Below are 144,179 nucleotides of genomic sequence, written 5' to 3' on the forward strand. Positions count from 1 at the left end.
TTTAAACTGTTCTTTGCTCTTCTGAGGGATCAGTTTTTTATACATAAAGTGTATTTTTTCGTGACGCTCTTTTTCATCCAAAGCAAACATCTTTCCTTTCAGACATGTTTTACTATTGAATATGCAACAATAAACAATCAATTACACCCTTTAAATCCACAAATGAAAGTGGAACCGTGGTAGATTATAGGTTAGACTGCGGGACTCTCGACCAAAAGGGTGCGGGTTCGAACCATACCATCGGCCCATCCTGGGTCACCTACTGTGGTATGGCTTTAGGCAATGCACTTTACTTCAATTGCCTGGCACTAACTAACCTATTTGTGTTGCTGTACGTAAAGCACTGAACGAAACCGAACGTAAATAAAGGAAACATATTCCGAAAGTGAATAACGTATCTAGTAGAAAATTGATAGGTTCTGAGTATTTTCTTTTCACATTTGTGTTAGAAAAAGCAAACAATGTTTCATACTCCTCGTGCAACAGTTAAAATACTTGAGTGTTATGTTACCAAGACATCGCAGAGGTCAGTCAATGATAATCTTCGACTTAGAGCAATGATCATATTATGTATATTTCCATTCACATTGCCGTTCTTTATACTTCTCGTACATACGACTATTATCATGCGATAGTTCGATCCTGAATTTTGTGACTGTACATGCACACATTTTCTTGGACACATCTTTGTGAAATTGTAATACTTCATTCTATAGGACAGCGTGCGTCCAAGTCATCAGTAAATTTGAGCGCGTAAGATAATTGAATATTCGTAACCCTCTCATTGCATAAATGCAAGTCGTACATCTATATTGTTAACTTATATTCCATTTGCTGTTTAGTGCAAGACGTGAATTACCAATCGACTACGTAGTATTTTGGGACTAGAGCTTCAACATTGGATTTTTTTCCGAACATATGAATGATTTTTGTGCTGTCAAGAGTTTAACCCGAAGACATGGGTAGGTAATCTGATACGATTAACAGTAGTATGTTGTAGAGAGGAGTCTTGGATACATTTTGACATACGATTCATAGTAGTATGTTGTAGAGAGGAGTCTTAGATACATTTTGACATACGATTAATAGTAGTATGTTGTAGAGAGGAGTCTTGGATACATTTTGACATACGAAGAGTGACCTAAGCAGCATGAATACATTGAATATAAAATGTACTGGTTACTCGACATTGAAGTATTAGACGGACAAATGATGACCTTCACAATGCTGAATCAGGAGTTTCAAAAGTGTAGAAGCCAATGCATCACCATGAAAACTAGTCACGACATTTTTATCTGCAGTAGTTACATTACGTTCATTATCAAGAAGGTACCAAACATACGAACATCCTTCTAGGACATATGCTATCTATTTTTTCTTTTTTCCCTCTGCGTTTGAATAAATAACGAGCTCTTGTAACATGATTTATACATAAAAGACAAAATATGATTTGTTTTGAAACTTTTGCTACATTGTATGATATTATACATATGTATTTTATTGGCTCTTCATAGATGTCTTAAAAATATTTAAACAAAAAGCATATAGACATTGTATTCATTGCCTGTTTCGGAGGGCACGCTTAGCTTGAATCTCTAGTTCGATTATATCGCGAGAAGATGGAAATGATAATGCAAAAATAACTGACCTTTTATTTTGTTCTTTCTTACATTTACATCATAAAATATATTTATACAGATTACTTAAATGATTGTCTACGGAATACACATTTTAATGTATTGAAGAATGCATACGAAAACACAATCATGTAATGAGGAATGAATAAGGATACACACTGTCCTGTTATGAGAAGTGCTCAAGGATACACACTGTCATGTAATGAGAAGTGCATAAGGATACACACTGTCATATATTGACGAATGCATAAGGATACACACTCATGTAATGAGGAATGAATAAGGATACACACTGTCCTGTTATGAGAAGTGCTCAAGGATACACACTGTCATATATTGACGAATGCATAAGGATACACACTCATGTAATGAGGAATGAATAAGGATACACACTGTCCTGTTATGAGAAGTGCTCAAGGATACACACTGTCATGTAATGAGAAGTGCATAAGGATACACACTGTCATATATTGACGAATGCATAAGGATACACACTCATGTAATGAGGAATGCATAAGGATACACACTGTCATGTATCGACGGAAGAGTAAGATACACACACATTCATAATATGAGTAGTGCATAAGGATAAACACTGTCACGTAATGAGGAATTCATAAGGATACACACTGTCGTGCAGTGAGGGGTGCATAAGGATACACAGTCATGTAGTGAGGGGTACATAACGATACACACTGTCATTGATTTGATTAGTGCATAAGGCTACACATTGTAATACAATGAGGAATGCGTAAGGATACAGTTACATAACGTGAAGTGCATTAGGATACACATTGCCGTGTAATGAGGAATGCATAAGGATACACACTGTTGCGCAAAAGGATACACACTGTCGTGCATAAGGATACAATGTCTTGCATAAGGATACAAACTGTCATGCATAAGGATATACACCGTCATGCATAAGGATACACTGTCATTCACAAGGAAACACACTGTCTTGCAAAACGATACACTGTCATTCATAAGAAACACACTGTCATGCATAAGGATACACTGTCGTGCATAAGGATACACACTATCACGCATAAGGATACACTGTCATTCATAAGGAAGCACACTGTCATGCATAAGGATGCACACAGTCATGCATAAGTATACACACTGTCATGCATAAAGATACACACTGTGGTGCATAAGGATACACAGTGACATGCATAAGGATACACACTGTCGTGCATAAGGATACATACTGTTATGCATAAGGATACACACTGTCTTGCGAAAGGACACACTGCCATGCATTAGGATACACACTGTCATGCATAAGGATACACACTGTCGTGCATAAGGATACACAGTGACATGCATAAGGATACACACTGTCGTGCATAAGGATACACACTGTCGTACAAAAGGACACACACTGTCTTGCAAAAGGAAATACTGTCATGCATTAGGATACACACTGTCATGCATAAGGATACACACTGTCTTGCATAATGATACACACTGTCATGCATAAGGATACACACTTTGTTTTACAAAAGGACACACTGTCATGCATAATAATATACACTGTGGTGCAAAAGGACACAAACTGTCTTGCAAAAGTATACACACTGTCTTGCAAAAGGACACACTGTCATGCATAAGGATACACACTGTCATGCATAAGGATACACACTGTCATGCATAAGGATACACACTGTCATGCAAAAGGATACACGCTGTCTTGCATAAGGATACACACTGTCTTGCATAATGATACACAATGTCATGTAATGAGGAATACATAAGTACATACTTTACAGCAGATCAATTTTAACTAACTTTTCAACAAAATTGATGAACGTGACAATTTTAATGTAGATCTTCTGTTATAACTATTTTAAAATAATTTCAACAGATCACAACGCCTTCGTGGTATTTTTATGATCATATAGTACCAGTGATTAAATTGTTGGCATTATTGATTGAAATTGCATTGTTGGCCTGTTAGCCCTGTGATTTCGTTTGCTCCAGCCTGTGGTGGCAGGGTCCAGTTTCGTAAATTGGCCCCTGGCAAATTTCTTAACTTAAGGCTATGGTGTGACTTTTTCAGCTATTATTGTTTAGTATTTATAGATATGGACATATTTGTGAACTAGGTGTTTTGGGCTTGTGTTGTTCTTGAAATTGATGTCAGGCATGTACACCTTCCATTGTTGCTCTGCAGTATGTTGATAGTGAAATACCAATAGTTGGCTAGGAAGAAGAGCAAGCCTCCCGTAGCAGTAGACACGTGGGTTCAAAGCAACTAGAGTATCTCAAAAACGGCTTGGATGACAACTATTCTGAATTGCATTAAACTTTTTAGTAGACACTGTTTTTCAAAATTTTCATCCAGGGAAAGGGCTTGCGTTTGTACTGTGAGTACCACATGCTGTCAAAAACGGCATTTGGTTGTGAAAAATGCATGTATAAAATAGGGGTTGGGGTGCAATAAATCTCTTCTGCTGTGAACTGCCATTGACTTCTCTGGTCAAGTGAATAATATTCTTATGCTTTGTTTTAATATAGGTATCTCAAAATATGGACCTTTTTGACCTCACTTGTGTATTTGATTTTTTACGATTTTTTTTATACTAGGTCGCTGATTGCGGCATTAAATTTGTACATAAAAACTGGACCCTGCCCCCTATGTGTCATGTAATGGGAGTTGAAACAATACTATCTTTTTCTGTACGGAGCTTTTCTACCAGTCACGTAGCTAATTGGTCAGTGAGTTCTATATTCTAATAAAACTGTTCGTTTCTAAGGCTCGGCAAATCGTCTGGGATACACTTATAATAACATTCAAGCAGTATCAGAACAAACCATTTAACCATCAAATTTACAGGCCATATTAACGTATGTTACACACAGTGAGCCCGTGTCAGCGGTCGATTATACGGGACCGATGTCAAACTTACCAAGCTGTATGAATGTATGTATGTATGTATGTATGTATGTACCAGCTGTATGTATGTATCTATGTCTGTACGTACGTACGTACGTACGTGTGTGTATGTATGTATGTATTGTATGTATGTATGTCTGTGTGTGTATGTATGTATGTATGTATGTATGTATGTATGTATGTATGTATGTATGTATGTATGTAATAAAATCATTAGGTTTATTAAGCTTGATTGGTAAGGTTTGCATTGGCTAATATAATCTACATACTTTCCTGTTCCTTGTTGTCCTAATTCCGTTTCTTATAAACAAATACAAAACACTGTGTATGTCTCAACCAAGATATCATAATTCAGACATGATACAAAGTAATCTTACATGTGAACACTTTTATTGCTAGCATAACTGTACCTATATTAAAATATTATAAATCTAACTGCTCCATACTATTCATGACACACTTATTTCGTTCATTCTAATTTGGCTTGAATAACTGGAAAACGCCTAAAAAATTATATATTAATGTAATCATTGCAACAATTATGGTAAATTGTAATCTTATCTAGTAAAGGGGGAGGGGTTCACCTAGAACTGTATTTAGATTAACGACAAAGTTTGCATGTCATAGTAACATCTACTAAATCGTCATAGTGACATATAATAAATCGTCATATGACATATACTAAATGATCGATATGATGTTTAACTGTAAATTTCGATATTTATATTCATTGATATCTAATGACCGTTGGTTATTACAGACAAATCTCAAGATGAATTAGTTTGTATGTATTTTATTTGCTTGATGTTAATGGTCATCAATGACGATTGTAACATTTTAGTTTTAAATGAAAAACGAGAACAAGGAAGCTCTGACTGATTAAGACATATTTTTTCTTCTTTTCAATAATTAAGTGAAACCGGGTATAAAAGACATACGCACAGACATTAAACTTGCTTTTTCCACAATAAGAAAAAGGCAAGTTACTCCAATAACACAGGGATAATGTATTAAATTCAGATAAAACTGTAAGGTGCTTTTGTAGATTGTTATGTGTTAATGCATTTCATTGCTTTATATATATATATATATATATATATATATATATATATATATATATATATATATATATATATATATATATATATATATATATATATATGTGTGTGTGTATATATATATATATATATATATATATATATATATATATATATATATATATATATATATATAAGCGATTTGAATTCACTCTTTTCAACGTATTTTCAGATGGGTATAGAACAAATACATCAATTAAAATAAATCCTTTCCGCCTTGTGAAATGTGTTCCCTGGAAATCAAATTTTCTCTTATGTTTTGTTAAGACTGCCACCTTCGTTCTTTTAATTTTCTCACAAAATGTATGTATGTATGTATGTATGTATGTATGTATGTATGTATGTATGTGACGTAATGTGATTTGGATTTTTAACGTAGCTTTAACAATTTTTCAGTCACATCGCTACGATGTCTGCAATGTGGCAGTTTATAGTGATGTCTAGCACTGAGGCATCATGCCGCAGACATGTAGCATGATGTCCCACCCAGTCACATTATCCTGACACCGGGCCGACCAGGCCTAACACTAACCTCTTAATGCTGAGCGCCAAGCGAGGCAGCTGTTCGTACCGTTTTTGTAAGTCTTTGGTATGACTCGGCCGGGGATCGAACCCACGACCTCCCGCATCCGAGGCGGACGCTCTAACATGTATGTATGTATGTATGTATGTATGTGTGCATGTGTGAGTGTATATGCATGCATGCATGTATGTGTGTGAGTGTATATGTATGTATGTATGTATGTATGTATGTATGTATCTAAAATAGACTGAAATAACTAATGTTAAATGTAGGTAGCTTAAATGGTATTAGGTTGGATTATTAAAAAACTCACCTGTCTATATAACTAGGGACATATGGTATCATATAACATTTATTAGCAATAAAGCAACATCTCCTTTATGACGTATTGAACATAAATAAAACTCAACAGATGGCATTTTGACATGACCTCTGTGGCTCATATTATGGAATGAATTATCCAATCTTGAGATCGACATTTTTGTTCATGGCAACTATGTATGAGCCTTTGTTTAGATCACGAAGCTTCTGTTTTTGTGTCTTTATGGAGTACAGTCTTATCATAAGTTCAATGTTAGCTAATAACACGTGGTCGACTGGTTCTATAAATAGGTATTTGATTTTCCTATCACATATGTCGTAATAGAACATAAATAAAACCTTCGTGTGCAGATGCAGCTCACTCAGTATTTATTAGTCACAGGTCGACAACAACCCACCCCAATCAGAACAAAATCAAAAACAAAAATAAAAATTCGCGTAAATAAGCATTAGTACAATAGTGAACATGATTCATATAAATTAAATTATACAGTTTTCATGATAATTATAAGGTAATATAGGTGATAGGTGTTCTGTCCAAGGGGATTTGCCAACATATGACAGGGACTGCAATATATATATATATATATATATATATATATATATATATATATATATATATATATATATATATATATATATATATATATATATATATTGAATTACACCATTACTAACTACAACATCAATTTATTACCTCAGTTGTAATAGACAGGGATAAAGAAACTGTAATCCTATAAGACGGCTACATCTAGGACTTTGTTTGAGCTTTCGTAAATTCATCTTTTGATGAGAAGAAACATTCGTATTATACTTTAAAAACCTACCAGCATGAAGCATCGAGGAGTGTAATCTAGTAAGTATACCATTATTCCATCAGTCACATAAGCCCTTGAACTTCAAATGTATATTTTCAACTTTGTTGTTTTAATAGTTTCTGCCAGGTGTTTTTAAGACTTGAGTTAGCAGCTCATTAAGAAAAATACATATATTTTCCATTTTCACCAAAATAAAATTGATATGTTTGTCTGTCCGTACGTACGTATGTATGTGTATATGTATATACGTAGGTACGTATGTATGTATGTATGTATGTATGTATGTATGTTTGTAAATGAAAGCAGTGTGAAGTTTAAAATTGCCCTCATGTGATTAGGTTCTTGTAAATACAAGTGCAGATCAGCTTGACGCCAAATAGACACACACACATTGTTTTCTTCCTTTGAGTTCAGGCATGGCTATTGTGATGTATATCTATACTGTGCGCTTAACACTTGTCCATGATTGTAGATTGCGTCCTTGATTTTAAATTGTAAACAGTAGTAATTAAAGTAGCCTTTGAAGTTCGGAAAATATCTGAGAAACAGATGTGCTTACAATCTGACTGCAAGTTTCATTAGGATGACTCATATATGTGTCAAATGATAATGTGGGCAAATAAAGACTTCATAAACAAGTAATTCTTTCTTGCTTTAGGTCAGTCTCTGTTAATGCCTTTCAGTCAGAATTGTCAGCTGTGTTCTGATATATATCGAGAGGAATTATTTATTTCAATTATTCATTAGAATTATAAAATTCTCATTGACATTGGATTAGCACATTATTTGGAATTATTGTGAAGTCATTTAAAGACATTCTGTTTTGCATCATTGTGGCACAACATTATATTCAAAACTATTGAATTCATTCGGAACATACTATGCCTTTGGATTTGTGATAGGGCACGCAGGATTATTTGGGATTTAGTTCACAATACTGTTAGTGTCTGTTACATATATCTTAGAGAAATTGTTCACTGGTTATACCTAAAAGTTTGGCGTCACCATCTTCTTGTTACAGATATTAAGAGCTAGAGTCGAAAAACACCTTGACATTACTAACTTGTTGGGTTTCTGTGTGAACATGGATCGCTGATCAAGTCAGTGTGTACCTTGGACGGTTTGTCGCACACTTGAGAGGAGATACTGCTTGGGTTTGTCTGATCAACAGAGGATGTGCTGAAATTCCGAGAATTTTGAGATTTCCGCTACTCTTGTTTCCGTACTGCCTCAGCAATTTACTTTCGCTCAAAGTCTATAGCTAAGTTGTGGACGAGACTCTGTCAGGTGGAGCGATCTTCGTGTGCTATCTTCAAAGACTCAAAGTCAATGCTGACTTGAGGGAATCTTTGAACAATTTCTTCTGACCGTACTGAAGTTCGCTTTCCTTTCATCAGTTCACTGTAGAAGATCTTCTCAGGTATTCTCTTATTCTGACATCCTGGCGACGTGGTCTGCCCATCTCATCTATTATTTCATCACGGTTGTGGAGTATTCGAATGTTTGCTCATGTGAAATCCCCAATGTCTGGAACCCTTTCCTGCCATCTTATCTACATTAGCTTCCTGAGGCAGCCCATAGGAAAATGATTCATTTTCTCTGCATGACGTCTTTAAAACTCTCCAAAATTCTTATGCAGGATCGGCAACACAATGGCTTGGTAGACCTTACGTTTGTCGGTTGATCCCTCTCCCACATATCTGCACTTAGTCTGCCAAAGGCCACACTTGCTTTTGCAATTCTGGCGTTGATTTCATCATCGATGTGCACTGCACGTGGCGGTTCTGCCGAGTAAAGAAAACATGTCCACTACCAGAACGGTTTTGCCATTTACTGTGATAGTATGCTCTTCATAAGGCTTTCCCTATGCAGGTTGGTGCAACACCTCTATTTCGTGACATTGATGCCTAGACCGAAATGATCACAAGCTGTAGAGTAATGGTCCAAATGCCTTGCACGCGAAGCTCGTATCTGGCATTCAGTGAACATTCGCGAGCAAAAAAGAAGATCATGACCAGCCTTTTCCTGTAACTTTATCTTCGCCTTTGATCTCCTCATATTGAAGAGTTTACCATCAGCATCGGTAAAGCTGGCAAAAAACATCACAATGAAGAAGACTGGGGCCAACAAACAGCCTTGCTTGACTCTATTGGTGACTGAGAATGGTTCCGATTACTGTCAGTCATCCACGACCTGAGCGAACATGTTATCATGACGTGAAGGAGCATCTGGTGGTCGCGGGGCAGGGATAAAGTGAATGGATTTAAGTGAATGAAAGTTGCGAAGAGTCGCCCTCACATTTTCATCCGAGCCTGTCTTAATCCAGTGGCACGACAGTGTCGAGATGTCTGGAGGAAACTCCGGATGCTATGGATAACCATCAATTCCTAATGAACATGCGCTGATGCTCTGAGCTGTCGACACAGCTCTTGCCATTGCAACCACATCCCGGCATTGAGCATATCTGATTGGCAGCCTGATCCACCAGAGAGGACTTTCCGTTGGGAACCAGGTGTAGCTGTCCACTTTGAGTCAACAGGCACAGGTAATATCTATCGTCTGATGGTGCTTACGGTAGCGGATTCGCCTGCCCTGACCACTCAGCTACATAGTATTATACAACACTATATTATTAAGTAAATGTCATTACTTTCATATAAAATCAAGCACAAATGAACCTGATGAAAAAAGGAAACAAACATATACTACATTAAGTAATCACAAAAGCATATTGACCAGCAAGCCGTAACCAAAGTCAAATGCATGTAATGAATTCGTAATTATCAGCACCATATTTCAAACACATAAACAGACGAAAGAGTTTGGAAGGAATTTACGGAATTGAATCGATTGTTCCATATTCGTATATTCATTAAGAGTTAGATTAATTTCCGTTAAAACCGTACACATATATGAAGAAAGACATTGTCGTTTATTATAATTTTATTTATATCTACTTCATTGTACGAACCAAAGGAAAGTGGAGTCAAATTATTTGGGACAAATTTATGTTCTAGTCGTATAATTTTTTCTATATTGTGTTAATGCATTAAATGTTACAGTATAGTGAGATGATAAAATGAGTTCTTATCTACCATCAGCCCACCCTTAACCGTTCCAAATTTTTCCTGACAAATTGCTAAGCAGAAAATTTATATATATATAATACATCGTGGTGAGTTGCTTATTGTATTTTCAGCATACGACTATTATGCAATCGAAACCAATTCCCTCAACTAAATAATACGTCTGTGACAGTGAACCAGTCTATACTGTTAATGAGGAGCATTCAACGAAAATGGCCTTATCCGAATCTGCCGAGGTGCGAAGCATGAGATGACCTTGGCAAAGCCAGTGCGTGTCCGTTGTGGTGTCTTAAAATATATGGCTCATTCACCCTTTTATTTATTTGTTAAGTATATAGCTAAACATGTTGCGATATAGTTCGTTTGATAAGTCATTGGTTCATTCATTCATTCAAGTATGCATAAAGTCATACATACACGTACGCATATATTTTATAAGCGAGTGTGTCTGTGTGTACATCATGTAAAGGAAAAATGGAACGCAACGCATACGGTCTTAATCATCAAAGCATGCATGCATGTCTATGTAGAATTGGCTCACATATGTAGGTATAACTATATACCAACGGACAGAATGTGGAAATAATACTGTAATGCTGTCATATAGTTTCTAGACTGGTCTATGAAAATGTACGAATGCAATTCTTTCTTTCTCTACTATAAGTGGTACGAGTATGCCGATAACACAATGAATCAAAGGGGCGCAACCGCAATACTGCAAGACTTGCTTTTGCCGTTAGAGTTTTCCCCCTTAAAGGACGACACGTTCAAGACTAGTATTGTCCAGCATCATCAACTCCCGTACAGATGATGTAAATGAATGCGGAAGGCATTTTTAAAACAGGTGAGACTACTGTCGTTTACTTTTCTCAGAGAGCGCCTCCATATGCTTGTGACGCTGCTTAACTCTTTTAGTCATCGACCCATTTTCGTAATCGACCCAGACATAATCTGATAAAGAAAACGCTGTTTTTAGAGAATGAGACTGTTTTGACGTCTTTATGTCAGATAGACTTGCGTTTCATACAAGGAATTTTCGTCTTTTAAGATTCCATCTTCTTGGTTTCTGATTAAATTTTCAACACATGCAACTGATCGTTGGCTTAGGCGTTGTCAAGAGAGTTTTGTACTTAGTCGCTCAGTTTCTTGTTTTTGTCTTTATCTTAACGTCTCAAGCTTGAAACGTCAGATTTCAGAATACCTGTATCTTTGTGGGCACGTGCAAGAGCCCTACGCCTGATCATCTGCAAACCTTTTCCTTTTCTACTTTTAGTAATAAATGTTATTCTTACTATCAGTCGATCATTCTGCTCTTCATTCCTTGGAACAATATACCGGTTAACTTATGCTTTCGTTGATTTCTTCTCTTTCTTTTTTCTCAGTCGTGAACGTCTGTTCCTTAATTTATTTGCCATCTGTCTCTCCTGCCTTTTTACTTAATTGGGACGTTGGCATGCAATATTGCTATTGCCCAGTTCACTTTTTGTTGAGGAACTCTGGACCTTTAGCTTTTTGGCGTTCCGTGTATGCCTTTGTAATTTCTTTCTTGGTTTGGCCATTATATAAAAAAGAAAAAAAAACAACAATAATGAGTCAGTGCAAACCTAGAGTCCCCCAATCCCTGGTTGTATCGGTAGGGGACTAATAACGTAAGTATCTATAATACGTTATCAAATTTGTGGTTTTTTTTCTCATAAAACTTATATATAGTAGTGATAAACTGAAGATCATTATTGTATTCGTATTTACCAATGATAATCATTTTGGTTCTGGATCAAATCTTAATAATGCGTTATGCTCTGTAATGCACGTACCAGTACTTTAAACACTGTGATTACACCGCTTATAAAAATAGTGGTCGCTACATGTTTATGTATAATGTCTACTGTTTCTTTTTCACTGATCCATGTAAAAGAAAGACGTAAAGGTCAATCAAAATTTGAATTTTTTAATTTGAATTTGATTTTAAATAGCGTACCAATTGTGGCCTTTATTAGATAGAATGCAACACAGCTTTACGTTTGTCCTCGGTATCCTTGATATTTTTTTTGCAAAATGAGAATTCAAAGATGGCGCCGTGACAAATTTCAGCATGAAAAGTTGTCCGTCTATTGTCACGTGCTCCGTAGTTTCTTATATCTTCGTCACGTATATATGGGTAAAGTATATAATATTAGGCATTATTTAAGTTAAAACTTTCCCACATATTACTTGATAGATTATTCAAGATTTTATTTTCAGATATATATTAAAACATTATTACATTTCTGAGTTGTTTATTCAATCCTTTGATTTAATTTCGTACAAGTATTATCTATTTTATAACCAACGAACATCACAATATATTGCAGGTATGACAATGATATGCCTCAACAATAAACATTTATTTTGTTGGGTTTTGTTAATAAAACATCGGGTGAATTTTGAGTGACTTTCATTCTCCTCAAAACCCTCGTTTTACACAAATCCCCCCAAAACGCCGTATATAAAAAGTGGTTACATATGTATCACTTGTGTATCTGTAAATAGGTTGACACCGTCACTTTACAGTTAAGCAACGGGTAGTGGGTGGTCAAAGATAAAGTAAAGACCGAAATGATAGGATGGTCAGAGAAGTAATGATAGGAATGGCAGAAATAATAAAAGAGTGTCAGTGTACGTTTTCGTCACTTCATATTCAGACCAATCCGGCTACCGTAGCGGCGATGATATTGTGAACCTTAACCGGCATAGCCCTGAGAATAACTAGGTTATCATAGCCTTAGCGACCTGAATTATGAGGTCACATGAATGAATGTTATGGATATGATTATTCAAACTTTGCTTTCACTTATCTCAAACAGTATAAACGATTGATTTAACGACTTTTTAATTCAATCTTTACTTTTATTTGTCATCTTTATTTGACGGAATTACCTTGTACATATACTGGAGACAGTAATGTATGCATTGATGTGTACCATTCCGGTTGCGATATTTTCAGATGCAAGCTTTATCTATTACTTATGTTGCTTTATGGGGAAAGATAAACTATCTCGATAAAGCAAAAAGGTATAAATCAAGGAAAGAAATGTATATGATGAGATAATATGCCAGGACATTCATTTGTGTCTCATAAATAAGTTTAAGTGATGGGTAGCTCGTGATCGCATTCCTGTGTTGGAAGTTACCATTATAAACCATTGAGTCTAGTTAAAAATACTGGGTTGATTAGAGTCCACCTTTTGCTGGGTGGTTCTAAATCAGCCTCTGAGATTGAGGTTGAGAGAAATTATTTGAAACCCTCGTCATGATATGGGAGAGCTGTTGGGCAAAAATAAGCAGTTGATGGGCGGATTATTTTAACGCTTCATTTTACATTTACTAGATCAGTTTCGGTTATTTACATTGAACATGTATTTTAATGCACAGTTAGACACTAAATTCGATAAAATATATGTTACTATGTCCAACTCTACCATTAAAAGTAGCCAATCAATATACACTAACCTGGATAAAATATATGTCACTATGTCCAACTCTACCATTCAAAGTAGCCAATCCATAGCATATGATTTGACAATACGATATCTGTACTGAAGATATGAAGACTGCTTTTAGTCAGTCTTTTCCCTGGCTTTCGATTGTATCATGTTAAACTCTGATGCATAACCGGGCCAATATAAACTTTACCGGAATCAGTGGCGCATGCATAAATATCATTAGGGTGGGGTGGGTGGCATAGGTTATGATACGTTTCGGTCGTTTCGCGATAATTTTTTCTTTTCTTGGGGTGGGGGGAGGTGCACACTATATACATGACTAAACTATATGTCCCAAAGCACTCAGAATTGTCCCATCTATTCTAGCGTCATTATACCTGTTTAATCAGACTCGATAAGTTCATTTGCCGGACGGTATGCAGTTACAAACTAGAAGGTCTGGGTCTTGCACCTGCAAGTTTTACTATTGATAATGTTAACTTACCCCGACTACAAATCTAGGGTACTCCGACGAAGTATTGGAGGGATATTATAACAGAAACAATAAGTTATGTATGACAATGCTTTAATGCCAAATTCTTTAATTTTAAGTTATAGAAAATGACATCATATTATTAGCAAAAATGCATCATATTGTTTAGAGTACATATAAATTGGATAAAATTTGTTTTCCTACTCCTAGAAGTTTATTAAAATCAGATTTACCTACTTTTGAAAGTTGTTATTTGTTGTAATAACGATTTCTCCCTTTAGTAGTCTGTCTAGTTATAAAGCTATGGATGCGCTAAGCGTTCGCTGTAATTTTGGACAAATCGAATCTCACTGAATGATGGTTATATTATTATATCCTTTTGGGAAATATAGCCATCGTTAATTGAAGTGCGCAGAATATGCTGGAGTCCATGTAACAGGTCAAAGAGTACGCAGCCTGAATTGTATTAAGTCAAATCGTACTCAGGCCAAAAACGCACCCAAAGTCCAAAGTGCCATAGTTTAAACGTACCCAGGTCAAAATAAGATAAGATAAGGTCTATTCAACTCTCGGCAGGATCACATGGGTTGTATTGTTGCTTACAAGATAACTATCAGTAGTCATACAGGTTATGTATTATTAAATAGTACATGTGTGGCTGATAGTAACTTGTAAGCGCTACAGGCCCCCGTGGGCTTGATTTTAAACAATTCAACACACGTTTTAACTGGACTCACAAGTATATTTGGTTTTTTCGTTTTTTTTCTTTTGACAACCAGCAGGGTTAGAAATAAAAAGCGGAGATCTACTTGTTGGTCTAACGCTCTATCTAGACCTATAATGTAAGAGACCTCTCTCCTGATATATGTGTAAAACACATATATCAGCCTCAGGGGAGGCATCTTACATTTTAGGACTAATATTTTAACGAGGTTTTTACTGACATTAATTCTCAAGACATACAAACACAGCATAATACATATATACAATTGGGCAAAGCTAAGCACATAACTTGAAACATGGGCAATCAAAGAATTTTAAAAGGCAATGGTGTGAATTTAGTATCTGGATTAAACCATAGTTTAGGATAATTTCGGTCCCCCCTCAAAATAATTATTGGTAAAAATTTAAGTTTAAATTAAATGTAGGAGAATCAAATTTGGAATAAAAATAGCATGCTGCTGTGCAGCTTACAACTTACTTAAAAAGAAATGTGTTAAAGATAACACCACCAACCCAAAGAAAATCAACACACTGAAGTTTGGACATGTAAAAATAGCAAATTAAATATTCGTGGTTCCACAAATATGCTGTCCAGTGCCAAAAAGCTGCAGTACAAAATTTTAACCTGCAAGAGATCCAGTCACAAGACATTAGCATGGTTCTGTTCAGCTACTTATAACATATTACTGAATTCTATTACATTATTGTGAAGACCCCAAATGTCAGAAGTCTTTTTGTGTACAAGATGACAATCTGTGCAGTGCCAACTCAAACTCGACTGCAATAACTACTACAAAAGTTTTGTTTATAAACATTTTAGTGCAGTATGGATTACTTGAAAGGATGTACAGTGACCAGGCATAAAACTTTGATAGCACACTCATAAAGGACCATTGTAATCCTCGATAAATGGTCCAAGTTTAAGAAAAAATTATTCAATTTAATAGTTTAGGAATATGGACATAGACATAAATAGACATGTACAACATTTAAATATGAAAATGAGCCACAGATGTAAAACAATTTTATGGGAATGAGACACACATTACTTATTGTCTGGTTAAGGATATTATACATACAGGAATTTTTAAATTTATAATATCAGCATTAATTATTATGTTTCTTCAAATCATTTAAAGCAAATTCATAATGTTTTGACAATTTTCGCTTTCTGATATGGACAGCTATGCATAAATGCCAGAGATTATTTTTATTTTGAAAAATGTGTTGAAGATTTATTCTTAAATGTCACTGCCTGTTTTGAGTCAAGTCTGATCAAAATAATGTACAGAAGGTTGGATTTTACTTTCTAAGTATTAACATGTAGTTCATAAACATCTTCAAAATTAAAGCACTTATTATTAACTACTTCAATTAATATAGAATGACAAAACTTTTATGATTCTTTGTCTATATTATGTTTAAAGGTAACCACAAATTATATTTATATAAAGTTTGTTTGCATATAATTCTTTAACCGTATGCATATTTTATGAAATTATGGCTCTTACAGCAGAGGCATCTACATTGCAAGAGCACTACAGCATTACCACATTAGGTACTGGCTGATTCTTTGATATTTGGGTAATATTTATGCAAAACACATATAATTCCCCGGATAAATTTGTATATTGAAAGTAAGAGTTCAAAACCATAATTATAACTTGTAAGTTTTGTAAAGCTGATTTTCAAAATGACTATGTTACAAAGCATCCCAGTTACAAAATGACCAAGTTACAAAACAACCAGGTCATGAAACGTGCAACATCCAAGGAAGGTCTTGTATATATTTACACCTTGATTAAAAAATGTACGAATGTAGTGACATATTTATTTGGAAGGAGGATTTTACTTAAATAATGCTGATGTAGTATACATTTATAAAGGGACAAATTTTGGTTAGGTTTGTCCGATGTAAAGAAGATGCAAACAGTTATAAAAAATATATAATGAGAATGATAATCAAACATGTGGAACTGATGGAAAAATGTTAATCATTGTTAATATATGAAAAGTTAAGCGATATAATGGATAAGTAGATAACACTTTTTGCTACTAGATTTGTAATGCTTGTTGAAGCACGTAGCCTTCTAAATCAGAACTGAATATTTACATTTTTTTATTCATTGCATTGAAAACACACACACACGTCTGTTTGCCTGATAGTTGTGTCATTGGTGATTCAAGCTGTTCATTTTCCTAGATTATCAGGTCAAAGCCACATTTGTGCAAATAATCATGGTTATCTATACGCCAGTGACAATATACTTTTCATTCGGTTGACTCAATTGCATGGTAGGTGTTTACAAATTTTATGTTACAATTATTTTTTTAACATTTTGACCTGGTTATATCTTTTTCTTCAAATTACAAGGCAGAATGACTTGGATTGATAATCTTGTGGCCCATGCATCTTTTCTTTGTTTTGATAAATCATTTTCTTCTTTCAAATTGCCACAAATAGATATAATAGATAATAATATTAATAATATAGATATAATCAACAGATAGATTAGAGATATTATTCCAGCCTTTTCTTTATTCATCAGCATATAGGATTTGCCAACTTCATGTTCTGTTGTAGGCACAGACAGTGAGTTGTCTCTTTCAAAATCATTATGATGGCCCATGAACCTACCTAGCTGACTTTCTGGGGTAATCTAGCTTGCTCTCAAAGTCGATTTGTTATGCATGTTGCTGATTTCAGAGTGACTTTGTGATAATTATTAAGAACATAATTCCTGAGATTTCTTTTGCTAGTGTGTTCAAAAATATAATAGACTCTTGTTTTAGTACCTAGCTACCTAACTACATACCTACCTGCTCAATCCCCTTTATTTTGTTTCCAACCAAAAGTGTTTCTGCTGACCTGATTGACACTATTTTGACCCAATGAACCTATGTCTTTTAAATGTAACCCCCCTAAAGATGGCAACATATTTCAGTACTTTTTGGTTATTTATTCAGTACATAAACCAGAAGAGTGGTCTGCTGATCGCCCATCCATTAGAACCAGTTTGGTATTGCAACTCCTTCTAAACTACCTAGAGGATTGCCATATTTTTAAAAAAAACTGAAAACTCATTTATCCCATTGTCTAATTTTCCCAAATGATATCATTCAGACATCCCATATGGTTGCTATTGTCATGAAATTTTAAAATTTTTGTTATTGCTACTCCTCCCGAATGGATCAGAATGGGACATTTACGATGAGTTTTTATGATGTCTTGTTGGTTGGAGACATAAATGGTGCTAAACTGACTTCCAATATGACTGCCACAATTTCTGTCTTTAAATCTGATAATATATATGTGGAATGTTTGTTTAGGGCTGTTCCGTTTAAACATACATGGTACCCAGGGAAGGCAGTTTTAAAATAAAATATATGCCTGGGTACTCTGATCTCATGGAGTTCATGTTAAAATGATAAGAAATGTCTAAATTGCATCTATGAGTGAGTACCCTACTTTAAAAGTGCCATCCCTGCAGCCAGGGTCCCATGTATGTTTTAACTGAAAAGCCCTTAGTCATTATCCCTACAAGTGAATATATGTAACAACAAATGTGTTTGGGTTGATTCTTTATACTTTCATACTCCTTTGGCAAAAGTTAGCCAACAGAAACAAATGTGTCATGTTCGTCAGTTTGTGCCCATTTCTTCCATGTTGTCTTGGAAAAATATCTTCTAAATATTCAGATTTGATGCTAATGTTTCTCATAAAGTGCTGCAGACAACGAGTTACTTAAAACCTATAACACGTATTCCACACAATCATTATAACATGTATTTCACACAATCATTATCTAATAATATAAACATACTAAAATAAAATATAATACGAACACAAATGGTAGACATTTTCTGAGATGACTATATAAATTTCCTCTTTAAGATATATGATAAAACTGTTCATTTTTCACAGATGCATGGTTTACCGTGAATGTCCGTATCGATGGCTTCAGCCATTTGTATTTCTCCAGTCCTTAATCTGCAAGCATGTGCAGCCTCCAGTGTGAATTTAGAGAGCGATAGAGATGATACAAAAAATTGCCCACTTCGTAATCTTAGCACTGGAAGGTTCAGTAATAATTACAGTAAAGATCTGTTCACATTTTGAGGATTGAGGGGCCATGGATATATGTTCACCACCAAATTGCATCAGTTTTTTCTCTCTCACAGTTTTATGATATGGAGATGGAATTGATTTAGATCGAGACAGGCAGAAACCCTGAATGGTACTGAGGATTGTCTACTTGCCAATGATAAACTCCAGACTATAAGACTTAAGAAAGTGTTGAATGAGCATTAACCTAGGTCTGAAGGACACATATCACCACATCAAGTATCACTCTCTGGTATTCTTCACTACATGGGTTCAGATTTTACAGAATGGATTTAAACTGTTTGGCCATATGCCAACTTTGAAACAGAGGTTGCATCATATGATTTATTTTTGCCGAGTCAGCTAGATTTGGACAGATAAGCACTTGCAAGTCCAACATCTGACAGAAATGACCTGTCAACTTTGTTGTTTGAGGATCAGCAAGGTCCATCTTGATATAGAACTAGAAAGTGTTGCAACACAGCTAGGCAAAATTAAATGATTCCATGTGTTTGAGATGTTGGAGATGTGTTGGGCATAAGGATGGAAATACAATAAGGCTCGGAAAGAAGACAATTTCATTTTAAGTTGACTAACCCTCTTATTTTTTAATCTGTTATGTAAAAGTTCAACGAGTCATGGTTTGGACATTCTAGTTTATTATTTATTTCATTTCAAGCCTGTGTATAAAAGATAACAATTTTTGTAATTGTGTGAAGAACAAGAGTAACTTCTCATCTTTTATTGCTCTGCTAACACCAAAATGGCACACATCCCAAACCAAAATCAAAAGCTTAGTTTTAAGGTTGCAGCAAGCTTGCTGCAAGCTGTTATGTAAGCTTGCGGCAAGCTTAGATTTGAAACTGCAGCAAAGTTGCCTAATTGCAAGCTTCACTAATACTAGCTTGCGCAAGCTAGTAATAGGTAAGCTTGCTATTGGCAAGCTTGTGCGAGCTTGTCATGTAAGCTTGCTGCAAGCTAGTAATATGGAAGCTTGCGCAATCTTACTAATTACAAGCTTGCAGACAAAGCTGACCTAGCTAGCTGCATCAGAATAACTACTTTGGCATTGATTAAATTATTCTATACACGGTCACATACCTCCATTTTTCTAGCCCCTGATGTGCGAAAAGTATGTGATATTAAATATTAAAATGAAAATGTTAACATATGTTGAACATTAATTGGCATGATATCTTACTGTCACTATGAAAGAAAAGAATGAAGTCCTCAAATCATTTAATATTTAATAAGATAAAAATATAAGAGCATATGAATCTGTGTGAGGAAATTCTTGTTACTTTTGTTCTGTATGGCTTTAAAAATGTTCTACTAATTTAGTTCCATAAAAATTCCGTTTTGAGGAGGCTGGTGTTAAATGGTTAGGTTCCCTCTCTCATCTGTCAAAATGATAAACTATTAGGTGAAAACAAGAATGTTTGCCATTTGAATTACTCTGAACAACCTCTTCTGAATAAAATCCTCAGAATAAAATTCTGCATCCTTCTCTGCTTCTGGTGTGAATCAGGTATCATCCACTGAAATGGATTACAGCAACAAGTACTATGTAACCAGGAAAAAACCCCGAGTATTTACCTCTTTGGCAAAAGCATTTCAGTTTTAGTTCCAAAATCACTTATCAAGTCCAAAAAATATCAGTAAATGTTATTCAAGTTCATCCTTTAATGAGCTCCTAAATTTTAGTTTTTCCATCCATTTTGAAAGGCACAAATGTCAAATGAATGGCACTTCAGAGCTTTAAACAACAACAAAACTCCGAAGTATCTGATTAGGTACCTCAACACATTTTGAAATAAAATAACTGCCATCTTCTTTGAGGATGAAAGAATTAAATGAAACAACCTCTGAACATACGAGAGGAAAGAAAGACCCTAAGAATAACGGAAATGAGGGTCACAAGCGTGCGTTTATGGTATCACGGTACCAATTGTTTTTCCATATACCTCAATGCTAATGTTTTGTGAAATAAATATACTTTCTGTCCTACTTGGGCATGCATGTCACACACTGTCATATAGAACAATGCTAGATTGTCAATTTGACAATGACATAACCAGGTACTCCATTGCATTTAAGAGAGATAACTCTACTGGAACTAGACAGGGGTAAGAGTTATCTAGTCACAACAAGCACATTTTCAGCCATGTGTACCATATTTTAAAAAAATCATAAAAAATACAAAATATGATCTAGATAGAAATTAACACAAGTTCACATGTTGCCAAGAGGCTCAACTTTTTTAAAAGCCAAACAGAAAGTACAACTCTTACATAATGCACCAATCACAGCTAGTGTTGTTCTTTAATTCTGAATACAATGTTCCATACACCTTAAGCTCCGCCCACCTGGACTTGTGCAATTGGTACCGTTATACCTATAGCAAACCTTAATTTTTCCAATAATCTGTGAAAAAATAGTTTGGGACTGTATAAGTAACAAATATACTTAGTCTCACTTGTGAAAAACAATTTGATGAGGTACTAACCTATGTTTTATATGCATGTGTATAGAAATGTCATTGAGCTGTTTGAACTATTGTTTTCATACTTTTGCTTCACCATCAAAATCATCTTTTGAAATAAAATGAATTCTTTCAACTATGAGTTGTATCTTATTCATATCAGCACTTATTGAACTTCACATAGGTGATATGGGATAAATCACATTATGTCATATTATGTAATAACTAGGTCAAAGGTCAATGTACCAAATAGTATGTACCTGTCCTACTTCAAAATGTACAATTCACCTAAAAGAAAGGAATTTATATTTGTTTGGTAGGTGCAGAACTTAACATCAGAGACAGGTGGACATGACCCAATCTTATTATAAAGTATAAGCTTTGACCACTTTACACTATCTGCAGATACAAGAGGTCACTAACCACCAGTCCTCACACAAAGGTCCACCTACCCATCCTCTTTGCAACACAAATAGTAAGCTTTCCTCCTTTGTAATGTGAATAAAATTGTTTCAATAAACCAGTCAGTCACCAAATATAGTAAATCACAGCTTCTAAGTGGTTATGTTGGATTGGGGGGTGAAATTAGGGGAATAAAATACAGAAAAATGCCAAATATAAACACTAAGTATAGCACATCAAATGGAGTTAAAAACAGGAGGAAAGTGTTTATCTAAAAGGGAGAGGTAGCTTATGATAAAGGAATTAAAGGAGGCAAAATCAGCAATGCAAAAAATGAGAAGTGAAAGTTTGATGACCTTACCTTGGACAAATATATGGGGCAGGGCCCAACAGGTCCAAGGACAGCCCAAAGGCAACTGTGCTATAACATCCTTTACAGGTATCCAAATTTCAAGTGAAGTTGTGTTCATTTCCATCTAATATAAAAGGGTGAATAATTTAGATAATATAGATACATATAAAGTATATTTCTTCTGCATAAGAATTTAATAATAATTGGCATAAGATAGAGAGAAACTTATCTCAGATCCAAGCAGAACATACCTTATCAGTTTTTAAACTTGTAAACTTTACTGTGAGAAATTATTAAATTTCTTCTACTTACATTTGCATCAAGATTGAGGGCTAATATAATACTTCACAAATCTTCACTTTATTTTCATAACCAGTCACTGAAAATGTGAGATTTTATTTCCTTGAAATGTTATGACTGGTGTAAGGGAGATAACTGAATGATATACATAAGGTGTGGTAACCTCTAATACATTATCCATGTAATATGGATGAGTTCATCAACAACCTGTATTAACTTTGTTGCAATTAAATTATCTCAAAATACATTACTGATAAAGTGAGATCCTAACATTCAGACTCCTATATTTAGTGGAGACCTCAAGAGTCATGTAATTTTAATGTCTAAGATGACGCAGCTCTTTCATATCACATAGTTCATATTTTCTACAATGCCGGCATGTAGAGTGCAGCCTTCCATAACCATGCAGATATCATCTCATGCCAATTTGCATTCTTGCGATGGGATGCAAAGTTTCAAGAACAGTGTGGATTTGAATGGAATGAATACGCACTGTGTGACTAAAATGGTTATCATTCTGTAATGTTGGACCAAACATGGAAATTCCACAAGAGCAGCTTGACAGAAAGAAATAGGATTAATTGAAAGTCAATAGTAGATTATAATTGGGCTTATACAAGTGCCTATGGGAAATGCTGACTTAAGGAAACTGTTCTTGTTTGTTGGTATTCACTGCTACTTCAACAAAAGGGAATGCAAGAGAACTGAACTAACTACATGAACAATTTCAAAGCAGGAAAGTGTAAAAAACAAAAGGACAATTAGAGCAGGACAATTCAAATAAAAGTGGGAAGGAATACCATATTCTTAATAAATTACCTAAAAATTACTCATGCCAGAACACCCCACATAGTACAAGTGATCTATCTACAAGTGTACTTAGAGTGTTCTCTATCCTGGTTTATGGCATGCCTTACAAGAACAAGCAGCAGAGAGGGTGAACAGACCACTTAGGGGAATGGTCACCCTTGTGTTTTGCCAAAAAAAATAGTGACCACTCATAGAGGTCAATTACCACGTCTACGATTATTGTTTGTCCCAAACAGAACCGTAGACGCTCCTCTCTGCTGCTATTTCTTGTTTATTTTTTTGACGACCAACGTTGGTAGGTACCCTCTCTGCTGCTCCTCTTCTGCTGATATTAATTAAATTATTATGTTATAATAAAATGGTACATCCAGAATCTCATACTGCAAGAACAGCACAAGAACGATTAGAAACAATTAAAAAATTTCTTCCTGTCAGAGACTCATTTAGAAAAAATCTGCAAGCGCAGCAAGAATCAAAAGTTGAGTACGAAGAAGACACTAAAAAACTATTTAAACCCGTCACTGCAGCTACTAAGAAAGCTGCATCGGCTGTTGAAAAAACTATATGGGGAGATATTGCGGAGGAAGATGAGAAGAGGAAAAAGGGTATTTTTCCGGTATTAGAACAAACTGCAGCGCAGGCTGAAAAAATAGCAGCGAGAACTAAAAAAACAAAGAAGATTTTACGAGACCTTCCAACTGACATAGCTGCAGCTCAACCTCCACCTGCTGATGAGGAAATACTTGAAGGTATTGAAGAACTTCGTACTGAAGTCGCCGATGTGAGAAAAAAACTTGCATCTAAATCCAAACCAGCAGGAGAAAACGTAGAATTAATTGCAAAATTTAAAGAAGGAGTTGTTGAGGAAATTAGAAAAACTGAAAGAGAGAGATTACCTGAAGCAATATTAAATAGTATATCTAATAAATCTAGTATTTTAAAACCCCGTTATGAAAAAATAAATGATGATAATTTCATTAAATGGATATATCGCGTATATTACAACAAAAAACAAGCTAGAGGTCCAGAATTTGAAAGACTTAAAGAAGAAGTAAAAAGACTTTATAGAGAGGGATGGGAACAACTAGAACAAGGAGAGTCCTCCCAGTATCAGCTTCCTCCACCTCTGCAACAAATAGAACAACAACAACAATCTTCTTCGCCACAGCAAAGGTTGATGTCGGAAATTAAAAAGACTAAAGAGCTAATTAAATTACTCCCCTCGAAGAAAATTTCTGCACCGAAAATGACATTTACACCGACAGGTTCACCACATGGATTTCGAGAAGGTGACTCGCCCCCGGCCACCACTGAAGTACTTACTCCGGTAATGCAACCACCAGTATTTAAACCACCTCAAGATGAACCTAAAACAGGATCTGGTTTATGTCCTGACAATATCATCAATGACGTGTCACGGTTAGAAGTCCTCATAGGAGGAAAACGTGCTGGAAATAATTCACCAGAAATAACCAATGAAGCAGCTGATATTTGTCGGCGACTATTTCAAGGTGGTATCATGGATATTGGCGTTTACCGAGAACTTATTGATGAGCTCGTTGATGACTAGTTGTTAGATAAATGGTAAATAAAATAAGATGATTGTGCATGATAATCATCGTAAACCCACACAGGTTAGAGCGGTAAACTCACGATTACCAATCTATAGTGTTATTTACGGAAATGGACTTGGTGATGTCATTCGAGGATTATTCACGAGGATAGCTCCAAAAGTAGCACCTGTTGCAAAACAATTATCGATGAAGGCTATTGATATTGTTCGTGATAAAGCTCCTGGTGCAATTGTCAATGTTGCTGGTAAGGCGTTCTCGGCGATCAAAGAAAGATTATCACGATTATTGCGACGAAAACAACAACCACCGGTGAAACTGGCAAGTACTGAGGTGATGCCCGCAGATGTTAGTAAAATAATAAATCAGGCTGCAAATCAAAAACTAGCGGCGTTAGCAGATCAAGGACTCGGTGAATCTGGAAATAATATCTCAAGTTTGATATCAGGAAGTGGAACTTCCCGGGGTGGAATTTCCCGAAGGCGGTGATCAACGTGTTAGACGAAAAATAATTATAATAAAATGTTCAAGCGCGTATCCGACACAGCATTTGACATGGAAGCACCCGTCCTTAAGGATGAATCTGTACGTGATTATCAATTTTATTCCTATGACGCAAAACAACCAGATCAACGTGGAAGAATTGAACTACAAGTTCATGACACAAGTAGATACTTTTTACCCGCTGATGCCTTTCTTGAGGTAGAAGGTACAATTATAAAAACGGATGATACTAATTACTTAGATCCAGTAAAAATTGGTTTTGTCAACAACGGGATCATAGCATTATTTAGTGGCGCCACATACATGATTGATGGAAAATATATTGAATCAATTCAGAATGATGTCGACGTTGCTACAACAATAATTGGTCTGGCGAGATATTCTGATGATTATACAAGATCAGCAGGTCCTACAATGATGTTTGTGAAAGATAACTCCGATAACCCTGAAAATGATCCGTATAATACAGGACGACCAAGAAATTTTGCCAATAACGCTGATGCTGATGTGGAGTCAGTGGTTAAAAGTGTTAATGACAATTTCAACTTGGGATTTGCAGCACGTAGAAATATGTTGCTAGGAGGCAATAGAGGTTTTTCATGTACAATTCCACTATCGCATATTTTTGGATTTTGCAGGAATGTTAAAAAGGTTATTTTTGGAGCTAGACACACGGTTGTTCTTGTAAGAAAGAGCGATGATAATGATGCTCTGTGGAGACCCGTTGGTGACGCTGGTAAAGTAATATTATCAAAACTTTCATTGTGGATGCCGGTAATGACTCCAACGATCGCAGAAGAACAGCGATTAATTTCTTTCATGGATGCAGGTGGTAAATCCTTGTTGTCATGGTTAACAACAGGCACGGATAGCATGCAAACTAACGTTAATGGTCAGTTTACATGGCATATAGCATCACAACAAGGTGTTTCTGCACCACGACATATTTTTATTGCGTTTCAGAACCGTAATCGTTTAAACTCACAAGTTCACTCTCATATGATATTTGACCAACTAGGTCTCACAGATATTTCCTTACGGATAAACGGACAACAGGAACCAACAGAAAATGTACAACTAAATTATGCATTAAATCACATAGGACGTGCATATCATCGTTTGATGTCATTTATGGGACGTGATCAAAATGTTGATACTGGGTTGCAAATATCACAACTAGATTTTAAAAAATTGTACCCGATTTATTATTTTTCATTAGAACATCTTGATCTATCAAAACAATCTGTCGTTGATATACATCTCAAAGCAACATTAAATACCGGTGGTGTTGATTACAGAGCGATCGCGGTCATACTTAGCGACAAGGCCATGTTACTTGAAGGTGGTAGTGGTCGAATGAGGGTCGTTGATGCACCGGTGGAAAATCTTTAATCGTGCTATTTAGAAAAATATATTTTATATAAAAATGTCGTATGGTCATGTTAATGTTACTCTGACCCCGGGTCAGGTAAAAAAGCTTCAATCAAAAACCGCCAACAAATGCGGAACTAAAATATCACTAAAACGAGATCAGATTGGTGGTGGTCCAAACAAATTATCGTTGACAAATAATCAGATTAAACATTTCAATAAAGCCCTAGAATCAAAAACTGGAGTTCAATTCCATCTCTCCCCGAGCGCCATCAAAGCCATGGTTAAAACGGGTGGTATATTCCCATTTCTTGCGGCCATTCCGGCATTACTAGCTGCGGCTGCTCCAGCCTTAGCAAAAGCGGCCGCGTTAGGTGTTGCTGGAGGTGTTGCTGGAGCGGCGGGTAAAAAAATTTTTGAAAAAGCTACTGGTGGACGATATAACAAAAAAAAGGGACGCGGTCTAAGATTACCGGGATCTCGTTGGGGGAGAGGCCTAAGGCTTCCAGGGTCATTTCGTTAAACGTTCCATCATCAAATTTTGATTTACTTGATGCTGCTAAAAAATTAAAAATATCCGCCTTTAGAGGTGTTTTTATGCGAGATCAATTACCGAAACAACCAAACAAACTAGAAACAGGTATTATTAATCTCGATGAACGTTCTGGACCTGGTACTCATTGGGTATCATACGCGGTTGATCCACGTGGAATTGTTTATTTTGATTCGTACGGGTTAGCTCCACCTGTTGAATTTATCAAGTATGTCGCACCACTTCACGCAGGAACCTCTGGTTCCAGAGTTTGGTATTCAACGCTACCCACACAAACAATGACAGATCCGCCAATATGCGGCCGTGAAGTAATTAATGTACTCGACGCTATATCAAAATCATCCAGGCCGCCACATAAAGTCGTGCACGATTATACAAGCAACCGATATGTTGCGCGTAAGGCGTTTTAAACAGATCTTAGATTTTTATATAATGGTTGATATTTACGGAAGATCTTCTTCACGCGTTAAGAAAAAGCCCGGCGACGTTGATCTGTCGAAGTATGTGACTAAGGATGACCTCGCTGATATTATGAACCTGGCTGGAGTTGACCCAGATGAAGTTGTTATTTTTCAAGATCGATATGGTAAACTAAAAACCAGCAATATCAAATGGAATGATATAGTCCGGCGAGTACTCGGTGCAGTTGCAGATAATATTCCCGTGTTTACTGATGGTGGTAGAATCAGAGATTCAAGTATGTCACTTAAAACCATTAGAGATGAAATTGCAAAAAATGTTGCTAATCGCGTGAGAAACACCGGTGACACGATGACAGGTGAACTCAACATGAGCGGGAACAAAATAGTAGCTGTAACAGCTCCAAAATCTGACAACGACGTCGCAAACAAACTATACGTCGACGACGTGGATGGAAAACTATCCACGCTACGGGCCGAATATGATGTTCACGTAAACGCGTTTACAAATCTTCGCAGAAATTTTAGAAAAACCGATGATGCCATAAATAAATTCTTCGGTACTCCACACGCCATTGACATGAAACTCGTTGATATCAAAACTAACCTAGACACGATCAAACGAACACAGCAAGACATCGTAGCGGGAATTCCTGAGATTATCAATAAAACCAATTTGATTAAAATTCCAGCTGCAATAACTCCCGGGCATATTACAAACATCGTATGCACGGTATCATCGGGATTTGCAACATGGTCGCAGCAAAATAATACTATCAAATATACCGCAACAGTCACTGGCGTGTACAGGCTATCTGTGTTTAGTGCTGCAAAATTTAAAATATTTACAATGTTTCCATGGCGTCATTCCACCGACAGGTTTTCCGGGGTTGTATCTGTTGTATTAAATAGCGGAACCGAAGAAATATTTATCCTGGATGCAGATGATAAGACATTAACCGCAACATCTTACTGGTGGTGTTTGGAATTTGTAGCTGAAACACCTCAATTGGTTACTGCATAAAAATATATATGGACGGTGCACAATACAGATACAATCAAGCGCGTGAATGGCAGGCGACGCTAAAAGATCAAGTCGATCAATATACAGTAAAAGTAAAAAAATATCGACGACGATTGGTTATCGTTGATGTGATTGTTTATTCAGTATCCGCTGTTGTTGCTGGAACCGGTGTAATATTATCAGCGTTAACAACGATGGCACCAGTAGCTGTAACTATCTGTATTTCAGCAGCAACAACTATTGCAGGTGTGCTTAATATCATCACAAAAAAAATATGTACTTGTACGAACGAAAAATTATCCGATTACAAAATAAAATTACATACAGCGACGGTAGCATACTCGAAATTATCCTCGTTGTTATCAGCGAGTCTCAGTGATGGAATTATATCTGATTTCGAATTTTCAATGATGACCAAAATATACGATGAAGGTATTAAAGATACAAGTATCAATAATGACAGAATTACTCCAGCAGATCGTGACCAACACAACTCCGCCAAAGATAACGATGATCTCGGTAAGTTCAACTAATCCTGAATTTAGTGTTAATTTTCCTACTGCAATTCCAGTAAAAGAAATAGCACTAGCACAATTACGAGTATATTACAGCTGGCCAAATATCAGATCAAAATCATTTAATGGTACACCAGCAAATAATTCGCTTGTATTTACTAACAAGAACAAATCCGATGGAACACCTGACTGGGTTGTTGTTGGAATACCAACCGGCAGTTACCAGATTGAAGAGATCGGTGAGGAATTTGCGCGTAGAATAAAATCAATAACGGGAAAGGAATCAAAAATATCAATAAACGTTCATGAGCCGACGTTGTCCTCGACGGTTGAAATAAACTCGCCTGATTATGCCGTTGATATTTATCAATCTTCAATCAGATCCGTACTAGGTTGGCCTGAAATATCACCACCGATAACACCGATACCACCAGAACCAACTCGGGCTGATTTTATTACAGATGAAAGAAAATATATGACAGTTCCTGAATATAGAGGTAAATATCCATGGGCTGGGATGCCTTTTTCCATTTTTACAAGTGCTCCTGATGGTGAAAACATTCTTAGAATAATAAGTAATACACGTAATATTCATTCAGGTACTAGAGCATATCCACTCGTTGATGAAGAATTTATTAAATCTTATTCTGATCCTGTTATTTTTGAATTTAAACAATCAATCAACAAACTACGAAATTTCTTTACTGATAGCTACAGCGATGACGTAAAACAAAAAATCATTGAGACGATAAAACATCTAAATCAGGTCATATCAGATATTAGATACGTTAATAAAACTATCATTGTGAACATGGTTAAATACGGTGATGAAATTATTGATAATTATAAAGCTAAACCATGGTTTCTCAATCATTACAAAATAACTGAACAACAATTACCAACATTTGTAATACCGGGGATTGATGCTGGAGAACTAGTAAAATTATTAAACGATCTTATCGACGAAAACTTCCCTAAAATACTCGATGCGTGGAAAAAACTAGCACCACCTCCAACCGTTCTCAGATATGATAATGATCCACACGGCGGCGGAAGACACGTATCCCCGCGGATCGTTAATATAACACCGACGGTCGCGGTCAATCTGGTTTGTGACGTAATCGATGGCAGCTATCAAATAGATCTCGGAAGATCAAATCAGGCTCAACAAGGATACATCCTATACACGTTCACACCACAAGTTCCCCCTGGAAATTTAATCGTGCAAGAACCAACTAATCCCGTGTATTTGCGGTGTCACAATAATATGTTAACACGAATCAATTTTAAACTCACAGACCACCTTAATCGCTTGATTGACATACGTGAAGAAGAGCTTGTAATAAATCTGTATGTAAAGTCGTAAAGACTTCCGTCTTAAGGATTTTTGTCGTAAGGACTTCCGTCTTAAGGATTTCTGTCTAAGGACTTTTGTCGTAGATCTTCAGAATCAAATTCGATCAACTTAAAAAAATATTTTATTATTACTAGCACAAATTTGTGTTTGGTACAAATTAATCGGCCCAAGCAACTAAAAAAGCTAGTCGATGAAAGTAAAATTAAAATTTCTATCACAAAAAAAAATAATATTTATTAATTTTCCTGATTTTTACTGAAATTGTACAAATTACTTGATTTTGACTACCAACTACCCCCTCAGAAACATAAAAATGCACGAACTACTTGATTTTGACTACCAACTACCCCCTCAGAAACATAAAAATGCACGAACTACTTGATTTTGACTACCAACTACCCCGTCAAAATCAAGAAAGTTCTAACCTTGTCAAATTGTTCCTAACAAATTTTATTTATTATAAATTAATTTTATTTATTAATAATATTATTTTTACTGAGATTTTTATTTTTTTTTACTAAAATACAACGAAATTGCTCAATTTTCCTGATTTTGACTACCAACTACCCCGTCAGAAATCAAGTAATTTGTGCATTTTTCTTTGATTTTGACTACCAACTACCCCGTCAAAATCAAGTAGTTCGTGCATTTTTCTTGATTTTAGTAAAAAAAAAAAAAAATCCTCAGTAAAAATAAAATTTATAATAAATAAAATTTATTAGGAACAAATTTGACAAGGTTAGAACTTTCTTGATTTTGACTACCAATACACGTGGTCAGCGTTGACTTGGACCCCAGTTACCAAAACTTTCATTTTCATTATCATCAGTAACGAGGTTACCTTGGATCGTTTCACCAGTAACGAAGTTACCTTGGATCGTTTCACCAGTAACGGGGTTACCTTGGATCGTTTCACGATCTGACATTATTTTTCTTAATAGTCTTATGCGAGTACTAATCGTTTTCTTTGCCTCATACTCGTGGGATAATAACGACTTAATTCTTTCTACGGCGGTAGAAAGAGGAACGAACTCCTTCACATGATCATCTTCTACGGTAGCTAGCGACTGAAACATTGCCGATTGAATCCGTTTCATGAGCCTGTATTCAGATGATAGTGTGTGTGTCCCCATGGTTTTACGTTCTTGTAAAATCTCAAAGTCAGAAACTATTTTTTCAGGATTAAGTTCATCAGATATATTAATTCCATCTTTTTTTAATTTTTTAATAGCGACAATTACATCATTGATATTTTCATGGTTCATTATATAATATATAAATCTTTAAAATAAAAAAAATATCCCTAGAACACCTATCGAGTGTGTTAGCGAGTTCGTCGGGATGTTTCAGGGACAGCACAGCCAAGAACTCGTAGCTTGCCACCGCAATCTACCAAGTTCATTAGGCAAATATTCCCTCTACGAGAGCCCCTAACCCGCCAAACAACGGTCTAGAGGCCCAAGAGGGAGGACAGCACAACCCTCATTAAACTCGTAGCTTGCCACCGCAATCTACCAAGTTTAGAGGATATACATATAACATATAACTAACTAAGGACAGCACAGTCCTCGTTAAACTCGTAGCTTGCCACCGCAATCTACCAAGCTTAGAGGATATACATATAACATATATACAATGAATGAAGAGCCCCTATCGAGTGTATTAGCGAGCTCAGATTATGAATGAAACGGCACTAACTAAGGACAGCACAAGGACAGCACAGTCCTCATTAAACTCGTAGCTTGCCACCGCAATCTACCAAGTTTAGAGGATATACATATAACATATATACAATGAAATGGTTATATACAATGAAATGGTTATATACAATGAATGAAGAGCCCCTATCGAGTGTATTAGCGAGCTCAGATTATGAATGAAACGGCACTAACTAAGGACAGTACAAACATATACGCTCAGCAAAATCACACCCACAATAATTAATCCAGTGGGTGATACGAAAATATGTATCAACCACAAGTCAATATTGTGGTTTGTGAATTTGCTGAGCGGAGGGGTTCTTGCGGTTCCCCCCACTATTATAAAAATCGCAATTATGCGCACCACCGACAAATTGTCAGCCATGGGGGTTTGATCCTGGACCGCGAGCGCCACAGTCCAATACCATACTGATCGAGCTATCAAACATTGTTACGAACATATGTTTCGGAAGTTAATATATAGCTAAGGAACCAATATTTACACTAAACAGCGGTTTCTGAATAATAACAGTTTCTGTATTTATAACAGTTTCTGTATTTATAACAGTTTCTGTATTTATAACAGTTTCTGAATAATAGTTTCTGTATTTGTAGCTGGTTTCCTAAGCAGACCGAAAATCAATAATAACAGTAGCATTAATGCACCAGTCAAAGAACTTTCCAGAATTGTAAGTTCAGTGAACACACAACTGCAGGTCAATTACAATGAGTAACGGTTTCTGTTTCACACACAGCTTCCTACGGATCAATAATATTATCATGTGTTGTATGATGGGGAAATATTTAAAAAACATAAATAATACTTCTACGAGTAATTAGTTACGATGTAATTAGTTAAACTGACTAATTACGATCATAAAAAACCAACCATCTACGAAGAAAACTATATATTACAAAGTAATCCCCCCTTATGTAATCAAAAATTCAGTAGTGTATGGAGGACCTACTGTGACATAAATTAAAAAAATTAATTCAATGTGGTGATGATAGTTAATAATGTGGTGATGATAGTTAATAATGTGGTGATGATAGTTATTGATACTGAAATGTAATTTTCTGCTTATATTTTTTCGAGAGAGCAGATCTGGTTATATTATCTGCCACTCTTTGTACTGAACGCGAGTGAATATCAAAATATGTCGCAGCTGAACGCATCGAACGAAACATAATTTCTTTACCGGTTTCTATGTTTGTAGAAATTACCGCCCTCTTTCCGATTGTCTTACATCTTCCTGTATTACCGCGTGTATTATTCTCGCTGTGAGAGATAGCTTGTAAATTGGATAAATTATTGTTTTGAGTGTCCCCGTCAATATGATCAATAACAAGACCATCACTGATCACTCCGAAGAAACATTCATACGTAAATCTATGACACAAATAATGTTTCTTCCCAACTGTAAATCTAAGATAACCAACATTATTAATACAACCAACTTGTTTCCTCAACTTGCGGTGTCTGATGATACCATTAATATTTGATTCATAGTTTGTTATGACAGGATGTGGGACAAATATATTTTGCTCCATTATAATAATATTATATGTTTAAATCATTGTTTGTCTGAAATCTTGATATATAATCCTTCACGGATTTTATAGCGTTTTCACCGCTATTATTTTTTTTGTCATAATATCTTTTAAGCTCTCTGAACCGTTTCCCGCCACACTTTCCACATAATTCTGTCTTTCCTCGCACTCCAATACCACACCGTAGACATGGTATTGGTCCTAGACTTCCTCGTCGTATGTTTTGTGAGTGCATCCAACAAAATTCCTTTCTACAGGATTTGTTGCATCGATTTACTGAGCCGATCATCAACCATCTGCATTGGGACATTGTATATATATATATAATTTTCTTTATTTAAATATTTGTTTTAATTATATGAACGAGTTTGAGAGATTATCCCAAACTAGGCCTGTTAAGTATAAATTCAACCTTGACAGATTATCTTCTGACTTGCCAGTACGAGATCTGGTTGATCCGAAAAATAAAAGTTTGATCTCGAAAATTCACGACGCCAAGAAAGAATTTTACACGGATGGTGCATCTCATACATGGTCAACGTTCAAGATTATACGCAACACTGACTTTGTCACGGAAGCTACAATGAACGACAAGCGAGCGGCAACTATCATTAACTACATCGCTGAATACGAGGGCAATCAAAAATATTTCTTCAGAGTAAAATTTATTGTATTAACAGAAACAGATAGTTGGATTATCCGTGACAAATATGATCCTGTCCTTGGTAATAATAAAACTATCATATTAAGTAAAAATTCCAGACCGGGTCTATTGACTGGTATTGATAAACCGTATTATGAGCGAGCGTATCCTGTAACAGCAGTTATTTATGGAATTTATGAGATAAATAAAAAACCTAACGTTGATAAACTAGCGCCGATGAAATTTTCAAGGTTAAATTGTGTAGCTGAACGAGTAATAGAACACTTTACAAACGCGATGCGTGGAAATGGATTAACTGATTTAAGGCGTGAAAAAATAAACTCGTGGGCTGATTCAGTTAAGGATACCGGTGCTACAATAAAAGATGTTGCTGAGTTAGGAAAAATATTAAAATTTCCAATAGCCGTAGCGACAATAACGGGAGAAGTACTGTACCAGTCGAAATATAAATCGAAAGGAGCTCCAATAAATATTATCGATCATAACGCGCACGCATGGACTAACGCAGTAACAATATTTCCAAGTGATCGAACTGTTAGATTTTACTCCCCAGATAATTCTGGGGCAGATATGTGATTTTATCAACGAAATAAGTAAAACCGATCCTGTATCGGTATGGTTATTTAAAAGTAATGAAGAAGGTGAATTTGATCAGTTTGTCAAACCGAACGGTGAAATATATCGCACAGAATCCCTCCATGACGAGATGAAAAATCTTGCGACGTTTTTACAGTGCAAACACGCGGAAAATACTGACAAATTACTAACTAATTGTTTTACCGTTCCATCTGTTGCGGCTCATTTCGCCAGAGAACGAAATTCATGGAAACCAACACGATTTGATTTACTCGAGGACGTACGCGCAAGTTGCGTCGAATATGGACATGGCGGATTATGGAATACCAAATACAATTACAATGATGTTATTTCGGTTGATATGGTTGCATGTCATCCAGGAAGTTTTCTGGGATACGGAGATTGTTCTGTGTACTTTGAAAGATTTGGTCACCCTACAAACGAGATGACGCGAGTGGCAATTAATGGAACATTACCTGATTTTGATCTGACTGGATTCGCCTGTATTGAGTCGTTCGAGTTTAACGAAAATCTTCACAAGATTTGTTATGTTTGGTTTGGCAGACATTTTTGTGAAAAACGTTGGGCACCTATAGTTTTGTTGCGATATATGCTAGATTGTATGATACTGACATCGTTGGTGGTCAGTGAGGCAATTATATCATATCATGCACAGACCAAAGTTTGGTTGCCCATGTCAGATTCTGAAGTTATCAGCGAGTTTAAGGATGATATTCCTAATAAACTCAAAACCGCAAAAGATCTCGGTAGAAAAATTATAGGTAAATTTACTCAAGGTGGTGCATATGATTATAAAAGACATCACGCACGATTAATTTTAGATGATGCCGAGTACGATTTTATAATCGCTGATACAACGGCGAAAAATACATTTGTAAATCGAGAGAGTGTTTATTTATCCGACGGAACAAAATTAGGTACGATCGTTAGTTACATAAATGACGTATCCCCGCAATATACTCATCTAAGATCTTCCATGTTGGCTTATGTTTCTATAAATTTATTATCGATGATTAATAGATTTCCTGAGACCGCAGTCAGAGTCGCAACGGACTCGTTTTATATTTCAAGTAAATATTTAGAACCTGTTATGAAATTTACAAGTAATGATGAACGATGGGGTTCGTGGAGAATAAAAAAGGAACTATTACACAATTACACATAATCAGCAGATGTTCCAATGAGAGATGTTTATCGTGAGGGTAATAAAATATCAGAAATGTCGAAGGCACCATCGTTGAATGATCCAATAACTAGATATAAGACAGTATATCTCAATGGACCTGGTGGATGCGGCAAAACGACTTGAACGATTAATGTTTTTAGAAATTCAGATATAATCGTGCTGACACCCACACATAGACTTGCACGTGAGATGAAACAGCGGCAAGTACAATCGTGCACGTATCATAGTTTCTTTCGATGGCGCGGGGATACATGGACTCCTGAGCGAATGGGAGAAAAATATATACCTAAAATAATTATTTGGGACGAGATATGCACGGTGTCATTAGATACATTAAAAATGTTTCTTGATTGGTTGTTGACAAAAAATACCGCTATAATAATGTGTGGCGATCATGGTCAACCGCCGCCTTTTGTTGGACCATCTCCACATGATTGGTTAAAAAATTTCGTTGATTATTACGAAGAAATAGATGATGATCATAGAGCTCTTGATGCAAATTTGAAGGAGTTTAAAAAATTAATCAGATTACAATCAAACAAAATTCAGTGTGAAATAATACGTGGAGTGATCTCAGAGACATCAATGAGTGATTTTTTGAACTCATGGAGACCCAACGATTTGATCGTAGCAAGTAGAAAAATAATCAGAGACGCTTTACAGCAGCAGTTATTTCAACTACATAAAGAACAATATTCAGAACTACCCGTACCGTTGTGTTATAGACCATCAGATACACGAAAACACAATATTAATGTTGATATTCCAGGACCCTTGACAGAGTCAAGGAAACAGAATCTCGTATTAAATGATATTGTCGCCGTTGATATCAGTGTGGTTGAAGATGCATTACGCGCTGACAAATCTCCATGGGTGTTGGGATACGCTATGACGATCCACTCGTCACAGGGATTAACTATTTCTGATACACGAGTCTGGATTGTAGACGATCGCATCGAGTGGTCAAATTTAGTTTATTTAGCGGTATCGAGGGTCAGAAATATATCTCAATTACGTAGAATCATAATTCCTGAAATCGTTGATAAATTTAACATCATCGATGATGATATAATAAGAAAAAAATTAATCGGATACAAACAATCTGACAAAAAAAATAAACGTGACTTTGATCTTGATGTTGAATTTATTATTGAGTTAAAACATCAGCAGAACAATCATTGCGCATGTTGTAATTGTATAATGTTATGGCGGTATTCGAGTAATGATTCAAGACAATTTACCGTAGATAGAAAAGATAATAGTCGCGGTCATACACGAGAAAATACCATGTTAACCTGTCTTGAGTGTAATCGACGTAGAGGCGCTAGCGCCTTGGGTGCTAGTTAAGTGATCGAAATCACCGAAGTGATCGCGGCGGTAGTTGTGTATCCTCGGGAATTATTTGTAGTTGTTCACGTGTAAATCCACGTTGAGGAGCGGCCGAATCTAATCTGTAGATTGCAGGTCTGGAAACGCCTACATTTCTTCCAGTGGATCTTGTCACGGTAGATATTTTGTGTGTGGTAACACTCCAAATAGGATCAGTTGCTCTCGCGCTACCACCTTCAAGTTCACCAGGCTCATATAAATATCTGACTGTAACATCACCTAATATTTTTTGTTTTCCAGCATCTTTTCGTTGTGTTGGTATATTTTTTTTTGTGACCGCGCTAATGGGTTTCATGTTGGTTGTTCGTGTGATCTCATTATTTAATGCAGCTATCACGCTTGGTAATCTTGCCACCCATTCGCGAGATCTTTTATCCTGAATAAATTCCCTCGCGTATTGATATCCAAATAACCGTTCAGCAAGTGTTCGATTAAATCGCTCAACAATTGCTTGATCACGGTGAATTGCAGTATGACCTCGTTGTATTTTGGTATTATGTTGTTTCATCAGCGATGATACTGGACCAAGAAATTCCTTACCAGGATCAACCTGTAGTAGCTGCGGCCATCGTAGACCACCTTGTGGTCCGAGTCCTCGTTGATAAATTCGTTCAAACGCATCGGCTACTTCAGATGATGTTTTCGCTGATAGCGGCTCTGCTTCTTTATATCTACTTGCAACATCAACTACGGTTAGCGCGTACTTGTACGTTTTTCCACGCACAGTATCATGCGGTAAAAACAGAATATCAGCTTGATGAACTTCATTAGGAACACTGACATCGAAATACGAGTACTGAATTTGTTTAGGACGTGGTAGATAAATTTGCCATATTGCTTGTTTAGATAACCACGTTTTAGCAGTAGAATGTTTAACCGATGCTGCATCAGCGAGTTTACCAATTGCTGCTTTGCCTCTCCAGTATCCTCTCGGTGAATAATAAATTGATTCCATTATTAATTACCAGCCCCAATCGCTAATTTACCTTTCATCGAGGATCTTACTAACCAATTAGCTAATGATTCTCTAATATTTTTATTTTTTATAGAATTTAATGAATGAATTAATTTTACATCTGCAATATGCCTATCTTGTAGATTTTGACTTTTATAAGCTACATCATGAACATGACAAGCTCGATCAATAGCATTTATTGGTTCCTCGCCTGGTTTTGGTTGATCTTGATTATCGAGCCTGATATCGAGTCGAGTACCAGGACCGCAATAATTATATCCTGGTAGATGTTTTTCTCCGCTGTATTTAGCCCATGGAGCACCTGGAAACTTTGACATCAAATTAGCAATATCACCACCGCGCTTATTAGGTAAAAATGAAAATTTCTTTCTACCGCATATAGAACATTTTCCACCGTACGCTATTTTTTTATTTTTTGTTGTAACTGTAGCTAAATCAGTAGTTGGAGTTTTAACTCTACAGCGTAAACAATATAAATTCATGTTATAATATATATGGATATAATTGATTTCTCAGCAACTCGGCAACGAGAGCCAGTTAAGCATCATCCTGCGCTACCGAACTCCATCAGAATGATTATCATAGGACCATCTGGATCGGGTAAGACGCAATTATTACTTAATCTGATAATGAGATGGTTGAAATGGGATAAGTTGTATTTAGTAGCACCATCCGTTGATGATCAGCGATGTTGTGATGTACTTAAAGATTTCAATGAAAACGCGCGATTACTGGATGAAGATAATGATGTTATAGAGTTTATAACCGATATTGATGAAGCACCATCCGTAGATTCCATAGACGGATTTATTAATAATTTAGTTGTATACGACGATGTGATGCTAGATAAACAATCAAATCCAGCCAGAATATTTTCCCGAGGGAGACATAAAAATACAGACGTGATCTATGTTACTCAACGATATACACAAATACCAAAAGTGATCAGAGACAACTGCAACATTTTAGTTGTGTTTAATGGCGTAGACACACACACATTGCGAAATATTCATCAAACTTGGTGTGGTGGTGACATGGATATAATTAAATTCAGAAATTTCTTCTCACGAGCGCAAGCTACCCCACATGGATTTATAACAATAAATTTACATGATCCAAGAACAAGATATCGTGTGGGTATTGATAAAATATTTGGGTAACAGGGGTGATGATAAAATTAAATTGAATTAAATAGATATCATTAATATAATGAACAACTGTGCGTGGTTACGTCAAGGAACAACAGATAAATGCAACAAAAGGTGCCGTGGAGAATATTGCAAGAAACATAATTATCTTATAAAGAAAAATCCTCATGCTGGTCCACGAAGATGTGTTGGATGTAACAACGGCGTTAGAGGATTATATCAGATTTGCAAAAATTGCGGTGGAGATCGATATCGAAGTTTGATGATATATTATAAACACAGAAAGAACATAAATCCAAAAATAGAAAAACCACCATCAGAACTTGAATATTACTTGAAACATAGAACAAATTCCGAAGATTCAGATGAAGATGAAACAGATGAAGATTCCCATGATTCAGATGATGATTCCCAATATTGATAGCAGCAGAGAGGGGCGTCTACGGTTCTGTTTGGGACAAACAATAATCGTAGACGTGGTAATTGACCTCTATGAGTGGTCACTATTTTTTTTGGTAAAACACAAGGGTGACCATTCCCCTAAGTGGTCTGTTCACCCTATCTGCTGCTGAACAAGATAGCTGTTTTTGTACACATGATTTTTCATCTTTTGCAGGTACAATAGCCAATATTTGGCCAAAATCAACTATATTATGTTTACATAACTTATTTTGTTGCATGCATTCCAATCTAGGAGGTAACAGCACATACATAAAGGGATCAGGTAGCACAAGTCTATATCTATCATAGCTATAGTTATCAAAAGTCCCCATCCAAAGCCAACTTGTGCTATTTTCTGAAGATTTCATACATTTTATTCGTAAAGAACTTTCAATATTTGACCAAAACTGTTCAGCACACATTTGTTTTCCTACATCAAACTAGTATAGTTCATAAATACCGCCCACATGTATGCGTTTCTATGGATACATTGTGAGGCTATTCTTTCCTTTAGGTATCATGGTACCAATTGTTTTTCCATATACCTCAATGCTAATGTTTTGTGAAATAAATATACTTTCTGTCCTACTTGGGCATGCATGTCACACACTGTCATATAGAACAATGCTAGATTGTCAATTTGACAATGACATAACCAGGTACTCCATTGCATTTAAGAGAGATAACTCTACTGGAACTAGACAGGGGTAAGAGTTATCTAGTCACAACAAGCACATTTTCAGCCATGTGTACCATATTTTAAAAAAATCATAAAAAATACAAAATATGATCTAGATAGAAATTAACACAAGTTCACATGTTGCCAAGAGGCTCAACTTTTTTAAAAGCCAAACAGAAAGTACAACTCTTACATAATGCACCAATCACAGCTAGTGTTGTTCTTTAATTCTGAATACAATGTTCCATACACCTTAAGCTCCGCCCACCTGGACTTGTGCAATTGGTACCGTTATACCTATTATATTTGATAAACTCATAACCCTATTGTCGATAACTGACAGCACTGCATCGATTGCTGCAGTTTGGCAAAGCATCAATAAATTATAATAATCTTAAGGATTGTCATCTCAATTATTGGGTGAAGCAACATTACAAAGTCATTTTTTGACATATTTAAATCCTAAAAGTGAACCTGAACGCCACCGCCAATCTACAATCCCGAAAACTGGCAAAATACAACACTCTTGAGTTTACTCACCAACATGACAACTCCGTGACTTCCGGTTATCTCTCGGGTTATATGATCGGCTACTGCACACACACTGCTTCAGCGGTCACTGAAATTTACAGAATTAACGTGCTAAATTGTGGCGGTTCAACTTTGAAAATTGCGTCCAAGTTTTTAATGAGCGGCTACAATGGCTGTTTTCTGTTCTTGAGACTCAAATATGTTGTGTGTATATTACGAGTTCGTAAACCAGTCTGCTGACGCAAACAGGGGAAGTAACCGCCTTTAATGACTCGATACCGAATTAAGTCCCTGTCGCGGAAAACCACATTTCATCTTCCATGACTTCATTTGATTACTTTTTAAACAAGCAAAATTCACAAAACTTAATTCTTTATAGAATGTTGGCAGAATGGGATGCACCTCTCTCTCTGAAAGAAAAATGTATATTGTATATATTTTTAAATTTTTATTTAGTAAGCAAATAACTGACAATTATTTTTTTCTTCTGGCAGCAGATTGTCATTGAAACAAATATATGACAATTCTTTCAAAAACTTAATACCATACGTTAATATTACAAGAGTTACTGAGTCTATATTTGATGGTGCAGTAGGTAAAATAGCATTTACAAGTACTTAACATCAAATATCTTGCTATATTAAGTTAGTCTGTAAATAACTTTGCAATCAGCAATTACTGTCTATTTTACAGGATTTTATTAAATGGAATTCTTTATTCAGTCTTACATATATGTTCTTTGTTAAAGTTTATCCACTGTGTTGCTGCTTGATGAATGACTCCAGATGCACTCCTTCATTCTTTGCAATTGTAAATAAATTCACAAAAGATGAAAAATGTACATTTGTAGATGAAACCACATTGGTTCATGCATGTTTTATTCCCATTTATACTGGGAAATTGTCTGATAATTTTGTAGCCATACCTCTTGAAAACACTGTTGGACTGGGTTTATTTATTAATTTTTTAAAAGATAAGAGTTGTATCATACTAAGACCTAATACTGTGCAAAGTGATTAAATTAGTTCTATAGTAAACATTGTATGGGATGACTTTGATGATATACTGGTTATGTGTATTTGTAAGGACAAGTTTTTGTATAGTTTAAAACTGTTTTACCTGTAGATTGAAATATTTGTATTTTTAGGAACATAAACAGATTAAAGATAACCATTAGTTATTTTATTATTATAATCCATGTCACTCACTGACAAAATAGCCAAGTCAGTGTACAATCACTTAAAGAATTTCTTTTAATGCAAAAAGCTCAGTTTTTTATCTAACCTGGCTGATATTTTAAACAAGATATATCAAACTGGAAAAAAGATATTCATAGAAATAAATTACATTTTATATTAAACAAGGACAAGAAATCAGTTTAATTTGAAATATATATTAATCATGTTCCTATTTACGTTCAGACAGAAATGTTGGAATAATACATTTTATGTATGTAGCAGCTAAGTACAACTGTTAAGCATTTCTGCAAGAATTGAAAATGTATGTACATATATTTAACTAGAGTACATTATCAGATGCTATGAATTAAAAACAAAATAACATTTAAATTTGACTTGTTTCTTACTGCACGTGGTATATAGTCAAAATGTAAATTCAACATTTCAACAGGTACTACATGATGTCATGGAGGAGCTATAGCTAGCTGCCAACTTTCAACTTTCATGACTGATTAAATTATACTGCAAGCTTGCATGCAGGCTTATGTAGAATTGTAGATTTTGCAGTCTTGCAGACTTAATGAGAAAAATTCCTTTCGCAAGCTTGAATTTTAGATTTTCCAAGCTTGCCGTCTTGGAAAAATTCATTTTGCGAGCTTGTGTGAGCACCCTTACTAGCTTGTTCAACTTCAATTAGCATGTCACAAGCTTGCTGCATAAAGCTTGTGGTAAGCATGTATTTTGGTTTGGGATAATCTTAATCATGGACTACTAACACTTTGTTGAAACCCCTAATTTTCATAATAAAAAAAATGAAAAAGGTGGCATTTTATTAATCAGTAGGTTACAGGAAAATCAGTCTTCATCACCTAGTGTTTGCAGAGAATGATACATACATATCATCAGCCACCAGAATCACTAGTATTTCCAGTCAGAAATTTCTTACAGTTGGACCATTCCAGTGGCTCAGTGGTTAGAGCATCTGCCTTGGATGCAGGAGGTCACAGGTTTGAACCCTGGATGAGTCATACCAACAACTTAAAAAATGGTACTAACAGCTGCCTCACTAGGCGCTTAGCATTTCACCTGAGTGACAAACTTTGCTACCACTCTTGGTCATATTTCTGATCCAGCTTTGATAAATCATGGAATATGTGATTTAATCCAGTAGAGCCTGCCTTCAATAACCATTCCTTCTGCCAAAACTTAATGGTCTTTCAAGTCACTTGGTTTTGCATAACAAGTCAGGACAATATATGATTAATAAATCTATGCTTTGAAAATCTGGTCTCATAAGACAGATGGTCTCTTATATGCTCTGTCTTCAGAGAAAGGTTTTGCTTTATCATTAGGATCTTGGACAAAATTGATAAAGATTTGGATCCATGTGTACTAAATGTCTGAGTTAGTTATTGGTCTGAGGACAGCTTTGATCAGGCTTGGAATATATGCTTATTTCATCTTGTACAATTTTGATAATGAGTGAGATGTACAAGTCAATTTCGCATCTACTTGGGTAAGCATGGTACTGTTTTTGGAGCCTTTTTTATGATAAATTGTAATTACAATTTGAAATTTAGGTTCATATCATCAGAATGTTATAAGGGATAAATAATGGGAAAGATCCATTCATACTGACAAGGTGATCCTTAACATGGTTATAAATCTAGAATTGGCTGGTTTTATTACTGCTCTGGAAGCTATAACTGTGATCTGATTGCGATTAAAATTGAAATGTGGGCTTATATTATCAAGATCTTGGGTAGTTTAAAAAGTAAGCTGGATACACACATGTATATTAATTAATATGGCAATTTTGCTTGATACACACATACATTTTAATAAGGCAGTCTTGTTGGATACACACATATTAATAAGGCAATCTCTCTGGATACACATTTTAATAAGGCAAATCTTGCTGGATACACACTGGATATTAATAAGGCATTCTCGCTGGATACACACATTAATAAGGCAATCTCACAGGATACACACTAGATATTCGTAAGGCAATCTAGCTGGATACATACATTTTAATAAGGCAATCTTGTTGGATACACATATTAATAAGGCAATCTCTGGATACACATTTTAATAAGGCAATCTCGTAGGATACAGATATTAATAAGGCAATCTCGCTGGATACACACTGGATATTAATAAGGCATTCTCGCTGGATACACACATTAATAAGGCAATCTAGCTGGATACATACATATTAATAAGGCAATCTTGCTGGATACACACATATTAATAAGGCAATCTCACTGGATACACACATATTAATTAGGCAATCTCGTATCTGATTACTGTATCATTATTTGTTACCTTTCTTGAAGCTATATTCGTGATCTGACTTGAATCTGACTTCAGACCTGGCCAGTAGGCTTCAATCATAAAGAGAGAGTTACCTGTGTGCAGGCAGGAAATGAGACATGGATCTTCTCTCCAACAAAGAAGGTTTGAAATGCAGCATCTAAGAAACAGGCATCTGAAATTATGTGTTACGGTAACTTTTTTAGATAAAGCCATTCATTAGAGAATATGCATTTTATATAACTATCAATAATACAAAGCTCAAGAAAGCTCCGCTATGGAAAATGCTTTTTATTTATAACTTGTTAGGTTAATCTTCAGGTTTCCATAGTAACATTATGGTGATTTAATGAGTACCGTAATGTTCATAATTGTTCATAACCTTAAGATCTGAAGATTAAACTAAGAAGTTATGAAAGTGCTATGCTGTAATGTAGCACACACTATGACTCTGTTTTGCTTGTACATGTATTTTGAAGCTGGCAGTGATGATAATATTAGCTACCATACAACAATTATGAATAATAGACAAATTAGTATTGTTTGTGTGATTATACTTGAGGAGGTCAAGTCAACAATTTTGGAAGTGGATTGCATGAGGAAATGTGCAGAAAGTGTTTCTGCTGTCTTGTTTTCAGCTTACACTACAACCATGGTATCTGAGGCCAGTTGCAAAAGCTGTGTTTTTGCACCTGTCACTGTGCTCATATTCTGCTGACAGGATACATTGGCACGTTTTCAGTCAATCATTTTGTATACACGCCTTTGTAACTATGCTAATGAGTGTACATTTCTTGTTATAATGTTGTGCAGTTATTGTTATATATGATACACATTCTTGTTGTATGATGTAATTTACCATATGATATGCATTTCTTGTTATAATGTTGTGCAGTTATTGTTATATATGATACACATTCTTGTTGTATGATGTAATTTACCATATGATATGCATTTCTTGTTATATGTTTATTTTTTATTATATGATATGGAATTTAAATATTTGATGTGCAGTTGTTACATGTCATGCGTTTCTTATTATATTGTATGCTATTGTTAGTATATGATATGATATGTATGATTTATTATGGCCTGCACATCTCTAAGTATATACTGTTTATTAATAATTCAATGCTGTACATTCATTAATATTTGATGTGCTACCTTAATTATGTGATGTTTTATTATATAATGTGCTACCTTAATTATGTGATGTTTTATTGTATAATGTGCTACCTTAATTATGTGATGTTTTATTATATAATGTGCTACCTTAATTATGTGATGTTTTATTATTTAATGTGCTACCTTAATTATGTGATGTTTTATTGTATAATGTGCTACCTTAATTATGTGATGTTTTATTATATAATATTCATTTGTCATTATTTATGGTGCAAAACATACTTGGGATCAAATTAAAAATTCACTTACAAGTGAGAATTTAATGATTCACAGATATGAAGAAAAGTATTTTGCAATCCAGCCAAATTATTTTTGTCCCAGTATTTGAGTTACATATAGCAGGTAGCAGTATTCTCGTTGAGGTCACTTAATCTAAGTTAATCTCTCCAAGTCTCATGCTATTTTACGTGTTGCTCATTTCAGATGACAGCATCAGCTGTCATATTGGAGGATAACTGATAGAGTTTAGAAAATATTATATAGGGCTTATGACAATTCCAAGACACTCTTTTTATCTTAGTTCAAAATTACAAAGCATGCATCAGCAGAATGTGCCAACAAAGGAACTAAGCAATAAGTGTACTGACTTGTTCTTGATTTCACATGTCAAAATTTGTTAAGTTTTGGAAGACCTACACTTGTATTTTTACCAGCTTGCCTTTTGGTTTGGGGCAGGGGTGGGGGCTGGTCTAATGGTGTCAAATGTACAAAAATTACATTTACTATGGCATTTTTTAATATTTGTAAATAAACACAATATTTGTAGTCAGAACGGGAAGGCCCATTGTATATGTATAGCACCGTCAATTATAACTCCTGTGCCGCTGTTTGCTGGTATAGATGTGCACTGATGGTGGGCAAGTGGGAGAGTATAAAATGTCTATAAAAATGCATGGGAATTTGCAGTTGTGAGCATTCAGACTTGTTCTTAGTTTTTGTCTGTGGATGTGAGACACAGCAGTCATTTTCCAGATGGCTGAATCAGCCTCATCAACATTTTGTAAAGGTTTTGATTAAGGTGTTTTCATTTCATATATTTCCTTTAATACCTGATGGATTCATGCATGTGATGATTCATTATCGATTAAGCAAATATGTTTCATTCCATGACAAGCATGCTCTGTTCTTTGAAAATGTTATGATGGTCACAGACCAAGAGGATTTCATGCTGGAATTTGGTTTAGGTGTTACATTTGCTTTTATTTATTTAATCTGTTGATGGATTCTTGAGGTGAGTCATTGTAAATGAAGATAATTTATTATGCGATACAACCACTTACATGTTGGACATTGGTTGCATGTGCTTGACTTATTTCACCACATCAAATATTGATTTTATACAGCATAGAACTAAAAGTACACAGCATGTGACTAGAAATGCTTATCATATAGTAAATATTGTACAGCATATAAAAGTCAACTGCATGTATATTTTAAGCATACAATACACAGTATATAAAGGTCAATGCACAACATATAATATGGTTGCAACTGCATATATTCCAAATGGACCGCTTAAAACAGATCTGGTATTCAATAAACAGGAATTGTCTTTTTCAAGTCCATGTCATTACTTATGCAAGCACGTACATTAAACCTTAAAAAAAGATAATGTTCTATATGTAATTAATTTATGGAGAGTCACATTGTAATATATATATATTATTATTACAAATAATACTATCATACAGGTCAGAGAATTTTTTAATTCATACTTTACAGAGATTACAAGCCAGGTCCACATGTAAATGGTACACATCACCTTGCTTGCACACATGAACCTATATTCCCTCACAACTAAACACACATCACCAAAAATTAATGTTACTCAGTCGGTGTTATATGCACTCGTGTATAGCAGACACACTCACATCATGACCTAGTAATTAATTCTCATGTATCTACACAGTCATTCCAGATTCCTGTGAAAGAAATCAATAATATTAATTCTGCCTACTTATATCAAGCATTCTTGTATAAGAATCCAGGGATAGCACTTTCTGTTCTGTCTTGTGTAAATTTATAATTTTCTCTCTCTCTCCATATATATATATATATATATATATATATATATATATATATATATATATATATTCTATTTTAACTCACTTGCATGATACCACTTTCTATTCCATATTATTTTATCCCAATTTCAAACAAGCTTGGAATATGAGCACATTCCAAACTTATTTATGAGATGATCTGGCACCTGATTGGTAAATTCTGTTACCACAAAACAGTGGCTCACTTATTAAAACAAAGTTTGAAGATATGTTGATTTACAGCTGTTCAAAATTGAAGATTACTTATTATGAGTTTTTTGTACTTCTAGGTTTCAAGAATACAACCTCGGGTCTCTTTCGCTCTCTGACAAGAGAACAAAAACAGCATACATATTAACAAAATAAATAAACTGAACTTCTGACTTGGGACATACATGTCACTGGAAAGTTGAATTGAATTTGGATTATTAATACTTTTAATATAATGAAGGAAATCAATTCTCCTCCTCCTTGAAAAATAATTGTAAAAATTGTAGTTTTTCAATAATTATTTTTATGCCATCTATGTTGCTTTCTTTATGTGAAGCTGCTGAGATGCCCCAAATAGTTTCTTGCAAATAATTTGGTTGACAGGATAATAATAACAAAAAATAAATTATGAGGAAGTTAATATACAAATCAAATAAATTGTATCAGCTCTCTGATTTCAGATGGTCAGTTAATTTTGACAAAGTTGACATATTTGTTATTCAGTTTTTGTTTATTATATGTGACTGTTATACCACTGTAAGAATGTGTATCTGGGCAATTTATAATTGCCATCATTTTCCAAGTTATTGGACTTTACTAGGAAATAGAAAATCCATTGTATCTTCCATCTTGCATAGTGTGTTTTTTTTATTAAGATGAATAAATACTATTATTCCAAAATAATAAATTCTACCTACATACTTTCCAAGGTGAGGTGTTATAGAAGTTGCCATTCATCATCATTATCAGCATGACCATTATTCTAGTTTCATCGTGTTTTTGTTTTTTTTGTATTTAAAGTTCATACTTAGCAAATTTCTGATAGAAGCATTAAATATCTTGTTTTAATACATTGATGTTGCCATTTGTTTTTACTGCATCTATATCAAATTATCCACACCATTCCCACTCTCCTTTAAACAATAATTGCATTATGATTCAGGACTGATGAAAACAATAACATGAACAAAATAATATAATAATAATTATAATAATAATAATAATAACAACTATAATAATAATAATAATAATAGTTGTTGACTTTGTTTGTGAAATTGTTTCTTTAATATCAGCTTTTGGTGTTGTAAATGATCGTTAAGTTCTCCATGACACTCATTTAATGCTCCTCTCATACTGACAATAGGGCATTATTTACATGTTTAAGTTCAGAAATATCAGACTATATTATTGCGTATTTTCTTTCTCTTGGACAAACTAAATGATTTTGTTTTCTTTTTCTTTGGCAACCTTTACATGTGAAAGCAACACATTTTTCAATACGTTGTTTGATTTTTTCTTTTTCAAAGTGTTTTCTTTCTATAAAAGATGATATATTAGATTCTGTTTTTAAATCGAATGTTTCCATATTCGTATTCATAGGTTTTCCTGCTCCATCTCATTCATTTTTTTTCTTTCCATTTTTTGGGTTGATGGTAAAATGATGTATTGGAAGAAATAATTTGCTAAGATTGATAAACATCACTAATTAGCAAGATATTACCATCTGGCTGCAATACATGTAAGTATTATAATATTTTATATTAAATTCTTATTGTAATGTATTTACAGAGGGAACATTCATTACATTTAATGATTATCACTGAAATAAAAAAGTACTCTCTCTCACAGGAAGCCCATATTTTCTTAGCAAATGGTTTTCTAAATTAGAAATTACCGTGCTTTTATTTTATATTTTGCTTTTGTCCGCAACGGCTTGCTATATATATGACTTGAACAAAACGAAAGTACTTTATAAAAATGGCGGCGAGTCGACAGGAGTGCAGCATTTGTATGGATAGTTTTAAGAATCCTAAGCTAATATCTTGTCACCATAGTTTCTGTTACAAATGTCTGGATAATTATGTACGGGCTAACCTTCGTAACAATCGATTTGATTGCCCCCTTTGCAGGAAAAGTGTAGAATTACCTGAGACGGGCGTGTCAGGTTTTCAAACAAACTTTTACATTGATACCAGTGAGATATTTGGTTGTGATATTTGTGGTCCGAAAAGCGCCGCATGCAGAAGGTGTTTAGACTGCGAGGAGAATTTGTGCCAGTCATGTTGCTATGTCCACGAAAAATCAAAAGCTACTAGGAATCACAAAATAAGCGATTTAGGGACTCTAGATCCTGAAATGAAAGGCAAGATTCGACAACGTATATTTTGTGAGCAACATACAGACGAGGAGATAAAACTTGCTTGTCGAGACTGTAACGTGCTTATTTGTGTGCTGTGCAAAGCAGTTAGTCATGAAAATCATGCCACAAAAACCGTAGCCGATGCCGCAGCTGAATCGAAAAAGACGCTTAAGGTAAAACTGAATGAATGCTCGGAGAAGTTGAGACGTATCAATGCTTCTAAACAAAAGATAGAAGAACTGGACAGAAGTATAGGTGATGCGGAGCGGAGAGAAATAAAAGCAGTTGAAGATCAGCGTTCGCGGTTGTATGAAGTACTTGATCAGGAATTTGCAAACGTGAAAGATAGAATACAACACATTTACCTTGGCCTTAGAGAACAAAATGCGGTTTTGAAAAGATACGTCGAGGATGCACTCAGAACGTGTTCTAACGCAAATGACGATGCTCAAACATTAGCTGATCATGGGACAGACATCGAGATCATAACGAAAGGCCTAGCTTTTGAACAAGTAATTTCCTCAGCCGTATCAAAGACTGACCAAACACCCAATATACGTCTGGAGATGAGCCTGTTTTCGCCAGCTGAAATCAAGCTAGATCAAATGATTTCTCTAATAGGAAGCATGCGAGATTCAACTGAAATGAGTCCCGTAAGTACCAGTTCACATAAATTGCAGTTGCTGTCTTAAAAACAATATCAACCAAGTCCTTCATTCTTACCTTTGATTAACTAAGTGGTGTTTGTAGTCCCGACGGAAACAACCGCCACTTTTCAATTTTCTTGTGTTTCCGATCATATCCATTGAAATTATGCACATCAACTAAAAACAGTAATACACAGGATTAATTTGTAATAGATACAATTTGCATTATATATTTGCTGCTTTGGTTATATTGGCCAGGTACGTGAACAATTGCTATATATTTTAAATTTCGATTTATTATTAAGGTGACCACATCTGTAGGAACGAGCCCAAAGCAGATAAAATGCATTGCTGTGTACTACTTTGACAGTAAATATAAGCCGATTTGGATGCAAAGTATCGTATAAAACCAGTGAAGTTTGTTTGGCTGCTAATAAATAAATTATGAACTTTCGACTCTTTAAACATGTGTGGTCTTGTAGAAATCGTACATAATTAGGTCAATACATAATTACAGTCAGGTTTCGACGTTACTCCACGGGCTGGGGAAATATTTCATCCTCGGCCATGACTAGCCTCATTCTGTTAAGGTCTCACTGGCCAGTTGTTTAGGTGAATTTTCGTCGGACACTAAGACAGATGAGATTGCAAAAAAGGAGAATATTTTCTATATGAAAGATAAAATAAAAACAAACCCAAAAATTTGCATGTCACTAAACGTCCCTCAACCATGTCGATTTTGAGATATTTAGGGCTGTAGCAGACATGTATAAATACGTAAACCACGTCGGCTGTTCATTTGCTTCCCAAGTTACGCATTTGATCTCCACTGATAGTAGTTAAGGGGGGTACTTTACGGACAATGGGAATTAGCATTACAGACCCCCCCTGGGTTAGATTACGGACAATGGAAATTTAACATGGCGAAAAATCGTGGGTCAGATTACGGACAAGGGGAATTAACATGGCGATAAATCGTGGGTCACTCTACGGACAAGGGGAATTTAACATGGCGATAAATCGTGGGTCACTCTACGGACAAGGGGAATTTAACATGGGGAATAGTTTGGGCTTGTTTAGGGACAAGAGGAATGGAACATGGGATTTTTTTAAAAAAAAAAAATTTTTTAAAAAAGGGGTAGGCAATTCAAAGACTATCTCTTTTCGAGAAATATGGCTGGCCCTGAAAAGGGCCTTTGGGTTTTCTTCTTCTTCTAATTTCTTCTTTTCCTCCACCAAGTTCTTATTTTATCTCCTACACTCTTCTTCTCTTTCTTTTTTTTCTTCTCCTCCTCTTCTTTCTTCTTCTCTTCCTCCTCTTCTTTCATCCTCTTTTCATTTTCTTCTTCTTTTTCAATCTTTTCGTTCCATTTGCGTATTGTTATTCTTTCCTCTTCATCCTCCTTCTCCTCCTTGATCTCTTTCATGACACCACTAATCTTGTCCTTTGCTTTCCTTAAGTTATTAATTTCCATCTTCACACGATGGGGACTATAGGAATAATGGTCTTCAACCAGTCTTAATAGCATCTGTTCCATTATTCCTAAGTTGTCTAAAACGTCTTGCAAGGTTTGAATTTTGTCGATTTGGTTTGACGCCATCTTCTTTTTATTCTTTGCAGAATGGTTTGAACAACGAACACTGTGAGTTCTTATAGTGAAAGCGCGGACGTGATGGAAAACATCCCCCTAAAAAACATAAAATTGATCTTACCTAGATCATGACCCAACAACGCGCGGACGTGAAGGAAAACATCCCCACTTTTCTCATTTCATATAATATAACCCAAACTATACTCTCCACATACGCTAAGAAACAATAAAGAAACCCATAATCTACTATTCACACAAACTTACTTTATTAGTTACTAACACAAACACAAACACACAATCACATACACTTCCACTATTCATAAAGAGTTAGTGTTTATTTTCACACTACTCTACCTACACACATTAGCAAATCGATCGTTATTTCTTTTCTAGAGTATTGGGTAGCCCTGAAAAGGGCTGTTTTGTTTGGAACTTCATGGACACCTGGTTAATGGTGGCACCTTCCAGGCCTGGCGCCACATACACATCTTATCCCCCAGTTACTTTTTACCTTTTGGGGGGAGAGAGCAGAGGCAGGATATGTCGCTTCAGAATCCCAATTTTCGCTCTCTGGGATTTTGAAATTTCTTCTCTCCTTTTCCTCCTCCTCTTCTTTGTTTCTTCTTTCCTCTTTATATCTTCTTTCTTCTTCTTCTTCTTTATATCTTCTCTCCTCCTCTTCTTTGTTTCTTCTTTCCTCCTCTCTTATCCTTCCCTCCTCGACAATGGCTTCCGCGGCCAGTTCATTTAATATGCGCCTGGCATATTCCAGATGCACATGAAGCTCCAACAGTTTCTCAAGTCTCGTGTTCATTTTTTGGTGTTGATCAATCGACAAGGGTAGCTGGACTGCCGAACGAGTTTCAATTTATACTGAAAGCGCGGACGTGAAGGAAAACATCCCCCTAATAACATAAAATTCATCTTACCTAGATCATGACCAAAAAAAAACAACAACGCGCGGACCTAAAAGAAACACTCACTCACTTTTTATGCTACCCATCACTATTTTAAAATTTTTTTATAAATCACTTCAATAGACTATCCACATACGCAAAGCAATTCAATCTAACTCCAAATTTACACCTCAAACACTAAGAAAAGATATCATTTTAATCTACTATCCACACCAACTTACTTGAGCTCTTACAAACACAAACACACCAACACATACCCTCACATTTTTAAAAAGAGTTAGTGTTTATTTTCACACTACTCTACCTACACACATTGGCAAATCGATCGTTACTTCTTTTCTAGAGTATTGGGGTAGCCCTGAAAAGGGCTGTTTTTTTTGTTTGCTATGGCATTCTTTTTTAGTTTCTAAGAATGCGATGTCCTCTGAGGATAGACTTTCTGGCGATAGGTCTGCTTCTTCGGAAAGAGAAGAAGAACTCTTTGGTGTCGATACGGCAATCGACAAAGCCTCTGTCAGGTTCAGGTTGCTGCTGCTGCTGTTGTTGTTGTTGTTGTTGCTGTTTTTGAAGTCTGTACTTCTCTGTCCATTCTTCTTTCTCCCTGTTCACTTCTTCTCTGAAGAGCTCTTCTATCAGGTCTTCAGTGATTTTTAACATTCTCACATTCTCTATTTCTTCTGGCTTCGGTATCAGACTGTGTCTGACCCTATGCAAATTCACGTAGGCTTCGTTGAGCTTAGCTAGTTTGGAGCACATCTTCGTAGGAGGATGAGTCGACAATGGATGGTTAGACTGGAAACAACCCCGGTTCTTAAAGTGAAAGCGCGGACGTGAAGGAAAACATCCCCCACACGGTTTTCGATTCGCAACGTTCAGTGATTGTCATGAGAGGGATAGTAAGAAATGAAAGAGCATCAATTCAACATTCTTATAGCTAAACAAAAGACAAAAGCATTTTTTCAAAACACAACATTTTTTATTCAAAAATCACTTAACACTAAACAACAACTCTAACATTTTTAACAATAATCCAACACTATAACATCAAACAATTTTTTCAAATCACAAACATTTTTTTCTCAATGGACAATCTACTTTAAACAGGGCTGACAACGTTGTGAATGAAATTGTGATTTCCACTGTTGGAAATCATTAGGCCATTGATGGACACTACGTTTCCTAGCTTGAGACAAAAGATAAGCATAATGGTCACAAAACCATCGATCTACTTTCACATCGTTTCTAGCAGAAGAACGAGGATCAAAATGAGTCACTAAATGTTCTAAGGAATAGCCCAGGCTGCGATGATGCAGAAAATACACACAGTACTGTCCACACACCAAGGAATCTGTGCCTTGTAATTTCACGTTATTGAATCGGGTAGTCTGAGCATTTCTTCTCATAAAGTCGATGATATCGTCTTCCAAAGGGGGCAATCCGTACGAATCGAAATATTCCACACATCCTTCTTGAGGAAAGTAAACGGCTACCCAGTGGGTTCCTGGGAGATGACTGTCGTCCGTGTTGATCACGTAAGCTTGATGGTCTTTAGGTTTGCGATGAGGGAGTTCATCTTTAGCACAGACGACAGGATTCCAAGAAGCCGTATACGAACTGTGGTTCAAAAGGTAATAAAGTTCCCAGGTATCCATTGATTTGTGTGTTTTTTTCTTCACAGGTAATAATAAGTCGTCAATTCGATCCTGACTTTTTGCTTGAAAATGTCTGACGAATAAACGGTTATTCGTTCTGTTTCCTCACTCTGATTCAGGAGAGCTTCGATACGATGGATCTCTTGAGTGGTTAATGGTGGACAAGAATGTTCACGCAAGTCTTTATACCACTGGTGCAACACGTCTTTGTTCGAGATGAGACTCCAAGCTTCGTCCAGATATTCGTCCAATTTTTCTTCTTGACTCAACATCAGGCATTTATCGTGTTGAATTTGACTGGGATGATCGTTTTGACATCCATAACAATTTTTCTTGATCAATTCCGTCATTTTATCCACCAAGTGTTTGGCAAAACAGGAGACTAAATGCGCTTCTTGTTCTGGCCATCGGGACTTCATCATGATCACTTCTTCTTCTTTTTCCACGGTCTCCTTACATTCCATGTCCAAAGTTTCTCCACTAGGTAAAGAGGGATAACAGTCTTCCATGGCTTCTAGTAATCTAGAATGACTTCTCTCAAACTATTGATTTCTATCGTATTATCAAATTCGGCATACAGGATGACGTTCACCGTTACATCAGGGTCTCGGTTTGCAAACTGAATTTCCACACGAATTTGGCCGGATTTTATAGGGTGGAAATGTCCCTCGTAGCTGCCTTGGTCTGGAGTGAAATCGAAAGCCCACAAAGCATAACCTCCTGCGTAATCCTCGTACGTAATGCCGTGACTGGTGTTGGTTCCTAACTGGCCGGTGGCTTCGTACAGGGACAAGTACGATCTCAAGTAATTCTTCTTCTCAAAGTCAGGTTCGAAAGGTCGGGTACACAAGGTCTTGCCATCGCGACTGACTTCGATCTTGGACACGCCAAAGTGTTGAAAGTAGAAAGGATTTTTTTCGACAGCTCCGTTGAAGGCTGTATTCTCGACGATACCAACGATTAAACGTTTGGGTAGCTGTCCTTGGAACAGATGATCTTCGATCATGGATCGCTGTCCCTTGGGAATGGTGAAGGTTTTCACTTCCACGCGTCGTATGGGATACTTGGCGTTCGTTCTGCTCAACGTCTGACTGATGTCGTTTCCCACTTTAGGTAACACTTCCACACGGCGTACGTAGAGCCTGGCTTCCTCGATGACAGTTTTGCAAACAGTAGTACCTATCAAATGGAAAGCGGCACTGCTACGATTCAGTCTCAGGCGAACATTCACCCCGTTTAGCAAATATTTCTCTTGCAACCACATGTCCAGATGTAAACGATCCATCAGTTCTAAACTTTGTCCGTTTTTGATTTTGTCTCTTCGTTCTACAAATCCGTCATTGTTTGGTGTTTTGCTTGCATCAGTTTCGAATCTTTCAAACTGGCCTGCTTCGTCAGCTTCCCATAGCACACAGGCATTGAGATGAGTGTTCTTGGCATCTATTCCGTACGTCAAGAGATTTTCCAGGTACGCTCGATAAGGGTAAGTATCCATGCTGCTGCTGACCAGTTTGTTGTTCAAGTACAAGTCCACTCCGCTAAACAAGGAATGCATGAAATTGTTGACGGGAGCTATTACCTCATCGCCATCTAGGGTCGAATTGTCCTCATCGACAACTTTGACTTTCAAGTACAAGTAACTGCTATTCAGATCGATGTAATCTTCGGGCTGTCCTTTGATTTCAAACTCGATGGGAGCTGAGGCTGTCAATGAGGAGACGGGGTGAAATTCCACCCACTGGGATTCTTGCATCGTCATCATGGTGGGGGGCATGGCAAACAGATCCAGTTCTGTCTTGGAACAGGCGCATGACTCTCGGTGCATCATTTTTTGTTCTGTTCTTTCTCAATAATCGAAAACGTCTAAGTCTCGAACGGTTCTTCTTTTCTTGGCCTTTCTCGCTTGAAGTCTGGTGAAAGGGTGTTTTCTTCGTCGTCTCTTTCTGCCTTGTCCTTGCTGAATGCCTGACTCGGTAGCGTGCAGGGCATTTATAGGTGTGTCTCGTCGGCCCAAAATGTCTTTACCCGTTTGCAGCAAGACATTTTTGCCTGCCCTCATGAAGGCTTCTTTAGGGTTTTGTTTGTCGATGATGACATTTTGGAGAAATTCTTTGCCTTGCGTCAGTGCCGCATCTTTCAAGGCGTGCAATCCGCGTGTCACCATCGGTTTCAACACCGGAGCCACCGAACGAAAGGCCGATTTCAGCATGTCTCCTAAACCGTGTCCTCGCTGTCGAGCAACCCCTCGGTACACTGGATACATGACTTACTTACGAATCGTGAGAGAACCGTTTTCGAAAATGGAGTTTCACCGTGACTTTTCCTTTGGTGAATGGAATATTTTGTCCCAGATCTCCTTTTATAGCAATGTTGACCGTGTCCAAATACGACTTGCTGACAGGCAAATAGTGAGGATGGACAAATTCGCGGTGGACGTGATAAGTGTTTCCACCTTCCTCGTCAGCGTTCGTGGCAGAATCCACTTTGAAAGGAATGACACGCAGTAACGGTACAGAGGTGTGTCCCACCACGTTATACTCCACCACATCGGAGTACACAAACATCAAATTCAGTCCTTGGTTCAGTTCTACCGGGGCACGAAATAACTTGCTAAAAGACTCGTTGTCGTAAACGATGGGTGATTCGTTTTTCTTCATCATGACCATTCTCATGTCCATGTCTCCGCCCAACATGTCAAACAATTCAGGACAAAATAAAATGGACAGGATTTTACTCCCGTCAAATTTCATCAAGAAGCGACGAGCTGTTTTGTGGTATTCCATGGTGACACTTTTTTTGACACTTTCCAAAGCTTTCAGAAACACGACATTAAACCTGGAGGTAATGGTGCTCACCAAATGTTGACCACTAAAATAATACCCTGGGGGAATGAACAAGTGATAGGTGGTGTACTTTTGATTTTTTGTGCCAGGGATTTTCTTGTCATATTTGCCATAGGTATCCAAGTACTGTTGCAATTGTTCGTCATGAACTTCCACATCAAAAACATTTTGATTGGGAAGGACATTGAGGACTTGGGTCGGGTGAATCATTTCCACTAAAGCCACTTCCCAATGGGCTTCGTGATCTAAGGGGATGGCTTGAGGTAATTTGGCCGTGTAACAGCACAACGTGTTGTGGGGAAACACCTCCATGGAACTGTCACTGGGTAAGGTTAAGTAAAATTGGTTTTGGTGACTCATAATTCCAGAGTTCTGTGGCTGTCCGAGGGGTTACTGGACGTCAGAGGCGTGTCTCCTCCCAAAATGGGGTTCTGGTTGTGGATGTTGGAGTGGTGACTGGCACTGACACTGGCACTGGACACAACGTTCCCGTTCGAGGAGAATTTCAGGGAGGGATTGGGAAGCAGGTAACCGATGCAACTGCTCAATAAAATGGTCCACAATTGTTTGTCTCCTTGTTGCAAACTCAAATTGGCGATGGCTGCCCCGATGACACAATACACCACGAAGATTTGGCAGAAAAAGACGATTTGCGTTTTAGGCACACGTTCTCCACACCACACCCACAAGGGTTGTTTTTGTAAATCTTGCACAGAAGAACTAGGTGAAGGAGGAGTGGTCGACGTAGCTGCGTCTGCTGCTGTGTGAAAGGGCATGATGGTCACTTCTTCTTTTTATAGTCGATGACTTGCGAAGCGTCGATCCAAGAATCGAAACTGGGTGGATATCCTTTCCAACGTACTTTGACTTCTTTGACACGTCGTTTGCCCACTTTACGGGTTCTGCGTTCGAGAATGCTTTCGATGTCGTACACGTCGTCTTCTTTTTTGGTGACACGTTGTAACTCGGGCAAATAAAACGTTCCTTTGAGTATTTCTCCGTTCATGTCTTCCAATTTATAGACGGCAGGATGACGGCCATGCACTCGTCCAGTGACGCGAAACAATTCGGTCGTCCAGTTAGGTAAGTAACCTTTGTCGAAAGTGCGTTTGGTTTTGCCAATGCGCACCCAATCTCCTACGGTCAACTCTCCACTTTTCTTGGGGACAGCCCTCGTCGGGGACGTACCGAACAGGCGCTCGAACACCAGCACTTCGTTGTCGGGAGTCACGTCTTGCGGGGCACGTCCGATGCTTCGATGGTAAGATTGGTGGTACGCTTGCACCAGGTGCGGTAAGATGTCGATGTACTTCAGAGTGTGGTGATGCGTAAAATATTTCCACATGCGTTCTTTCAAAGTGCGTTGAAAACGTTCCACGATGCTGGCTTTGGTTTCGGGATTCTCGGTGGTAAAAAAATGAATGTCACGTTTCTTTAATTCTTTTTGGAAAGCTTGGTTCAGAGATTCGGTGCCTTTGTCCGTTTGCCATCGAAGAGGGTGACGACCGCTTTGTTTCAACACCCGTTGCAGGGCTCGCACTAACTCGCTGCTCGATTTGGAAGTCAAAGGCACGACCCAGGCAAATTTGGAAAAGACGTCGATGACACAAAACAAATATTTGTAACCTCGATTGTAGCTGGCCAAATGAGAGACATCGGCTAAATCGGCTTGCCATTGATGATCGATGCCTTCCACTCGGGTACGACTTCTGGCAAACTTGCGTCGAATGGCTTTGTGTAAAGTGTAGGTAGCTTGTTCTTGTAACCATCGTTGCACTTGAGGTAAACGGAGACTTTTCAGTCGAGTTTTGGCAGCACGATACAATTTTTGAACTCCTGCGTAACCTGCAGGATGCGAGGGATCGTAGTAAATGCTGGCTAAGACTTTTTCCATTTTTTTGTGTTGGTGTGTTAATAAGGCACCCACTCTTGGAAGAGGCTACTCTTTTTTTCTTGGGGTATTTTCTTGGATTGCAAGGCTTTGCGTGTGCGACCGGCAATAGGTGTTGAAGAGGAGGATGTCTGAGCAGGGGATATCGGTTCTTGTTTCACTTCTGTCTTCACTTTCTTTTTCTCTTGTGAGGAAGAAGGGGTGGCCATCATCTTTTTAATCCATCCAATTCTGGAGGTAGGTGGTGTTGTTAACTTGCGTACTTTTTCTGGTGGAGTTTGAAACCCTTCTTCTTCTTCTTCTTTTCCTTTTTCTGTCTTGGTCACGGGTACTGGTGGTACTGGTACTGGTACTGGTACTGGTGATGGTGCTGGACTTTTCATCAAGGTCTTAAAATCTTTCAAAGTGGGTAGAGCTGTTTCGTCTAAAGCTTTCTGGTGAAAGAGTTGTAGTCGTTGCAAGAGTTGACCGTACTTTTGCGATTTTTCTGTTTCGGACAAATCTTGGCGATCCATCAAGGATTGCAATTCGTGTTGTAACTGGGACATCTCGCTCAAATTGGGATTGGGAGGTAAATGCGGGGTGCGTTGTTCTTGCCACCGATGGTATTCCATCCATCGTTTGTAAGGCACTAAAGCTAGTTTTCGTCCTTCCATGGGGTTGTCAGGGGTGAATTCTGAGATCTTGGGACTTCCGAAGGCCTTTTTATCTTGCTCCCACCAGTCCTCCCAACATGGTTCCCAAGACTCCTTTCAGTATGGGGCCTAACAAGAGAGGTAAAATGCCTCCACGTTGGACCAACATCTTCTTTTTTTGACGAATGGGAATTTTCTTTCGAACCATTTTCCGAAGAACGTGACGATGTTTGCCTAAGCATTGTTTCTGGTGTTTGGACAAAGGGATCGTGCCTTTCAAAACGTTCAAACAACATTCGCACACGGTATCGATGACCTCTTTGGAGGCCGTTTGAATGAGTTTTTTTCGTAGGGGTGGAGAAGCTTTGGACAGGACAGATAACAGGTCCCCATGTTTGGCTAAACGTGGTGGTGGTCCTTTCCTTTTCTTTCCTTGGGGTTTTCTGGAGGGTGACATCTTTGAGTCTTTAGGAGCACCTAAAAACACTGATACCCTACTCGGTCACAGGCCTTTTTTATACTGGAACGCGTCGCCACTGATTGTCTTTACGTTTTATCAGTTTGAGGACAGGCATGACACGTCGTGCAGGGGTACGTAACGGACTAAATCGAGCCAGTTCTTGCTTGGACAAATCCAGTAAACTTTGTAACATGCCCGATCTTTCATGGACTTTGATTTTGGGAGAAGGTACTTTGTGAGCAGCAGCCACTGCCACTAAATTGGAGGGTCCTGCCACTGGGGAAGTTCTTTTGGGGGTCATCAACGGAGATGTTCTTGGTGTGATCAACGTCTCCAAGTACTCTTCAGTTCTGGGTGTCATCAACGGAGAAGTGGATGAACGTGAGGATGCCGGAGACGCAGTCACTGCCGTGGCAGGTCGTGGTTTGCGAGTGTAAGGTTGCGTCCTGGCCGAAGTGCCTCTCTTGCGACTAGTTTTCTTCTGTGGACTTTTCTTTTTCTGAGGACTTTTTCTCTGTTTCTTTTTCTGGGGGCTTCTTTTCTTTTTCCGGGGTGGTGTCTGGTAAGAGGAGGGTCCTGCCACTGGAGAAGTTATTCTTCTTGGGGACCTGGTCTTTTTCTTTTTCTTCTTGGGGCTTCGTTGGACTTTTGTCTTGGGGATAACTTTGGGGGCATTAGGATCCCATCTTAAGAGTGAGCGAATGATGACCCCTCCTAGAGTACCGCTCCCTCCAGGTTTCAAAATGATTTGTTTTTTGGTTTGAGTGTCGATGCGGGGATCGGCCAGTTGGATCAAAGCGACTTTATTTCGATCGAAAAAGCGTTGGGTTTGATGAGGAATCTGAATGATTCCTTGGAGTAATTGACGTGCCGTCACCGTGAACCATCGTAAGACTTCTTTGAGACTAGCTTCTAAGACACGGGCTCGTGTTTGTGGATCTTTTTCTCGACTGATGCCATACAAGGCACGAATCAATTTGACGGGAAGATGCGACTGAAGGGACGTCATGTTCACACTGTGTGAGACAGACGAAAAAGGGTCTGAGGTTTTTATAGATTTTTTGATGGGGAGTGAAATGAAGTCGAGGACGGAGACGTGTACAGGACAGGCCCTCCGTCTTGGCACCAGTGGTGAAACAAGTGGGTACGAAATCGCAAATCCTCGGGGGTCGTAGGTTTCAAATCGACGAGTAAATAGGCGTGTGGCGTTTGAGTGGCATCGTCGTACGCCTGAGTCAGCCAAGGCGTTCCTAACTGTTTGGCTAAGACTTGCACTTGCGATTTATCTCGAGGGCTTTTAAACAAGACCACGTAATGCGCATTGAGACTGATGGTACGATGGGCTTTACTTTGTTGAAACAAATTTTGGGTGATGTAAACGACACTAGTATTACGGTGATGCCCTTTGCGCGTGAACCACAATTTAATTTCTTCTTCGTCTTCTCCTAACATGTCGAAAATGACCAAATGCGTTTGACGGGAGTCAGAGACGATGCCGTCGTCTTCTTTAGGAATGCCTTCCACAAACACGATGGAATCGCCTTGACTTTCTCGCAAGAGGCTGTACGCCGATTGCCACTCTTTGTAACACCACACGATCCGTTGAGGTGGCCGATCGATCAAATGATGTTTATGTTCGATCAAACGTTTGACGAATTCCGTTTTGCCTGAACCGCTAGGTCCAGCAATGAGCATGTTAAAGGGATGGCGAAGATACAAAGCCTCCCAACTGGCACGATCTAAGTGTTCGTCGATGACTTTGACAGTAGAGGAAGAGGGAGCAGAGACAGTGGAGGTAGCCATGGTGTGAGAAATGTCACTTGTGACACGAAAACGAACAAGACAAGAGTTTATATACTTTTTCAGAACACGTTTATTGAATTTTTTTTTTATCAAACATGAATACGAAAGACAAAAGTACATAAAAGCCAAAGGCTTAAGTACAAGGATAAAAGGCACATGATAACGATGAACGTGGAATAAACACAAGTGTCTGTACAACAATCACATCTTTTGGGTAATGTTCTAACCAGTTCAACAGGGGGTAAGGTCACACAAGTGTCCTCCCGAAAGGGTCTTTCAGGTCTGTCCACGACAGTCCTGTCCTGGGTGACGGGTTCTTCTGGCACCGTCACTAACACGGGTTGAAAAGTAACTTTTTTCCTTGAACAACTCTCGTGCATACTGGGCCACTTCTTGGGTCCAAGCCTCAAAATCCCATTCTTTCCAGGCACGGACATCTGTCCAATGGGGATGTAAGTCACAAGCTACACACACATCGTCATACACGTCTTGGGTAGCTAAAAGTTGACGAATCTTTTTTTCCCGTAGAGGTCGAGAAGTATCCAGATGAAAACGCAAGGCTTTGAGCAAAAGGAGTTTTTCGTGACCATTTAAGGCCATGGAGGTGGTAAGTACTGATCGTAAAGAGTCCACAAAGAATCGGCTGGTAAACGAAATCCCAAAAAACAAGTCACTAAGACACACACCACTTGTCGTCCCAAATTGAATGGATACAGTTCTTGTAATAATCGATGGTAATGATCCACGGTTTGAATATGGTCATTGAGTTCCTTCCACGGAATCTGTTGGATGACATGTGACATAAGTCGTGGCATGGCAGCCTGTTTTTATAGTCTCTTTGTTTCGGAAACAATACACGTACTTTCTAGCCAGAGATCTTCGTTCTCCAGTAGGGAATCTAAATCTTGCATACTGTAACCGAAACTTCAGAGTTCGTTTAGAAGTTTCCTCTTCCTCTAAGTAGATTCCACGTAAAATATGTTGATAATCCTTTAACTTGTCTTCCTCAATGTATTGCTGTAGGTGAATCTCGAAGTAACCAAAATAATGAACATTTCGATCATTCACTAACTCAAAGTGTTGAACAAGGTCTGACCACTGAAACAATTTTTGACGAATCAGTTCTCTTATACCATTCAGGTACCAGTGGTTAAAGATCTGGTGACGTAACGGATGCAATTGTTCTGTACGTTTGACTTGTATTTTCACCAGCTCTCGGTAAATGCGTTCTCTCAACTCCACAGGCAAAGCACGAATGTTCTCTAGCAAAGTATCCATGAATAGGTCATACTAAATCCTCTTTGGTCTGACACAAGAAATGTACTCTTTGCACAAACATGGTTTCACTTCAGTGTCAAATTTAAATCGTTGAGTCACTAATCTACACATTACAATTCGTTCAGAAGTTTCCTCTTTCACTAAGTTGACATTGTGTTCAAGATGTTGGTAATTCGTTAACTCTTCCTCTGGAATTCGATGCAGTACGTTTACAATGATGTAGGTAGAATCGTCCATACCAAACCAATCCTTTTTAAAACTAGAGGATCGTTGATCAATGTCTGTCCGATGGAACACTTTCAATTGAATCAATCCTTGTATAGCCTTCAGGTACCAGTGGTTCAAACACCGGTGACGTAACGGATGCAATTGTTCTTTACGTTTCACTTGTATTTTGACCAGCTCTCGGTAAATGCGTTCTCTCAACTCCACAGGCAAAGCACGAATGTTCTCTTGTAAAGTATCCATGAACAGATTATTATGGTAAGAAGTTACTTCAATGTCTCGGTCCCACTAAAGGTAAGTAATGACAATTCGGTGACCATCGAGCATGTTCTACGTAGGCCGAATCTTGCGGTTCCCAGTGGTGAAGTGACACACTGCAACTGAAGCACTTGACTTTATCTCCTTCGCCCAAGTAGAAAAATCCGGCTCTGGCTAATTCTTCAGGGGTCGGTCCTCCCAGATACTTAGGCCATTTTCCTTTGAACGATTGAAGACGATTTTCAAAGTCGCAGTATTCCGACAAACGCACAGGAAACGAATATTCGTTTTTCACAGGTTCGTTTCGATGAGGGTTGAGTGAAATGGGCAGGAGTTTGCTCAGGGCTGGATGACATCCGTAGGGAGGTAAACGTGAAGGTCGACATTCCCCTTTAAAATGAAACCCGGTAAAATGTCTAAGAGGACGAGCGGCATCGCTTTCGCATCCCTCAGGTTTGACACGCACAGCATCACTTTCCATGATAGGGGCAGTGAGAACAAAGTTCCCATGATGCTTTACGGCATCGCTCAGGTCACAAGGTACAGCATCGTATCCATCGCAAGGCTCACAATCGCACTCGTCTGCAAACTCCGTTACGCAATTACAATGGTAACCACATGGACAATCGCAGTTTCCTTCCGGACATTTTCCGTCGCAATGCCTGGGTCTTATCCATCCAGTATTAGTCACACTAGAGGAAGATACAACTTTTTTACAATCCCCAAATTGGAACGATGTCTCTTTCAAAGTATTCATCTTGTTCGCTCGGTCTTGGTAGTCACAATGAACTATCGATCTTGACCATAGGCCTCTTTTTATACTAGTCGCAATGCAGTCTCCAGCTTGTACATCTTTCCTTTTTTACGTTTTTTATGTCTTGTTTCGGAAGGTACCGTCTCTAAGGTACCGTCAACATTGTACCGTAGTGTGATGGGTGGAAAGGCCATAGAAAGGTAAGGGCAGTGCGGAGACCATCGAGTATGTTCCAGAATAGCTGAATCTTTATAGATACATAGATCCATTCGTAACTTCAGTCCGCAAGCGAAACACTGTACCTCGTATCCCAATCCTGACTCAGGTCCCAAGTAGACAAATCCTGTTCTAGCTAAAACATGCGAAGAAGGTAATCCTTCCCTATCCGTAGGCCATTTCTGAAACGTGTCCAATCGACGGGCACAATCACAATAGTCAGGTAAGAAGACTGGAAAATGGTAGGGTTTGAACTTGGAGTTCTCATCGGGTTTCTCACTCGATTCTTGCTGTGGCGAAGTCATCTTTCTGGTGGGTGGCTATTCTCTTACAACCAATGTTTTATACCAACGTGTCCATACGGTAAGGTGAAATGATTGGGAAGTCGCACTCGCTTCTGGTACACGATTTGATAAACTTTTTCCAAAGGTCGACTGACGATGTGGTGAGTGGGTAAACGTACAATCTTGTTCGGTTGGTAAGTGGTCACTTTAAAGTTTCCATCCTCTTCCGATTGCAAGGCTTCTTTCAATACCCCAAAGTTGACCACTCGACTGGTACGATGATTCAGAGTCAGTCCTTTCACTTTGCACGTCGTGTGCACTTCTCCTTGTTTGTCCCGGTATTCGTAGCCGTAATTTTTGGGACCGCCACTGACGAAACTTAGAATCTTGTCGTCGGGATGCTCGTCTGTCCAGGCTCCTAAACGGTCTCCTTCGATGTCAGGGTGATGTTGAATCGGGTGATGGATGTAAATGCAACTGTCCGTGTCAAAGTACAGGACGCGTTCTTCTAACAGTTCTAAAGCTTCGTACAATTTTAAGCGAGCATGGGCTGTCACGTAAGCCGCAATGATGACATTTCCAAAGGGGTCGTCTTGTACAAAGTCCAGATCTTCTTCGTAATTGACCAAGATCAAATCCTCGCGAACGACGTCCACGTGTTTCATGAATTTGGTTTTGTCGTGAATCATCTGAAAGTAGCGGGAAGGTTCTGTCAAATATTCCGTCTTGGGTAAACACGGGCGTTGTGCCATTTTACCCCACAAGCAATTTAACATCACTTTGGCAAACGATCGCCTGCCTTCGTTTTTCTCGATGTGGTCTAAAGGGATGCCTTCTTGTTCGTAGTATTTCTCTTTGAATTGTATTTGGTCTTCGGGAGTGTGACACCAGGAAGGATAGCCGCTGGCTTCTTGCTTCAGTTTCAAAAAGGCATCCACGTAGTCTGTGAAAATGCCTTTCTGAGTGGGGTCACCCTTGTGGTATTGTTGTGTCTTGGGAAAGTGGCAAATTTCGTACACTTCTAACAGTTGGTATCCCATGTCCAGAGCTTTGAACAATTCTACGCTGACCCAGGTTCCCGTCAAGGCCCGTTCTTCCTGGCTGTGATGGCAAGGCTGGTCTTGGTTGCACGTTTCGGCACAAGTACGGCACAAGGGAAACATCAGTTTGCCTTGACAATGGTGAGGTAAGACGGGATGGTAGAGGTTCGTGGGAGGCAAAACTTTACACTTGATCAAGCCTTCGTATTGTCGAATGTTTTTCAGGTCGATGTGTTCCGTGAACAATTGCGGGTGCCCTACAGGAAAGCGACAATATTTGCACACGTAGGGATACAGCGAACACACGTCCAAGTATTTGATTTCTTCTCCTATCTCTTCGTCGGCTTGGTATAGCAAACAGGTGGCATTGGTCCTTCCTCCGTACAAACTATCCCTCGGGTTCAGCGGGTCCATGAACTGGTAACTTTCCACGAGGCGTTTAAACTCGGGATCGGTTTTCAAACGGTGATCGTATTCGTGTTCCCACATTTCCACCACTTGGTATCCTTGCTGTTCTAACTTTAGGCGCCGCTGACAAGTGTCCTGGTACAAGTCTTCCATGGTTCGTTGCAAAAACTGATTTTTAGTGCCACGGTCAGGGTAACAGACGGGACATCCGTGAAATAAGCAACCGTTAAACTCGTACACAATCTTGGGGTTTTCTAAGTCCCAGCCATCGATCGAATACGTTCCGATGGTCTTTTCGCCCCCTCCGTTGCGAGCATGCTGAATCCACTTGTCTTCCTTGTCACACAAGTAATGTAACCAGCGTAAGGCTTTGACCGAGTATTGACGTTTGACAAAGTGGGTCGTTTGAGGGCTGATGACAGCCACGGTGTTTTCAGGCATGAATCGTTGGCGGTACACTAAGGAACACGCTTTGGCAATGGTGCAAGCTTCTTTCAAAGGATCGACCCCTCCGTGTTCCATGAACAGTTCTCGAAATTTTCCACAGCAACGCCGTAAAATGTCCACGTCGGAACGACAATACTTTAGCATTTCTTCCTGAAAGTCGAAAGGGTCCGAGGCGTGAGCCTGGTACCAAGCGCAGAAAGCTTCTCGTTGTTCGGTACGCATGTTGTCGGGGTCGTAATAGTGAGCCTCAGGTAAATGGGGTAGAACGGCGTGTTGATTGGCTTCCGTATTGAAAAAGTGTGGAAAGTACCCTTTAGCCATTTCTGTCATTCCAAACGTTTTAGGCATTCGGCTCAAAGGCATGGCCAAGTAACTCATCGAATCTTTAAACTGTACTTGTCCCACTTGCATGAAAATGATTTTGGCTCCGTTCAAAGTGACTTTAGGACGCTCGGTGCCTTGTTCCGTATAGTACCTCAAAAGAAACTGTCCATCGTATCCGGAGAAATTGTGAGCCATCACCGTGGCATGACGATGACAATCTCCGTAACGTTCGATATCCTCTTGGCTCCACGTCTTGTCGACGGGGTCTAAGACCCATTGGGCAAAATCGGCTAACGTGTTTGGCCCCCGAAAGATTTTTTCACGTCCTCCGGGAATCTTGCTGCAGTGAGGGCAATGACTGAAGATAGGTTCTTGAATGCACTTCTCGCACGCTCGATGAGCCACGCAGAAATTAGGAATGTGAATGCCGGTCTCTTGCATGCATTCGAAATCGAAAAAGATGAAATTGCCTTTCTTCTTGTGACCGTCCTCTTTCTCTGGTGGGGGTTGGTATTTTTGCACGTAACATTGGTGTTCCAAGTCCACGATGTGGTGACAAATGTGACATTTTTTCTTTCCTGAACATAGGTGTGCCTTGGTATTATTGGTACGTATGCCTTGTCCACACGTAGGGCACAATCTCAGCAGTTGACAAGCGCATTTCTTCTGTGAACCTTGCGTCTTCAAATGTTGTTGGTAACAGGTAGGGCTGACAAACGTGCGCAGACAAGTTGAACAAGGCACTGGTTCTTCGCTCAGACAGGGTGGAGAGGCCAAACATCCTGTGCATTTCGATCCGCAATGCTTGTGTTGCTCTCGATTGTTATAACCATGGTCACATTTCTCACAGTAATAACTGTATCCCAGGAATCCAGTGATAGTGGTAATCGTATCGAAATGGTCATCGTGATAATAGACATGAATGTATTTTCCGTCCTTAAAGTCTTGCCCTCGAAACAACAGAGGTCCGCGCACTTCTTGAGGGTGCACTTTCAAGGTGTATCGTGGAGCTAGGACTTCTTGCAATTTTTGCATCTCAGGAATGCCGCAGGGTGTGTCTTTGGGCAGTCCGGCTTGTTGTAACAGGAGTTCTGCTTCATTTCGTTGTTTGGCTCGGTCGGAACGTTGAATAGTGTCCCAGGTTCTTTTCCATTCTACCGTGTCGTTCTTGTTGGCATAGGTTCGTCCCACCACGATGGCACGGGCTAAGCACATCTGGTCATGAGGGTTGTCAATTCGGACGAGACTCTTTTTGGTGTTGCGAAGGTCGTCCACCAATAACATCTTTTTGTGTCCTGTCCCTTGAGGAGGAGAGACGTGGGTCATGTCCAGTGTGGCTTTACCATCGGTGATGTCAAACTGATCATTAGATTGTTGTACGTGTTGAATCTTGTCCATGACTTTGGAAGCAGTCAATTCTGCAGGGGTGCTAAACTCGATCCAAACAGGGGATTTCAAACCGTCGTGTTGTATGGAAAGTCTCAAGCGATCGTCTTCTTTGGGTTGACATTGTCGCTTAAGTGCAGTGAGCAGAGAATCCCACACTCCGGTGATGAACCCTTCTGCTTTCTCTAACGGCACTTCGGACTTGAAATCTTTAAACTTCACCGTGTATTTGTAAGCCGTGGTTCTAAATTTTCTAGAGGAGCGCTTTTCCGTCTCTCGAATGGAATAGTATTTTTCAGGGTTGACTAAGGGTGGTAAACTTGGTTTAGAGGTTTCAAATTCTGGTTCACTCATGTCCTCTTCAAAATCACTGGCATGAATTTGTGCCAAGATTTCAGCCCTGGTACGAGGCGATAGATCACGTTTCTGCCTCTTACTTCTTTCTTCTTCTTTCTTCTCGAATGAATGGGATCGTTTCATCTTGAAAGCAAAAAGTCAAATGACTCAAGTTCAAACACCATAAGCTACTTTATAGTCATAGCAGACCAGCGTATATAAAAGGGTGTGTGTCTTGTCCTTTCACTATTCATTTCACTCTCAAGCCGAGCACAACGATGGAAGAGACTAACCAGATGGAACGTTTCGTCAGAGCTTTGCGAGGGGTCATTAGAAAATTCTCTTCAGACCAGCCTACGGACTACTCTTCTTCCTTTAGAGATAAAAGTCAAGATACTTGCTATATCTGTCAGAAGAAAGGGCATTGGTCTTCAGAGTGTCCAGACCGTGAAAAAAGAACAAAAACAGGGACTAAAAAAGACAAAAGTCAAGATACCTGTTATTATTGTAAAGAAAAAGGACATTGGTCTCCAGATTGCCCAAAAAAGAAACAAGAGGAGTCAGAAGAAAAGAAGGATTCTTCAGAAGAAGAGAGGAATTCTTCAGAGGAAGAGAGGGATTCTTCTCAGGAAGAAAGAAGACAGGTGAAGAAAAAGAAACAGGAGAAAAAAAGAAGAAGGGAAGAAAGCGAGGAGGAAGAAGAGGAAAAGAGTGTGACGGTGAAGAAATTCAAAAAACAGAGAGACTAAACAAGGAGAAAAGAAGAAATCAATGAATTTTTTATTAAAGTGTTGTGTTGTGAATTGTGAATTGGATTGTAAAAAATTGAGAAAAGAATAAATGAATGATATAAGGTAAGAGTCTTTGAGTTTTGATTTTAAAATAAGAAGCTACACTCACGCACTCATACACAGACACGTACTATAAGGGTAAAATGGGTGGGGTTTATTTTTGAGTTATTGGCAAATTGAAATTGTATTTCTTTTCGAGAAATGTGGGTGGCCCTGAAAAGGGCCTTTTTTCTTTATGGTGCAGGGGTGAGTTTAAGCAATCAATTTTAACTGCCTTAAGCCTTTGCCACGGCCAAGGCCTACTTCTGGACTGCGTAATGATGATAATGATTGGGTTGAAATCACTAAGGGTGGTACGGTAGGCTTAGTCACAGGGTTGACGTGTTTAGCTCGGGAAGGTCGTATTCTCTTCGGTCGTGATAAAGAAGTCTGATACATTTGTTTCAGACTTCTTAACTCCGCTAAAATGTCCAACAGTACCGTGACCGTTTGATTTTCACCCTCTTGTTTCTTTGCTGCTACTTCTTCTTGCTGTTGTTTTTTTCTTACCTCTTCTTCTTGTTGCTGTTGCTGTAAGAGAAAAGCCTGTTCCGCTTCCTTTTGTCGTTGTATAAATTTCTCCAATTCTTCTTTCTGTCTCTGTCTAAAATTCTCCACTTGCGGTAATGAAGAAGGTAACGAAGGTTCCGGAACAAATTCTTGCGAGGAGAGAAAATCGACAAAATCCCAATTCACCTCTTCTGAAAGTAAGTCCGCGTTCCCTTGGGCGGTCTCCCCTGCTGGTGCACCCCATTGGATCGTTTTCTGAGTTTCCGTCATGTTGAATCACTGTCGCATAGATTGACTGCACACAAGCGCTAGCGAATCTATATAGACTACGTGACGTCACAGACTGCTCTCTTCGGATTGGATGCGGGCTGACCGAATTCTGTAACGCGTGTTCGGATTGGTGAATGAACTCAATCCGTTTCAATCCTTTCTGTCCCTATAAATAAGCGCAGTTCACTGCATTGATTCACCTATTGTAGGAGCCTCAACATGTGGACCGACGTTGAATCTTCAACCCTTGTGTCAACAATGATGTTCAGGACGGACATGCTCATGTATGTCCGATCCAAGTGGACCGTTGTCCACAGGACCAGCAGCAGCCTGTGGATAAGAAGAGTCTATATAGAAAGACAAGGTTGCCTCAAGAGGACTCTGATGTACGGCCCTGCTGTAAGACGAAGTTTGAGGACAAGAAGATGTCGCAAATGCCCTTTATGTTAAGGGCATATTAACATAAACCAAAGGCCCTTTTCAGGGCCAGCCATATTTCTCGAAAAGAGATAGTCTTTGAATTGCCTACCCCTTTTTTAAAAAAATTTTTTTAAAAAAAAAAATCCCATGTTCCATTCCCCTTGTCCCTAAACAAGCCCAAACTATTCCCCATGTTAAATTCCCCTTGTCCGTAGAGTGACCCACGATTTATCGCCATGTTAAATTCCCCTTGTCCGTAGAGTGACCCACGATTTATCGCCATGTTAATTCCCCTTGTCCGTAATCTGACCCACGATTTTTCGCCATGTTAAATTTCCATTGTCCGTAATCTAACCCAGGGGGGGTCTGTAATGCTAATTCCCATTGTCCGTAAACTACCCCCCTTAACTACTACTGATAATCTAACTGTGACAGGCACTCACCGCACATGACACTCCATTTCCAGGCCTAACTCAAAGTAATAGAAAACCAAATTGCAGATTTATTTTTTGTGTGACTTTATAAGCACACGGATCATACTCACAGTGAGACCGAAGATCAATTGACACTGTCACATGATGATCCCCCTCCCCCAAGGAAACATATTCATAAAATTAAATCCATGTGCCAGAAGGTGCACGGACCATATAACGTATCGGAATTTACCTATAATTCATTAATTATATTAATACAAAGATTTTGTTTTCTAATACGGCCGCACAGTATAGGGAGAGAAGGTTCAGTGACTAGAAAATAACTCGTGACGAAGCTACAAAAAAACCAAACAATCTACGTTGACAACTCCCAGGTCATCAATTTACCCGCATTTTGCATGTATCATATGCACATCGATAGCTTAGCACATTATACCAGTAAGAGTCTACCTGACACAAATTTTCGAGCTCATTCGGTACTTTACACAAATAAATGGAAGAGCTCATTTAGTAGATACCACATTGTGGTATACTATGAATGCTCATTTATATTTACTTTAGTATATATTATTGTTATATAGCTGCAAATCTTGCACGTAAGATTGTAACTTAATCGGATGAAGGACAGAGAAATGCTAATATCACAAATCTTTCAAGCATTTGAATGATAGTGGGGTTAGTCCAGGAATATATATATCGCGTACCACTGTAAGACACACCGCTTTTATTATCACTGCTGCGGGAGGAAACCGTTACGTGACTGTATTTGACAGTGAATTGTATAATATCGCCTTATATATGCATTAGCGAACAATGAATACTGTTCGAAAAGTGATTACATTTAAATAGTCATACAAACAATTAAATGAGAAAGTAAGGTAATGCATTTTCTCGTCATTAGGTATTTAAGAAGTAAAGAATAAACAACGTGAGACCAGAGTTAATCAGGGATATATCTGTCCTTATCTGGTTCACCAGATATCTCTGTCGTGTCATAATGTCGTATCCAAGGACATATTACTTTACAGTACCTTATTGCACCGTACTGCACGCTGTTTGTATGTATTTATTTACTTAGTCTATACAAGTACTTTTACATTTGTAAATTAAATGTATTGATTTAAGTTATTTCATCTTTGTTTTCTAAGTGTAATAAACATTGCAACCGAAGTGAAGTCTTTGAGTTGATTGCAGATTATGCAAATGAATCTACATTATACTTTTGTATCGGTAAAAAGGTCATGACATTTACAAACATTGTAAATGTGTTATGTTACTTTATTTGAATGTGTTTAGACTTTATTCTTATTTATTTCTTTTTTTAAAAGACGCGGTAACTCAGATTTGTGGATGATTTGATAACATTTAATATCATGTTGTAGATTAATTTTCAAACACAGATTGTTCAAAGATGCATACCAATATGTAGACAAGTGATTTGACCAATTACTGATGCAAGGTAAAATGGTTTTAATATTTTAGAGAATCAGGCACAGACTCCGAATTGTCTTAGATACAAATCCACTTGCAATTTTAGCCCTAGGTTGACATAGGATTATATTTTTCATGCGGAATAAGGTCCACCACCAATATCATTTACAGGCTTATTACTAAGATTGGTAATATTTGACACCCTTCATTTGAAACTACCATTGTTGCTGACCAATGCATTCTAGTGGTTGAAGACAAAGAGTGGAACGTGAAATGCCCTATGTGTTGACTAATGGTTATGACTGTCTAAAGAACATACTAAATATTACTAACACACATGCGATTATCGATAGGATTGCTATCAATAGACATGGATAAGAAATTACTTTCATATAAGAAGTCTGTGTAATTATCGCTTTGGTCATTTTGTGACAAAGAAAACATCCATTTCCTCGAGCTTTTCCAAAGCTTGAATCTTCTATACTTTTGCAGCTTTGAGTACACAGTACTACTACGGCTCCAACTGGATTCAGTCATTCCATCCTTTCCGAAAATCTCAACATGTGGCCTAGTAATGTATATTCAGTGTAGAGAGTATTCCTTGTGCTGTCTCTCCATTTCCACCCTAACCTGATTATTGTAGAATACTCTGTTCAAATAAATGTATACACTGTATTTGCATTTGCGAATATGTGCATATGTATCTACCATCTATTTTGAGAGCAAATAGGCGAAGTCTTCATTACCGTTTATAATGCATATGTTAGGTATATTTGATTTAATTTAATTGTTTATTTGAAAAATATGATCTTTCTGAGGCAAAATCTTCTTTAACGAAGCAATCAAAAATAATTTGGTCCTGTTTTTGGTGGTAAAGAGTGTTTTTGTTAAAAGTTTTGGTTTCGATTAGTAGGTCAATACCAGACTCTGACATAAAAATAAAGGAATTAAAATTAAGTACAAAAAAGATAGAATTTGAGGTAACAATGCTCGAACGTCAGAAATAAAAGAGGAATAACAAATGCAGTTGCAATTGGAGAAAGAGAAAGAACAAATGCAGTTACAGAAAGAAGAAATGCAGTGACAAAAAGAACAAATTGAGTTGCGATTGGAGAAAGAAGAGAGAGAAACAAATGCAGTACCAATAGGAGCATGAGGAGAGAGACACTGAAAGAAGAGAGACAAATGCAGTTGCAATTGGATAAAGAGGAGAGATAGAGGGACAGATGCAAATGCAAAGAGAGAAGGAGGAAAGGGAATTTCAAATTAGGTTAAAAGACTTAGAGCTGGCAAGTAAAAATCACATTCCTACTTTACATACAAATTCGAGTTTTGATGTTACTAAGAAAATTAAATTAGTGCCCCCTTTTAGAGAAATAGAAGTAGAGAAATAGTTTCCTCAGATTGAAACAAATTGCTGAAAATTTGAAAAGGCCAAGGGATCATTGGACTCTATTATTAAAATGTGTATTTACTGGTAAAGCTAGTGATAATTACAATTCACTGTCACTACAGCAAAGTGCTGACGATGATCTGGTTAAGGAATGCATCTTAAAGGGTTATGAGTTAGTCCCTGAGGCTTATCCACAAAAATTCAGGAACTATAAAAAGGAAGCTGAACAAACTCATGTCGAATTTGCAAGAGAAAAGGTGTGGTTATTTGACGGATGGTGCTTAGCCAAGAAAGTTTATCAAGATCACGAAAATCTCAGACAACTTGTATTACTTAAATAGTTCAAGAACTGTGTCCATAGTGACATTAAGTCATATCTTGATGAACGTAAGGTCGAAACCTTGGAAAATGCTGCTCATACTGACTGCTGACGAGTATTTCTTTGCTCATAAAAGTTCTTTTGTAGGGAGGTCTTCCACTAAGTATTCTTCTGTTAAAAAGGTATTTCAGCCTAATATGAGCCCTTCTAAATTTCAATCTATTAGAAATGAAGTTTCTGATAAGAATGATCAGAAATCCTTATCTCTACCTCCGCGTACCTATTGCAAGTAAAAATGACACGTTATTTCTGATTGCTCTAAATTGAAAAGTATGCATCCGTATCAAGACAGACCTATTCCAAATGCCCTTATTTCTGAGAGGTCAAGGTCAAGGTCACGGTCATTTATTGAAAGCAATACATTTGTTGGGTCTAATAAACCCAGTCTGATTTTATTATGGAGAATTATGAACCATTCATGACGAAGGGTTCTATATCACTCGTGGTTAATTCGGCCAATTCCATCCCTATTAAAATTTTAAGGGACACAGGAGCTTCTCAGAGTCTTTCATTGTCAGGTACTTTGCCTTTTTCTGAGACGTCTTCTTCTAATGAGAGTGTTCTTATTCAGAGAGTAGAGTCCGGCTTTTTTAATGTTACTCCCCATTGTGTAAATTTGATCAGAAAGCCGATCATAATGAAAAAGAATTCCCTGATTTATACCCAGCTTTTGCAGCCACGAGAGCTATGGCCAAGAATGCTCTTGAGAATGATGTTGATAAGGAAAGTATTACTTTAGCTGACACATGTATTGGTCAGGCTCTTGATGATTTCACTTTCATTCCTTGTTTGGATCAATTAAAGGGTATTGATCACAGTGATCCGCTTGTAACTACTAACTCACTTCATTCTAATCAGCGAAACAAACGACAATAACTAGTCGTCGAACAGGAAAAAGATCATGAGATATGTTTATTTCAAAGGGCCATTAGTGAAAATGAAGCCACTGAAGTACCTGTTATTTCATTACAAATGGGATTCTTGTGAGGAAATGGAGACTTCTCGCGGTACCTGCTGCTAATGAGTGGTCAGTGAACTATCAAATTGTAGTTCCAAAATCGTACAGACAGGAAATTCTTAGTCTGGCCCATGAAACTCGTTTGACTGGTCATTTAGGGATTAATTAGACTTATCACAAGATCTTGAATCACTTCAATTTCTCCAAAAAATTAAAGGTGTTGTTTGTATATATTGCAAATCTTGTCATAATTGTCAAATGGTAGGAAAACCAAATCAAAAGATACATAAGGCTCATATGCAACCTTTTCCTGCATTTGACTAACCATTTAGCAGAATAATGGAATATTGTGTTGGTCTCATACCTATGACCAAGTCAGGTAACCAATACTTGTTGACAATAATGTGTGAATCAACAAAGTTCCCAGGGGCAATTCCGTATAGTAATATTAAAACTGAAACCATTGTAAAAGATTTGATTAAGGTTTGTTTATTTATACTCAATTTGGCCTTCCCAAATCAGTCCAATCTAATCAAGGGCAGAATTTTATGTCTGGAATTTTCCAGTTAATTATGCTTGAATTTGGCATTCAGCAATTCAAGACAAAAGTGGAATTATGGTTCGACAGAACTACAGTGGAGAGCGCTTTCGAGTCTGGTAGTATAGTTCTGTCTCTCTTGCTCATTCTTCAAAATTTTCATCAGATTAAGTATTACGGCTGTTACAAAGTTAAGAAGAAAATGAACGAGTTAAATTATAATAATAGTACTCCTGGGATATACATAAATTATAAAAGTATCTATATGTTGACAAAGATAGCCAGGATAATCGTGCAATTAATTTAATTGTACCTGGCCCACTCAGTGAGGACTTAAGTGAATGAATGGAATCGGACACTATTGATTTTGTAGTAACAATTCTTTGGAATTCAGACATTTTGAATAATCTGGACCAGACATTTTCACATTGGCAACAAGAATGGAATGAGCTTAAACAGTTATTACTTAAATATGAGACTTATTTCCAGAGGTTCCTACAAGAACAAACACAATTTTCCATGACGGTGAAATTTTGAATTCCAAACTTGTGAAATAACACCAATAGAGGATGAACACTTTTAAACAGTAATACTTGAAAAGAGAAATCCAGTATTTGCTGGAGAATGATTTCAAAGAGCCCAGTAAAGGTGACTGGAATTCACCATGTATACTTGTTCCGAAACAAGATAAAATTTTCTGTATGTGCACTGAATATAGGAAAGTGATAAGTGAGACTAAATATATATTCATTTCTATTACCAAGAATCGACGATTGCATTGACAAAATCGGAAATGCAAAATATGTCAAACTTCTGAAAGGATTTTGGCAAATTCCATTGATGCAAAGAGCAAAGGAAATTTCGGACCTCGTGACTCTGGAATCTATACATATAAAGTGGTACCGTTTGTGATGAAAGGTTCGCCAAGTACTTTTCAACGTCAAATGAACATGATTACCTCTAGTATAGATACTTGTGATGCTTACATCGATGATGCCATCATCTACAACGACACCTGGAAAGAACATTTAGGAACAATTCGAAACTTCTTAAACTCACTGATGTATTTGATAATTAATTTATCATAAAGTGAGTTCTGCCGTGATTTTGTAACATTTCTGGGAGATATGGCGGGGCATGGACAAGTTGAACCTATAGATGCTAAGGTCAAGGCTATCTCTGAATTCCCTTTGCCTGTTAGCAAAAAGCACATGATGCGATTTTTAGGTATGGATGGATACTATCGGACAGTTTGTTCCAATTTTTCCATAACTGCTGATCCCCTGACATATTAATTGAGCAAAAACAAAGTTTCATTGGACTGAAAAGTGTCAGGTGTCTTTTGATAGGTTAAAGGGCATACATAGAGATCACCAGTTCTTACAACTCCAAATTTTAGTCAATTATTTAAACTGTCTGTTGATAGAAGTGATGTTGGGGTTAGAGCAGTATGGTTTCAAGAATATAATCCAGTGTGATATTAATCTAATAAATTAAATAAGCACCATATAAATTAATTTAGAATCTAGAAGGAATGTTTCCTATAATATTGTCATTGCAACATTTTAAAACTTACATTAGTTCATCTCCTTCTCCGATTATCGTGTTTAGTGGTCACAATCCACTTACTTTCATCGGCAATACAAAAAAATCAGAGATTATTTTAGGGGGCGTTTGTTGTTAGTGGAATATAATATTGACATCAGGTACATCAAGAGAAAAGATAATTTAATAGCATATGCACTTTCACGTGTATGGAAATATATTATTTCATGTATAACATTTCTTAACATTCTTAACATTTCTTCTTATATTTTCGTTTATAAGCCACATGTATAATTGACCTATGGTAATAAGAAAGCTTTATGATATAAATCTTTCCTCTTCCTTTATGGGGGAAGTGTTATGTATATTAGATTTAATTTAATTCTTTGTTAGCTTTAATTATTCTATTCAGTTTCGTGCTATTGTAATGTAACTTTGTTTACTGGATTTGTCATTGTCCAGAAATTCAGTTCAGTTCTGTTTGACCTGATGTTTTTTATTTCATTGATAAACGCCTAAAAATAGAAACACTGTATCTAGTTTCTGACCTTGATTCTCAACCAGTGACAGGTCTGGTAAACATACTTTCTAATTTCTTTCTCAGAATAAGAATTATTAAGTTAAGTCAAGGTCATACCAGGAAGTTGTGATAATTATCATGTAACACATTTCTATTCTTTCTGGAAAGTTGAACTCTTGGACCCATCTGGGCATCTGTCTTGCATTTTATTTAGTCTCTTAGCTCATGATATAATAAAGGATTGTTAGTTGTGCGTTAACTCTTGAAAGGTCAAGTTGTTTTATGTTTTGTCGATTTTGGGCTGGTTATTTTATTTTCTTCAAATTAGTTTGAATTCAAGTGATTCTTTTCCCAAGAAATACATAGGTGCTGCTACAAAATTCTTGGACAAAGACATTCACTGAAATTTATACAAAATTCAAAACTGGAATAATATTTTCTGTGATTCAACAAGAAACCGTTGACATAACAGCACTTCGCAGGATACAACAGACGTCATGGTCTTCCATTTTGGATTTCAGCGGGATTCGAGGTCTGTGTTTCGATTTGTGGATTATTTTTGGATTCTATTCGTAAAACCATAAGGTCTCTTTTCATCATTTTTCATTTGATATTATAGGGAAAAAAATTATTTGTTAAATTTTACAAAGCTTGTCTTTACTATTTTCTGGTACTTTTTGTTAGAGCTTGGATTCATAACATATTTATTCTCTTCTTTCAGGAAGAAAGACAGAAAAGAGAAGACGTAAGTAATATGATTCATGTTTTAAGCCCATGGGTAGCAATTATATATTGCATAAGGTTATTATATGATTGATAAGTCACGCTGATTTATAAAAAGCTAGCTATTCAGCAAATATAGAAATATTTTACCATCAGCTATAATGTTATCTGTTCTCTCTTATGGTGTTTTCTTTCTTAGTTAGGATCAAATGTTAGTTACACAATTTCAGGTCACATTAGGTTATAAGAATGGTTAGTTTCAGCGCACGAGAAAAATGAATTGATATTTTGGGCATACTTATATTAACTATATTTTGATTTAACTGGGTCTTAGCCACAATACCTACATTATTGAATATAGCTTGATGAGGTATGTTTACCGTCCCGTTCTAGTTTCATATGAATGCGAGACAAAATGAAGCTTCTTTACTGATTGGTCAAAGTTTGAAGGCAAAAGAACTCTGAATACTGTAAAGATGTAACAGATTCTAAATCTTGCTTCTCCACAATTTATGTTAGTTGGTTGCAATTGCCTCTTTCACAGTTTTAAGTTCTGTTAAAAACAAAATCTCATATTGCTGTTTTACATCTGATATGATACTATGCAATTTTTTTTGTTTCTCAAACGAAAGGAAAACGGCGTCATCGTCATTTAATTGCATAAACTTACTGATAACTGGCATTGAAAATATGTCATTTATATTAGCATTTGTATATGTAAAGATGTTATTAATTTTAGGATTTGTATACGTAACAATATTAGTAACTAAGACTCTAAACAAGGGATGATTATGGATCACGCTAATTTACCTCTATGGGTAAAAGAAAGATTGGAGCACGAATTTGTTTGTAGCTGATGCATGTTGTAATGATTCATACAAAGCTTAAAAGCTTGCATAGTCCCTACATTCATGATCAGTTTCATGACTGTCAGCCATATACAGTCTTTATTCACCTTCTGGAATACCATTTCAAATTCGATATTTAAGCATTATGGATGGCATAAACTGATCGTTGTCATGTAATTTTTGAGTCATCTGTCATTATTGTTTAAACCCTCATCCGTTGGCATCTTTTTGTCATACTAATTGCCTGGTGTTATACCGTCCCTTTCGAGAGCAAAAGGGAGATGTCTTCATCACCGTTTCTAATATCATATTTATTCTATTCGTTCAGGAAGAAAGACGGAAAATAGAATTGGTAAGTATCATTATTTGTGCTTTTAGCGAATAAGTACCAATTATACATTTCATAAGGTTATTATATGATTGATAAGATACGTTGATTTATCAAATCTAAGTTTTCAGCAAATTTAGATATATTTTACCACCAACTATAATGTTATTAGTTCATCTCTTCTGAAGTTTTCTTTCTTATTTAGGCTCAAATATTAGTTACACAATGTCAGGTCACATTAGGTTATCCGATTGATTTGCTTCAGCGCACAATGATACAAATATATTGATATTTTGGACATACTTATACAAATTATATTTTGATTTAACTGCGTCATAACCAAAACACATTCATGTTCGGATATAGGTTGATGAGTTATCTTACCGTCCCGTTGCAGTTTCAAAAGAATGCAAGACACATTGAAGCTAATTTACTGACTGTTCTAATTTTGAAGACAAAAACTCTGAATGCTGTAATAATGTAACAACTTCTAAATCTACTTCTCCAAAATGTATTTCCGTTCGGTTTGATCGCCTCTTTCACAAGTCTTTTTTTTTAAATTTCTTTATAACGGTAAAAGTCTCATATTGCTTTCTTACATCTAATATACACCATGCAATGTTTTATTTCTCAAACGAAAGGAAAACAGCGCCATCGTCATTTAATATGCATAAACTTACTGATATCTGGCATTGAAAATATGTCATTTATATTAGCATTTGTATATGTAAATATGTTATTAATGTTAGTATTTGTATACGTAACAATATTAGTAACTAAGACTCTAAACAGGTGATGATTATGAATCACGCTAATTTACCTCTATAGGTAAAATAAAGATTGGAGCACGAATTTGTTTGTAGCTGATGCATGTTGTAATAATTCATACTTAGCTTAAAAGCTTGCATAGTCTTTATATTCATGATCAGTTTCATGACTGTCAGCCATATACAGTCTTTATTCACCTTCTGGAATACCGTTTCAAATTCGAAATATAAGAATTATGATCTGTTAACCTCATACAGTATCACGGTTGTCAGAACATGCAATTATAGGATGATATCATATCTCATATGACTGTGGCTGGTGCATTTGCTATTGTGGTCCTAACATAAGTATTAAAGCCATATGTACGTTTCAATTTGACAATTAGTAGCATAATCCCACTTCGTTCTGTTGGATAACTGAGTACAAATCTCATTCCTTATTTTTATCAATAATGATATTACTATATACACTGTGCAAACAGATCTGCTCGATACTTGCTCAATTAAACCGTCATATCCCGTGTTCTTAATAGACTTAGAGGCGTCTTACAACTAACGTGACTTCACTGGGAGGAAATTGTGAATTTAGATTGGTACCAGATATATTTTATTCCTTGGCCGTATTTTTATTTTCATCTGTGGAATCCGTGTAATTATCGGCTTGGCTATTCTGTGACAACGTAAATCCCATTTCCTCCAGCTTGTTCCAAAGTTTTAATCTTCCATAACTTTGTTTTCAGTTTTAAGTACACAATGCTATCAATATTCTAAGTGGATTCAATCGTATTATTCTTTCTCAGCATATCGACGTTTGGCAAAGTCATGCATATTCTGTGTCCAGAGTATTACATATATTCTCTCTCCACTTCCACCGTAACGTACACTGCTATCAGTCACAACAACTATCGACGTATTCTCTCCAAAGATTTAACTGATGATGACTAGTTGTAACCTTCCCAGTCCAAAGGTGAAATGAGAGTGCTTACTTAATGGAGGGCATAAACGGAACGTTGTAATGTAATATTTGAGTCATCTGTAATTATTGTTTAAATCCTCATCCTTTGGTATCTTTTTGTCCTACTAATTGCCTGGTGTTATACCGTCTCTTTTGAGAGCAAAAAGGCGATGTCTTCGTCACCGTTTCTAATATCATATTTATTCTATTCTTTCAGGAAGAAAGACGGAAAATAGAATTGGTAAGTATCATTATTTGTGCTTTTAGCGAATAAGTACCAATTATACATTTCATAAGGTTATTATATGATTGATAAGATACGTTGATTTATCAAATCTAAGTTTTCAGCAAATTTAGATATATTTTACCACCAATTATAATGTCATTAGTTCATCTCTCCTGAAGTTTTCTTTCTTATTTAGGCTCAAATTTTAGTTACACAATGTCAGGTCACATTAGGTTATCCGATTGATTTGCTTCAACGCACAGTGATACAAATATATTGCTATTTTGGACATACTTATACAAATTATATTTTGATTTAACTGCGTCATAATCAAAACACATTCATGTTCGGATATAGGTTGATGAGTTATCTTACCGTCCCGTTGCAGTTTCAAAAGAATGCAAGACACATTGAAGCTAGTTTACTGACTGTTCTAAGTTTGAAGACAAAAACTCTGAATGCTGTAATAATGTAACAACTTCTAAATCTACTTCTCCAAAATGTATTTCCGTTCGGTTTGATCGCCTCTTTCACAAGTCTTATTTTTAATTTTTTGATAACGGTAAAAATCTCACATTGCTTTCTTACATCTAATATATACCAAGCAATGTTTAATTTTTCAAACGAAAGGAAAACAGCGCCATCGTCATTTAATTGCATAAACTTGGTGATGCCTGGCATTGAAAATATGTCATTTATATTAGCATTTGTATATGTAAATTTGTTATTAGTTTTAGTATTTGCATACGTAACAATACTAGTAACTAAGATTATAAACAGGGGATGATTATGAATCACCCTAATTTACCTCTATGGGTAAAATAAAGATTGGAGCACGAATTTGTTTGTAGCTGATGTATGTTGTAATAATTCATACTTAGCTTAAAAGCTTGCATAGTCTTTATATTCATGATCAGTTTCATGACTGTCAGCCATATACAGTTTTTATTCACCTTCTGGAACACCGTTTCAAATTCGAAATATAAGAATTATGATCTGTTAACCTCATACAGTATCACGGTTGTCAGAACATGCAATTATAGGATGATATCATATCTCTTCTGACTGTGCCTAGTGCATTTGCTATTGTGGTCCTAACATAAGTATTAAAGCCATATATACGTTTCAATTTGACAATTAGTAGCATAACCCCACTTCGTTCTGTTGGATAACTGAGTACAAATCTCATTCCTTATTTTTATCAATAATGATATTACTATATACACTATGCAAACAGATCTGCTCGATACTTGCTCAATTAAACCGTCATATCCCGTGTTCTTAATAGACTTAGAGGCGTCTTACAACTAACGTGACTTCACTGGGAGGAAATTGTGAATTTAGATTGGTACCAGATATATTTTCTTCCTTGGCCGTATTTTTATTTTCATCTGTGGAATCCGTGTAATTATCGGCTTGGCTATTCTGTGACAACGTAAATCCCATTTCCTCCAGTTTGTTCCAAAGTTTTAATCTTCCATAACTTTGTTTTCAGTTTTAAGTACAGAATACCATCAATATTTTAAGTGGATTCAATCATATTATTCTTTCTCAGCATATCGACGTTTGGCAAAGTCATGCATATTCTGTGTCGAGAGTATTACAAGTATTCTCTCTGAACTTCCACCGTAACGTACACTGCTATCAGTCACAACAACTATCGACGTATTCTCTCCAAAGATTTAACTGATGATGACTAGTTGTAATCTTCCCAGTCCAAAGGTGAAATGAGAGAGCTTACTTAATGGAGGGCATACACGGATCGTTGTAATATAATATTTGAGTCATCTGTAATTATTGTTTAAATCCTCATCCTTTGGTATCTTTTTGTTCTACTAATTGCCTGGTGTTATACCGTCTCTTTTGAGAGCAAAAAGGCGATGTCTTCGTCACCGTTTCTAATATCATATTTATTCTATTCTTTCAGGAAGAAAGACGGAAAATAGAATTGGTAAGTATCATTATTTGTGCTTTTAGCGAATAAGTACCAATTATACATTTCATAAGGTTATTATATGATTGATAAGATACGTTGATTTATCAAATCTAAGTTTTCAGCAAATTTAGATATATTTTACCACCAATTATAATGTCATTAGTTCATCTCTCCTGAAGTTTTCTTTCTTATTTAGGCTCAAATTTTAGTTACACAATGTCAGGTCACATTAGGTTGTCCGATTGATTTGCTTCAACGCACAGTGATACAAATATATTGCTATTTTGGACATACTTATACAAATTATATTTTGATTTAACTGCGTCATAATCAAAACACATTCATGTTCGGATATAGGTTGATGAGTTATCTTACCGTCCCGTTGCAGTTTCAAAAGAATGCAAGACACATTGAAGCTAGTTTACTGACTGTTCTAAGTTTGACGACAAAAACTCTGAATGCTGTAATAATGTAACAACTTCTAAATCTACTTCTCCAAAATGTATTTCCGTTCGGTTTGATCGCCTCTTTCACAAGTCTTATTTTTAATTTTTTGATAACGGTAAAAATCTCACATTGCTTTCTTACATCTAATATATACCAAGCAATGTTTAATTTTTCAAACGAAAGGAAAACAGCGCCATCGTCATTTAATTGCATAAACTTGGTGATGCCTGGCATTGAAAATATGTCATTTATATTAGCATTTGTATATGTAAATTTGTTATTAGTTTTAGTATTTGCATACGTAACAATACTAGTAACTAAGATTATAAACAGGGGATGATTATGAATCACCCTAATTTACCTCTATGGGTAAAATAAAGATTGGAGCACGAATTTGTTTGTAGCTGATGTATGTTGTAATAATTCATACTTAGCTTAAAAGCTTGCATAGTCTTTATATTCATGATCAGTTTCATGACTGTCAGCCATATACAGTTTTTATTCACCTTCTGGAACACCGTTTCAAATTCGAAATATAAGAATTATGATCTGTTAACCTCATACAGTATCACGGTTGTCAGAACATGCAATTATAGGATGATATCATATCTCTTCTGACTGTGCCTAGTGCATTTGCTATTGTGGTCCTAACATAAGTATTAAAGCCATATATACGTTTCAATTTGACAATTAGTAGCATAACCCCACTTCGTTCTGTTGGATAACTGAGTACAAATCTCATTCCTTATTTTTATCAATAATGATATTACTATATACACTATGCAAACAGATCTGCTCGATACTTGCTCAATTAAACCGTCATATCCCGTGTTCTTAATAGACTTAGAGGCGTCTTACAACTAACGTGACTTCACTGGGAGGAAATTGTGAATTTAGATTGGTACCAGATATATTTTCTTCCTTGGCCGTATTTTTATTTTCATCTGTGGAATCCGTGTAATTATCGGCTTGGCTATTCTGTGACAACGTAAATCCCATTTCCTCCAGTTTGTTCCAAAGTTTTAATCTTCCATAACTTTGTTTTCAGTTTTAAGTACAGAATACCATCAATATTTTAAGTGGATTCAATCATATTATTCTTTCTCAGCATATCGACGTTTGGCAAAGTCATGCATATTCTGTGTCGAGAGTATTACAAGTATTCTCTCTGAACTTCCACCGTAACGTACACTGCTATCAGTCACAACAACTATCGACGTATTCTCTCCAAAGATTTAACTGATGATGACTAGTTGTAATCTTCCCAGTCCAAAGGTGAAATGAGAGAGCTTACTTAATGGAGGGCATACACGGATCGTTGTAATATAATATTTGAGTCATCTGTAATTATTGTTTAAATCCTCATCCTTTGGTATCTTTTTGTTCTACTAATTGCCTGGTGTTATACCGTCTCTTTTGAGAGCAAAAAGGCGATGTCTTCGTCACCGTTTCTAATATCATATTTATTCTATTCTTTCAGGAAGAAAGACGGAAAATAGAATTGGTAAGTATCATTATTTGTGCTTTTAGCGAATAAGTACCAATTATACATTTCATAAGGTTATTATATGATTGATAAGATACGTTGATTTATCAAATCTAAGTTTTCAGCAAATTTAGATATATTTTACCACCAATTATAATGTCATTAGTTCATCTCTCCTGAAGTTTTCTTTCTTATTTAGGCTCAAATTTTAGTTACACAATGTCAGGTCACATTAGGTTGTCCGATTGATTTGCTTCAACGCACAGTGATACAAATATATTGCTATTTTGGACATACTTATACAAATTATATTTTGATTTAACTGCGTCATAATCAAAACACATTCATGTTCGGATATAGGTTGATGAGTTATCTTACCGTCCCGTTGCAGTTTCAAAAGAATGCAAGACACATTGAAGCTAGTTTACTGACTGTTCTAAGTTTGACGACAAAAACTCTGAATGCTGTAATAATGTAACAACTTCTAAATCTACTTCTCCAAAATGTATTTCCGTTCGGTTTGATCGCCTCTTTCACAAGTCTTATTTTTAATTTTTTGATAACGGTAAAAATCTCACATTGCTTTCTTACATCTAATATATACCAAGCAATGTTTAATTTTTCAAACGAAAGGAAAACAGCGCCATCGTCATTTAATTGCATAAACTTGGTGATGCCTGGCATTGAAAATATGTCATTTATATTAGCATTTGTATATGTAAATTTGTTATTAGTTTTAGTATTTGCATACGTAACAATACTAGTAACTAAGATTATAAACAGGGGATGATTATGAATCACCCTAATTTACCTCTATGGGTAAAATAAAGATTGGAGCACGAATTTGTTTGTAGCTGATGTATGTTGTAATAATTCATACTTAGCTTAAAAGCTTGCATAGTCTTTATATTCATGATCAGTTTCATGACTGTCAGCCATATACAGTTTTTATTCACCTTCTGGAACACCGTTTCAAATTCGAAATATAAGAATTATGATCTGTTAACCTCATACAGTATCACGGTTGTCAGAACATGCAATTATAGGATGATATCATATCTCTTCTGACTGTGCCTAGTGCATTTGCTATTGTGGTCCTAACATAAGTATTAAAGCCATATATACGTTTCAATTTGACAATTAGTAGCATAACCCCACTTCGTTCTGTTGGATAACTGAGTACAAATCTCATTCCTTATTTTTATCAATAATGATATTACTATATACACTATGCAAACAGATCTGCTCGATACTTGCTCAATTAAACCGTCATATCCCGTGTTCTTAATAGACTTAGAGGCGTCTTACAACTAACGTGACTTCACTGGGAGGAAATTGTGAATTTAGATTGGTACCAGATATATTTTCTTCCTTGGCCGTATTTTTATTTTCATCTGTGGAATCCGTGTAATTATCGGCTTGGCTATTCTGTGACAACGTAAATCCCATTTCCTCCAGTTTGTTCCAAAGTTTTAATCTTCCATAACTTTGTTTTCAGTTTTAAGTACAGAATACCATCAATATTTTAAGTGGATTCAATCATATTATTCTTTCTCAGCATATCGACGTTTGGCAAAGTCATGCATATTCTGTGTCGAGAGTATTACAAGTATTCTCTCTGAACTTCCACCGTAACGTACACTGCTATCAGTCACAACAACTATCGACGTATTCTCTCCAAAGATTTAACTGATGATGACTAGTTGTAATCTTCCCAGTCCAAAGGTGAAATGAGAGAGCTTACTTAATGGAGGGCATACACGGATCGTTGTAATATAATATTTGAGTCATCTGTAATTATTGTTTAAATCCTCATCCTTTGGTATCTTTTTGTTCTACTAATTGCCTGGTGTTATACCGTCTCTTTTGAGAGCAAAAAGGCGATGTCTTCGTCACCGTTTCTAATATCATATTTATTCTATTCTTTCAGGAAGAAAGACGGAAAATAGAATTGGTAAGTATCATTATTTGTGCTTTTAGCGAATAAGTACCAATTATACATTTCATAAGGTTATTATATGATTGATAAGATACGTTGATTTATCAAATCTAAGTTTTCAGCAAATTTAGATATATTTTACCACCAATTATAATGTCATTAGTTCATCTCTCCTGAAGTTTTCTTTCTTATTTAGGCTCAAATTTTAGTTACACAATGTCAGGTCACATTAGGTTGTCCGATTGATTTGCTTCAACGCACAGTGATACAAATATATTGCTATTTTGGACATACTTATACAAATTATATTTTGATTTAACTGCGTCATAATCAAAACACATTCATGTTCGGATATAGGTTGATGAGTTATCTTACCGTCCCGTTGCAGTTTCAAAAGAATGCAAGACACATTGAAGCTAGTTTACTGACTGTTCTAAGTTTGACGACAAAAACTCTGAATGCTGTAATAATGTAACAACTTCTAAATCTACTTCTCCAAAATGTATTTCCGTTCGGTTTGATCGCCTCTTACAAGTCTTATTTTTAATTTTTTGATAACGGTAAAAATCTCACATTGCTTTCTTACATCTAATATATACCAAGCAATGTTTAATTTTTCAAACGAAAGGAAAACAGCGCCATCATCATTTAATTGCATAAACTTGGTGATGCCTGGCATTGAAAATATGTCATTTATATTAGCATTTGTATATGTAAATTTGTTATTAGTTTTAGTATTTGCATACGTAACAATACTAGTAACTAAGATTATAAACAGGGGATGATTATGAATCACCCTAATTTACCTCTATGGGTAAAATAAAGATTGGAGCACGAATTTGTTTGTAGCTGATGTATGTTGTAATAATTCATACTTAGCTTAAAAGCTTGCATAGTCTTTATATTCATGATCAGTTTCATGACTGTCAGCCATATACAGTTTTTATTCACCTTCTGGAATACCGTTTCAAATTCGAAATATAAGAATTATGATCTGTTAACCTCATACAGTATCACGGTTGTCAGAACATGCAATTATAGGATGATATCATATCTCTTCTGACTGTGCCTAGTGCATTTGCTATTGTGGTCCTAACATAAGTATTAAAGCCATATATACGTTTCAATTTGACAATTAGTAGCATAACCCCACTTCGTTCTGTTGGATAACTGAGTACAAATCTCATTTCTTATTTTTATCAATAATGATATTACTATATACACTATGCAAACAGATCTGCTCGATACTTGCTCAATTAAACCGTCATATCCCGTGTTCTTAATAGACTTAGAGGCGTCTTACAACTAACGTGACTTCACTGGGAGGAAATTGTGAATTTAGATTGGTACCAGATACATTTTATTCCTTGGCCGTATTTTTATTTTCATCTGTGGAATCCGTGTAATTATTGGCTTGGCTATTCTGTGACAACGTAAATCCCATTTCCTCCAGTTTGTTCCAAAGTTTTAATCTTCCATAACTTTGTTTTCAGTTTTAAGTACAGAATACCATCAATATTTTAAGTGGATTCAATCATATTATTCTTTCTCAGCATATCGACGTTTGGCAAAGTCATGCATATTCTGTGTCGAGAGTATTACAAATATTCTCTCTGAACTTCCACCGTAACGTACACTGCTATCAGTCACAACAACTATCGACGTATTCTCTCCAAAGATTTAACTGATGATGACTAGTTGTAATCTTCCCAGTCCAAAGGTGAAATGAGAGTGCTTACTTAATGGAGGGCATAAACGGATCGTTGTAATGTAATATTTGAGTCATCTGTAATTATTGTTTAAATCCTCATCCTTTGGTATCTTTTTGTCCTACTAATTGCCTGGTGTTATAACGTCTCTTTTGAGAGCAAAAAGGCGATGTCTTCCTCACCGTTTCTAATATCATATTTATTCTATTCGTTCAGGAAGAAAGACGGAAAATAGAATTGGTAAGTATCATTATTTGTGCTTTTAGCGAATAAGTACCAATTATACATTTCATAAGGTTATTATATGATTGATAAGATACGTTGATTTAAATTTTAGTTACACAATGTCAGGTCACATTAGGTTATCCGAATGATTTGCTTCAGCGCACAATGATACAAATATATTGATATGTTGGACATACTTATACAAATTATATTTTGATTTAACTGCGTCATAATCAAAACACATACATGTTCGGATATAGCTTGATGAGTTATCTTACCGTCCCGTTGCAGTTTCAAAAGAATGCAAGACACATTGAAGCTAATTTACTGACTGTTCTAAGTTTGAAGACAAAACCGTAATAATGTAACAACTTCTAAATCTACTTCTCCAAAATGTATTTCCGTTCGGTTTGATCGCCTCTTTCACAAGTCTTAGTTTTAATTTCTTTATAACGGTAAAAATCTCACATTGCTTTCTTACATCTAATATATACCATGCAATGTTTAATTTTTCAAACGAAAGGAAAACAGCGCCATCATCATTTAATTGCATAAACTTGGTGATGCCTGGCATTGAAAATATGTCATTTATATTAGCATTTGTATATGTAAATTTGTTATTAGTTTTAGTATTTGTATACGTAACAATACTAGTAACTAAGATTATAAACAGGGGATGATTATGAATCACCCTGATTTACCTCTATGGGTAAAATAAAGATTGGAGCACGAATTTGTTTGTAGCTGATGTATGTTGTAATAATTCATACTTAGCTTAAAAGCTTGCATAGTCTTTACATTCATGATCAGTTTCATGACTGTCAGCCATATACAGTCTTTATTCACCTTCTGGAATACCGTTTCAAATTCGAAATATAAGAATTATGATCTGTTAACCTCATACAGTATCACGGTTGTCAGAACATGCAATTATAGGATGATATCATATCTCATCTGACTGTGGCTAGTGCATTTGCTATTGTGGTCCTAACATAAGTATTAAAGCCATATATACGTTTCAATTTGACAATTAGTAGCATTTCTTCACTTCGTTCTGTTTGATAACTAACTGAGTACAAATCTCATTCCTTAATTTGCTCCTTGGTGGGCGGGAAGCACGGGTGCTGAATTTTTAATCTAGCCATCATGGATAATTCCCCAAAAAATCAAAATAAAAGATCGAAACCCTTATCAGAGTCTGACGATGAACCATGTAGTGTGGAGTCATTTCCAAGCTTCATGGTCATACAGTCCAAAGATGCCTTGAAACCTCTTGCCGCACTATCTCCATTTGTCATCGAAAAGACTATCACAGGATCGATTGGCACACCTAAAAGTGTTAAAAAGTTGAAATCGGGTTGTCTTCTTATTGAGTGTTAGCGACGAGGTCAATCAGACAATATCAGGAAAATGAAAACGTTCTTTGATATCCCAGTAACCTCATTCGCTCAGTCCACACTGAATACGTCCAAAGGCGTGATTCGCTGTCGTGACTTGGCTGGAGTCACAGATGCTGATATCATCGAAGGAATGAAAGGTGAAGGTGTCACTGCAGTCCGACGAATACGTATTAACGTAATAACAATCTGCAGGACACCAGCACCATTGTACTCACCTTTAACAGGCCAACTGTACCCAAAGTGGTAAAAGTTGGCTTTTTGCAAGTAAAGGTAGAGATTTACATTCCCAACTCCCTTCGGTGTTATAAGTGTCAAAAATATGGCTATCACGAAGACCGCTGCTCCAAGAGCCAAATATGAGGCTGATGCGGAGACAATGCTCATCAGGAATCTGATTGTAGAGCAACTCCGCATTGTGTCAACTGCGGAAAAGAGCACCACGCAAATTCCAAGGATTGCGATACCTGGAAACAGAAGGAAATTCAGAGGGTAAAATACACAAATAATATTCCCTATCCAGAAGCCAGAAAAATTGTACAGGCAAAAACAGCCCATCCTGGCCCATCCTTCTCCACTGTAGTAAAGAGCAATCCTAAAACAACGAAGGACGTTCAAACACAAACAGAAGCACCCGATTCAACACCAAATTCAAATATCCCCCATTACCAAGCTCCGACAAACACGGCATCTACTCAGACTACATTTAATAATACCCAACTTCCGAAATCACCAAAAAGTAAAAAATCTCACGGAAACAGACAACAAAAGGGGTCAGATGACCCCATCAAACTCTATAACAGGTTTGTAGACTTAGAGGATATGGATGCAGAAGAATCTGCTCCATGTCCTCAAGGTGGCTCCAGACCTAACAACAAAAAATTCACCCTCGTACTTCCTCCAGAGAAATAACCAGATTGCCTCCGCGAAAGGTCTAACCTAGATTCAGAATCTTCAATATAATCTTATAATGAAGAACACCATCATACAATGGAACTCTAGAGGACTTAAAGCCAACTACCATGATATTCTTCTTCTTTTAAATGAACATGATCCTGCAGTACTATGTCTTCAGGAAACATTTTTGAAAAATACAGATAACATCACACTTAAAAACTACTCCCTGTTTAACAAGTACTCTCAAAATGCTGACAGGGCCTCAGGAGGAGTCTCTGTTATTGTGAACAACAGAGCCCCTCATAGCCTCATCCCTTTAAACACAAATTTACAAGCCATTGCTGCAAGCGCCACTCTTCATCGAGTGATTACATTTTGCTCTATTTACTTACCACCAAACACTAACCTAGTTCCAAACGAATTAGACACCCTTGTTCAACAACTTCCCGCGCCATTTATTTTACTCGGGGATTTTAATGCCCATAACATTTTATGGGGATCATATCATATAAATGACAGAGGTCACAAAGTTGAAGACTTTATTTCTAGACACGATCTGTGTCTATATAACACCAAAACACCAACATATTTACACCCAGCCACGGGTAAATACACATGCATCGATTTGACAATTTGTTCTCCTTCGCTGCTTTTGGACTATGAATGGAAGGTCGCTGATGACCTTCACAGCATCGATCACTTCCCAATCTTCCTTGTAAATCTTAACTCTACAGTCGATGAAGTAATTCCACAATGGATTTTAAAGAAGGCCGACTGGGCCAAGTTTAAAATACTCTGTAAAACTAGGCTGAATGAGGATACATTTTTAGATGTTGACGACCCCATTCAGCATTTTACATCTATTTTAATAGAGATTGCAGAAGAATCCGTTCCCAAGTCCTCGCCATATTGTAAAAGAACCCAAAAACCTTTGGTCACTAAGGAATGTAAGAAAGCCATTAGACTACGCCGAGAAGCATTAAAAAAATTTAATAATCATCCGACGCCCGAAAACTTAAATATATATCGCATTCTCCGGGCCAAAGCTCGCCGCACAATCAAAGAAAGTAAAAGAGCATCATGGAAGAAATATGTTTCTTCTTTAAACTCTCGTTCCTCTGTTAAGAAAGTTTGGGACACTATACGCAAAATAAACGGAAAGAGAAAACAAAACCCTCTCGGACATCTGACACTGAATAATAACAACTTTAGTTCAAAACGTGACATTGCAAATATACTTGCTGACAGTTTCTCAAAAAATTCCTCATCATCTAATTATTCAGAAGCCTTAAGAAAACTTAAAACTCAAAAAGAAAAGTCACGTTTAAAATTCACATCCAACAACTCGGAAAGTTATAATCAATTGTTCTCACTATCGGAGCTTAGGGAGGCTTTAGATAAGGCCCATGATACATCCGCTGGGTCTGACGAAATACATTACTAGTTTTTGAAACACCTTCCAGAATCATCATTAACATCTCTTTTGAAACTCTTCAATGATTTATGGATTACTGGTAATGTACCAAAAATCTGGAAAGAAGCAACTGTAATACCAGTCCCCAAACCCGGTAAAGATAGCAAAGACAACAACAGCTATCGACCAATTGCACTCACAAGCTGTGTGTGCAAAACAATGGAACGAATGATCAATTCTCGGCTTGTCTGGTAGTTGGAAACTAACAATTTAATATCTCCTTTCCAAAGTGGCTTTCGATATGGCCTGAGCACCAATGATCATCTGGTTAGACTGGAAACATTTATTCGCGATGCATTTATTAAGAAAGAACATTTAGTAGCGGTTTTCTTTGATTTAGAAAAGGCCTATGACACGACATGGAAGTACGGGATACTAAATGACCTGAACAATCTAGGTCTAAAAGGCCGTCTGCCCTCTTTCATATCCAGCTTTCTCTCTGACAGAGAATTCAAAGTACGAGTGGGCTCTACCCTCTCAGATCTGCACGAGCAAGAGATGGGTGTGCCCCAGGGCAGTATTTTATCTGTGACGCTCTTTAACATCAAAATTAATAGCATCACCAAATGTTTGACTTCTGGTGTGGATTGCTCGTTATACGTTGATGATTTTCTAATATGTTATCGGTCAAAGCACATGCATACAATTGAAAGACAACTGCAGCAAAATATAAAATTCAAAATTGGGCCAATGCAAACGGTTTCAAATTCTCGAAATCAAAAACGGTATGCATGCATTTCTGTCAGTTACGAAAACATCACGATGAACCGAACCTCACGCTGGATGGAACACCTATTCCAGTTGTTGAGGAAACAAACTTTTTAGGTACAATCTTTGACAGAAAACTGACCTTTATTCCACACCTAAAGAACTTAAAAGCTAAATACTTAAAAGCACTTAACCTACTTAAAGTAGTAGTGCACACTGACTGGGGTGCTGATAGAAAGGTCATCCTAAATTTATACAGAACGTTTATTCGCTCCAAACTAGACTATGGTTGCGTTGTGTATTGTTCAGCCAGAAAGTCATATCTTAAAATGCTTGATCCAATTCATCATCAGGGAATAAGACTGGCTCTGCGAGCATTTAAAACATCCCCGTGTGAAAGCCTTCTAGCTGAGGCGAATGAACCACCGTTATCGCATCGTAGAGAAATGCTTTCCGCACAGTATGCTCTCAAATTAAAATCAAACCCTCTGAATCCTGCTTTTTCGGCTGTTTTTCAACCCAAATACAAAACTTAATACGAAAATAAACCAAACGCCATACCTTCCTTTGGCATTAGAATATCATCCAGCCTTGACACTACAAATATAGATCTTTCTAAAATTCAGAAAACGTCTATGTCCGAAACACCACCCTGGCTACTTAAACAACCAAAATTACGTTTTACGCTACACGATGGAAAAAAATCCGAAAAAACCTTCTGTTTTCCACAACTCTTACCATGAGCTCCTCAACGAATTTAAAAACTACACCAGAATTTACACTGATGGATCAAAGGATGAGGAAAAGGCTGCTGCAGCCTTTGTTTGTGGAAATCACACAACGCAAGTTCGCTTACCAAATGGAGCATCAATTTTTACAGCCGAGATCAGAGCAATAGACCTTGCTCTGCAACAGATAGAAAAGAAACATATTTTAAACAGTATCATCTTCTCCGACTCGCTATCAGTACTCCAGTCACTACACAATAGAAAACTGGAGAACCCATTATTGAAATACATACTCATCAAAAATACCGAGCTGAGTCAACCACAATATAATATACTGTTGGTTACCTTGCCACATTGGTATTAAAGGTAACGAAAAAGCAGATCGCGCTGCTAAAATGGCCTTTACTCTAGAACCATCTGATTTTAAAATACCGTATACTGATTTTAAACCTTGTATCAGAAAGTTCTTTCGTCAGAAGTGGCAGGCATCATGGAATGATGCTGTAAATAACAAACTTCGTGCAATCAAGCCAACCCTAGGAGAATGGACTCCTTCCTACAGAACCATGCTTTGGGAGGAGGTAGTCATTGCAAGAATCCGAATTGGTCATACTTATATCACCCACACCCACATACTAAAAGGTGAAGACCCACCAGAGTGCGTTTCTTGCAATGAACCATTCACTGTCAAGCACTTTATGATAGAGTGCTTTGACCTACAACCTACGCGCGATCGTTATTACATTGTGCATGACACGAAAGAACTTTTTGATACTATAAATATTACTCGTATTATAGAGTTCCTGAAAGCCGTAAATACTTACTCTAAACTCTGACTTTTATGCTATCACCTTGTGCAGTTTTATTCAATATATATACCGTCCCATTTTAATACCTTTACATCTTTTTTCATTAACATTGAACATTTACATCTCCCGTTGATCGGGAAGCTTTATTTTGCACCGTTACCATCTTACCGTATTTAATTTCAACCATTTGTTCTTTTATATCGCTGGTCGATATAGGACCTTTTTTAAGTTTTAAAAGATTATACAAATAACACTTTGATTGGCGCTAAATAGCCTAACAGTGCTGATGCGCCGTTAAAAATCAATCAATCAACCAATCAATCAATCAATCATTCCTCAATTTAATCAATAATATTACTATATACACTGTGCAAACAGAACTGCTCGATACTTGCTCAATTAAACCGTTATATCCCGTGTTCTTAATAGTCTTAGAGGCGTCTTACAACTAACGCGATCTCACTGGGAGAAATTGTGAATTTAGATCGGTATCAGATCTATTTTATTCCTTAGCTGTTTTTTATTTTCATCTGTGTAATCCGTTTAATTATCGGCTTGGCTATTCTGTGACAACGTAAACACCCATTTCCTCCAGCTTGTTCCAAAGTTTTTAATCTTCCATAACTTTGTTTTCAGTTTTAAGTACACAATACCATCAATATTCTAAGTGGATTCAATCATATTATTCTTTCTCAGCATATCGACGTTTGGCAAAGTCATGCATATTCTGTGTCCAGAGTATTACATATATTCTCTCTCCGCTTCTACCGTAACGTACACTGCTGTCAGACTCAACAACTATCGACGTATTTTCTCCAAAGATTTAACTGTTTATGACTAGTTGCAGTCTTCACGGTCCAAATTTGGAAAGAGAGTGCTTACTTAATGGAGGGCATAAACTGATTGTTGTAATGTGCTTTTTGAGTATTCTGTAATCATTGTTTAAATCCTCATCCTTGGGCATATTTTTGTCATAAGAATTGCCACGTGTTATACTTATCCAATGCGATAAATATCTTGTGTAAAATCAAGCCCCACAAGTACGAAAACAATGCATCCAACTTTGCCAAACATGCCGCGGTTGTGTGCCGAAAACAGCTTGAGAAATGCACAGTGCCTGGTCTGAAAAGCTCATAGTGTTATAAAAACTGTTTAAAAAATACAACAAATTCTCGTTTTTGTCAAACTTTCAAATATCCTTTATGCATAATTTACTAGAGACCGTATCATTCATGCAATCTGCACTTAATTATTGAGAATAATTTCGTCTTAGAAAATTGTAAATTGATGATGGGCTTGTCTTCAATTGAATTTAGCTGTTGTAGTCATCAGCTGACTGTACCAGTTTTCGGAAATGATACAAGTTATTAAAAACCAATAAGTTTGTGTGCTTGTTTGTGTCTTTGCGCCTAAGTGTTTATATTTTCAGGATAAAGAAAAGAAATAGAGTTCGAAATTTTCATACTTAAATTCGAGACAACCCTATAGTAGATTAGTGTCAACGATATATATTGTAGAATACTCTTTTCAAATAAAGGTATATACTATATTTGCATTTGAACTAAGCCCTCTGCATCACAAGTAGGTTTATTTTACATTTTATACTTTCCTGCAGGTTGAAAGTGCGATCAGATATGTAGTAAATTTTTGCATGTTAAAATTTCTGGACAATTCATTATAGAGATATCTATTGTAGCTGTCTCCACTAAACTGTTTTGGTTGCCTTAGGTGGGCGGCAGCTAGATGGGGAATTAGCAGGCAGAGGAAACAAACAAACACAGTTTAGACTCTCTGTCTCTGTCTCTCTGTCTCTGTTTCTCTGTCTCTCTCTCCGTCTCTCCGTCTCTCTCTCTCTCTCTCTCTCTCTCTCTCTCTCTCTCTCTCTCTATATATATATATATATATATATATATATATATATATATATATATATATATATATATATATATATATATATATATATATATATGTATCGTACTTGAAACATCCTGGTGTCATTTCGCACTGACTGCCTTAACTATATTTGATACACAAATCAGTGTTTCCCATTTTAACTAAACCTTTGATATCTCATTAACGAGTTGTCCGGACAATGCTTTGTTAATATGATGGGTGGGGGGAGAGGTAGTGAAAAGGGAGACTTGACACACACATATATTCCTCGCTAAACATTGAAAGTAGACCCTTAAGGGTTTCGTAGAATTAACTTACATCGATGTCCAGATTTTTCAGATGAAAATACATTCACGTGCATCATCATCAAGACCATCTCGATACCATTACTTCTGTTACACGATTTCTTGGATACAATTACTATTCTGAGAAGTGTAACCAAGGATTTAGCAATCAGGACATTCATGGCGGAGGGAGATGTCTGGTGGTGGTGGGTAGCGTCCATATCCTACATTCCTGAAGAAAAATTATTAATTACTCGACCTGTAAACGAACTTTTGTTGATCGATCTTGCTGCGAACATACTACACGAAGTTCGTTTTACAACATATACGTGATTGAGACGTACTGCGATTGTGCCGTACATGTGGACACCATATTGGAGTCAATAAATCAAAGGCACATTTTATTTGAAGAAAGAAAAGATGCTGCTTTGGCGACGACATCGTGGACTTTGAACATCGGTGATACATTAAAGATAAGAGAAAGAACATGAGGCCAATTTCAAGTAAGAGCATAGCAGGAAGAAAAATAAACAATTGGGTTATATCCTTTTTGATACTAAACGTGCGCAGGACTCTGGTAATGACGTCCCTAATTTCTGCTTAGATCATCTTGGTTTGGAGAAGTGCATACGAGAACGCAAATATTTTTACTCTCCTATTTGTACTAAGATTCCAGGAGGAAATGAACAAATCATTCGAGGCTCGTTAACTCTGCCCGAATTCGCCAAATAGATCTTAGATCCAAACGATGAACTTGGAGCGAGGATGACATTCCGCTTTACGGGGACTGCCATCAATGTGCTACAGACATGGATCACATAGGGATACGACGGATAATATCTTTGAAATATTATTCAGTATAAGACACCAAATGCCCCACAATCACCATAAATGAAATCACATTCGTTTACATGAAAGTGTGTTAGGAAGAGTGTAATGTTTCCATGAGATATTTAGCATGTTTTGGAGTAGAATGCCTAAATCGTTTGGAATGACCGAAATGGCCCGAGGTTATTTACCACACTTTTTAAATACGGAAGCTAATCAGCACGTTGTGCTCCTACATTTTCTCGACGTACTACCCCAATTGTAAGCACACAAAACAACGGGAAGCATGATATACTCGGTACCAAACGTACTCGTCATGTCGTTTGAATTTCAAGAAGAAATTTTGAAATCTTATCGATCTGATGTGGACATTTTGCGCCATTGTTGTGGACATTTTCTACAATTCTTCCTGGATAACGGAGGTATGGGTCATTTGAAGAAATCTTCTGCCATCGCTTAGCACGTGGATTAGTCAATAGAACGTAGTTCATGCATGAGGACAAATTAGCTAGCATACTTTCGCAATCCTATATTTCGATCAGCCGTCGATATTCTGTCAAAGATTTGCGCTAGCTCCATTACTTGTGTGAATGTGACGTCAAATGGATGATGCATGCTACAGACTGTGACGAAAGGAAAATTGGATGCCTTTCTGTAGATGGCATGAATTTACAATACTCCAGATACTCTACGAATACCAGGGATGCTTATTTCACAGGTGCCCTACGTGTTTTCCTCAACAAAACATGAAAAGTTCTTTCTCAGATTTCGCCATGAATGCGTTGTACGTGCAAACATGCCAAGGAAGCATAAAGTTAGAAAGACAAGGATACCGATGAAGATAACTATGGAAAGCACGTGTATGAACAACGTTTTAAATGTTAAACAGAAAATAGATACGTTATTGGAATCTAACACGAGGGAAACATTGAATGATTGAATCAAAGCGACATTTTGTTTGGAGGACAAACGAATGCAACCTGCTGGCTGTTCGACGTGGACGAATCTAAAGGAGAAAAATATCATACACATCAACATTTGTTCTTTGGGTGTGCAAATATGTTCAATTTCCTACCGAGCAAACTCAAATGCTGAAAGAACACAGCTTTTCGAAACACATCCGTCAGTTCGAAGGATTGAATGCAGTCTTACCTCAAACCCTCTTGTGTCATTCTGTCCTGTTTCATCATTGCTTGGAAAAACTTATGTTTCCTTAATGATATACGTACGCTGAAACATATAATCAAGACCAACCTTGTTGCCACAAGGATGAAGAACGCTGTCTGACAGGAACATTGATGAGTGTCGAATTTATTCACACTCTGGATCATGGATACCAAATTGTTAAAAGTATACGAAATATGGCGTTTTCCTACCACAGACTAATACTGCCGTAACGATGTATCGAGTCCAGGAATTTTTTCAGGCTATGTCAACGAATTTCTTAAACTGAAACATGAAGCTAGTGGCTAGCCATTATTATGTTAGACTCCAGAAGACAAAAGGACATTCAAAGAAAGATACCGAATCTTATTAGACTTGACATTGGAAGACGTGGAAAAGAACAAAGGAAGACGATCGTTTGTGAATTTACATTAATTGTTTGTGGAGAACATTGCCGCAACGTCCATATTGCCCAAGATGGAATATTTGTCAGACAGAAGTCGGCGTTTTCAACTAGCGGATGACAAAGGATCGTGGATCGCCCTTAAATTTTTTATGGTTTTCATTTGGGAGAAGCAAGTGAGTTTGAATCACCCTGTTAGTTTGGAGACATCATCGATGCAGTATACGTATTAACCAATGCTCGTGTAAAAATGTATTATGTCTTAGAAATGCTTGGAGATGCAGTCATTTACTTTGACACCGATAGTTGTATGTACATACTTCTCCCTCATAGCCGTTAACCAAACGTCAAACGGGATAATTTGGGTGCATGGACGGAAGAGCATTCAGAAAACAATATTGTTAGTTTTGCTTTCGGCGGACCTAAAATATATGGATACCAATATAGAGAGCAGCAGGGAGGAATTTATACCAAATGCAAAGTCCAATGACTGAAACTCAGATATCGATTGATCTAAGTTGTAAACTTTGACTTCTTCAAGGAAGATTTACAGTTCTGACAAGAACAAGAATTTGACGTGCAAACTTTGGATCCACACATTATTGTACGTTGACAAGTCCTTCAAATCGTCAGTCATCCTTATGAAAACTTATATCAAATTGTCTACCAGAAACGTGTGCGACTTCCAGACCACGCCACTAAGGCATGGACTCGCATAATTCTAGCATAAACGGGGAACGTTCCAAGACCAACACTTAATTGGGACAGCATACGCTAACCGAGAAAGATGATGAATAATTCGATACAATAATTGAGTGAGGAACCAACTATGAACTTCAGCGTCAGTTGTGAGGTCAGCACACTGTAACTATTAGTAAGGAATCTGGTAGAGCAACCGAGCAATGGGCCCACTACAAACTCGAGTGCAATGATGTGCCTTGTACTCCGTTACTTCAGCGATTCAGCACAAGCTACTATCATCGAATGCACTGTCTTTCGAGTGTCTTACCGATATATTAGCGAAAGGGATGCAACACGACTGTTCTGCTTTAATAGTTGAACTGATGCCGTGCACGTACATGTCCATGGATCTCACCCATGTACTCACAAACCATTTTGGATACAACTAGCTTATCACAATGTACAAACGAATGAAGAAAGTTGCTGCCCATGGCTTTTGGCTGGTTACTGCGACTTTGAAGGTCGACTGAAATCATTAAAACAATGGCCTACAGATCAGGATGGGATACCCCGTACCAACGAGTTAGCCTGAGCCATATGTGTGTACTCTGGACAAGGATACCATGTACATATATTCAGTTGAGGCATGGAGATCTACGAATGAGAATATAAGAACTCGGCGTTCTTGGAACATACCAGATGGTCTCTGTGCTGTCACTAGAGTCCATTTGTAGGGCATGATTACTAAACCCACGGATACTTTGGAAGAGAACATTCGTAGTTTGCCACCTGTGCAATTTGCAGAGATCTCGAGCGTATGCAAAGAAGCGCAAAAGAACAACCACATCATTTGCGAGAGAAATTTTAAAATGGGTGGTACGTAACTGCTGTAAGAGGGTTGATTACTTTGAATGTTTTCAAATGGTCAGACATTAGTCAATTACCCACATCTCAGAAGAAAGATTTAGATGACACTGCATCTACCTACGGTGTCGCAATTCTTCTTCAAGAGTATGAAGAGCAGCAGGGTTATACAAATTGTATACAAGATGTGTCTGCTCAAGACGAGACTTCTTCACGACGTGTATTGTATGAGTTAGTGACTAAACTATTCAATTCCACTCTGTACCAGTAGATACCCTGTGTAGCAATTATGACCATTTCCTCAACAAGAAAGACGTTTCTATGAATGCATATTTCAAAGGAGCACATTCAGAATATGCCTCTTGAGCTGCGAAATCGCGTTACCGATAGTTTGACAAGATACAAATGAAACTCAGGCTCATATTCATTTCTTTAGTTTATTGCTATTTCCACATTATAAGAAGACATATTCTTGGGGATGACTTTTACAGGCAAACCATGCTTCGTGGAGATACAGCTTACCATGCCACGACGTTTGTTCCTTATTTTGCAACCAAGTCCATGGAAGGAAGTCAGTGGCAGTATTCAGGACTTAGCTGATTACCAAACCCTTTTAAAAAAATGTTTCCACTTACTATTATGACATTGAATTTTGGACTATTTTTGATGTTCGTGTTTGTCCTCTCATTTGCTCGGATATAATGTATTAGCAAATTCATTGCAGACATTTACGAACAGTAAATGCTGCAAAGACACATAAAGTGTGTTTGTGCCCGAAAAAGACAAATTATGTTAAAAATGTTGAGAATAGTTATTTAGACAAGATGTGTGAAGAGAGACATGTTGAACTTTATCCACGCTTCATGCTTGGCAAGAAATGAATACGGCTAGTTGGTTGCACCAAGCAAGTTATGGCTCGAAAGATGTACGTGACTGGAAACGTCATAGATTCGTTGCTTGGAAAGAAGACGTGCTTGACTATGCCAGAGACAGTGTGTGACAAATCCAGAAAAAGTTAACTTTCAACCAGTGTAAGAGATGAACATGAAATTAAAGACAACGTTAGAAATATTGGTAGATAGACCTAAAACAGTGGATAAATACGGCAAGTCCGATAAAGTATTATTTTATAAATAGAACAGAATGCGGACGAAATGAGATTCTCGGAAAATATGAGGCACTGATGTTTGCAGACAATAGAACACCAAAGCTTGATAAGTATTTAATACACATGGATCTAGAATATTGTACACTGAGATATTTATATGCAGCTTTGGTCATTTTAATATGTGCCTATTTAATCTACCGTTTATTCCTTGTTTTTTCTTGTTTAAATATTTGAAATTGTATATATTTATTTTGGTTGTGGTTATACTTTGTTCAGAAAATAATAACATTACAGTTAGGTATCAGTAGCTGTCATGTCATTTTGTGCGAGGGGTAATCTTGAATGATGTTTTTTGAGCATTATGGTTATCTGTTGTCTTTAGTTCAGAAACATAGGGTGAATGGAGTTCTTTGTATAACCATGTATAATACTTATCCAGTCTGATACTTTTTTACATGTTGTTGTTGTTGTGGGGTTTAACGCCATGTTTCAGCACACGATGAGGTAAATATTTTTGTCTAGTCGATTTCGTGTAATATGCAAATATCCATGATGCATAGTTTATTCGAGATCCTATCAAGTGTGCAATTTGCGTTTAATTATTCAGAGCAGGATTGTCTAAGATTCTACTTATTATTTCTCGCTTTTCTTTATGAAAAGAGCGAGAAAGCATCACATGATTCTTTGCATTAGATTCTGTTATTATGTTTTTCAAACCTGTCAGTACGAACACACTCACAGATACTCAATCGTTACATTACTTCCTGTAAGAATGAAATATAAAGTGCCCATGTCTACTAATGTACTGAAATCAACTTAGCCGTTTATTACTCCGTACTTATTCAGTACTTCTTTTCTGTGTTCTTCAGTATGACATCAACGTACCCGAAATAATCATTTCTACAATACTGCTTGTTGTTTCTTACAGCGAATGATTAAGGACATGAATATGGAAACAATATGACAGCTTAGGACGAAATAATCAGATGATCATTCTTTGCAAAAAATACATGTACTATTTACAGACAAATATTCATTTTGTCTGCACACTTTACGGCATATATGTATTTTTTGTCTGCTATCAGTCCATGTATGACTGTATAGTATTATATGAATCATTTGAGAGCGAGAGGAGTAAACTAGAATAAAACACAAACTGTAGAAAGTGAAGCTGTATTGATGAACTTTTCCGCCATTTTATTTGCTGTAGTAATCAGCAACTCACTGTAGGAAATAATGCAAGTTTATGGACATATATTTCCTTTCTGCGTCTGTGCACTTATTTTGTGTTCGGATTATGCCTAAACAATTAGAAGCACTGTATGGCATTTGGAGCCGGTTATGGTTAATTTCTTAAGGATAAAGGAAAGACCTAAATTCAGAGATTTAAATAAGAGACAGTCCCTGTAGTAGATTTGTAAAACGACACTTATTATGGAATGGATTGGTCAAGTAATGATATATTTTGAATTTGCAATTGCGAAAATGCGCAAGCATATCTAACCTTTCTTTTGGGAGCAAATAAGCGACGCTTACTTCACCGTTTCTAATAGGGCATTTATTGTATTATTTCTGGAAATGTGGGCGACAATTAATGCGGTAAGTATTAATATGTTTACTTTCAGCCAGTAAATACAAATCATACATTATAAATGGTTATTATACGATTACTACGACTCGTAAATTTATCAAAATGTATATTGCTCTTACTAACTTCATCTTTTATAGCGAACAATAATATTATCAGGTCATTTCTCATGCACTTGTTTCTTAAACAGCTTAAAATGCCGATGACACCATTTCAGTTCACATTATGCTGATGTTGTCACTTGCTTCGGCCTATAAGGAGATACTATTTTGTTTGAGTATATATATATATATATATATATATATATATATATATATATATATATATATATATATATATATATATATTTTCTACCGGGAAAGACGTATGTTAGTATTACAAGCACGAAATAATAGTAGAAGGCGGAAGCTGAATTTGAGTTTCCGTTACCATTATTTTAGCAAATATCAGTATGTCGGTATTATTGTCTAGAAGGATCTAAATCACGAGGCTTACACAAGCATGCATATATCTGCGAGCGTGTCTACATATTTGGAGAAGAAGTCCTTGTACAGTTTGTTCGTTTTCTATATCGTGCATTTATCGCTTTCGTCTGAACTAGTAGCAACATTTGCATTCCTGCACGGTATCGATCCTGTTTTCAACAAATACGTACATACACTTGTGACGAGTAATGAATTTTACATTTGCGTCAAAATGAGTTTATTATGACATGGCATTGTCCCCCCATCTACCCATCTTGTTAACTGACTGAAGTTTGACCCATGCCATTACATGCCTTAGAGATATGATTATTAGTGTTTCGTTTCCAAAGACATACCGTCACTAAGGCGTACTTGACATTGTTATAATTTACTCTTCAAGGTATTTAGAAGGAAAATGTAATTATGCCATTTGTTTCAGTATCCAGACTTCAACTTTAGAGACAAGGGCACATGTCCTATCATATTCAGCATTGCATACGAGATGCGTAGACCAAGTGTAAGACTGTTTCGTTGTTATTAAAATGCCAATATATGGACATGGAAAGTGTGAATTTTGTGACCGTTATAGGTGTCCAGGCATAATTATGTTATGCGTAAAAGATATATTTAATAATAATAATGAGGAATTTGTATAGCGCCTAATCCTTAGAAGCTCTAACCGCTTAAATATATGGCAGGTTTGTCCATATATACAAAGTGCCTATCCAATGTGTGTAGTAAGAAACCCAGGCCAGTAGCTCAAATATCTGAGTCGTGACATATAAAACGTTTCCTATGAACTACTTTATTTCCCGTGTTCTACCTTTTCAAAAGTTATGGAAATTTCATGGCAAACGTTTAGCTCATCTATACATCGCCGATAATAAATGTTGTATTTTGCACTATATAGTAAAGTCTCTAGTTCCAAGCTAATAACATAGAATGTCTCCCCTGATTTTGGTTTTGCATGGCCAGTTTCAGTCACAGGAGTATGTGTGACAAATAGCAATGGGTTTATCTTTACAAAATAACTACCCAATATGTTTAGTTCTGTTCAGAACTTCAATACTTTCAACCAGAATAAACGTTATAAGTCCTCTAAGTTTTAATAGGCAAAATTAAAAACAAAGCAAAATAAAACAGAAGAAACAACGAACTATTGTACAGATTTAGTTCTGTCCGCTATATTAGATCATGTACATAAATTTGATGTGAATTGTGTACTTGAACAAACGTAATAGGAATTTTACATAGGGATACTTTGCAGTTGTGAATATTAAATTATATTGGAAGTTCTTGCAGACGAACAATAATAGCACATGGTACAGTTTATTCAACATGTATGTGTTTTAGCTTTATTTCAGAAAATAAAATAATCTTAACATAACTGTGTCCAATCAAGAAGTACATTGTTCCCACCACTTATCGCTCGTCAAGTATCAGTCTTGTCATGTTATGCAAGAATCGAAGAATTAATGCGTTTTTGTAATTATTTTGAGTTGTTATATGAATCAATTTATGGATATTTGGAGTAAGTATAGTCGCCCATAGGTTAATATGCGAGAGCCACTTGGGAGTGAGTCGAACATCCCATTTATATACGGTCAATAGAGTTAATAAGGGATATTTTGTTTTTGACAAACGTGTTTATAGGGTAAAATAAATCAAACGTGTATATGGAATAAATAGTGTTTATGGGGTCAATAGTTGTGTAAGATCAAACGGGAATCGTAATGTTAACAACATACGAGATATACTATGAAAAGCACACTTACTCTACCGACCATGTCACATTTTTGATTAGCATCCAAACAACCCCCTACGATCTATTGATTTCATTCTTTATTACTACACAAACACATATCCATACAATCTAACAAAAAGGGTAGTACACAAACATTGTCACACACAAGAGTAGGAAGTGTTTATAGACAAACTACTATACCCTGCATACAAAAATACTATCACAAGAGAAGCGGTAAAAAGGGTTCTAAGTTTTTGCTGGTTATCAGCAACATAGACATATACAAATACATACGTGCTTACACAATACGCAACATTGTTGAGGAACAAAAATTAGTATCAATCTTTGCTAATGATCTGGCTGAATAAATCTGTTAAAATTACTATCGTAAGTTATATAGCTTCACTAGTCTTTCTCTTCTAAAACTTCGTCGTAGTGTCAGACCCTCTTCAGATACCAACGTCTCTCATAAATTCTTGTTTCCATATCCCCGTGTCTTTGATTTCGTTAGTAGCCTCCAATGTCGTCACATTTGTATGGGGTAGTACGGGTTATTAAACAGGTTAAGCCCGAGACAGTGTTTGATGGCTCTACACTTGTTCACATATCCTGCTTGGGTTGTCTCTGTAGGAGAATTCACTTATATTCAAATGCATGCGCATCAGCGCTCCTACTGTCTAACGTTGCATCACAATTTGAAAACCATACATATTGCTGAATCAATGAAGACAATGTATTTCGATGTGCCTTACGCTGATATCTCGTATTATCAGAGCGATATTATGATGACTAAGACAACTAATGCCGCTATAACCAGTATATCTTCTTCCATAAGAGAATACTTTAATTTAGCGTTTGATGATTTCCTGTCGTCTCTGCAAGATTGTTTGATTGAGACTTCAGTGACACCATTACTTTCTTCTCCATCTTTACCACTGATTGATGATTTGAGAAAGAGACAGAAAGAAGAAACGGAGAATTCCTTGCAAAGACAGAACGAAACGAAAGAAGCATTTAACAACATCAAGAAGAGAGCAAAAGCAAGAACAAGAATTAAGACGCAAACGTTGAATTGTGTTAGAGGGAAGGAAAGTGGTGAAAAAATATCGTGTGTTGCAAGATAATTTCGCGCAGTTATAGTTAAAGTATCTGAGACAAATATATCAGACCTCGTAAGGAGAAGAGAAAGAGAGAAACCTTACCCAAGTTTCTAATCGTCTCAATATCAGGTGCCAGCAGTTACTACTACAATTAGCAAAAGAAATCGTCGTGGAAAGGGACTAAGACAGCTACAGCTGATTATATCAAGTCCACAAGTTGTTTCATTTACACCAACGCACAAATGCCATTTTCAGAGCCACTTAAGACCTTTAAAAGAGGAATTCTACCCAATCATTGACAAACTCAGTGAAGCATAAATTCCCGTTAAAGATGTGTGGGTGAGTGTGGTTAGATATGTTATCCATACTAAAAGAAAAATCAAGACAAAGAGACACTTGGGTTTTATTTGGTATATTTTCTTTCAATCAATGAAAATTTAATAAAACATTGCAATATTCAATAGTCTTCTTTCGTTTACTGTCTGTCTCTCTTTTGAATTTCTTCTCTGGTATAGGTTTGTCCTATTCAATGTCTTTTAGTTGTCTTGCCATCTTGTATTTCTGGACAGTTCTTCTGCTGTTTCTGATGAACACTACTTCTTCAGCTTTTTCTCGTTATCAGGTATCTTTAGCGTTGTCTCTCTTTTCTACCGTCTTTCCCTTGCTGTGACGTTGTGGATATGCTGGAGTCCAATGTTCTTTCTCTTGACAGACATAGCAAATATCTTACATCTCGAGAGTAGTAATCCGTGGTCTTATCAGATGTGGACCTTCAAACGATTCCGCTGTAAATGTTTGACGAGAAATACGATAGCATGATTACATCCTCTCAAGACTCGCATGTTAATATAAAACAAAAGCGAAAAAAAAACTTTGTTGCGGCCACATCATCTGTTTCGTTATTTCATTACCTTTCAAGGACCTAACATCAAAAATCATCATAGTCGTCATACAAAAAATAGGCTCAGTCTGAAAATACCATATTAAAGTCTACTACTGAGTTTTTACTGGAAATCGCTGGCGATTTATATGTCTATTTCATACAAAATTGCTATACATTACTTCATAAAAAAATTCCAGCCCGCTATTAATAACTCGATGAGATTTTCCACAAGTCACATGTCTGACTGCTATTAATGCACTATTAATAACTCTCTGAGATTGAATAAAAAGTCGATTTACACACACGCTCTGATCAGTGCCTACTTGGTACAGTTATATATCTAAATTTCACCTGTATACTGGTCTGTAAAAGCTTAGTATCCGTGTGGTTAATGCGTACGGACAAACGTTAGTTCGACTAGAGGAAACTAATTCATGAGTTCGAGTCCAGAAAAATGCGACAGATATATTGTCCTGCGCTTCACGACAAAAGCAAGTTCAATTAGGGAGCGCATGCATTGAAAAGACGTGATATACTTAAATGGGTAATCGTAAAATTGTAAAAGAACTAATTCCAGGTGCAACGTTCATGGCATCTCCAGTCTTCATAGCGTCCGTGATTCGCTTAGGAGGTGTGTTTTATTACCAACTCTCTCGTGCTTAGCAATCCAACAATTACAAAATTTAAAATCAGCCTGGACAGTCCTCCGAATCTTTAAAATTTCATTTCGTACTTAGCGATTCACCAGGAGTTATGCTTTTATCACAAGGCAAAAATATAAAAAATTACACAAGATAAGATATATCCAACGTCATTCAAGGTGGTGGTCAGGTACTCGTTTTTGCTATCTTTTTGCAGTATAGTGGCTCGTAATTTGATTTATATTTCACACAACATTTTAATATCCTTATTTTCACACAAAATTAATATGAAATCGCTAGAGATTTACTGTACAAATTAATCTAGAAAATCCACTTTGCTAAAATCAACATTTTCAGACTTTTTATAACCCAACGCAAATGTATTAATTCCATCAGAGCAGTATCTTTTATCATCAAAATTACAAACACCAGATTGTATGATAACATCTTTTTCAGTTTTGTGTGAATTTGATCTTAATGCCATCATCTTAAAATAACTAAAAAGTCCGTTTAACGCAGCTTTATAATTATCGAATTCTATCACCTTACCTACCACATTTCTATTAATTCCCTTAGCTCGTTTCTAAACCTTATTATCAGCTAATTTTAGACAGTACATTTTACTACGCAATCCGATAAATTCTACGATAGGAACAAAATTTGTCTAGTCCATAAATTTTTATTTTACTTTTTTATTGTCATCACATTGAAATCTGCTGCTGATCGGATAATCAGAAAGATCTAACATTTCTCTGTTATGATAAAACTCTTGAAATATATCATCATATTTTATAGTGTACATAAGCGATTCAGTATCTGTAATTAACAGCTCTGCATCAGGTTACTTAACCTTGAAAAAAATCGTATTGAAATTGGTATATTAGCTACATTAATATTTCAATAACTGCCATACCGAGACAAACTGGCTTATTTAAGTTTAAGTTTGTCTTTGGTCGTTGAATGGCTACTAAATTGTCATTAAATATTTTCATACTAACAACATTGTCATATGTTACAAGCTTATTACGACATTCCACGTTATTGATTGTTTCGATATTGACTCTCTTTCTGATGTTTGCTATGGTCTTGCCAAAGACACTGTTATTCTTAAGCTTGATTTTTTTAAAATTCTGATTTGACGGCTGCTTATTGTGCGCGAGTCGGTGTAGCTTGCCATCGACGGCGATTGATTAAATGTTAGGACTCTGTGAACTTATTTTAGTATCAGACTATGATCAGCTACTTGCTTGAGATTTTTATAGTGTAAAACCTATCTCCGTTTGTCAAGCAGATTAGAAACTTACCGCTAGTGCTAGCACTAGATGTATAGTTTGCTACTCATTGGATAATAATCTGTAGTCAATCAACCTTGAATTTGGACATAATGATAGTCGTTATGCGCATTGTGCAGCTCAACCGGATAGTCAATATCAACGTCTATGAAATAACTAACATTATCCGGTATAGTTTTATAAGTTTCATCAAAGAACTGTTTTTCGGTGATCCACCTAATTCGACCTTCCGGGATAGACTCGGATAGACCGAATCCATATAAAGTATTATCATCTAGATATGCTATAGAATTTGATTGCTCTGTAATATAATAGACAAGATATTTATTATTAGCCCTGGTATATTTGTCTGTTATGATGCTTATTCCGCCTCGGATTCCACGTTCTTAATCTGGATGCTGAATAGTACGACGCTGGGTCGAGGCAGTAGTTATCAGCGCTGACGTCTCTGAACAGTTTTATCGAAATGTTTAACGAAGTTACTAAATTGACTGCAGTCTCGCACAATCTCGTCTTGCGATGCCGTCATTAACTGCAGACTATCAATAAATCTCAACTTGCCTAGTTTCACTGACACGTACTTTTCAGTGTTATTTGGGATGTACTTTATTTTATTGTTGCTACTAATTTTGAGGCCGTTTATTACCGAATCTTCAATTATAATATGAGCGTCATATCCTCTGAAATATAAATACAATAGGGACAAAATACGGTGCGGTATATTTTAATCTGCATTTGTCATGTGCCGGTCCACTATATCTTCCATTAATTTGACCGCAATCTTTTAATTTATCTCGAGGCAATAGGGCGCCCTCGCAACTATAACATATTTCTGCTCTGGAAAATTCAGCTACTTGTTTCACTGTTAGTGGTTTCATCGCTACTGTCTTAGCGAGTAACTTCATGATGAGATCAATATCGTAGATAAGGTTCCTTAGCAACCAGACAGCTGATTCATTTCCACTGTACATATTTTAGGGTTATTTTCTGTTCCTTGCACAGGAAGTAGAACTAATTCTCGAAATCTGCATACACTATAAAAGGCACTTTCATCTTGAGAGATTGTTTGAACATCAGAGCAGTATTCGAGGTGTCGATAAAGTATATGCTGGGAAATACATCCGTGCAAACATCTGACACAGAAATATGTCTTTCCCTTATGCTTGTTATACTGGCCCCCACGCGTAGTGATCTTTATAAAATAGTAAATGTGCTGTTTTTTATGCTAGATCGCAGATTGATCTATGATATCTGATTTATTTGTCCTTGACACCAAATACATTATTACATTCAGGTAACAGGAGATTGTTCTGTTTTTCGAATTTCGGAATTTGTTTCTCAGCAACAGGCAAGACAATTCCGGTAGAGTTTAGATTGTTAACATAACCAATATAATGTGATACTTGATAAGGCTTGTCTCGTGCAGGCACTAAATCTGATCTTACTGCCCATTGCAAACATTTGTATCACATTTATGTACATTAATGCAACTTTTTTAGGTTTTGATTTTAATTGTGAGATCGACATGAACTACCAGGTAATTGATTATATTTCAAAGTGTGGAGAAACATTTCCGTTATATTTTCAAACTTCCAGAAAGACCCCAGTACTCATCTATTTTCTTCCATTCTGAAATATATTCTTTAACAACGATATTAAATCAGTCCCTTTAATTATTCGATTAGATTTTGATGCAATATAAAGATTAGCATATTCCTCACGTTGCTCTGACGTAGGCATCTATGGAGATTCCAGATATATGTTTAACTTAGAAAGCCCTACATAAAACTGCACTATGTGTTTCAAGCCTATATGCGTGGCTTGTTGAGATTTGATTGTTGGCTGAAGCAGATGATATAAGTTTGTGTCAGAGAAGTTTGTAAGTAAACGTGTATTATTAAATAACCAATGTTATCAAAACCAGCAAAGGAGGTTGCAATTTGTATAGGTCGATATCTTTCTGTCAAGAACAGCCTTTTCGTTGATATATCGATCAGTTTCAACATTCCGATATTTACTGTTTTGTATTTCTTTAATTAAGTGTGAAAATTTTCAATTAAAGAAATAAAATTGCTATTATATAATGAGCAAAATTATGCTTGATGGACTCATACCGACTGTTAACGAACATGAGATATTCTAAGTGCACGATGGACTAGTTTTGGGTCATAAAAACGGAATTAGAAAAGATAACCTACTTCAAAATCTTGACCTTGTGTCACAACAAGAAAACGGTCGATGAGGTTAGGAAGGTAGGATTAATTTTAAACCATCTCGTCCAGTGATATCATCAAACTTAGAGACAGAAAACAGAAGAAGAAACGGTCATTCCTTCTGTTTTAGCAGCTGCAAAATATTTTTGATGTTTGTTCAGCATCAGTCCAGCTTGTTACAGATGGCATTACTAGATCCTCCTTTTCAATGATAACTTGTGATAGAATCTTCTATTAATATGAATCACCTGCTATTTAAAAAATGTTCTACCTCACTATTCGTCAAGGAAAAAATGAGATATTTGTTTAAGGTTTCTTTGTCGTATTCGTCTAGGATCTTTCCATGTCGAAGTATAAGATCAAGTTATTTATAGCTTAACAGAAATAAATTAATTTTGTCTCTTTCTACTTCAAAGGGAGTTACCACGTTTGTATCACCCCGGAACATATTTCGTACAGCCTCTTCCAGATAAAAGGGATTTATAATATTAGTTCGAGTAACAAATCTGTCCATATTTAATAATTGATACAAAATTGCAGTTTATTCAGTGATCAATTTTCAGAATATATTTTAGATTATCCCTCGTCAAGCATCCATGGGTCCATTTTTAAAACAGTGTATCGAACAAGAGTTTTTTTATTTTCTCAAGTTTTGATACCTCCGAATCTGTCAATAGCCCAACAAACGCCGAGCGAGGAGCGTAATCGGCGAGAAAATTCACATACTTTTTTATGTTTGTTTTGATCACTCATAAACACCTTGACAGCGTCGAATAAGAAGTTCGTATTTAAGATATTAGCTCTAACGATTCTTCTCATTTTGCCTGGCATTTTATTCAAAAATTTAGATAAAAGTCCTCTTGTATAACATGTCTTGAACAAATTTCTTGTTCGCCGAAAAACTCTCCGATTTTTATGCTGATATTAATCGTGATACAGCGGGTCAGCCAGCGAATCAGAATTTGCTAATTTCCAATAACAGTCAGCCGGTAAAACATCAGGATTCCAAGAATCCCCAATTTGATCTAGCAAAATATTTATTTCCTGTCCACTAGGAAGATTTTGCAGATGAGCCAGGTATATTACATCAATACGAGCAAGTTTATATCGCAGCGAAATCGCGGTATAACGTAAAATATCACGCTAAGAAGATCATTGTTTTAAAATTTTACTGTCTCTGAGGATCAAATACTCTGAGAGTTGTTAAAGCCGTAAACACCTAGAAGTATATTGCCGTCGAAAAACTGTAAAATTTGATTTTCTGTTTGTTAAAATGTTTAAATTGATGGGAGAGTGCACACTAACAACAGCACGAATACAATATTTAATATTGTGTGCAGGCCAGAAAAAAATAAGTATGTCCTTTTAAAATACAAAAAGACTGGATTGTTAACGATTTAATGAAATATTGTTTTATATTTTTCTAGCTGCTATCCAACTATTAAACCTATCGCCGTAGCCTCTCCAGTTAACCAAATGTTTCTTTCCTTTTCTTGTTATCACTCGCTCGATAAATATATCCTGTTCTGTTCATAGTAGTTCCTATTCGTAGAAACTTCCACTAATTTCTTGTCCCGCTGAATCTTTCTGCTTGAAAGTTACACACATTGTTGTTAAAATTTTATCCACAATGAAAACTTCATCAGACAAGTTAGGTATGAATCCTATTTCAAACGTTTCGTTCACTAATGATATTGTGACTCACCCACGCCAAAACTTATGTCTTCAGTACATATTCTCGTTCGCCAGTACTGGGTTATGTACTGCTTCATTTGATGACATTCCAAGTGTTCCGTGTCTTATTTTATTGTAATCCGACAGGATCATTGGCAGATTGTCGACGTATATGTTAGTGTTTTTGGCTGTACGTTGCTTGTAAATCTTTTGTTTTAGCGTACTGTTAAATCTTTGGACGATGACACTTTTCCCTGTCATGTGTTTTGTGATGTTAATTTGTTCCAAAAACTGCTCAACTTGTTTTTGAAACGTCCTGCTGGGTGGTCTGCCCATACGATATTCGGTTTTCTTTTTGTGCTGACAATAATCTCATCCAGCTACCTTTTATTATCATTATGCCCAGCAATGTGTAAAAAAAATCAGCTAGATATATTGCTTGTATATCATTAAGTGAGTTTCTGATATCTTTTCATCGAGGAAACGTTTGTTTTTAGGTTTGTGAAGTTCATGTGGGAGACCGCTTTGCGGACTATCATCATAAAGTACATTGTTACTGAGTCGGGGGTTTCTATGCCGAGACTCCACGAGTCCAAGTTTATATTTCGCTCCAATTATACCTTACATCAGCTTACGATGAGTTCGCTCCCTTATTCCGTTCGATGTCATATCGTTTAGCTCATCTAGCATAATACGTTCGCAACCAGATTTTTATTGTCACGGCAACATATATCATGTCGGATTGCAATTTCATCGACTTGATTGTACGGCTCCTCCTCTGGAATAGGATTGTCATTTTAATCAAGCTGCTTATGAGCGGATCCCATGTTTGTAGCAGCTGGTGTAGAAATTCCAATAATATTACACACGGCAGTCAGTGATGCTGGTACAGCAGCCTCATTTGCATCGGCAGCTCATGCAGCAATTGCAACTCGTCAGCGTTATCAATAAGAAAAGTTCTAGCAAGAGTTAAACTATCATTAGCATTAGCTGTATATATAATTTTACCGTAATAAATAAATTCATTTAAAACTGTATCTCCTCCTCTAGTATCCTTTAACCACAGCATATGTGCTGCAACAGATCTCGAGTAATCGTCGCTGAAAGAAACTATATTAAGAACAGTTCTAAGTAAACTCCAAGCATTATCAACAAGTGTCACTTGTGTAGCAGCATGCACTATTGCACCAGCTGCTGTTCTTCCAATTCCTAGTACTTCAAGTACGGCTTTGTGTGGTCGCAGAAAAACGTCCACATCTCTTGTATTAAACGTTCGAATTCCAATTTTGTTTGGTTCGTTTGAATTTTCATCGAGATACTCAACAGACTCAAATTATGTTGTCTAGTCATCTGTTGGTATTGCCTCGGTCAGGTCAAGGTAATTTTCGACATTCTTTATCTGTTATTGTGAGACAAAACTTAGAACGCTGCAACATATGTCGAGTTGGTCTAGTTTTAGTTACTAATTTTCTGATAATTTCTTTTCCTGATGGATTTTCTGTCGTTTTTATTCTTATTTTACGTGTTTATGCTCTAATAAACAGTATCAAAAGAAAGAATGAAAGCAACATGCTTTGACAAATTTAATATATAATTTATTTCCCCGGAAAAACACTGTAAAAATGAAGAATTAAAGATCTTACAGTTTAAGAATCAAATCCAAAAATAATCCAAAAATAATCCTCGATTTAAATTTTAGAAGTCCAAGTAATGAAATGTTCTAATGGATTCAAGTTCGAGCCTCGATTTCACCATTATCATTCACACATTAAAATGAATTACTAAAGTTGTTTAATTGATTCTCAATCAAGGTCATGAACTAGGTCAGCATCAGATAAAAATATTCGGTGTTTAGAACTAACAGTCAGGTCAAACTAATTCCTGGAAAATATCAAATTGCTAGTAAACAACATTACATTACTATGACATATAATGAAATGTTTTAAAAGGATTTTAAAAATTACATTCAATTAAATTAAATCAAATATAAATGAAATCAAATATACATAACATTATTAGCGCCCAAGTAGTTTCTGACGTAGGTGATATTTCAGAAATTGCATGTTTTATATCCCTGTCGCTTACCATAGGTGTACTCGTTGATGCACCCTTAATTTCATCAGTAATCGTCTGTCCAAAAGCTGACCCTGCTGCAGAAGACGATCCAGTGGCAAAACTGTTGATCATCTAACGCAGTAGGCGCTATTTTTTGGACTTCCAGGTACATATTTGATTATTTTAAAGAAAATATATCCAAAGAAACATCCTACCATATTTCTGTGTTAATTGTTTCGTTGTTTAATTTTGTTATACAAAACTGCCTGATAAAATTCACATTGGTGAGCTAGCTCACTGCGAGCTCAATTTACTGGTGAGCAGAGTTGACTGAACTCAAGTGCAGCTAGTATGTTACAATTTCGTTATTGAGATTTAGCTGCCGGCCGGATTGTTCAGACAATGTCATCGTGATAGCAGATAATTGGTTTTCAACACTTAACAGGATAGTCTTGGATTTACTTGCATTAGCGATCCATTTGGTACATCTTAACTAAAATAATAAATAGTTTGACCTTTTATTACCACGTACCGTATACCACCCGCTTGCAATAGAGCAATTTATTAAAATCGAATTTACTTCCGTTATTCCACGGGTGATTCTCCATCAGATGAAATTGAAGCACTTTGCGATTCAGAACCGTATTGTTTTCTTGAAACTCCTAACAACGGCCCAATGCTATTTGTAGTGATAAAATCAACAATAAAACTGTTTATCAATGTGATTCTGGCACGCAATGTGTTATAGTTTGGAATCAGCTCAAAATTATCTGATGCAGATTGAACCTTAGTTGAAATTAATCACTGTATCGATTTTATTAGGTTTGTAACTTTAGAAGCGCCTTGCTGTATCTTGAAATAAATCCAAGCCAGGCCAGCTGGCTGAATTGATTGAAATGTAAAATCACCATTAGTTTTGATATTTGCCATAGCGCGCCAAACAGTAGCTGAAACTATTCCTATTTCGTATTGTTTATCGCTGTCAAGTTTGATTGATATATTATAAATAACAAATAATCTTGCTCTGTCTGCCGTAGTTTGTAATGAGTCAAGCACTAACGTTGTTGATAATCATCTTTTATTTTACAGATATAACTGAACTGATGTAAATTTGTGCTTTGCGGTTAGCGAATTAAATCACTATGTAAAATATCATATTCGTCGGATGTTAATTAACCGTTTGATCTGAGATTATCTAGAATTTCAACAATTTTCTTGTCAATTTCTGTGCTCGTATTTCGAGCTTTGATGCTATTAGTAGCATTAGTCGGTCAACTATTTCAGCGGTCGAGAGTTAGAGATCTTCAGACCATAACCTTTGTTTTTATTTTTTTATCAATTGTTTTAGCTAAGTTTTTTAATAATCTTTTAGCTAAGGGTTTTAATGACATTTTTTTGTAAATAAAATAATTTTGTATGTTATCATGTACAATACTGTAAAGATCAGCTGTGATAAATTATCTGTGCATATTAAAATATTTTTTTTGCTTCATTGTAATTAGTAGATTATCTCGGATCTTATTTAAACGCCTCTCTTTCTTGTATTATAATTCCTAGTTTTCTGATGTAAGTATCTACCTCATCAGCACCCATTTCTTTTATATCATCAACCCTTAATTTATTCGCGCCGAAATCTTTTAGCTTAAAATCCTTAAAGCTTCTTACATTAATTTGTTGATGGTTTCCAGAAAGAAAAAAAAAACAGCCACATATTCTTCACTATCTCTAGCCTGCTATTCAATTTTCTTGTAATATTGGAGCTTGTCGTACAGCTGGATCTCTTATTCGGTCAATAATTTGCTCTGCAACTTTATTTGCTCCTCGTGAAGAATGCGTCGTAATCCATTCTCCGATAATTTTATTCAGATCTTTTAGCGATAATGCAGAAATAACTGGCTGTTTGCCAAGTACTGCTTCAGTCACTGGTCTAAAATGTCTATCAGTTTCGTCTGCCGTCTGCTGTAGACATCGACGTTCCTACTCAACCTTCTTTCTGAAAGCTGCTCTAGTTGAAAAAGTTGCTTTAAAACCTCTATTAGTTTTTCGTATATTTTGCCTTTTTATATTATTTTGTTAGAGTAATATTAGATATTTACCGATACATTAGTTTTCTCAGTCTAAAAAATCTGCATATTCCATATCTGAACATACGATTTCGATCTCTTGCTAGATTATCAAATAAAAAGAAACTGTGATTTTCCCGATCAGAAGACTACTCAGTGTTCTCGGGCTATGTTTTGTACGTCGACATTGTCTGGTTGAGCGACTACTATAAAGCAGATTGTATTTCGCCTGATCGATCTCTCCACATTATAAAATCGTTTAGCTATGTATATTGCCTTCCTTTTCCTATTGCGGGAAAGGGGAAAAAACCCAGATTTTATCTTGTTCATTTCACCATTGCTCACCGGGATGTCATCAAACACAATTATTTTATGTTCTTCAGAATCTAGCTCAGCAACGGGAATTAGAGCGTTTTATGAGAAATTTATCACTGCCTACACCAAGTTCATTTTTCAGCTTTCCGTTATATTGCTATTTTCCCTAAGCAGCTCGTATTTATCTTGCTGTAGATTTATATTGCAGATAAAAACTCGATTGTATTTGAAGAGATCGTTAAGTAACATATTCATAAGAAGGTTCGTTTTGACCGATCCTGTTCGTCCTACTCTCACGTAATGGCAATCGATAGGTCATGGTTATGATGATGTTCGATTAAGCGATCGGTGTCAAAGTTGATTATGCTCATTCTATGCCAGGGTATTCACAAAATTTTATCTTGCGGTCACGGTTAATTTTATAAGTCGGTAAAAGTTAAATTGTATCTTGCAGTAAGACATAAGTATGAGCTATTACACAAAATTTGGTAGTCTAATTGACAGCTTAGCCGACGAAACAAGAACCGCAACCACTACGGCTGATGTAGATTAAACAAATTATATAACAAAATATATTTATACAATGACCGGTCACTTAAGTATGTCAGGTCAGCGAGTGTTAGACTTTGAGACAACATATCCACCAATCAACCCAGATAACTCGCAAGCAGTAAACCTTTTCCAACTTTGTGTGGTCAGTAATTGTGCGTTACCTTGATCGGATACAAAAATGACTGGAAATATCAATATGAGTAAACGAAATTGTAAATCTTGAAACTGAATATCCCCCAACAAATAATCACAGGCGGTTAGCTATGTACAACATGGCTCGGTAGATAATTCTATGTTGTCACTATCTGGTGGGATGATGGCTGGAAATGTAGATATGGTGAGAAAAATAATATTTTATACTCATCCTGATAATCAAACGCTGACCGATTACGATTCTCTAACTAATGTAACTTTGTGATAAAATCCGGTAATACCATCGTGAAAAATTTAGTCATGGGAACGAAAAATATAACAGGTACGGCAATTCCGTCAGCGGTATCAGATTTGACAAATAAAAATTACGTTAAAGATTATGTAGCATCAAATATTACATCACACGTAGCAAAATCTGGTGATACGAGACAGGTACTCTAAACATGGACTCGAATAAAATAACAACGACTTATAATCCAGTTCACGGATGTGATCTTACAAATAAATTGTACTTAGACGCTGAAATAAGTGCAGCATCGGTAGGTACTATTACATTACAGATGCAAATTATCTTACAAAATCCGGTGGTACATTTACTTGTGCGATCGATTTGGTCGCCAATAAGAGAACCTCCACATATTTTCCTGTATCTACATCCGATCTTATCAATAAACAATATGTGGATAGTGTTATCAAATCGCAATCAATTGGTGGTAGTAAAAAGCTGGTTAAAAGTACTGTTGGTAATATTCCAATCTTGCTGATGATATCAGAAATCGTTAGGGTTTTTTGCATCTGCGTCAAGTTATTTTTAGGATAATAATCTAAATTATGCGTTTGCGTTTAACAGCCCTTTACCTGACGGGTTAGAGTTGGTTACAGACGGAGAGTCATCTAACCTTTGGATCAAAATAGAGTGTCCAGAAGAAGTAGCATTATGGAAATTAAACTTTCGATGTAGAATATAAACTAATGTCGGAAGAATTTATAACCGGCAATTACTAGGATGTATTAATGATTCGAAACGGACTACGCTTCATACAGAATCGAATCTATATTTCTAACACTATTCATTGTATACTTGATCCTGAAAAACTATAAAAAGTACCCGTATTTCCGGATTTATGTTGACGTCGCTGAAGGTTCATATCCAGGCCTGACTCTGTTTCAGAGTCACTCGATCGCTTAGTATAGGTCATTGCGACTTTAGTTTAACGATAATATGTAATATCCATTTTCCCTCCATCGATCAAAGTCACAAAAGAATGTTATACTTTTATGCTAAACCTGAAAATGGAGATCGAAATAGCTGATGTTGATACGCTAGAACCACAAAGTGTGGATTTCATGATTTCATGATTTCATGCATATTATGTGTCCAGAGTAATACATCTATTCTCTCTCCACTTCCACCGTAACTTACACTGCTATCAGTCTCAACAACGATCGACGTATATTCTCTCCAAAGATTAACTGCTGATGATTAGTTGTAATCTTCCCGGTCCAAAAGTGGAAAGACAGTGCTTACTTAATGCATGTCATAAACGGATCGGTGAAATGTAATGTTTGAGTCTTCTGTAATTATTGTTTTAATCCTCATCTTTTTGTTAAACGAATTGCCATATGTTATACATCTCTACTCCGAAAAGTATCTTGTGTAAATTCAAGTGCCACAAGCACGAAAGCAAAACATCTAACTCTGCCACAAAAAAAGCCGCGGTTGTGTGCCGAAAACAGCTTGAGAAATGCGTAGTGACTGGTCTGAAAAACTCATTGTGTGATATAAACCGTTTAAAAAATGCAACAAATTCTCGTTTTTTATAACAATGAAATACTCTTTATGCATAATTTACTAGAGACCGTATCAAGCATTCAATCTGCACTTAATTATTGAGAATAATTTCGTCTTTTTAAATTGATGACGGGCTTGTCTTCAATTGAATTTAGTTGTTGTAGTTATCAGCTGACTGTACCAGTTTTCTGAAATGATACAAGTTATTGAAAACCAGTACGTTTGTTCGCTTGTTTATGTCAGTGCGCCTAAGTGTTTATATTTTCAGGATAAAGAAAAGAAATAAAGTTTGAAATTTTCATACTTAAATACGAGACAACCCCATAGTAGATAAGAAATGTATTGTAGAATACTCTTTACAAATAAAGTCATACACTGTATTTGCATTTGCGAAGATGCGAATATGTATCTACCGTCTCTTTTGAGAGCAAATAAGCGATGTCTTCATCACCGTTTCTAATGTCATATTTATTATATTTTTCCAGGAAGAAACAATGAAACCTTTTCAGGTAAGTATTATTATTCGTGTTTTTAGTCAATACATTGCATAATGTTATGAAATGATTGATAAGGCACGTTGATTTTTCAAAACTATCTATTCAGCAAATTTAGATATATTTTACCACTAACTATAATGGTATTATTTCATCTCGCCTGAGTTTTTTTGTCTTATTTAGGCTCAGATGTTGTTTACACAATTTCAGGCCACATTAGGTTATCCGAATGATTGGCTTCAGCGCACAATGACACACATATATTGATATTTTGGACATGCTTATAGAAATTATATTTTTATTTATCTGCGTCATAATCACAATAATGCATTTTCGGATAAACTTAATGAGTTATCTTACCGTCCCATTCCAGTTTCAAGGGAATACAAGACCAACTGAAGCTTCTTTACTGACTGTTCAAAGTTTGAAGACAACAAAATCTGAATAGTGTAATAATGTAACAACTTCTAAATCTTGCTTCTCCAAAAAGTATTCCCTTTCGCAAGTCTTAATATTAATTTCTTTACAACGCCAAAATATCTCGTTGCTGTCTTTCATCTCATATCCTGCAATGCAATGTTTTATTTTTCAAACGAAAGGAAAACAGCGCCATTTACATATAAGTGCATAAACATAGTAATACAATATATTGCAAATATACCATTTATATTAGTATTTGTACGTGAAATTTAAAATAATCACTGCTGGTCATTAAGTGAAAACCCGTCGAAATTTGAGAACTCCTTACACAATGAATCTTGTCGCATGTATGTAGCCAAGCTGAGTGCTTAAAACAAAGCTATTTAACGGTGCAACTTATGTCACTATTGCACTTAACATGTTCTCTATAGGATAAACGTACCAAAGAAGTTCCCTGTCATTGGAGACTACTAATATTGCAATATTTAATGAACTACTTTTCAAATTTTATAATATAGTCAGAAGCATTTTACATGTTAGCCAATTCAGTATTCAACTACATTTCCTTGAGAACTAACGATCTTTGCAAGGTCCCATATCACTAAGCCGATATATTATCTTCAAACTGATTTTGCACATAACTACATCCAATTATTTTCCATATTCTATCATCAGTTCTTATTCTACGTAGACAAATGTAAAGTAATTTCAGTGTTATTTTGTCCAACTGCTAAAATGTATGCAAATGTATGAGATAAGGATAGTTAATCCGGACAACTTTGTTGCCAGTTAATATGTCTGGATTAATGAGTTTTCCAAATAATTGAATCATGCACAGTTTTTTTTCGATGTCTTCACATCGTATAGAAACATGCATGTACTGTGCATATACGTGCATTTTCTAACTGTACATGTACTGTGCAACTATGGTTGAAATGAATACATCTACTGATTGGCTATTATGTAGTTGGGACAGGTGATGTGATTTAACTGTTTCCAATTGTGGATATAATCCATAGTTCAAGAAATGTTCTGTTCCTTCAGTCTAAACATAGAAGCAAAATCTTTACAGCACACTCATCCCATGGCCTTACGAATATTAATCATTTTGTTTCCCATATCTACCTTGGCCTGTATAGCAGAGAAAACAACCAGCATGTGTGTTTATGTATATCAATTAAAAGATTATTTTTAGTACTGATAATAAAATGTAGATGTTGAAAATGATGATCATTTCAGAGAAAAGATGGTAGATTAAGTGTTTCTAATTAGCCACAGTAACTTGCATATATTTTTAAAGGAAATATATATTTTATATTTGAACTCTGACAATCTTTGCAAGCTCTCTGCACCACAAGTACGTTTATTTAACATTTTATACTTTCCTGCTGAGGTTGAAAGTGCGATCAAATATGTAGTAAATTTTTGCATGTTAAAACGTCTGGGCAATTCATTATTGAGATATCTGTTGTAGCTGTCTCCACTAACCTGTTTTGGTTGCCTTAGATGGGTGGCAGCTAGATGGGGAATTAGCAGGTAGAGGAAACAAACAAATACACCTTGAGACTCTTTTTCTCTCTCTCTCTAGCTTGAAACATGCTGGTTTCATTTCTCACTAACTGCATTAACTTTATATGATACACCACAAATCAGTGTTTCACATTTTAACTAAACCTTTGATATCTCATTAATGAGTTGTCCAGACAATGATTTGTTAATATGATGGGTGGGGGAGAGGTAGTGAAAAGGCAGACTTGACACACACATGAATATTGCCACTACGGTATAGCTATCTTGACGCTATATTTTTGTACATTCATATTTGGATGATATATATATATATATATATATATATATATATATATATATATATATATATATATATATATATATATATATATATATATCTAGTCCGTATCATTATACAATATATAGTCTATAGACTGCAACTCATGGTCTTTGTGATACCTTCATGTTCTTATTTGTTGATAGTTCTATTAAAGTATCAGACGTAAATAAATAAATATATATGACGAATGTCTTTTCCTTCCTTTTGCTACTCGATATGAAGGAAAAAATGCGAACCCCTTCGTTCTCTCATTCCCACAAATAACGAATGTTTCCCCATTTGTCTCATGAAATTGATGAATGAAGGATGTCCTGGAAAATTGTTTAGTGCACTCCCATGCAAGTACCATTTACCCTGAAAATAAGGACAGGGATAGGAAACTAGACAACAAGTAAACGGTTTATGAAAAACACATTTCAGCACGTTCAACAATCCAATGATAAGTTTAACGTCACCGATGAAAAAAAAAAACTATTTCTTCTCATGATCCACGTTTCACATCCTATTGGTAGCGGACCACGCTGAAAAGCGTTATAGGTTGATGATATTCACAGTTCAGAACGCAGTATCGTCCCAATTCACAACTCAAAAGATCATTTGTGCTTATCCTGGCAATCATCTCGGGTAGAACGTATGCCGAGAAAAAAGTGGTAAGTATGCATGGAAAAGAACATGGAAGAGCATTTCGACAATCGGACAGAGCCAGACAATGAAGAAAAGCAGAACTTCTTTTCTTTTATAACAAATAGTCATATCTAAAGAGATCGTGTGTGCCCTTGCTGAAATACAAAAACTGCATGATTTGTTGGTTCCTCGCTAAACATTGAAAGTAGACACTTAAGGTTTTCGTAGAATTAACTTATATCGATGTCCAGATTTTTCAAATGAAAATTACATTCACGTGCATCATCATCAAGACCATATCGATACCATTACTTCTTTTACACGATTTCTTGGATACAATTACTATTCTGAAAAATGTAACCAAGGATTTAGCAATCAAAACCAACACATTCATGGTGGAGGGAGATGTCTGGTGGTGGAAGGAAAATAATTAATTACTTGACTAGCAAACGAAGTTTTATTGGTCGTTCTTGCTGCGAGCAGTATTACATGAAACACGTTTTACAACAGGTACGTGATTGAGAATTATTGCGTTTGTGCTGTACTTGTGGACACCATATTGGAATAAAAAAATCAAAGGCACATTTTATTTGAAGAAAGAAAAGATGCTGCTTTGGCGACGACATCGTGGACTTTGAAAATCAATGCTACATTAAAGATAAGAGAAATAACAGAAGGCGGATGTCACGCAAAGGTGTACATTACTTTATTTATTAAATAAATGTACTCGGGTTAAGTTTTTTTTGTGTGTACAACGATACCCGAGGGTGATTTTTATATATTGTGTTGTATTTCGAAACAATGAGTTCGGTTCTTCCTATGCCGCACGTGCGAAGTGCTCTCGATGAGAAGAACCGAATGCCGTATGTAAAACTCTTTACATTACGGATAGTCTTGTCACTCAGCGGTCTACCTTAAGGACTTGGATATCTTCAGCTGTAGAGGTATGTAAGTTTATTCGTTTATTGTATATACGTTCTAAATATTGTACTACCATGTTTATTTTTGTATCTTTGCTATGTAGCTTTGGTTTACGCATTATAATGCACATATTTCTATTCTTGTTTGCATTTTAGCAAGGGATTTATATTGGTAATATAAAGCTACATTTTTAAGAAATTTTTATTACAGTATGATTCTTATCGAGCAGGGTTAGGTTTATTTCTGAACCTGTTGTTTTTGTAAATATTGTGCCCGTAATGCAATCTTTATAAGTTACCGTGTATAACGTCATTACGTTTTACCTTATATTCCCATGTCATGTATAGTACACATTATTGGATATATTTTCAACTGTGTAGATCTGTCTGCAATGTCTAGAGTGGCTAGACTGTCCAGAGTGTCTGGAGTGTCCAGAGTGTCTAGAGTGGTCGGAGTAGTCGGACTGATCGGAGTGATCCGAGCGTTCAAAGTGGCCTGAGTGATCGGGGTCGACGTGGTGCAAGCAGTAAAGGCAAGCACAGGAATTAACCGTATCAGCTGTGAATCTGAACTGTAGCAGCCGTGGAGCTGAAATAAAATATTCTGATGACGGAGTGTATCTCCTTACATATAATATGTTTGCCGTGGGCTAATTGTGGGGTTCGTAAAACCCATTGTATCTTTTGGGACTGAAAAGATGATTTGTGCATCTGTCCCTTTTTGTTTGCATAATTTCACTAAGTGAATTCATTTTACTACATGAGTAAAACACTACATTGTTCACTCGCTGAGTAAACCATATCCATCTTTTCATTGTAAAATCACTTTAAACCATTCACCCCTTGACTTTGTATTTTGTAAAGTAATTTATTTGTATTTTCCATTTTTAAGTCTGTGCGTTCTTATGTTAATTAATCGAATATTTTGATTATATACGCACACATTATTCATAATTAATTGCTCATTCAAGTCATTAGTTATTAAACATTGTATTTATATCATCGTCAAAAGTGTTCTGTTGTGAATCCGAAAATCCCACCGGTTATCTTGTTAAAGCGAATTTCACGTAAGAGCAGAGCAGGAAGAAAAAGAAATAATTGGGTTATATCCTTTTTGAAAGTGAACGTGCGCACGACTCTGGTATTGACGTCCCTAATTTCTGCTTAGATCATCTTGGTTTGGAGAAGTGCATACGAGAACGTAAATATTTTTACTCTCCTATTTGTACTAAGATTCGAGGAAGAAGTGAACAAATCATTCGAGGCTCTTGAACTCTGGCAGATTTTGTCAAATAGATCTTAGACCTAAACGACGAACTTGGAGCGAGGATGACATTCCGCTTTACGGGGACTGCCATCAATATGCTACAGACATTGATCACATTTCCCGGGATACGACGGATAATATCTTTGAAATATTATTCAGAAGAAGACACCAAATGTCCCACAATCACTATAAATGAAATCACACTCGTTTACATGAAAGTGGGACAGGAAAAGTGTAATGTTTCCATGAGATATTTAGCCATGTTTTGGAGCATAATGCTTAAATCCTTTGGAATGACCGAAATGGCCCAAGCTTATTTAACACACTTTTTTTAATATCGAAGCTAATCAGCACGTTGTGCTCCTACATTTTCACGACGTACGACCCCAAAGGTAGCACACAAAACAACGAAAAGCATTATAGACTCGGTACCAAACGCACTCTTCATATCGTTTTAATTTCAAGAAGGAATTTTGAAAACTTATCTATCTGATGTGGAAATTTTGCGCCATTGTTGTCGACATTTTCGACAATTCTTCCTGGATGACGTAGGTATGGATCATTTGAAGGAATCTTCTGACATCGCTAAGCACGTGGATTCGTCTATCGAACTATTACTACCTTTTAATCGGCCGTCGATATTCTGACAAAGATTTGCGCTAGCTCCATTACTTGTGTGAATGGGAAGACAAATGAATGAAATATGCTACATACTATGGCGAAAGGAAATTTGGAAGCCTTTCTGTAGATGGCAGGTCTTTACAATACTCTAGATCCTCTACGAATTCCAGTGATGCTTATTTCACAGGTGCCTTACGTGATTTCCTCAACAAAACATAAAAAGTTCTTTCTCTCCGATTTCTCCATGAATGCGTTGTACGTGCAAACAGGCCAACGAATCATGAAGTTAGAAAGACAAGGATTCCGAGTGAGATAAATATGGAAGCACGTGTATGAACTACGTTTTAAATGTTATACCAAATTTAGATTTATTACTGGAATCTAGAATAAATTCTAAAACATCTAATATATGAAACAATTCTGTCATATAAAACGAATAGTAATAAAGAATACTTAAATTTCATTACCTTTACAGATGGAGATTTGCTCCCCTAAAGAGTGTGGTAATACCTCTTAGTCCCATCCAATCATATATGGTTGGTTAGGATATTGAAGTGGCAATCTGTTTTTTTCTCCAAATAGTGTTGCATGCTATGGGTTTCCCTGTCCACCCACCAATGTGCTATAAGTGTTTTGTGTCATAAGATAATAAAATAGTAAAATAATTTAGTTTTGTTTTGTTCGTCAAATGTTATTGGTTTAAGTATCCCTTTGAGGTTTGGAGAAAATGTATTATCTTCCCCTTGCCTGGGCTGGCAGTGGGATTGATTTCAATTTTCTCACATGAACTTAGGAGAGTACGAGCTCCCTCTAAAGTTATATAAACTGTGATGTAGTTTTCTCCTCTTTTATATCCTTATTTGTTTGCTATAATAGTGACTCTTCCAGAATCAGGAAAGTCCAATGTGTGTTGTTCGTGGCGTTGAGGTTGTATATTGTCCCCATATTTGTGCATGGACGGTATTATCTAGGTCAAATTCGTCTCAGTTTTTATTCCTTATTTAAGGCTTAACAGTTTTAAAAAAGGCTTTGCCTTTAGATCCAAATGATAAAATAATAAAGTGTCTATACTGCATTGTTTTTCTGTTTATGAGTGCATGTTGCTTTTGTCTATTTTATGCCTTAGCATACTTTTTTGGTTTATTATATGTATCAATGGTTTAGTATATTTTGTGCCATAGCACATGGTGTTTGGTCTAATTTGCTTTTTCCATTAGAAAGAGTATTTCATTTAGTGTTTTGTCTTATTTGTTTTATTAGATACGGTGGGGGGGGGGGTCCTCTTGAGAGGCTAAAATGCATAAAACCCAATGCTTCCTGTATTTGTTAATTTTTCATTTCTGTATATCATTTTGGAATAGGTTGTTCCTTTAATCCGAAATTATTAAATGAATAAGGTGTCTAATATGCATTTTTTTCTGTTTGTGTGTGCGTGTTGCTTATTTGTTTTGTTTGTTGTTTTTGTATTCACTTTATGCCATAGCATAAAATTGTTTTAAGTTTTGTTTTTGTTTTTGTTTGTGCCGTAGCACTTCAAAATCAATTCATGTATATGGTTATATATAAAATTCCAATAGATTAGAGGTGGCAGTTATTCCTAAAAGTAAAACCTCATTATCTGAATTGTTCACTTTTAAAGTTATAGCGCTCTATTAATTCATTATACATTGTCAGTTCATAGTTTTAAGTTGTATGTTAAAATGACGAAGTTATAATGCAAAAAAGTGGTAATGATCTTTCGGTAGAATGAAGATTATACCGAGCTATAATTAAAAGGGAGAATTATTCCCTTAAGCAATTCCAAAGTAAATCCTAGTTATCTGAGTTATTAAAACAAAAATCGGATTTGGAAATTTTTGTTAAGTATTACTTTGGCCAATTGAAAGTTATAACCAGCTTAATAAATTCATGCTAGTTCGTTTTCTTGTCTATTTGGCTCCAGCCCTTTTAACCACCATTGTTTTCGTGGTTCTTTCTGAGTCTTCTGGGTGTGGAGCGTTGCAGAGTCTGTGCTCTCGTAAAGAGGTAAGCTTTCTGACAAGACTCGTCGTAATGTAATTTGGTTATAGAGAATTTGCTCTATATTTATACTAGCTGTGACATATATGCGCAGTTAGGTACTTAGGTGTTCACTGCAGACAATTTGCACATGCAGCATGAGTTGAGTCGCGCTCAATATTTCGAAATAACTAGAGCCGAAAGAAATAAACTACCCTCGGGTGACGCTGTACGCGGCAACGAAATCCGAGTACATTTTTGATCACATAAACATATTGATATAAATAATACAGTTTCGTGACATTACCTCTCCCCTTAAGAAAAAGTGGAAACACTTTTAGAAAAAAAACACGGAGTTGAGCCAAAAATACAAATTGAAACGTTATTTACATATTTTTTTAAAAAAAATCCAAATCAAACTCTGTTTAAGTAATCGGCCCCTACGTTTTCTGACCCTCTGATGGCTTCGATCCAGAAACGAGATGACTGCGTAGTTAATGCTCAACGCATCAATCTTGCGCTGGCAACTTTTGCCTTGTTTAAATATATGAGATGCTGACAGTCCGTTTCAAGGACAAATTCCCTTCCGGAAAGCTACGTGTGGAATTTACCTATACCCCACACCAATGCCAAACACTCCTTTTTGATCACAGAGTAATGTTGCTGCCTAGGCAGCAACTTCATACTAGCATAAGCTACCCCTTCTTGTAGCAAAACTGATCCTAATTCTGTGTCGGAAGCATCAGTTCTCAATATGAACGATTTATTTAATTCTGGCAACTTCAGAACCGGGGCACTGATCAATTTTAAGAGCGTTAAAAGCTCTTTCTTGGCATGAACCCCAAGAAACTTTATTGGGTTGCCTCTTTCTAGTTAAGTCCGTCAATCGACTAGCTATAGCGGCGAAATTTTGAAACGAACGTCCTATAAAAACCTATAGGATCGTATCTGCTTCATGGTTTCCGGCTTAGGAGCGTCTTTGATCGCTTCAATTTTGTCAGGTTGTGGTTTTACTTGTCCCGACTCGCTAGATGGCCCAAGCATTCCAAGTTAGAATATGCTTTACTACTCATGGAGAGTCTCGCTGTGAGATTTGCCTTGCGGAGTCTGTCGAATAGATCCACTAATAAACTAACATGCTCTTCCCAGGTACGCATATATACAAGAATATCGTCGACGAAACTTTCTATGTTATTCATGCCTTTCAACAATTTTCTCAAAAGACGCACGAATTACGCACCGGCGTTAACCAGACCGAAAGGCATAACCTTAAACTGGGAAAGACCTTTCGGGGTCGCGAATGCCGTTAATACGCGGACATTTCAGCGATGGGTACTTGTCATTATACTTTAGTTAGATCTAATTTAGAAATGTACTGGTGCCCTGCCAATTTTGAAAACATACCCTCCATGTCCGGCGTCGGTTCAGCATCAAACACGGTGACTTTATTTAGTTGTTGTTGTAATGGAGTTTAACGCCATTTTTCAGCACAAGATAGGCTGTACTTGGCGGCCAGTATTAACGGTGGAGGAAGAACCCGGGAAATCCCCATAAAGAACCATCGTCCCACGAGAAGCTACCGGCAAGCTTTCTCACATATCCAAATTGTCCGAGCCCGAGACTCGAACCCACACAGACAGAGGTGAGATGGCAGTGATCTGTGACGGAAAGCGCTTTAGACCACTCGGCCACTCGGGGCCCCCGACTTTAAAAGTTGTCGAAAGCTTATACAAAAACGATTCGTTCAGTCCTTCTTTCTGAGCATTACCACGGGGGAAGAATATGGGGAGTTTGAGGGTTCAATCATTCCAAGTCTAACATTTTACCTACGTCCTCATTTATTTTCTCCCGTACATTAAAGGGTATCGGATATCCCTTAATTCTCATTGGCTCCGAGGTATTCAAGTTTATCTCGTGCGTTATTAATCCAGTATTTCCTGGTCTGTCTGTAAATACGTCTGGGTACTTACTCAAAATTTCCTTGACCTGCTGACGCTGATCAGGTAATTCTGGGCACACGCTGACCATCTGTATTCCCTCTTTTCCTAAAACCATGGGTTATTCAAGGCGAGTTTCTGTGTTGGGGTCTAATTGCGGTTCGTCAATCGACTCATCTTCTATGTCGGCAATACATACAATGTTCAAAAGGCCCTTTTCAACAGTTTGATCAGGTCTCCACGTACCGCTTTAACATATTGGCATGACATATTCTCAACCTACCTTCCATGTCGATTTGTTAGTTCATTTTACCCTTGACCTGTTTGACCTCATATGGTCCTTTCCACTGGACCAATAATTTATTTCTACATGTAGGAAGTAGCACCAACACTCGATCACCCACGTCAAATTTTTTACTTTGCGTTCCGCGGTTGTAATACTTTGCACACTTGCGACCCGACTTCGCGAGCTCGTCGTGTGCCATGAGACACGTACTTTCTCATCCCTCGCGTTAGTCTACGAAGTATTGGTAGGTGGTTTTAACTTCTACCTCCGCAACATCACCCGACCATAATTCGCGCAGAATCCGCACAGGACCACGAATTGTCCTACAGTATAGCAGTTCAAACGGCGAAAATCCCAAGCTCTCGTGCAGTAGTTCGCGATACGCGAATAAAATCGCTTCAAATACCGGTCCCAATCTCGCGGTTTCTCCGCGTACATCCGACGTAGCATTTGTTTCAACGTACCGTTAAATCTCTCGACCAATCCATTACACATGGGTGCTACGGTGTGGCGCGCAACTGCTTAAATGACAACAACCTACTAATTTCTGTCATAAGTTCTGAGGTAAACAGGACCCCACAATCTGAGAATTACCTCAGGTACCCCTACCCAGCTGAACATGTCGACAAGCTCCTCGGCTACACGTTCAGCTTCAATTGATCGTCAAGCTATGGCTTCTGGGTATCTAGTGGCATAATCTACTAGAGTATGGATATATGGGGTTTTCCGATCTGTAATTGGAAATATGGGTCCCACAATATCGACAGCTACCCTTTTAAATTGGGTATATATCAGAGGCATTTTACCTAATGGTACTCTGGTATTCCTTCCTTTCGACACAGTCTTCTGGCAAACGGCGCACGACCGACATAATCGTGCTACGTCACTATTTACACCAGACCAATAAAACTCCGGTAATACTCTGTCGGTTGTTTTTTTTTTTTCATTTCTAAGTGACCTGCCATACTGGACTCGTGTGCCTCTCTCAGTACATGTGGCCTGAATTTCTGAGGGACAACCAGCTGGAAATACTTTCTGTCGTCCGACTTGGTAAATTATCTATACATTCAATCTTTGGTACGTAAGAATTTAGAGCTCCGACCGCCCTTGCAATGTTACACGGTACCGAAAGAACGCATCATGCCTTTGCTCGCGCGTGAATTCATCGCACGAGATATTACTCACGGCTTCCGGAACTTTCAACGTACGTAGCGGCTTTTTATCCCCCTGCGCCTTCGTCCTAGTTTCGGCCGCCTGTACGATGGGAAACCGGAAATCAGAAAGTGTTGTGAGTCTGGATCCCTCGACATTTCCGATAGTTAGGTCGTATATGGGGTTTTCGTACACAGTGCTTCCTCGGTTCTCGTCAGAAAAGGCGTATCGATTTCTATTCTCGCGACGGGAACACGATCAGTCGTTTGATCCATTAACATGAATGTGGATTTCCAACCAAGCATTTGGTTATTCTTAAGGAGTCTCCGGTTTAGGGAGCCTGTGCACCGGGTGTCGCGTAAGATTGTGATTTGTCCGCTGGTGGTACCAGTAGCAGTCGGTACCCTCGTCTCGGGGAAAAGACAAGTGCCGATAGGCTGAATAACATCCTGGCTGATCTGCACACGCGCTGCGGATTCCTATACCTTATTCTCGTTATTAGATGCCGAATTCTCACTAGAAATCATCGCGCTTACCCCTCCTGACCAAGTTCTGCTTTCGATAGCATCCGCGACCCTGTGGACAAACCCCATCCTTTTCGGACAATCGGGCATGTTGTGACCTCATTCCTTGCAGGTGAAACATTGTCTATCCCTACGATTTGTATCCTTCCCAGATTGAAAGTTTTCACTTTTATTTGTACCACGTTCCTTTTTTTCCCTGGGTCTCTGATCTTAATCTTGATTACCTCCCTTGGTATCCCTTGAAATCACATTCTGGGCACCTCCCCGAGCTGGCCCCTAAGGAAAAATTCGGTAAGGCCCTCGAATGTTTTTTGTATCTTGCCACATTCAACCCACCGCTGAAAATAATTTCCCGTCCTACTGACAAACTGGGTGAATGTCTCGCCTTTCTCGGGTTTACTGTATTTAAACTTTTTGCGGAACTCTTGCTCTGTCAGTTCGTATCTCTTAAGGAGTGGCTCTCTTAACACGTCATAGTTCAATGCGTCGTTGATGTGTAGACGCAAATACACATATAGCGCTTTACCTTTTAGTAACGTGCTGAGATGGAGCGACCAATCATCTTTTTTCCACTTATGGATGGTGGCATATCGCTCAAACCTATGTAAATAACAATCCAAGTTATCTTTGTCATCTTCAAGAAAGGGTTATTTTGGGCCTCTTAACTTTGACTCTTGTTGCCCATTTTTCTTAGCCTCTAATAATTTAAATTTCCTTTTGTTTTTTTCTTCTCCCTATTCCCGTCTTCTAACTCTATGGTTTGTAACTTTGCTTGTTTCTCCCTCTCTAACTTGCTTTCCTGGAGTTCTCTTACCTGCTATATTCTTTCTCTTTCTGCTTCCCTTTCCCACCCTACCTTTTCCTTCTCTACCTGCTTTTGCAAGTCAGTCTTTTCCTTCTCTGCCTGCTTCTCCAACTCTATCTTCTTCTCAAATACCATCTTCACCCTTTCAAATGCTATCTTTCTTTTCTCAGCCTGATTTTTTAGTTCTGACCTTTCCCTCTCTATATCTGTTTCTCCTTTACTCTTTGATCCCTTTACCGAGACTGCTCCTCCTGAACGAATTTGCTAAGGGTCCCCCACTCATACCCAAACTGTTTGCCCTACTCCACTATATCTTTGAGCTTCGATATAATAAATACTGTTGATAAGAAGAGCAATCCGTAGTGCACTATCATATAACATAAAATTTTAGGATAGCTGAAAAATCTTACCTGAGTCAAGACCTATGCAAACTAACGTCCCTGTTCCGCCTAATCAAATAATCCCACTTCTGCCACCATTTGTCACAAGATGAAGCCGGGTTGGGACTGGATTAATGAAGACACCCAAAGCAACGGCGTTAATAATATATTTATAAACGCAAATTAAATATTAACAAATCTCACACCATTAGAAACAAAAAGATATGGAAAATTATAAAGTTCCTAAGAAGGAACTATCAACAACAAGTAACTCGACGAGAAAACTCTAACATGGATTTAACGAATGGAATTTTAAACGTGAATTACGTCCCATCACCGATCAACAAATAAAAGTATATGATCTACACCCCAATATAAACAAGGTCTTATTAAGCACCAAGAGATATAGGGATAGATATGAATTTATGAATTTATAGCTCATAACGATACCGAAAAGTGAATGCATGTAATTTTGCTCAGATAGCAACAGTGGAAATAACAATGACATGGACTACGTAATATATATATATATATATATATATATATATATATATATATATATATATATATATATATATATATATATATATATATATATATATATATATAAAGTTCTGTGACTCCACATCACCAAACCACATGCAAGGCAGCTACAAATTTAACAATGAAAGCGTGTAGTACATATGACACGGTTAAGTACTTCTGCACTGATATATGATGCGTATGCGCGAACATGAATTCGTTACCCATTATATTAATCGTTCAATGCATGCAGCGTAAAATTAAATTCAATTTGTTCAGTTACAACAAACAGCTAACTCGAACCAGACTATAGTATTTCTAATATCATGGCGTTGTATAACCTATGTATTGACTCTCTGTTGAATTTAGAATAAATTCTAAAATATTTAATATATGAAACAATTGTCATATAAAGGGGGCGCTCACCAATTAATATGTACTTTAGAGAGAGTGACATATGTAAGGTGAAGTAGTTTGCATTTAAAACATGCATAATGGAGAGAATGTTGGCATACCTATATTCTACAGTAATGTAATGTGGATGATATTTCTTTGGATATTGTACTTTTGGAAATTTTACATGATTTAAGCACACTGCTAACTAAAATGACTGCTTCCTTGTGTTAAAAAATCAGCCCGAATTAGTCTAAAGTACACTATACATAGCAGCTATTAAAATAGGGAAAATGAATTTTGCCAGAGTAGACAATACCAGCTTCTGAAAGTGCAATGAATGAATTACCAAATATGTAAAATGTAAAAAAGTTATCGGCTCTATTTTTTTCAATTTACCTCTGAAGTTCAGGAAGTGAAAATGACCAAGTAGAGCTAGCACTTTTTTGAAAGGTGCAGATTTAAAGTAAGGCCAAGCTGTATACTCTATAACCCATAGTACACCCATCAATCATGCATCAAAATAAAGGGAATTAAAGGTTCTTTTAATTATACCTAAGATATACAAGGTCTTTTCAAAAAGCCAGTATAACCAGTGAGGAAAGCCGGGGAAATTATTTTTCTTTAAAATCTTAACCCTATGTAAAATGCGAAACTGTATAGCGCCACCAAAACGAATAGTGATAAAGAATACAAACTTAAATTTCAATACCTCCGCAGCTGGAGATTTGCTTCGGTAAAGAGGTAACCTTCCTGACAAGATTCGTAGTGTAATTTGTTTATCGGGAATTTGCTGTATATGTATACTATCTGTGAAAGATATGCGCAGCTAGGCACTTAGGTGTTCACTGCAGGCGATTTGCATATGCATCATGGGTTGAGTCGCGCTCAGTATTTCGAAATAACTAGAGCCGAAAACTATAAACCACTCTCGGGTGACGCTGTACGCGGCAACGAAACTCTAGTACATTTTTGATCACATATACATATTGATATAAATCATAGTTAATTTCGTGACGGTGTTAGAGCGCGTGGTCTCTCTTCCAATTGGAAGTCGCGGACGCGTGTCCTCACATTCATTATACATGCGCATCGGCGTTCCTTCTGTCTAACACTGTGGCACAATTTAAATGCCATACATATTGCTGATCAATGAAGACAATGTATTTCGGTGTGCCGGACTCGGATATCTCGTATTATCGGAGCGATATTATGATGACTAAGACAACTAATGTCGCTATAACCGTAAGAGGATGAAGCTAATTTAGCTTTCTCTGATTACATGTAGTCCCTGCAAGACTGTTTGCTTGCAACGTCAGTAATACCACTATTTTCTTCTCCATTTTTACCACTGATGGATGATTTGAAATAAAAGACAGAATGAAGAAATGGAGAATTCCTTGCAAAGACAGAAAGAAACGTAGGATCGTTTAATATCATAAAGAAAGGAGCAAAAAGAAGAACAAGAATGTAAGATGAAGTCGTTGAATTGTGTAAGAGAGAAGGAAAGTGGTATAAAATATGTGTGTTGCAAGATAAGTTCGCGGAGTTAAAGTTAAAGTATCGGTGACAAATATACCAGACTCCTTAGCTAAGCAGAAGAGAAAGAGACCTTAACTCGAGTTTTAATGGTCGCATCAATACATTCACTCTACCAAAGACTTATAAAAATGGTTACTTAAATTTATTGATCTGTGGAACCAATACTAATCAAGTTTTTAACAGATCTGACAGTTTTATATGCGAAATGTTTCATTGTTAGATTCTTGATGGATTAGTTGTAAATCATAATAACGGAATTAAAACAGATAACCGACTTCAAAATCCTGACCTTGTCTCAGAATAAGGAAACGTACGACGAGGTTAGGGAGGTAGTATTAATTTTAAACCAGCTCGTTCGGTGATATCAGCTAAGTTAGAGACAGAAGAAGAAAAAATATTTCATTCTATTTCAGCAGGTGCAAACTATTTTGATATTTGTTCAGCATCAGTCCAGTGTGTTACAGATGGCATACTAAATCCGCATTTTTAATGATAACCTGTGATAGAATATTCTTTCAGTATGAATCACATGCTATATAAAATATTATCTACCTCACTTTTCGTGAAGGAAATAATTAGTTGCTCAGGTTGCCATAGTTATTTTCGAATTGGACCTTGCCATGTCGATGTATATGATCAAATTATGTACTGCTTAACAAAATTAAATTATTTTTGTCCCTTTCATCTTCAAATCGAGCTACCACGTTATTATCAACCCGGAACATATTTCCTACAGCCTCGTGCAGATAAAAGGGATTCATAACATTAGCTCGAATAACAAATCTGTCCATATATAATAATTAATACAAAATTGCAGTTTATTCAGAGATCAATTTTCGGAATATCTTTTATGTTCCCTGGTCAGGCATCAATGGGCCCATTTTAAAACAGTGTCTCTATCATATCGAACAAATACTTGTTTTCTTTTTATATTTATCAAGTTATGATACCTCCGAATCTGTCAGTAGCCCATCAAATGTCGGGTAAGGATCGTATTCGACGAGAAAATTCACATAATTTGTTTTCTGTTTTTGATCACTCGTAAACAGCTTGACAGCGTCGAATAAGAAGTTCATATTTAAGATTTTAGCTCTAACGATTCTTCTTATTTCGTCTGGCATTTTATTACAAGAATTTAGATAAAAGTCTTACTGTATAAGATGTCTCGAACACATTTCTTGCTTGCGAAAAGACTGTCCGAATTTCACGCCGATGTTGTTCCTGATACAGCGGGTCAGCGAATCAGAATTTGACAATTTTCAATATCAGTCAGCCTGTAAAATATTAGGATTACAATAATCTCCAATTTGATCTAGAAAATATTTATTTCCTGTCCACGATAATAAATTTGCAGGTGGGCCAGGTTATATCACAGGAAAATCGCGGTATAATGTAAAATATCACCTTGCTAAGAAGATAAAAAAAGGTTTACTTTTACTGTCTCTGTGAATCAGATAAACTGGGAGTTCTTATGGTCGTTTATGTACCATGGAAGTTATAAGTTTACTGCCGTTGAAAAAATGTAAAATTAGATTTTCTGTTTGTTATGATTTTTAACTTTATTGGAGAGTGCACACTAACAACAACACGAAGAGAACGTTTTATATCGTTGAGTAGGCCAGTAAAATGTAAGTCTGTCTGTTTTGAAATACTTAATGATTTATTATGACTGGATTGCTAGCGATTTAATCAAAGATTTTTTTTATTTTACTAGTTGGTATCCAACTATTAAAACTATTAATGTAGCCTCTCCATGTAACCAAACATTTCTTTCCTTTCCTTGTTATGACTCGCTGGATAATAAATATAGTCTGCTCTGTCCGCTGTAGTTACTATTCGCAGAAACTTCCATTAATTTTTCTCCCGCTAAGTATTTCAGCTTGTAAGTAACACGTATTGTTGTTAAAATTTCTCCACAACGAATATTTCCTCGGACCAGTTAGGAGTGAATCGTTTTTCAAACTTTTTTTCCACTAATGGTATTTTGACGCTACACCCACTCCAAACTTATGTCTTCGGTACATATTCTCATTTGCCAGTACTGGGTTATTTACAGCTTCATTTAATGACATTCCAAGTGTTTTGTGTGTTGTGTTTTTGTAATCCAACACGATCTTTGGCAGATTGTCGATGAATCTGTTAGTTGTTTTGGCTGTAAGTTGCTTGTGAATCTTTTCTTTTAGCAAACAATTAAATCTGTCGACGATGACATTTTTCCCTTCATTCCCTGTGATGTTTATATGCTGCTATTTTGTTCCAAAAACTGCTCAAATTGTTTTTTTAAAAATATGCTCCGTGGTATGTCCATGCCTTATTCGGTTTTCTTTCAATGCTGACAATAATCTCTCTAAACCAAGCGGTTATTGACTTATCTGTCTTATCTGTTACAGGCACACTAAACGCGTATTTACTAAAAATATCAACTATGTTCATTAGGTACCTTTTACTATCGTTATGCGGGGCCCCGAGTGGCCGAGTGGTCTAAAGAGCTCTCCGTTACGGATCACGGCCATCTCACCTCTGTCTGCGCCGGTTCGAGTCTCGGATTCAGCCAATGTGGGTATGTGAGAAAGCTTGCCAGTAGCTTCTCGTGGGTCGGTGGCTCTTTCCGGGGTTTTCCTTGGTTCTTCCTTCACCATTAATAGTGGCCGCCATGTAAAGCCTATCGTGTGCTGAAAAATCGCGTTAAACCCCACAACAACAACAACAACAACAACAACTATCATTATGCTTAGCGATGAGTGTAATATCAGCTAGATATATTGCCTTTATATCGTCAGTTGAGTTTGCGACAAATTTCGTAGAGGAAACGTTTGCTTTTAGGTTTGTGGAGTTCATGTGCAGACTATCATCAAAAAGTAAATTTTTACCGAGTCGGGGCTTTCTATTCCGAGACTCTGGGTCCAAGTTTATATTTCACTAGTTTACGATCAATTCGCTCCCTTTTTCCTTTATGTCCACAGGTGATTCGCCATCATATGTAATTGAAGAACTTTGCGATTCTGAACCGTATTGTTTTCTAGAAAATCCTAACAACGACCCGATGACATTTGTTGTGCTAAAATAAACAACGAAACTGTTTTTCAATGTTATTCTGGCACTCAGTGTGCTATAGTTTGGAATGAGCTCATTATTATCTGATGCAGATTCAACCTTAGTTGAAATTAATAACTTTATTGCTTTATTTGGATTTGTAACGTTATAAGCGCCTTGATGTATCTTGACAGAAACCCAAGCCCTGACAGCTGGCTGAATTGATTGAAATATAAAATCTTTATTAGTTTTGATATTTGCCATAGCGTGCCGGGCAGTAGCTGAAACTAGACATATTTCATATTGTTTATTGGAGTCAAGTTCAATTGAGAGATTATAAATAATAGAGAAGTTTGCACTGTTCGCCATAGTTTGTCACGAGTCAAGCAGTAACGTTGTTGATAACAATTTTATTTTATCTGATAGATAAAACTGAACTGCTGATATTTTGTGCTTTGCGGTTAGTATGTAAAGTATAAAATTCGTCGGATGTTACTTAATCGTTTGATTTTAGATTATCTAAAATTTCAACAATTTTGTTGTCAATTTCTGTGCTCGTATTTCCAGCTTTGATGCTATAAAAACATCAGTCGGTCAACCATTTTATCGGTCGTGAGTTAAAGATCTTCAGACCATGACCTTTGTACTTTTTCATCAATTCTTTTATCTAAGGTTTCTAATAACATTGTTTTGTGAATAAAATATTGTTTTATGTTATCATGTACAATACTGTAAAGATCAGCAATGATAACTTCTCTGTGGATATTAAAATATTATTTTGCTTCATTGTAATTAATAGACTATCGGATCTTATTTAAAAGCCACTCTATACCTTGTATTATAATTCCTAGTTGTCTGATATAATTATCTACCTCATCGGTACTCATTTCTTTTATTTCATCAAGCCTTAATTTATCCGCACCAAGCACTTGCTGCTCAAAATCTCTAAAGCTTCTCTCAGTAATTTAATGATCGTTTCCAGAAAAAAACAGCCACATATCCTTAACTATCTCTAGCCTGCCCTTCAAGTCTGTGTAATACTGCAGCTTGTTGGGCAGCTGGATCTCTTATTCGCTCAATTATTTGCTCTCCAAATGTTTTTTACCCTAATCAAGAATACCTCGTCACCGTTTATCCGATACTATTTTCAGATCTTCTGGTGATACCGCGTGATATGGCTGTTTGTCAAGTACTGCTTCGGTCACTGGTATAAAAAGTCTAGCAGTTTCGTCTGTCGTCTGCTGTAGCCCTCGACATTTTTGTTCAATCTTCGTTTTGAAACTGATGTAGTTGAAACAAAATTCTTTATAACCTCTATTCGTTTTTCGTCCATTTTTTCGTGTTATTTAATTTGTTAGACTAATTTTAGATATTTACCGATATATTAATTTCACAGTCTAAACATCTGTCTAAACCACATCTGAACATACGGTTGCAATAGCTTGCTAGCTTATCAAGTAAAAGAAACTGAGTTCCCTGATCAGAAGACTGCTCAGTCGCTAGCATCCTGCCAGTGGCTTTATGATAAAATTCGACAACTTTGTCTTTTAATACATCCCACACTGTTCTCGGGCTATGTTTTGTATGTCAATATTGTGTAGTTGAGCGAATATTATGAAGCAGCCTATATTTTGCCTGATAAATCTTTCCACGTTATAAAATCCTTGAGCTAGGTATATTGCATTACATTTTCTGTTGCGGGATACCGAAAAAAAGTGTTTATATTGTTCATTTCAGCATTGCTGAGCGGAATGTCATCAAACACAATTATTTTATATTCTTTTGAGTCTTGATCAGGAACGGAAATTAGAGCTTCGGGTTGTTTTATGATAAATATATCACTGCCTACGCCAAGTTCATTTTTCAGCATTTCTTTATATTGTTATATTCACAAAGCAGTTCGTATTTATCTTGTTATAGATTTATATTGTAGATAAAATCTCCATTGTAGTTAAAGAGGTCGTTTTGTAATATATTCATATGAAGGTTAGTTTTGCCCGATCCAATTCGTCCTACTATCAGGTAATTGCAATCCGGTAGGTCATGGTTATGCTGATGTTTGATTAAGCGCTCGGTGTCAAAGTTGATTATGTTCATCCTATTCCAGGGTGTTCACAAAATTATATCTTGCGGTGACGGTGAAATTTTATCAGGCGGTCAGGCTTATTTTTTATCTTACAGTAAGACATAACAATGAGCTATTACACAATATTTGGTACGTTAATTGACAGCTCAACCGGAAAAAAACAAAAACTGCATCCACTAATCGATGTAGCTTTAACAGTTTTTAAAAGAATATGTGGATACAATGACCGGTAACGTATGTCAGGTCAGCCAGTGCTAGACCTTGAGGTAACATATCCACCAGTCTACCTAGATAACTCGCAAACAGTAAGCCTTGTCCAACTTAGTGTGGTCAGTAATGGTAAGTTATCTTTATCTAGTGGAAAGATGACTGGAAATTTCAATATGAGTATGCAAAAAGATTGTAAATCTTGAAACTGAATACCCCCCTAACAAATAATCACAGGTGGTAAGCTATGCACAACTTAGCTCGGTAGATAATTCTAACTTGTCATTATCTGGCGGGATGATGGATAGAAAGGTAGATGTGGATAGAAAATTAATATTTAATACTCAACTTGATAGGTCAACCATGACTAATAACGATTC

The 144,179-nt window shown here is 36.7% G+C and overlaps 1 protein-coding gene and 1 long non-coding RNA gene across 2 annotated transcripts; one reads left to right on the plus strand and one right to left on the minus strand.

Moving 5' to 3' along the window:
* Positions 1–20,399: 20,399 nt before the first annotated feature.
* Positions 20,400–43,250, minus strand: LOC149783950 (uncharacterized). Its single transcript, XR_016413695.1, has 2 exons — positions 41,698–43,250; positions 20,400–20,704 (listed from the first exon to the last, which is right to left on the minus strand). It is a non-coding gene; the product is annotated as an uncharacterized LOC149783950 (long non-coding RNA).
* Positions 43,251–50,373: 7,123 nt separating this feature from the next.
* LOC149783951 (E3 ubiquitin-protein ligase TRIM45-like) lies at positions 50,374–98,432 on the plus strand. The gene is made up of 7 exons (XM_089932924.1): positions 50,374–51,412; positions 80,105–80,128; positions 83,222–83,245; positions 85,158–85,181; positions 87,094–87,117; positions 89,030–89,053; positions 98,415–98,432. The coding sequence occupies exons 1-7, from the start codon at positions 50,378–50,380 to the stop codon at positions 98,430–98,432; spliced, it is 1,173 nt and encodes a 390-aa protein (XP_089789050.1). The 5' UTR covers positions 50,374–50,377.
* The last annotated feature ends 45,747 nt before the right edge of the window (positions 98,433–144,179 follow it).

This window comes from Sinohyriopsis cumingii, chromosome 14, assembly GCF_028554795.1.
Source record: "Sinohyriopsis cumingii isolate HCF-2022 chromosome 14, ASM2855479v2, whole genome shotgun sequence".
Classification (NCBI taxonomy): Eukaryota; Metazoa; Mollusca; class Bivalvia; order Unionida; family Unionidae; genus Sinohyriopsis; species Sinohyriopsis cumingii.

Bases quoted from the DNA above. Each gene is read 5' to 3' on its own strand.
- LOC149783951 (XM_089932924.1), top strand. From the start codon at position 50,378: ATGGCGGCGAGTCGACAGGAGTGCAGCATTTGTATGGATAGTTTTAAG. The intron at 51,413-80,104 runs GTAAGTACCAGT...CTCTTCTTTCAG, and splicing joins ATTCAACTGAAATGAGTCCC to GAAGAAAGACAGAAAAGAGA. The intron at 85,182-87,093 runs GTAAGTATCATT...CTATTCTTTCAG, and splicing joins AAAGACGGAAAATAGAATTG to GAAGAAAGACGGAAAATAGA.